A 144,179-nucleotide genomic window follows, 5' to 3' on the forward strand; every position below is an offset into this window, starting at 1 on the left:
CAAAGGGACACATGTGGCCTGAGCCCCCAGAGCAGAGAACTCCTAAGAAATCAGTGAGGTCATCAGAAATCCCTAGAGGGGAGACCTTGGAAGCTTTGGGGAGTGGCGGCAACCAGCAGGGCTGCCACTGCAAGGAGATGCCTGGGCCTGGGGCTCCAAGGTCCCTAACATGCTGTCCTGAGATACCAGAGGGAACAATAAAGATCCAGCATTCTGAACCTCAGGAAGTAGAGGCCAACACAAGAGCCAGTGGACCCAGGCTGAGACAGACAAAGGCCAGACACCTAGGCTCAAAGCTCGGTGAGGAGAGAGCTGACCCTAGCAAAAGGCCCTATGTTAAGCAGTAGTACATAGGTAGATGGATTGCTCAAGCAATAGATAGGTGACATGTAGACAAAAGGGCAGGTAGATAAATATGTAGGGAGGCAGAGCATGCATTAAGCACTCCCTATGTGCTAGGTCTTGGGAAGACAAATGCAAGAAAACAAGATGATTCCTACTCTGATGCAGGCCTTCATCTCACACCTGGCTTATTGCAGTAGCTGTTGGGGTGTGGAGGGGTGGAGTCTGCCTGCCTCAGGTCTCTCACCTCCATCCTTCATTCAGCCACCAAAGGGATTTTCCTAAAGCTTAGGTCCAACCATGTCACACCCCCCCCAGTAACCTCCCATGGCTCCCTGTTGCCTCCAGGATCAGATAAAAATGCTCTGTTTGGCATTCAAAGCCCTTCCCTAGCCTGCCCCCTCCTACCTTTCCAGTCTCTTTACACCTCAGTCCCCAATACATACTCTTCCATCCAGTGATGCTGCCTTCCTGGCTGTTCCTCCATCTCTTGACATTTTCTCTGGCTGTCCCCATGCCTGGAACACTCTCCCTCCTTTTCTCCAACTACTGACCTCCTTGATCTGCAAGTCCCAGCTCCAACCTTCTGAGTCCTACTGAATTCCTTCTACAACAAAATATAGTTTTGGGATTTTTTTGCTAGGCAATGGAGTTAAGTGACTTGCCCAGGGTCACAGAGCTAGTAAGTGTTATGTGTCTGAGGCCAGATTTGAACTCAGGTCCTCCTGAATCCAGGGCCGGTACTCTATCCACTGCACCACCTAGCTGCCCCCAAAATATAGTTTTGATAACTAAACCAGGGAGAGCAAACTCAGAGAAAGAAAACAATAGGTCAATTTCTCTAATGAATATTGATGCAAAAATTTTAAAGATATGCTAGCAAGGAAACTACAGCCATGTATCACAGAGATCTTGCACTGTGACTGGGTGAAGTTCACACCAGGAATGCAGACGGAGATGGTTCAGTATTAGGAAAATGATCACATCCCTGACCATATCAGTAACAAAACCAACACAAATCATATAATTATCTCAAGAGATGCAGGAGAAGCTTTTGACAAGATACAACACCCATTCCTGTTTAAAACACTAGAAAACATAGGAATGAATGGAGCCCTTCTTAAAATGACAAGTAGTCCTTATCTGAAACCAGGAGCAACCATTATCTGTAATGGGATAAACTAGAAACCTTCCCAATAAGATTAGAAGTGAAACAAGGATTTCCATTATTGCTGCTATTATTCAATATTGCATTAGAAATTCAAGCTATAGAAATAAGAAAAAGAAATTGAAAAAATAACAGGCTAGAAAAATGAGCAAACAACCAAGAAAAGAACCTGATCATAAGCAGCTGGGATGGTGACGGAAGATTAAGATGCAAACGCAGAAGGCGTTGATGTCAAAGCAACTATGAACAAAGCATCAAAGAAAAATATGAATTCAGCAGAAGCCTGAAAAGAACTCCAGGAAAAGCTAAAGGGAGAGCATAAATATGATTTTAAAAATCAAATGAGAATGGTAGAGGGAAAATTGGGAAAATAAAGCAAAGCAAGAAAATATGAAAAGAAAATAGCTTGTTAAAAAGAGGTTCAAAAGTACTGAAGAGAATAACACTTTAAAAAACAGGATTGGCCAAATGGTAAATGAGGTACAAAAACTCACTGAAGAAACGACACCATGAGACACTAAGAAATGAGTAAAGAAACAAAGAAAAAAGAACCACAAGTAAGAAAAAATAGAAGAAATGAGAAATACCTCCAGAAGAACAACTGACCTCGGAAATAGATCAAGGAGAGACAATTTATGAATTCCTGGACTACCTGAAATCTATGATCAAAGGAAGAGCCTAGACATATTTTAAGAAATTATAAAGGAACACTGCCCTGATATCTTGGAACTCAAGGATAAAATAGAAAGTGAATGATCATCACCTGAGAGGAATCACCAAATGAAAATTTCCAAGAATATTATAGCCAAATTCCAGTGCTCATGTGTCAGAGAGAATACTAAATGCAGCCAGAAAATAATCCATTCAAATACCATGAAGACACATTCAGGATAATAGGAAATTTAGCAGCTTCACCCTGAAAGGAATGGAGGGCTCTGAATTTGATGTTATAGAAGTCAAAGCTAGGATTACAACCTACCCAGCAAAACTAAGTATAATCCTTCAGGGAGGAAAATGGGTGTTTAATGGAGTGAAAGACTTTTAAGCATTCCTGATGGAGAGACCAGAGATGAATAGAAAATTTGATTTTCAAATACAAGACTCAGGAGAAGCATAAAAAGGTAAAGGGAAATCCGAAAGGGTTCAATAAGGTTAAACAGTTTACATTCCTATATAGGAAGATGATTCAGACAGCTCCCAAGGACTTTATCCTTATTAGGAGAGTTAGAAGGATTCTACATAGATAGCACAATAGTGAGTCCATTATGTTAGAATGACTTTCAAAATGAATTAGAAAGAGGGTTGCACTGGGAGAAGAAGTCAGGGAGAGGAAGAATAAGGAAACTTATCTCACATAAAAGAGGTGTTCAAGAAAAAGCTTTTACATGGAGGGAGAAATGTGTGTGTGTTGAGGGGGGTGGGTGATGCTTGAACCTCATTCCTATTTGAATTAATATACACAGTTGATTGGGCATAGAAGTCTATCTTGCTCAACAGGGAAGGGGATAAGAGAAAAGGGACAGTGATAAAGGGAAGGTAGCTTCAAGGGAGGCAGTTGTCAGAAGCAAAAGAGACTTTTGAGGAGGAACAGGATAAAAAGAGAAGGCTAAATAAGAGAAAATAAGATGGAAGAAAATGTATAAATAGTAATCAGAACTTTGAATATGAATGCCAGGGTGAATTCACCCATAAAATAGAAGTGGATAGCAGAATGGATTAGAAACCAGAATCCAAAAATTAGTTATTTACAAGAGACACATTTGAAATAGAAAGACATACAGAGTTAAAATAAGTGGCTGGGGTAAAATCTATTAGGATTCAACTGAAGTGGAAAAAAAAAGCATGGGTAACAAACATAATCTCAGACAGAGCAGCAGAAAAAAGTAAACCTAAAAAGAGAAAAGTAATGAAACCACATCTTGTTAAATTGTACTATAGATGATGAAGTCATATCAATACTAAACATATATGCACCAAATAGCTTAGCATCCAAATTCTTAAAAGTTAAATGAGTTACAGGAGAATATAGACAGAAGACTATTTTCCTCTTTCAGAGCTAAATGTTTCTAAACAAAGTAAATGACAGAGAAGATGAGTGTTATTGTTTAGTTGTTTTTTCTTATGGCTGACTTTTTGTGACCCTCTTTGGGGTTATCTTGGCAACAATAACCTGGAGTGGTTTACCATTTCCTTCTCCAGTTCATTTTACAGATGAAGAACTGAGGTGAACAGGGTTAAGTGATTTTTCTAGGGTCACACAGCTAGTAAATGCCTGAGGCCAGATTTGAACTCAAAAAGATGAGGCTCAGCTCTCTATCTACTGTACCACCTAGCTGCCCCCAAGGAGATGAATAGAATTTTGGAGAAGTTAGATATGATATCCTCCTGTAGAAAATTGAATCAAAATAGAAATATACCTTTTTTCTCAGTTACTTATGGCACCTTCACAAAAACTGACCATGTATCAGGGCATAAAAACCTCACAAATGCAGTAAAGGAGAAATATTAAATGCACCCTTTTTAGAATATAATGCAATAAAATTATATTCAATAAAGAATCATCTAAGCACAGATTAAAAATCAGCTAAATAATAAAATTCTTAAGAACAAGTGGATCAAAGAACAGATAGGATGGAGCCAAAACAATACTTAAGGGAAATTTCTAATTCTGAATGTATATATCACTAAGAGAAATGGAAGATTGATGAATCAAACATGCAACTAAAAAAAAAAACTAGAAAAAGAACAAAATAAAAATCTTCAATTAAACACCAAAATAGAAATCCTGAAAATCAAAGGAGAGATTAACAAAATTGAAAGAAAAAAATTGAACTAACAAAACTCGGAGCTGGCTTTACGAAAAAAACTGATAAACCATTGGTAAATTTGATTAAAAAAGGAAAGATTATGAAATAACCATTATCAAAAGTGAAAAAGGTGAATGCACCATCAATAAAAATGAAATTAAAGGAATTATTAAGAGTTATTTTGCCCAATTACATGCCAGTAAAGTTGATAATCTAAATAGAGTAAGTGAATAGTTAGAAAAATGTAAATTGCTCAGAACAAAAGAGGAACTAGAACACTGAAGCAATCCTATTTCAGAAAATTAAATTAAACAGGCAATAAATGAACTACATAAGAAAAAATATTGCCAGGACCAGATGGATTTACAAGTGAATTCTATTAGACATTTAAGGAAAAATTGCTCCCAATACTATATAACCTATTTTTAAAAATAGGTAGAGGAGTCCTATTAAATTCCTTCTATGAGACAAATATGATTTTGCCTGGAAAGACTTATATGAACTGATGCAAAAGGAAGTGGGCAGAACCAGGAGAAAATTGAATATGGTAACAGCAATATTGCATGATGATCAACTGTGAATGACAGTTATTCTCTGCAATACAATGATCCAAGACAATTCCAATGGACTTATGATGAAAAATTCTATAAATGTCCAGAGAAGGAATTGACTAAGTCTGAATGCAGATCAGAACATACTTTTTAAGCTTTCTTTTTCTTTTCTTATTGTTTCTTTTTGGTCTGTGTTCCTCCTTCATGGCTAATATGGCAATATGTTTTGCCGGACTGCACATGTATAGTCCTTATCAAATTTCTTGATTTCTCAAAGACAGGAGAGGGGAGGGAAGAAGAGTGAGAATTTGGAACACAAAATTAAAAAAAAATATTAAAATAGCTTTTACATGTATTGGAAAAATATTTAAAAAGTAAACAGTTTATGGTTTTGATATCTAAACCAGGGAGAGCAAAATCAGAGAAAAAAAGCTATGGACTAATTTCCCTAATGAAAATTGATGCAATTTTTTAAAAATAAAATGCTAGCAAGGAAACTGCAGCAAATATATAAAGTTAGACTTTCAAATAAAAGACTCAAGCATAAAAAGGTAAACATGAAAGAGAAATTATAAGGGACTCAAAAAGGTTAAACTTTTTTTCATTTTATTTAGTATTTTATTCCCCCCCCAGTTACATGTAAAAACAATTTTTAACAATCATTTTTAAAACTTTGAGTTCCAAGTTCTCTCCTTTCCTCCCTCCCAATCACCCCCACCCCCACCCCAATGAGAAAGCAAGCTATTCAATATAGGTTATACATGTATAGTCATGCAAAACATTTCCATATTAGTCATGTTGTGAAAGAAAACATAGACCCCCCCAAAACTCAAGAAAATGAAGTAAAAAAGTATACTTCAATCTGTATTCAGACACTTTCAGTTCTTTCTCTGGGCATGGATAGCATTTTTTATTATAAATCCTTCAGAGTTGTCATGGATCATTGTGTTGCTAAGAATTTCCAAGTCATTCACAGCTGGTCATCTTACAATATTGCTGTTACTTTGTACACAGTACATTTCACTTTGCATCAGCTCATGCAAGTCTCTCCAGGCAAAAAGGTTAAACTGTTAACATTCTTATATATGAATTATTAGAACAGTTACAAGGACTCTACAACAAGAGCACTGGAGTGAATTGACTACTTTGGAATTTTCTAAAAGTTGAAAAAGGATTAGTGAGAAAGAGGCACAAAGATCTTACATTTTGATGCAGTGGGAGTTATACTAGGAATGCAGGGTTGGTCAATATTAGGAAAACTAACAGCATACTTGGCCATATCAATAACAAAAGCAACATAAATCATATACAACTAAGAGATAAAGAAAAAGCTGCTGACAAAATACAACATCCATTCAAATTAAAAACACTAGAAAACATAGAAATAAGTGAAGCCTTTCTTAAAATGAATAGCAGTCTATATCAAAAACCAAGAGGAACTATTATCTGTAAAGAGGATAAACTAGAAGCCTTCCCAACAAGATCAGGAGTGAAATAAATATGTCCATTGTTGCCACTATCATTCACTATTGCATTAGAAATGCTAGCTGTAGCAGTAGGACAAGAAAAAGAAACTGAAGCAATAAAAAGAGGCAATGAGGAAACAAAGCTATCACTTGCAGATGTTATGCTGGTAAACTTGGAGCATTCTAGAGAGTGACTGAAACAATTAACAACATTAGCAAAGTTGCAGGATACAAAATAAATTCATGTAAATTACCTGCATGTCTATGTACTGCCAACAAAACCCATCAGGAAGAGATAGAAAAAGAAATTCCATTTAAAATAACAGCAGGCAATATAAAATAAGTGGGAGTCTACCTTCCAAGACAAACCCAGAGTCTGTACGAACACAATTACACAATACTTTTCACACAAAGACAGATTTAAAGAACTAGGGGAATATTAATTGCTCATGGGTAGGAGGAGCCAATATAATGAAGATGACGATTCTACCTAAATTAATTTGCTTATTTGATGCCGTACCAAACTACTGAAGAATGATTTTATAGAGCTTAAAAAACAATAAGAAAATTAATCTGGAAGAATATAAGATCAAGAATATCAAGGGAGTCAACGAAAAAAAGAAAGCAAAAAGGTGACCTAGCAATACCAGATCTCAAACTATATTACAAATCAGTAATCATCCAAGTGCTGTGGTACTGGCTAAGAGAGAGAGTGGTGGGATCAGTGGAATACATTAAGTACACAAAACACATGGGAGTAAATTATCACAGTAATCTAGTGCTTAATAAGCCCAAAGACCCCAGCTTTTAGGCCAAAACTCACTATTCAGCAAAGACTGCTGGGAAACTAGAAAGTAATAGGGCAAAAACTAGGCATAGACTGATACATCATATACTAAGATAAGGTCAAAATGGGTACGTGCTTTAGACAAAAAGAGTGATATAAGTAAATTAATGGATCATGGAAAAATGTACCTGACAGACTGATGGCTAAGAGAAAAGTTTATGACCAAACTAGAGATAGAGAGACTCATAGGAAGTAAAAAGGTTAATTTTGATTACACGAAATTAAAGTTTTTGCACCAAAGAACAAAAACAAAACAAACCCAACAACAATGTAGCCAAAATTAGAAGGGAAGCAAGAAACTGGGGAAATTTTTTTTACAAGTTTCTCTGATAAAGTTCTCATTTCTCAAGAAGGAACTGAGCTAAATTTATGACAATAAAAACCATTTCCCAACTGATAAATCATTGAAAGATTTGAATAGGCAGTTTTCAGAAGAAGAAATCAAAGCTATCCATAGTCATATGAAAATGCTCTAAATTACTATTGATGAGAGAAATGCAAATTAAAACAACATTGAGGTACCACCTCACACCTATCAGATTAGCTAAAAGGACAGAAAAGGGGAGGAGGAAGGACACACACTGGAAGAAATGTGAAAAATAGGGACAGAAATGAACTTTTGGTGCAGTTGTGAACTGTTTCAACTTCTGGAGAACAATTTGGGACTATGCCCAAAGGGCTGCCAAACTGTTCATACTCATTGACCCAGCAGCTCTACTTCTAGGTCTGTATCTCAAAGAGATCAAAGGTGGCCCAGTGGACAGAGCACCGGCCCTGGATTCAGGAGGACTTGAGTTCAAATCCGGCCTCAGACACATAACACTTACTAGCTGTGTGACCCTGGGCAAGTCACTTAACCCCATTGCCTAGCCCCCCCCAAAAAAATCAAAGGGATCAAAGACAAAGGAAAAAGACCTATGTGTTAAAAAAAATATTTCTAGCAGCTCTTTTTGTGATAGCAAAGAACTGGAAATTGTGGGAATGCCCTTCAACTGGGAAGTGGACGATCAAGTTGTAGTACACGATTGTGATGGAACACTATTGTGCTGTAAGAAATGATGAAGGAGATGATTTCAGAAAAACCTGGGGAAACTTATATGAAGTGACACAAAGTAAAGTGAGCAGAATCAGGAGAATATTATAGACAGTTACAGCAAGACGGGCGTCTAGGGGGTCGAGTGGGTAGAGTCCTAGGCTGAGTCAGGAAGACTCACCTTCCTGAGTTCCAGTCTGGCCTTGGGCACTTACTAGATATGTGACCCTAGGCAAGTCACTTCACACTGTTTACCTCAGTTTCCTCATTTGTAAAATGACTAGAGAGGGAAATGGTGAACCACTCCAGGATCTTTGCCAAGACAACCCCAAATGGGGTCACAAAGAGTTGAGCACAACTGAAACGACTAAGCAATGAAAATAGGAAGATTGCTGTGATGAGCAGATGTGGCATATTTATCTGCTCTGACCCGCACAGTTCTCCAAGGTCAGTCATGATGAGAAATACTCTCCAAGTCCAGAGACAGAACTGAGAAGCTCTGAGTGCAGATTGGAGTCTCTGACCCGCACAGTTCTCCAAGGTCAGTCATGATGAAAAATACTCTCCAAGTCCAGAGACAGAACTGAGAAGCTCTGAGTGCAGATTGGAGTATGTTTTTTCATCTTATTTTTCTTGCTTTTTTTTTCAACATAGCTAATATGGAAATATATTTTGCATTACTTCCCATGCATAATATGTATTATAGCGCTTGCCTGCTCAATAGGTGAGAGAGAAGTTGCAGGGAGGGAGAAAATTTGGTACTTAAAAATTTAAAAATAAATGTTAAAAAGAAAATAAAATGAATAAAATCCCACCTTTTACAGGAAGTCTTCCACAACTCCTCTTAATTCCAGTGCCTTCCCTCTGTTAATTATATCCTGTTTATCCTGTATGTAGATTACTTTGTATATATTTGTTTACATATTGTCATCCCTATTAGGTTGTAAACTCCTTGAGGGCAGGGAATATCTTTTGCCATTTTTTATATCCCCTGTTCTTAGCATGATCCCTGGTACTTATTTGGTGCTTAATAACAGTTTATGTGTTGATTCTTTGATTAAGTAGATGATATACTTAAACAGTGGAAGATAAAGCTCAAAAGGAACTGCATCTACATGACATTGTAAAGTGGTTTTAAAGGAATAGATGATAATTGATCTTACATGTTATGGGGGGGATATTAAATTAAAAATAGATGATAACGATTGAAAGCAAATATTTAAATGACCTGAACTCAGACTTAGACACAGACTTTGTAATCATCATATCGCAATGTGCTAATTTAAAAAATGATGAAGCATATTTAATTATATCGTTCTCATTCAGAACTACATTACTGAAATGTTTTAGTGAGAAAAAGAAGGGTTTTGTACTATTAACAAGTAAAATAAAATATTTTCAAATATTGTTTATTTTCTCTTTGTCTCATGCCTTTAAAAACTTTTTTTCATATGTATTTTACAATGTACTAGCCCAATAGTGCAAGTACAATAGGGGTTTATGTGTGTTCAGGGAAGACTAGCACCTCTGGTGTGAGGGCTTATCAAGACCTTCTAAGGGGAACTCATCCACTTTTGGTGTCTACCTGGCACTAAATTCTCACCTGTGGCTTCAAGAAGCTGTAGTATGTGTAATGACTACGCCTTGGTAAACCTTTTCAGCAGACAAGCTCCTCCCACTCTGGTGAGTTGGGAGGGTGTCTACCCCAAGCATATGAAGACTTCCCCCAGTGGAATGGGGGGGATGAGAAGAGTTTGTTCCAACATCCATGAAGGTGGCTGAAGCAGATGCCATGGAGCATTTAGGGCTTGGCCAGAAATGGAAGACAGCAGGGTCATCCACTACATCCTGGGCCGTCTTTGGTTATCTTGAGTTTTGTTCTGCCACTGGAAGAGAGAATGAGGCTGACAACTTCATGCCACTCTGCCTCACTTAAATTGAATTCACACACAAGTCAAGACATCTCATGATGTCATTAGTTCTTTTTGAAAATGAAGGACAAGCAACAGCATGATAGTAAATGAACATGAATTATAAATGAATAAATATCCTTATATTGGAACACATGACTAAATACATATATTAGGAGTGAATACTCAACATTTTTTAAACTGATCAAAAAAGTTGGGAGACCACACTTGATGGCTGTTGCTTGTCAGGTTTTCCTTTGATATACCAGCAAATGGCAGAGTCAAAGTCCAAAAGGAGCTTGGCTGGCTCTAGAGCTCTGGGTTTAATAGATTAGCAGAATCAGGAGAACATTTTACACAATAACAGCAATATTGTAAGGATGCTCAATTTTGAAAGACTTAGCTACTCAGATCAAAATAATGATCCAACACAATTCCAGAGGACCCATCATGAAAAATTCTGTCCACTTCCAGAGAGAGAGCTGGTGAACTCCGAGTAGAGACCACAATGTATTTTTTTAAACCTTCTTTATTTTTCTTGGAGTTTCTTCGTATATTTTCTTTTGCAACATGGCTAAAATGGAAATGTTTTTTTTTATAACTGCACATGTGTAATCAATATCAAATGGTGTGAGAAGGGCATGAGGGAAGGAGAGAATTTGGAAATCAAAATTTTAAAAAATGAATGTTAAATTTTTTTTACCTGTAATTGGGAATATTTAACAAAATAAATAAAAATACATTTAAACACAATTTATTAGGAGAAATAATGAAAAAAGGAAAGACTGAAGGGAGAAATGGCACATCCAGACCTGAGACTTATATTATAAAGCAACAATTATCAATCCTGTTTGGTATTGGTTAAAAAATAAAGAAATAGGTCAGTGGAACAGAGTAAGAAAACAAAGAAGAATCAGAAACAATGGAACTCTGATAAAAGAGAGAATATGAATTACTTAGGAAATAATTCCCTGCTTGATCAAAAGTGCTGGCAAAACTGAGAAGCAGTCTGACAGAAATTAGATTTAGACCAATTATTCCACAGCACATTATAAATGGATGCATGATCTTAATTATAAAGATAATGCTATAAAATTACTAGAAAAGTAAATAATATACCTGTCATAGCTGTGGGTAGGAGATGGATTCTTTTGTTTGTTTGTTTGTTTGTTTTTTAGGCAATTGGGGTTAAGTGACTTGCCCAGGGTCACACAGCTAGTAAGTGTCAAGTGTTTGGTCTGAGGCCAGATTTGAACTCAGGTACTCCTGACTTCAGGGCCGGTGCTCTGTCCTCTGTGCCACCTAGCTGCCCCTAGGAGATGGATTCTTAAGCGAACCAAAGATAGAAGCAATGAAACTGAGAAACTGCACAAACAAAATAAATAGACCAAGGAGATGAAAGGAAGTGGTTGAATAGAAAGAAAATTTGTAACCAATTTCTTTGATAAGAATTTGCTGTCTAAGACATGTGATCAATTAAAAGATATGTGTATGTATACGCACACATATGCATAGACGTATATGCATATATATGTGTGTGTATCTCACTAAATACCACTCCTCAATAGGTAAGTTGTCGAAGCATATGAGCAGTTTTCAGAAGATTACTTGCCAGCTATTAATGTCCATACTAAAGAATAATGTCATCTTCGCTGATTTGTTAAGTGGGAAATACAGCATAGGGGCTCAGCTTGACAGTCCTGAATAGGAAAGGTCACCAGAGTAGGTAGGTAACCAGGGTTGTCTCCTACCACCATGAGAGGTCATCATAACCATGCCTCTGGGTTGTCATCATAAGTCTGGGTGATTGTGCCAACTTCAGCCCAGAGAGAAATGAGATGGAAGGCTCTGAAGTCAGGAGCCATGCCCACCAGACTCTGAGAAATGATCCAGAAAACTGAAACTGAAATCACTGGCCTACAGTCTGAAGACTCCATTCTCTTCCTATTTTTGGACATCAGGACAAAATGTGTCCATTTGCAATGCTAAGGTGCCTCTGTCAATGATTAATGTGCTTCCAAACAGCACTTGGGTCTCAGTCATCCCAGTGGCCAGGTCTTTTAGGAGCCAAAGACATACTTTGTCTGGGCCAGGGCACTTGATGTCACCAAGGGCAGCTATTATCCTATCTAACTATCTAACCCACCACCTATCTTGGGCTTCCATCATTTGTTCATCGCCTTTGTTCCATCCATTCTAGTCCAAAACCTATTTTTTTTTGAAAGGGAAAAAAAGCAATATAAGCAATGAAAGTTTCTGCCTGTTGTCTCTCTGTTGGCATAGCATGTAGAGTGTTGGACTTGGGAGTCCTAAAGACCTTGGCTTGTATCTAAATTCAAACTCTAGCTGGGTGACCCTGGGCTAGACCCTTCAACTCTTGGGGCCACACTTTTCCTCATTGGTACTAAGGGAAATGGATTGAATGGTCTTCCAGCAGCCTTCCAGCTTGAGTCCTGTAATAATACGATCATTCGATCCACTCCAAGCATTGATCCTATTCCATCTTTGAGTCTTCTTTGCCATAATCCTAGCTAAAAAACCTCTTTCTCCTTCCTTGCTAGACACAGCACATTCTTAGTTTTAGCTATTCTTAAAATTGTTTTGACAGAAACGTGCCACACTTCTGGAAACATCCTCTGTTATCTGCTTTTGTTTCCATCTTCTGAACATGTCTTTTAAGGCTCTAATTTGGTAGATGATTTTGCCATGTATCAATATCAGTCTATTTAAAGTAGACAACTGCTGTTTCCATCGTCATCAGCATTGCCTTTCCTTTTGGGTTCAATATTTCATTCTTTAGAGTTTTTTCATTCTTTCCTGGCTATATTCCTCTCTAGGATTTTAGTTCATGAGATTCTAATTAATTTTCCTCTGTGTTCTTTGAAATCCGCTCTTTGACATTCTAGGGTTCATATCAGACTACATATATCTAACTTTCCCTGCCTCTATTTCAACCTCAAAGATGGAGCAGTCACCTTCTTTCACTCTACAAAGTCCCCACCATTGTCACCCCAGGAAACACCTCTTCCTTGCTGTTGAGAGTCATGTCTAGAATTAAATCTCTCCTTGTTGGTTTCTTCACCCTTTGAAAGAGAAAGTTATAACTAAGGAAATGGAGAAATCATCATCAGCCCTTCTGCTTTGGGCAGAAAGGATGAGAGCACCAGAGTATGTCTGGATAATTATACTCCCCATCACTGCTCCATCCTGCCTTTGGGGCAGGCATAGGGTGCTTCTGAAACTCTTCATTCATCCCCGCTTTCTGTCCAAGTGGGTTCTGGTTTGCTCCTCCTGTCTCTATTGAAGTTCTTCCTAGTGATCTCTGCCATGTTTTCTCTGGCTGTCGCAGTGCTTCTGCACATGAGTAAGTAATGTTAATATCTGACGTTTACATTGCACTTCAAGGTTTGCAAAACACTTTAAATATGTTATGTCATTTGATCCTCACAACAACTGTATGAGATGAGGAAACTGCAGCAGACTAAGATGAAGTGACCTACCCGGGGGTCACACATCTAGGATGCCTCTGAGCCTGGATTTGAATTCAGGTCTTCCTGAATCCAGGGCCAGTGCACTGTGTACTGTGGCTCCCTCCTAGTGGCCTCATGCACTACACAGCCCTTTTCATTCTCATGGTGCACCAATATACTAGAAACATATTCCCTCCATCTGGCTTTGGAAGAGTAACCAAATTAACCTCAACTTTCCTGGAAAGCAAGCACCAGCCAATTGCCACGTGTGGTAGGAGTAATGTACTGTCCCTTGTCTCCATGCAAGTTAGGTGGGTTTTTCCTTAAAAGGTCTTGAGACTATCCTTGGGACTTGGTTAGGTCAGGCAGTTAACATCACTTCCTGGGCCCCTCAATACTAAACAGCCCAAAGGAGCTCCAGGTGTATGTGGTGGCCACTTGGCTGCAGACCATGATGGGCACCTGGGGCAAGGAAGCTGCACTAGGCTGCATCAACTCAACATGTCCCCAGTACCCATCCTTGTTGAATATCCTGCTATACAAAACTTTATTTGTCTTCATAAAACTCTTTTTGTTACCTGTTGAACGCTTAGCATATGTCTCATTGCATTCCAACCCTGAACCAAAGCTACTTAGACACCAGCTTGTATCAGTTTGTTCCAAACATCCTCTAACTCCACTCCAATATCTCGTGGCTTCTCTGGGCAGTACATCACTACCTCCCTATGACTATATGTCTTCCACTGCAATGTAAACTCTTTCAGAGCAGGGACTCTCTTGCTTTTTATAATTGTAGCTTCAGCACTTAGCACGGCATGTAGTAAAAACTTAAATTCTCATTCATTCATTCTTTTTTTTTTTTATCTAAATCCATTCCTTTTATTAGGCTCTCTAGTTTATTATCTTGATACCTCTACTTTAAAATTGTATTTATAGACATTTGAGAGCATAGGTTTCACTCCTTTCTTGAATTTTGTTTCCTGTGAACTCCTGAGTGTCTCATCTCCTATTATTCTTCCTACATTTGAGCTACAATAAGGTCCCAATTAGTGCAAATAATGAATCCCACAAAGTGGTCCCATGTATTTTAACTTTCTCTATTTGAAGTTATGATTATGCAAGCTATAGCCGTTGATTCCAGCCTAATGGAAACATTCCACGTGCATTTGAATCCTGTGATCCCTTTACGAGCCTCGTTATTCACACTAACCAGGACTGTAAGCATCTACACAGACAGTTTTCTCTTTCACCTTTCCTTACCAATTTGAAGCTCTTCAGATTACATTTGTGAAACTCTGGAAAACATTTTCTTACTAGACTTCTTTATGTGTAATTCATCCCTTGTTGGGAGCTTGTTGTTTTGTTGTTTTAAGCCAGAAATGGTCCAGAAACCAATGGATCAATAGTGATGCAAAAACATGGCATTTGGAAAACTATTCTCCATGACCCAGTTGGAGTTACTGCAGTTATTTCAGGGATGCAGATGTTGTTTAACATTATATAATCTCTTAGCATGATTAATTTATTGAAAAATAATTACAATAACTATTACATCAATAGACAGAAAAAAGCCTACTGTATTCAGCATTCATTTATGTTTCAAATACTCAAAATCATAGGATTAAAAGGACCGTTCCACAGTAGCATCCAAAGCACGAAAGTCAAGGGTGAGTTAGTGTGATCAGTAAAGGACCCTCCTTCCCACTGGAAGCTTTCCTCTGTGAAGAAACATGGGTGCCCCAAGTCTCTCCATTACTATTTCCATGTGTGAGGTATACTAATAAGAGAAGAGAAAGTAGGGGAACAGGGATAGGGAAGGGGAGGCAGAATTACCTCTATTTGCAGATCATATACAGGTGAATTTGAGAGCACCAGATCTTCCACAGCCCATCTCAGCATTGATCCCATGGAATAGGCCCAGCCCTCCATTTTCTCTTCATTGGTACAGCTTGTTGGATGCCTCTATTTTGGTCACTGTGAAGTAGTTTTTGCAGTCTCCATAGATTCCTGCCACATGTGGAATGAGGGCAACAGGTGCTGGTGACAGGTCCTTCATGTTCAAACCTTTACATCTCATTCTCCCTCCCTCCTTGACCCAAGAAAGAGAAACTGGATGGACCTTTAGTGACAGATTTATGGGACAGCACCTTCCCCTGCAACCAGCAAGCTCTTCTTTTTATCATTCATCATTCAGGGAGTATGGATGATGAGTCTGCCTGACTTTACCTTTTCCTCTTCTCCTTTTCTTGTTTTTCCTCTGGCAAAGGAAAACCTGGGGAAGGTTTCCTTGGATGCTCATTCATCCTATCTCTGAGTGGGTGATTGCATAAGCATCTGGTACACTGTATAGCGTATGTAGAGGAAATCCTTTGGCCGGTTTCTTTCTGTCCTACTGCTTTCTGATTCATACCTTCTCTGATTCTATTTCTGGGTGCCTAGATTTTAGCTGAGTGAACAACCCACTTATTTAACTCCATTGTGGTTCTAGATCATTCCTCCTCACATTTTCTTATCACCATAATTTTGACAGGTTTGATATCTTCTATTGGTGCAACTTCATTGTTTTCCAGAATGTGTGTTTTCATGACCTGGAAAGAGGCATTCTCTAGTACTGAGCTGATTTCTTTCTCACTCTGCTTCTTTCCCAAGAACTGGCAAATCTCCACACTGGCCTTAAGATCCTAGGAAAAAATATCACACTCAACAATTCTGAGGGTAAAATATCATGAAGAAAAAAAAGAAAGAAAAGAGATACACCAAATGTGAGAAGAAGAAAGAAGAGGAAGAGGATAGGGAAGAAGCAGATATGAAGTGGATGAAGGGTAGGAGGAAGAGTTGAAAGAAAAGTGTAAGAAGAGGATCAGAAACAGGGGTTTTAGGAGAAGGAAAGAGAAAGAAGAGCCTGGGAGGAAAGATTTGAGGGGAAGAGAGAAAGAAATAAGTTCAGGAGGAAGAGGAATTAAATGGGGAATCAGAAGGGATTGGGGGTGGGAGGTAGAACAAGATCTGAAGCAGGAGTGGGAAAGGAAATCAAGAAAGAAAGGAAAGTAGGGTGAGGATTTGGGGAGAGATAAGGGAAGAAGCCCAGGAGATAAAAGTGGAGGTTATGGTAAATAGATGAAGAACTAATGGGGCAGGTGGAGATAAAGAGAGAAAGGAGAAAAAAAAGAATTGGAGAAAATAAGAGAAAGGAAGAGAAAACATGAAGAAGAGATGGAGAGAAAGAAAGGAAAATAATATAGAAGAGTTGGAGTAAAAGAGATGAGAAAACAGGAAGAAGAGATGGAGAGAAAGAAAGGAAAATAAAATAGAAGAGTTGGAGTAAAAGAGATGAGAAAACAGGAAGAAGAGATGGAGAGAAAGGAAAGCAAAAAAAAACAGGAAGAAGAGATGGAAGAAAATAGAGAAAGGAGGAGAAAAGAAGAAAAATTGAGGGAATGAGAAAGGAAGGAAAAACAGAAAGAAGAAATGGAAAGACAGAAAAGAGATGGAAGAGCTGGAGGGACAGAGAAAGGAGGAGAAAAGCAGAAAAAGGGATAGAGGGAAGAAAGAAATAGAAAGAGGAAAAGGAAGAAAGTGGAATCTGGAAGAAATGGAGAGAGAGAAAGGAAGGAAGGAAAAGAAAGAAAGAGAGAAAGAACAAAGAAATGAGAAAAGAAAGATAGGAGAAAAGAAAGAAAGAAAGAAAGAAAGAAAGAAAGAAAGAAAGAAAGAAAGAAAGAAAGAAAAGAAAGAAAGAAAGAAAGAAAAAACATGAAGAAGAGTTGGAAGGGGGAGGTTAAGGGATTTTGAGTGGATGGGAAAGGAGGAAAGGCATACAATTAGGAAAGGGATATTGGTGGACAGGAAGGAGAGAGGGAAGAGGAATTAGAGAAAATAAAAAGGAAGAACAGTAATGAAGGGGTGTAGAAGGTAAGGCAAGAGAACTCTGAGGAAGTAAAAAAAGAGCTAAAAAATTAAGAAGGAAAAAAGGATTAGGAGAGAGACAGGAAGATAGTCAAAAGACAAAAGAGAAAAGGGAGGAACAAAACCAGAAAGATGTAGGAAAAGAAGATCAGACATGGAGAATGGCCAAGGGAAAATCCAAGAGATTCCTGGGGAGGAAAAATCCTTCTTACTTAGGATTGTGGGAGCTCCTCTCACCTGCTCACAACTCACACAGAGAAAATCAGCCTCATGCGGCTGCCACAAGGAGAAACTTCTGACAGATATGAAAATGTCCTTGAAAGAACACTTGACACACCCCAGGATCTCTCCATGGAAGAGAGGTTCAGAGTGAGGTGAGCTGACTGGATCATGGGATGGACCCAGGGCCAGAGGCAGCAGTGACTAAAGAACAATCACTTTTAATGAGATGCCACATTATACCTTGGTGACTTCAGAGCCAAGCACTGGCTTATGGGAGTCTGACCTCTAGGTTGTGATTCATTCCTTCTTGCTCTTTGTCAGTCTCTCTGTTAATGGATGTGCTGGCAAGCTGGGATGCTAAGCTTTCTTCCTGGAACATGTGTGCTCTATTCTATCCCCAGTTGTTTGTGTCTGCTTTCCACTTCAAAACTCCTAGTTCTTTGCATTCAGAAATTCTCAGCCTCTGCATGTTGGCTATTATGGAGAACCAGGCTCTGTCCATGAGCAGAGTAAACTCTGGGGTAGAAAATATCATCCATAACTGGGTTTCCAGTTCCATTCCATCAGCTCCCAAAGCTCTTTCTTCTCTAGCTCACTTTGTCCTGCATATTCCAATTTCTCTCCCTCTCCTTCATGTGGCTAGAAAGAATCAATATCTGCTGCTTCTTATGGGATTATGGCATGTTCAGAGTAAATCAGTGCCTTGGGGGGATCTAAGAGGGACCTTCATGGTTTGATGACTCAAGCCTACCAGACTGCTTTCATTTCCTGCTCCTGGCTTCTCTTGTGGGTTGGGAAGTGAAGATCTGGAGGGGCAGTACCAAGGGTTTCAGCTCCTCAGTGTTATTCTATGTCTTTTTTTAAAACCTAGTACAGTGTTTCTGTGTTCTTCTCTCCAATTTTAGTGACGATATCTGGAACATCTGAAATAGAATTCATTTTCTAAGGTTTTGGGTTGGAAAAATCTATGGAAATAACTATATCATCTTATTCATCCCACTTACAGACAACACAAAATCCAGTACACCTGAAAGATGAACAACTCTTGTTGCAAAAGAACTCAGCAGGTATCACATCCAAATACCAGCCCTGAGTGAAACAAGGTTGGCAAATGAAGTCCACCTTACCAAAGTTGGAGCTGGATACATGATTTTCTGGAGGATGCAGTGAAGGGGAACACCATGTAGCTGGTGTAGGTTTTGCAATCAAAACTAATCTAGTCAACAAACTTGCATGCCTACCAAAAGGAGTGAATGACAGGCTTGTGACAAGGTGTCTGCCATTTGCAGGAAATTTGCTATGCCACCATCATCAGTGCCTATGCTCCCACCATGATGAACCCTGATGAGGTCAAAGAGAAATTTTATGAAGACATGGACACCCTTGTAATCAACGTGCCAAAAGAGGACAAGCTTATAATTCTAAGTGACTTTAGTGCCAGAGTGGGCTAAGACTACTAGACTTGGCAGGGACACCTAGGAAGGAATGGAGTTGAAAACAGTGACAGCAAAGGTCACTTACTACTGAAGACTTGTGCATCTCATGACCTTCTCATCACCAACGCTATCTTCAGTTTACCTAAATGCAATAAAGCTTCACGGATGCACCTTTGCTGCAAACGTTGGCACTTAATAGAGTATGTCATTGTAAGGAGAAGAGACAAACAGAATGTGAGAGTGATGAAGGCAATGTGTAGCACAGAGTGGTGGACTGATCATGGATTTATCCTCTCCAAGCTAAATAGTCTCATTCAACAAAAGCAGCAGCCCCAAGGCAAAATGACTACCAGAAGAATTAATGTCAACAGATTAGAACTCTTCTCTGAGCAGGAACAGTTTGCTGCTAACTTGGAGGGAAAGTTGAGCCAGCACACAGTTGGCAACAGTGGAGCAGAAAAGGGGTGGGCAGCTTTCAGAGATTTGGTGTACAACACTGCATTGGCTTATTTGGACCAGAACACTCACAAGTGTTCTGCACATCAACACTGGTTTGATGAAGAAGACAGAGAAATTCAGAAGCTGCTAAATGAAAAATGAGAACTCCACAGGGTTTACCGGCAGAATAGTTCATCCATCTCTAAGAAGGCAGCATTTAATTCCATCAAAAGTAAAGTACAAGTGAATCTTAGATACAGGATTCTTGGCTCAGTAAGAAGGCAGATGAAATTCAGTTTTATGGTGATAGTAACAATCCAAAGCACTTTTATGATGCCCTAAAGGCTATTTAAGGGCCAAAGACCTATGGTGCATCTTAACTACTCAGTGCTGTTGGAGCCACATTGATTAGTGACAAGGACATGACCCTGGAGAGATGGGCTGAACACTTCAATAATATTCTCAACAGATTATCAACGATCAATGCTGAGACCATTGACTGTTTACCTCAGTTTGAAGTTAATCCCTCCCTAGTTGAAGTTCCAACTGAAGAAGAGTTTTGGAGTGACATTAGGCTCCTTTTGTGTGTCAAAGTACCTGGTGCTGATTCTATTCCAGGTGAGATTTACAAAGTAGGGAGTCCATTGCTGATACAAAAGCTGACAGAAATTTTCTGGGTTATATGGCAAGAGCAGGTTATCCCCCCAGGAGTTCAAGGATACTTCCACTGTCTATTTCTATAAAAGTAAAGGAAATAGATTGTCTAGAGACATTCGTGATGTGTGTGTGTGTGTGTGGGGGGGGGGGTCTCTTAGTCATTGATGGCAAGATTCTTGCCAGAGTCTTCCTTAATAGGCTGGTCCCTCACCTGGAAGATCACCTACTGACAACCAGTGTGGCTTCAGAAAGGGCTGAGAGGAATGGTCGATATGTTGTTTGTTGCCTGAAAACTCTAGGAGAAATGCCAGGAGCAGAACAGAGGTCTGTATATAACATTCATAGATCTGACCAAGACATTTGATAGTGTCAGTCATGAGGTCTTGTGGAAAATTATGTCAAAATTTGGTTGCCCAGAGATATTCATCATTGTTGGCTGTCAATTTCACGACAGCATTCTTGCCTGGGTTCTAGATAATGGACAATGCTGTCATGGTTTCCCACTCACCACTGAAATGAAACAAGGCTGTGTGCTTGCTCCCATGCTTTTTAACATGATGTTTTAGCCATGCTGTCAAATGCCTTCAATGAGGATGAACACACATCAAGGTCAGCTACAGCACTGATGGTAAAATTTTCAACTTGAAAAGGCTACAAGCCAAGACCAAAGTGGAGAGAGTGTTGCTGTATGATTTTCTGTTTGCAGGTAATTGTGCACTCAGTGCAGCCTCTGAAGCTGAGATGCAACAAAGTATGGATCAGTTCTCTGCTGCTTGTGCTAATTTTGGCCTAACAATGAAAACCAAGAAAACACAGATGAACCATCAGCCGCCACCACATCATCCATATGTGGAACCATTGGTTACAGCAAACGGAGAAGTTTTGGATGCTGGGGATAAGTTCACTTACCTTGGCAGTGTATTTTCCTGGGATGTATACATTGATAACGAGGCTGATCCATGCATTGCCAGATCTAGCTAAGTGTTTGGGAGGTTCTGAAAGAAAGTGTGGGAGAGAAGGGGTATTAGACTGCATACCAAACTGAAGGTCTACAGAGCTGTTGGGCTTACCTAGTTTTTGTATGCCTGTGAAACCCGGACAGTATCTCAGCGCCATGCCAAGAAACTGAATCGCTTCCATTTGAATTGTCTTCAGAAGATTCTGAAGAGCACCTGGCAGGATAGGATACCAGACACTGAGGTCCCTTCTCAGCTAAACTGCAAAGCATTCAAACTCTGCTGCAGAGAACACCACTGTGATAGGCTGACCAGGTTGTGCAAATGTAAAATGTACGTTTGCCTAAAAGACTATTTTATGGAGAACTCACACAGGACAAGAGCTCACATGGTGGTCAGAAGCGATACAAGGACCCTCTCAAGGTCTCTTTTAAGAACTTTGGAATTGATCGTGTGACATGGGAGACACTGGCACAGGGCCACTCAGCATAGCGTCTGCTCATCAGAGAAGGTGCTGTCCTCTAGGGGCAAAGCAGACATAAAATAGCTTGAAAGAAACACAAAATGTGAAAATTTGGAGAATCTAATCAAAAATTCACGTGGCCTATTTGTGCCTGACCTGTGTTAGAGTCTTCCAAGCTCTTGTATTGGTCTGATCAGCCACAGTCAGACACACTGTAACTCGACTCTAACAAAGTACCAACATTTTAGTCCTCTTTGAGAATGAAGGACAACAACAGAAGATGGAAATTAGAGATTTTAAGATAAATGTGGTCTTAGAATTTTAGTGTCAGAAACACTAAAGGTCAGCTTGAGCTAAGGCCGACTTCCGATGTTGGTGACAATAGAAAGTTTTATTTTGTGTGAAGAATGGGGTCATGAAGCAGACTAAAGGAAGAAGAAGACCATTGCTTTGAGTGGCTGGGACTATAATAATGACCTACAGGAAATAAGGAGACCCACATACTCTGGTTCTACTTTATTTCTTTATTTTTCTTCCACAGAGAATGAACTTTGTGACTGAAATTTGAAAATAGTGCCTCTCTTACTGGCCTGTTCATGTGGAGAATACAACCTTTAAAAGGGTTTGCAGTGCTGGGTGAAAGTGATGAAGATGTGAATTGAAGTCTAATGTAAGGGCAATGGGCCTTTTTTCAGTCCCCATTCTCCTTGACCTCTCTGCAGTCTTGGACACTGTTGGTCCCTCTCTCCTTGATACTTGACTCTCTCTCTGTATTTGAGACACCTAATTCTCTCCTGGTTCTCCTATCTTGAATGTTACTTCTCAGTCTCCTTTGCTAGATCCTCTCCCAGATCATGCCCTCCAATCATAGGTGATCCTTAGGGTTCTATCTTGGGCCCTTCTCTTCTCCCTCTATATAAATTCATTTCATCAACTCCTATGGATTTAATCAACATCTCTATGCTTATGATTCTTAAATCTACCTTTCCTGTTTCAGTGTCTCTGCTGACCTCTAATTTCTTACCTCCAACTGCCTTTCAGACATCTTGAACTGGATGTCCAGTAGACATCTTAAACTCAATAGGCTCCAAATGGAACTCATTCTCTTTCCCACTAAACCTCTTACCTTACTTATTACTGTAGAAAGCAACACACTCCCCACCCCAGTCCCTCTGACTCCCAACCTGAGTCATCTTGGCTTCCTCCCTATCTCTCATCCCTATATCCAGGCTATTGGCAAGACCTTTCGACTTCACCTCTGCCCCACCTATCAAATTCACCCCCTTCTCCCCTCAGACACTGACCTCAGCCTGGTGAAGGCCCTTGTTACCTTGCGCCTGGACTGTTTCAATAGCCTGCTGTGGGGCTGGGGGGAGGGCCTGGCTGCCCCAAGTCTCTTCCCAGTTGGGAGAAAGGCTATAAGAGGATGTGGAAAAATTGGAACACTAATTTATTGTTGGTGGAATTGTAAAATAATCAAACCATTTTGGAGAGCAATCTGGAATTATGCCCAAAGAGTTATTAAATTACCTATGCCCTTTGACCCAGCAATACCACTACTATTTCCAAAGATGATTAGAGAAAAAGGAAAAGAACCTATATGTTCTAAAATGTTTATAGCACCTCTCTCTGTGGTGACAGAGACTGAAAATCAAGACCTATCAATTGGGGAATGGCTAAACAAGCTGTGGTATATGATTGTGATGGAATACTACTACGCTATAAGAAATGATGAACTCAGTAATTTTAGAAAAACATGGAAAGACTTGCACTAAATAATGAAGAGCAAAATGAACAGAACCAAGAGAATATTGTATACAGTAACAGCAATATTGTTTTAAGAACATCTTTGAGCAAGTTATTTTGCCTATTATAATTACCCAAATTACCTATAAAGAACATATGAACTAAGATGCTATTTGCATTGAAAGAAAGAACTGATAAATAGAAGTATGTAGAGGATAATTTTGTATAAGTGTGTATACATACATAAATATATACGTATGTGTGTATGTGTATGTGTGTCTAATGGTAAACATCTCTAGGGTGAGGGGAATGGGAAGAAAAAAAGAAAAAATTTACATGATGATTTTTTTTGTATATTTGAAAAGAATTGCAAGTTGTGCAGAGTAGATTTTCAGTTCCATGTACAATTGTCTTTTTTATTGTACTATGTAATGAAAATACTTGTTTCATTCCATAAATTAAAAATAAAATTAAAAAAATACAACACCCATTCCTATTAAAAACACTAAAAAGCAAAGGGGAAAAAGTAACAAGACAAGCTTGGGCTAGGTGTTGGCCTAGGCCCAGTGTATCCCAGCAAGGCTGACATACTACAGTTTGTTCCGCCATTCTCCAATTGATGGGCATCTCTCCTCAATTTCCAGTTATTTGCCACCACAAAGAGCCACTATAAATGTTTTAAAACATAGAGGTTCTTTTCCTTTTTCTCTGATCACCTTGGGAAACAGAAGAATTGCTAGGTCAAAATATAACAGTTTTGAAACTTTTGGTGCAGAATGGTTGGGCCAGCTCACAGTTCTGCCATCAGTTTATTTGTGTCCTCATTTTTCCACAGCCCTTTCAATATTTGTCATTTCTCCCTTCTATCATTTTACCCAAATTTTTTGGTGTGTGATGAGATCTCAAAGTTGCTTTAATTTGCATTTCTGTAATCAATAATGATTTAGAGCATTTTTGATATGATTATATAAAGTTTTGATTTCTTTATTAAAAGACTGCCTGTTCATATCCTTTGACCATTTATCAATTGGAGAATGACACATATTCTTATAAATTTGAAAAAGTTTTCTATATTTATGAGATGAGACCATTATCCAAGAAACCAAAAAATTTCCCCAGTATTCTGCTTTCCTTCTAATCTTGGCTACATTTGTCTCATTTGTACAAAACCTATTTATTTTAATGCAATCAAAATTATCCATTTCACTTCTCACAATACTATCTCTTGTTTATTCATAAATTGTTCTCCTTATACATACATCTGATAGATAATACATTCCATGTTCTTCTAATTTACTTATAATATCTCCCTTTATATCTAGGTCATGTATCCATTTTGACCTTATCTTGGTAGATGGTATAAGATACTGGCCTATACCCAAATTTTTGCCTGATGCTTTCCAGCTTTCCCAGCAAACAGTGAATTCTTGTTCCCAAAATTTACATTTACATTTTTCAAACATTGGTTACTATAATAATTTATTAATGTGTATTTTATGTCTACTCTGTTCCACTTTCTATTTCTTATGCAGTGCCCAGATAATTTTGATAATTTCTATGTTGTAATATAGTTTAAGATCGGGTACTGCTAAACATCTTTCCTTTACATTTTTTTTCATTAATTCCTTTGTTATTCTTGACCTTTTGCTCTTCCAAATGAATTTTGTCATTACTTTTTCTTAATCAGTAAAAAAAAATTGTTAATTTAATTGAGATGGCATTGCATAAGTAGATTATTTTAGATGAAATTGTCATTTTCACTATATGGGCTCTGCACACTCAGGAACAATTAATATTTCTCCAATTATTTAAATCTAATTTTATTTGTGTAAAAAATGTCTTGCAATTATGTTCCTGTAGTTCCTGGCTTTGTCTTAGCAGGTATACTCCCAGGTATTTTATGCTAAGATTATTTTAAATGGGGTAACACTTACCATCTCTTGCAGGGTTTAGTCAGTGATATAAGGAAATGCTGAGGATTTTGTGGGTTCTTTTATATCCAGCTATTTTACTAAAATTATTAATTGTTTCAACTAGCTTTTTAGTTGAATCTCTAGGATTTTCCAAGTATATTCTCATATCATCTACAAAAGAGATAGTTTTGTTACCTCATTGCCCATTCTGGTTCCTTCAATTTCCTTATCTTGTCTCATCACTATTGCTAGCATTCATAATACAATGTTGAATGATGTTCATGACAATGGGCATCCTTATTTCACTCCCGCTCTTACTGGGAAAGTTTCTAGCTTATCTCTGTTACAAATAATGCTTGCTGATGGTTTAGGTAGATGCTTCTTATCATTTTAAGGAAAAACCCATTTGTATCTATGCTTTCAAATGTTTTTAATAGGAATTAGTGCTGTATTTTATCAAAAGTTTTTTCTTCATCTATTAATATAGTCATATGATTTTTGTTACTTTTGTTATTGATATAATCAATTATGTAATAGTTTTCTTTTTGTTAAACCATCCTTGCTTTCCTGGTATGAATCCCACTTGGTCATAATGCATAATCTTTGTTGTGTATTGTTGTAGTCTACTAGCTAGTATTTTATTTAGATTTTTGCATCCATATTCACTAATAAAAATTCTTTTTCTGTTTTTGCTCTTCCTGGTTTAGGTATCAGTGGCATATTTGTTTCATAAAACAAATCTGGTAGGACTCTTTCTTTGCCTATTATACCAAATAATTTATTTAATGTTGGAATTAGTTAATCTTTAAATGTTTGGTAGAATTCACTGGTAAATCCATCTGGTCCTGATGCTGTTTTTTTAGGAAGCTCATTTATATTGAATTTCTTTTTCTAAAATAGGTTTATTTAGGGAGTCACAGCCAAGATATTGAAGTAAAGGCAGGGACTCACTTAAGATCTCCCCCAAACCCACCAAATATCTTTAAACAAATTTTAAAATATCTTTAAACAAATTCTAAAGCTGCAGAACCCACAAAAGATGGAATGAAACAAATTTCCAGCCAAAGACATCTTGGAGGGTTCACTGGAAAGGTCTGTTGCACCAGGGTGAGAGAGGAGTGCAGTCCAGCACAGGCCATGCCAATACAGACCTAGCCTCAGCAAACCCAGAGTAGGCCTCAGATCACCTGAATCACTGGCAGCAGTAGCGGTGGTGGCAGTGGCTGCTTCCAGACCTCTCAGCCCACAGAGGATAAGGGGGTTGAACAACTGGTCAGAAGGAGATTACAGGGGTATTTTTGCTAGCATTGAGGCAGGACTCTGGTGCTATGCCCATACTCAGATCCAGATCACAGTCCTGGTTGGCAGTCCCAGGGCAAGAAGAAGCACTAGCATAGCAGAGCTTGCAGCTACAATGGAGGACGGACCGCCTCACAGTTCCAGGGCAGAAAAGAGTGCTTGTGGTTTCTCACAGACCAGAGTACTGTCAAGGAGAGCAGTAAACACACTTCTCTTTAGATCATACCACCTTGAAAGAACTGAAAATTTACATGTCCCCAGAAGTATCTATGAAAACAGATGCCCCAAACCCCTGAAGCTTGGGACAGTTCGTCCTCCACACTGGAAGCAGAGCTCTACTTTAAGAAAGAGTTTGAAAGTCAAGTAATTGGCTGGGAAAATGACCAAACAGTTGAAAAAAACTCAGTCAACAGAAACTTACTTTGGCGAAAAGGAAGATCAAAACATATAATCAGAAGACAAAAGTCAAAGCTCCTACATCCAAAGCCTCCAAGAAAAATATAAATTGGCCTCAGGCCATGGAAGAGCTCAAAAAGGATTTTGAAAATCAACTAAGAGAGGTAGAAGAAAAATTGGGAAGAGAAATGAGATGCAAGAAAATCACGAAAAACAAGTCAACAGCTTGACAAAGGAGATACAAAAAAATACTGAAGAAAATAACACTTTAAAAAACAGACTAGAGCAAATGATAAAAGAAGTCCAAAAAAGCCAATGGGGAGAAGACTGTCTTAAAAAAGCAGAACTGGCCGAATGAAAAAGTAGGTCCAGAAGCTCACTGAAAGAAATAATTCTTTTTTTTTTTTAGGCAATTGGGGTTAAGTGACTTGCCCAGGGTCACACAGCTAGTAAGTGTTGAGAGTTTGGTCTGAGGCCAAATTGAACTCAAGTCCTCCTGACTTCAGGGCCAGTGCTCTATCCACTATGACATCTAGCTGCCCCTAAAAAATAATTCTTTAAAAATGTGAATGTAGCAAATAGAAGCTAAAGACTTCATCAGAAATTAAGAAACAATAAAACAAAACCAAAAGAATGAAAAAAAAAAAGGAAGACAATGTGAAATATCTCATTGGAAAAACAACTGACCTGGAAAATAGATCCAAGAGAGATAATTTTAAAATTCATGGACTACCTGAAAGCCATGATTTAAAAAAAAAAAAAAAGAGCCTAGACATTATCAAGGAAAACTGCCCTGTTATTCTAGAACCAGAGAGTAAAATAGAAATTCAAAGAACCTACCAATGACCTCCAGAAAGAGATCCCCACATACAAACTGCCAGGAATATTATAGCCAAATTCCAGAGTGCCTAGGCCAAGGAGAAAATATTGCAAGCAGCCAGAAAGAAACAATTCAAGTATGATGGAGTCACAGTCAGGATAAAACAAGATTTAGCAGCTTTTACCTTAAAGGATCAGAGGGCTTGGAATATGTTATTCAGGAGGACAAAGGAGACAGGATTACAACCAAGAATCACCTACCCAGAAAAACTGAGTATAATCCTTCAGGGGAATAAAAGGGATATTCAGTGAAATAGAAGACTTTCAAGCATTCTTGATGAAAAGTCCATGTAACGAGAAAGTTCTTATGAGTTACAAGTTTTTACATGTAAGTAGGGAAAAATAAAATTCTAAATAAAAAGTAAAAAAATAAAATAGGTTTATTTAGATATTCTATTTACTCTTCTGTTAACCCAGGCAAGCAGCAAAGACCTGAAGCCCAGTGAAAGCCAGCAGTAAGACCCAGAGCCCCAGCCCAAAAAGCTTGAGATAATGCAGGACCAGAGTCCAACTCTCACATAAAAATACTAAGTCATAAAAGAGACAGGAAAAAAATGAGCCAAAACCAAACAAACAAAAAAAGGAATTGACTATGTAAAGTTACTATGGTGATAGGGAGGGTCTAGGCGTAAACTTAGAAGAAAACCATAGTGTCAAAATGGCTACATGTGAAGCCTCAAAGAAAAATGTAATTTGGTGTCAGGCCCAAAAAGAATTGCTGAAAGAGCTTAAAAAGGATTTTTAAAAGTTAAGTTAGATGAGTAGAAGAAAAATTAGGAAAAGAAATGAGAGTAATATAAGAAAATAATCAAAAGAGTCAATAGTGTGGGAAAAGATATATAAAAATTTACCAAGGAAAACAACTCCCTAAAAAATAGAATTGGCTAAACAGAAAAGGAAGTACAAATGCACAGTGCAGAAAATAATTCCCTAAAAACTAAAATTGAACAAGTGGAAACTAGTGGCTTTATGAGACATCAAGATATGATAAAAACAAATTTTAAAAAGTAAAAAACAAAAAAAGAAGAAAATGTGAAATTTCCCACTGGAAAAACAACTGACCTAGAAAATAGATCCAGGAGAGATAATGTAAGAATTATTAGGCTACCTGAAAGCCATGAATGAAAAAAAAAAAAAGCTTGGACAATATCTGTCAAGAAATTATCAAAGAAAATTGCCCTGATATATTAGAACCAGAAGCCAAAATAGAAATGGAAAGAATCTACCAATCACTGCCTGAAAGAGATCCCAAAGTGAAAGCTCCCAGGAACATCAGAGCCAAATTCCGGAGCTCACAGATCAAGAAGAAAGTATTGCATGTAGCCTGCCTCTTTTGTCTTATCCTGTTCCCTGTTGGATAAGATACATTTGTATACCCAATCAAGTGTCTTCCTCTCTCTGTGTATTCTTTTGTCCTTGAACCAGTTCAGATGAGAATAAGGTTTAAGCATTGTCCCCCCCCCCCAATTTTCCCTTCCACTGTAAAAATTCTTCCTTGCACACCTCTTTTATGTGAGATAATTTTTGTCTTTCTTCCTCTCCCTTCTCTGGTGCAAACCTCTTTCTCACTAATACATGTTTTAGATCATTCCAACAAAATCAACTTATTCCCATGCTCTCTATTTATATGTACTCCTTCTAACTGCCCTAATAATGATAAAGTTCTTAGGAAATTACAGATATAATCTTCCTATATAAGCATATAAACAGTTTAACCTTATTGAGTTCCTTATGATTTCTCTTTACCTTTTTATTATTTTCTTGAGTCTTGTATTTAAAAGTCAACTTTTCTATTCATCTCTGATCTTTTCATCAGGAATTTTTGAAAGTCTTCCATTTCATTAAGGATCAATCCCCTCCCCCACCCCCTAAAGATTATACTCAGTTTGTCTGGGTGGGCTATTCTTGGTTGTAATCCTAGCTCTTTTGCCCTTCCAGAATATCAAATTCCAAGCCATCCACTCCTTTCATGGGGAAGGATCGAAATCTTTTGGAATTTTGACTGTGGCTCCATAGTATTTGAAAATATGTGTTTTTTTTCTGGCTGCTTTTAGAATTTTCTCTTTGAACCTGGAGCTCAGAAATCTAACTATACTATTCTTGGAAATTTTCATTTTGGGATCTCTTTTAGGTGGTGATCAGTGGATTCTACCAATTTTTATTTTACCCTCTGGTTCTAAACTATCAGGGAAATTCTCTTTTATAATTTTATAAAATGGGATGTCTATGCTTTCTTTCAAAACTGCTTCTAGGTAGTCTAAAATTCTTAAATTACCTTTCCTTGATCTATCTTCCAAGTCAGCTGTTTTTCTGAAGAGATATTTCTCATTTTCTTCTATTTTTTTCATTCTTTTGATTTTGTTTTATCATTACTTGATGTCTCATGGAATCATTAGCTTCCACTTGCCCACTTCTAATTTTTAAGGAATTATTTTCTTCAGTGAGTTTTTTTTAACCTCTTCTTCCATTTGGCCAGTTTTTCTTTTTGAGGTGTTTTTTTTTCAGGGAATTTTTGTACCTCCCTTTCCTTCCAGCCAATTTATTTGTTTATTTATTCACTTATTCATTCATTCATTTATCCATTTTTTATTCATTCATTCATTGCTTATTCATTCATTCATTCATTTATTTATTAGCTTATTTATTTATTTATTTATTCATTTATTTATTCACTCATTTATTTGTTTACTTATTCATTCATTCATTCATTTATTTATTTATTTATTTATTTATCTATTCATTCATTCATATATTCACTTATTTATTTACTTATTTACTCATTCATTCATTCATTCATTCATTCATTCATTCGCTTGTTCAATTAATTAATTAATTATTTTTAGGCAATTGGAGTTAAGTGACTTGCCCAGGGTCACACTGGTAGTAAGTGTCAAGTGTTTGGTCTGAGGCCAAATTTGAACCCAGGTCCTCTTGACTTCAGGGCCAGTGCTCTATCCACTGGGCCACCTAGCTGCCCCCCAAATTCCTTTTTGAGCTCTTCCATGAATCGTATTTTGGGCTTGAGACCAAGTCACATTTTTCATTATGGCTTCACTTGTAGCTGTTTTTACATTGTTGTTTTTTTCTAAGTTTGTCTCAATCCTCTCTGTCTCAATCCCCAGGCCCAGGCATCTCCTTGCAGTGGCAGCCCTGCTGGTTGCCGCCACTCCCCAAAGCTTCCAAGGTCTCCCCTCTAGGGATTTCTGATGACCTCGCTGATTTCTCAGGAGTTCTCTGCTCTGGGGGCTCAGGCCATATGTGTCCCTTTGCTGGGGGGAGGGGCTTTCCTCATCTTCGGATTGACTTTTTGTACAGTTTGGAGTGGAGGCAGTACTCATGTAGGGTAAAGCAGCTAATGAGAAGATGGAAGGCTAGAGATGGAGTTGAATTGGCAGTGAAGTGAGCGGTATGGAGGACCTCTCTCCAGAAATGGGGATCCTGGCCAGGCACTCAGCCATCAGGAGAGCAGGCCTAAGGACATCATCATCCTGAGGCAGCTAGGCAGCTGGTGGGGGGAGGGAGCAGTCCAGGGAGGGAGTTATCTCTAAGTGAAGATGACTTGAATTTTTAAAGGGGCTATCAAATGGAGGTTCATGGTCTCACCAAGATTTCTTTGTGTTCCTCTCTGTGGAAAGCGGCAATTCTTTTGGGGGCATTTATGTTCAAAATTAAAAAAAATTAAACATAAATAGAGAAGAGGTACTGTGCATTGAGGGTCTGAGTGTGACTGTGAGGCAGCTGCCCTGAAGAGTAGGCCATGTAAGAAAGCTGGGAGAGATGAATGGATCAAATCATGACCCCACCAACGTTACAGATTATGGCAAATTTAAACCCGCAACAGGGGCAAGCAGATTCTAAGGAAACACTGAATTTTCCATAAGCACTCTATGAAACAAAAGCACCTGGGGAAAGAATTAAAAGAGAAATAGATAGTTCAGAATAGAAAGTGGTAAACAATTCTTTTACATATTGCAATCTTGTACATTCCTTGTAGGCCATGAAAGTTAATGAAAAGGTAGATCTATCAGAGGAAGCATACTTCCTTCAACATCATAAAAGTTGAACAAACTTAGTTAAACAGAGTCATGACCACATATGTTCCCTAAGGAAATAAACCTCATCACGGGCAGCTAGGTGGCACAGTGGATAGAGCACCGGCCCTGAAGTCAGGAGGACCTGAGTTCAAATTCGGCCTCAGACCCAACACTTGACACTTACTAGCTGTGTGACCCTGGGCAAGTCACTTAACCCCAATTGCCTAAAAGCCAAAAAAAAAGAAAAGAAAAGAAAAGGAAAGGAAATAGACAAACTCAACAGGTAAACTCAGTCAGATTATAGATCAAACTACATTTAGAGCATTCACAAATAAGCTGATTGAGGAGGAAGATTTACATGCCACCAAGGAGTCAAGGACAGTTGGGATTCTTTCTCTGGTTTCTTATCTGAAGTTTTAAGTAAATTTTCACATCTCATTACCAGGCATGCCTAGTGCTCACACGTTGTAAGGGGACTAACCCTAGGTCAAGGACAGATGCTGGTGGACTCTCATGCCAGCTCTGAAGTCCTCTCACCAATAGGTTCTGGGTGTTGCTCCAGGGGGCAAGGGGAGGACAGAAAGCAGGGGCAATGTCCAGAGGGCAGGGCAATGATGGGAAATCAGTGGCTGGAACTTTCTTCTTCACACTACCTTGGACCCACCAAAAACCTATTGGTGCCCAGACCCAACTGAGAAAGCATGGGCAGGACCTGAAAGCCTGAAGCTTATGACAGTCACCTTCTCATCCCCAAGATAGGCAGAGCCCTGATCTAACTCCAAGAAAGACAGTGGAACATTGAATAAGTAGGTAAAGAGAAGGCCAATTCTGGGTTTTTCAAGGCTGTCTGGGGTAATCAGAATGATAATAGAGACAGAGACAGAGAAAAAGAAACAGAGATAGAAAACGAGAGTGACACTGAAACAGAGAGAGTCAGAAAGACAAAGAAATGGAGACATAGAGATAGAGACAAAAGAGATAGCGAAAAAGAGTAACAGACACAGAGAGACAGAGTAAGAAAGAGATATAGAGAAATAGAGACTGAGAGACACACAGAGACAGAGAGATAGGGACAGAAAGATATAGAAACAGAAGGCAGGAGAAAGAGATGGAGAGATAGAAGGAGAGGGAGAATGAAATGAAATTAGAGATACTTTATACTGTTACAGTGCAGACTTGAAACCCAATTAAAAGGCAAAGAGAAGTATATAAATGTGCTCCCCAAAGTAACAAAAAGGTAAACATGGGCCTCCATTTTGAGTCCCCAAAAGGAGGAAATCAGAAGTGGTGATTTGTCATCCAAGCTGGACAGTGCCCAGGCCTTATCTTTTCTGGCCATCACAGTCCCCAGCATGGGACAAAAGACAAGCCAGGATTTAGGGAAGCATGGCCAAAAGATGGAGGAAGTTTCTGGATGTCACTGAGAGAAGAGGAGACTGCAGGCATGGCCAAGCCTGACAAGCTGTGGACTCCACTTGGAGAAACTCTTGTTTCTCTTTCACAAAGCCAGAGTTAGTCTGGGAGTTTGTCATTATTTCCAAAGTTGATTTCACAGATTAATAATAATAGCTAGCATTTATCTAACACCTACTGTGTGCTGGGTACTTTACAAATGTTATCTGATTGGATCCTCACAACAACCCTTTTATCCCCATTTTACAATTGAGGAAACTGAGGCAGACAGAAATGAAGTGACTTGCCCACAGTCACACAGCTAGTAAGTTTCTGAGGCTGGATTTGAACTCAGGTTTTCCTGAACTCTGGCCCCATGTTCTATCCAGGGCCCTGGCTGGCACCCTAGATTCTGATATTAGCTCAGGTTGGAAATATAGCTTGGCATCATGATAACAAGCTTCCAAATTGAGCCATTTAAAATGTTAGATTCCCATTAGGTTGGGCAACTTAACTGAGGAACAGGATGATTCTCAGCCTAAGTTGATCTGTGCTCTGAGTGCTAACTGCTGGTGTTAAACCTTCGGAGCCATGAGAGCACAAGGGATACTGTCCTCTACTGGCCCCTGAAGGTGACCAGTCCAAAATGGCAGCAGGGGGAGGCCAAGAGAAGGTTGTTCCCTGGGTAGTCCCCCAATTTGGACATGATTTCAACTGGACTGATGTCATTTGACAGGCACTTCAGATTTTATTTTTTAAGTCCATGATCTGTCTCAGTTTTTGGTAACACTAAGTCTACAGTTTCTTGCATCCTGATTTGAAGAAATCAATGTATATGGAAGTGCTTTGATTTATGGGATGTCTCCCAGAGCATGAGAACTTTGTACAGTCGTTGGCTGGAGGGCTGGTCTTGGAAGCAGGAAGACCTGAATTAAATAACTGCTTCAGAAGGTACTTACTAACTGTGTAACCTAAATTCATTTAACCTCAGTCTGCCTCAGTTTCCTTATTTGTAAGGTGGTGGTCATAAAAGCACCTACTCCCAGGTTCTTGTGAAGATAAAATGAGAAGATAATTATGTAACATCTAGCAAATGTACGTATATGTGTACACACACAAACATACATATATATGTATTGTACATGTGTTTATATATCCTAGCTATTATTATTATTATTACTTTTATGAGTAGGAGGAGGTGGTGAGCTCTTCTTTTAACCTGAATGCTGTGATTTTGTAACATTGAGGTATTACTTATTACAGATTTGTTTTGGAAGATAGAGTGTCCCATAGTTAAACATAATCTTGAGTATTCAAATGGGTACGTTCTGGGTTGCCAAAAAAAAATGGTAATTCAGTGATTGGAGAAAGGTCCAGGAGACCTTGGGGAAATCTGAGTGTCAGAGAAGAATGGTGAGAATGAACGTTCTGTCTTGGTGAGAGCACAAAACCTTCTCAGCTCTAGGACAGAAATAGCTGTAAGAATGTCAGCACGGATGATGAGAACTGGTCAGTTCTACCCAAGACTAGACACAGACACAGACACAGACACACACACACACACACACACACACACACACACACACACACAGACTTCAAAGTTTGTCCATAGGGAGTGAAATACTTTATATGGTGCATTGTCTGACTATTGATTATGGAATCTATAAAAACTAACTGGTTCAATTTCTCCTGCTATAGCATGTCTGAATTAGGTCTGTGATTCCACTTTGGTTCAGCGGGCTCCAGGTGTTGATGTTAAACAGCACATTAAGTTTTCCAGGCTAACTGTAGCCTGTGCCCCTTCTGGGCTGTGGGTGAACTATCATGCATTGATTCGCTTTATGTGAACATCACCAGAGTGTGATTATTTCCTTCGTGCCTGGGGATGGGTTTTGAATTCATAATGTGTTAAATGAAGAACAGAAATAACCCAGTGAAATCTTTGGGTCCTAATCATTATTGATTATGAACTTGCTGATTTTGCTGCTAAGTGAAAAACAACAATGGCCTGCCCAGAGCTATAGCCAGGGGAACTCCTGAGGAGAGGCAGAAACCCTCTGGACAGTCATTGATTTTCTCTGAGTGGTATATCCAGGCATTGGTAAGCCACGGCAGGATCCGATTTTAAACTGTATTACAAAGCAGTAATCAGGAAGACAATCTGGTATTGGCTAAGAAGTAGAGTGGTGGATCAGTGGACTAGATTAGGTGCACAAGACTCAGAAGTAACTGATGAGAGAAAATACTATTTTACTATTATATTAATAACAAATTATTAGATTGAGACCCAGGCTTTTCTCCTCAATTTTCTCATTAAGGCCCAGCTCCTTAAAAAAATCAGCCTCTGAAGCATACAACTGACTAAAGAGATCACCTCTAACCCTCAGAGAAGATGCTATTCAATCTTGGGGCAGGACCCCACCCAATCAGGAGACCTAACTTCTGTTTATAGCATAGACAGAATTCAGTTTGGGCAAGGTAAGCCTTCTTACCCCCTGAATTAGGAGCCCTTGTCCTTGTGCCCCTTTAGTAGAGTTTAGGGTGACTCATATCACGAAGGAGAAAACCAACTAAAGTGGTTTCAATGGAGATGTAGCCCCTGTCCAGACTGCTAGAGGTGGCTGAGTCTCTTGATCAAGCCACATTCTCAGCAGGAGGAGCTAAAGACTTTCAGCCCATCTCCTCATTCAATGTCCACCAAGCAAGGTTGATTTTTCAATTGTCAATGGAATTCCCTTTCAAGGATTATTTGTAGCTCTCAGGCTTTCCCTAGCTTGTCTTTGGTTACCAGCAGAAACCACTAACCATCAATTTATTGATAATTAGTCTAATTAATTAATAGATTATTAATTACCCAGAAACTGTCTCTAGGGATTTTTTTAAAGGCAATTGGGGTTAAGCGGCTTGCCCAGGGTCACACAGCTAGTAAATGTCAAGTGTTTGGTCTGAGGCCGGATTTGAACTCAGGTCCTCCTGACTTCAGGGCCGGTGCTCTATCCACTGTGCCACCTAGCTGCCCTGGGATTTTTTTTTTAATTTGTAATACTGACCATAGTAATTTCAGTGTTTGATAAACCCAAAGATCCAAGATTTTGGGACAAGAATTCACTATTTGACAAAAAACTGCTGGGAAAACTAGAAAGCAGTTTGGCAGAAACTGGGTATAGAACAACATCTCACATGTATATGAAATTAAGGTGAAAATGGGTACATGTTTTAGACATAAATGGTAATGTCATAATCAAATTAAGGGAGCAAGGAATATTTGATCTGTCAGACCTATGGATAAGGGAAATATCTGTGACCAATAAGATTTTATAGTCCCCTCCCACTCTGTCTCTGGAAGCCAAAATGACCAGGCCTAATCTTTGTTCTCCATGACAATCCTTCAGCAGACTTGAAGATACATGTTTGCCATGGAGACTACCTTAAATATTTGGTCTCATTCAAGTAAGATTGAATGTCCTTGTCCTGTGTGTTCATGCTCAACTGTTCTTGCTGGAAGACCTCAAGGAGTGAGATTCCTTGGCCTTGACAATCCTTATCCCAGACATCCCATCTTCTGAACTTTCTTCCTGATTTTACTCTAAGCTCTGGGCACTGAACAGGTCTGTGGCTTACTGAACCTTAGACAGATCCAAGGAAGCAGGAGCAGGAGAGTCAGTGAGAAGGCTCCAGGAGAGAGCACTCACTGAGCCAGGAGAGGTCTATCTGCACGGAGAATCTAAATTCATGTTTGTGAAGGGGATCCCTCTCATACCCAGAATCCACGATGTGGAGGCAATTGAAAGAATGCCAGAGGAGTTTCAGTTTTGCGACAAAGATGTCATTATATGCCAGGCCAGATGGGGAGCAGGGTTGGGGGCCAAGAGAGGGGGAGGGAATCTAGAAGAGCTAAGCTTTCTGCTTTTCCTCAACATGCTAGGCCTCAGACCTCAGAGAAGTGAATGACACGAGACTCTTGATTCAGGCTCCCCATTGAAGATAAGATTCTTAACTTTTGGTATGTAATGGCTCCCTCTGGTGGACAGTTTACTGAAACCCTTAAACCTCTTATCCCGTAAGATTTTGAAATAATTGGAAGTGCTACATTTCAGTAAGAGGTTAGTGAAAACAAACATGTAATTGTCTTCCCCCTTCAAATTCATAGATCCTCTGATCCTCTCCACAAAACCCCCAGGAAGTCCATGGACACCAGAGAAAGAGCTTTAGGTATAGGGTCTAAAATGGTTATAGCAGCTCCCTTTGTGGTGGCAGAGAAATGGAAATTGCAGGGATCCTCATCAACTGGGGAATGGCTGAACAGTCATAGGATATGACTGTGATGGAATACCACTGTGCTATAAGAAATGATGAGCTCAATGATCTAAGAAAAACATGGGGAGGCTTGCATGAAATAATGAAGAGCAAAATGAGCAGAACCGAGACCATTGTATACAGCAACAGCAATAGTTTTAAGAATGGCTTTGAGTGAATAAGTCATTTTGTCTATTATAAACACCCGAATTAACTATGAAGGACATATAAAAAAGACTATCTGCATCCAGAGAACGAACTGATAACTAGAAGTACATATAGAATAATTTTACATATACATACATTCACACATCAGAATAATTTTACATATATGTTCATGTATATATTATATATGTATATATAAATATATATGTAAAATTATGTATATACACACATGTATAAATATTACAAATATATGTATATATACACATGTATAAATATTATAGACATAGACATATACATATATGTAAGTATTATAAAATATATGTACATATGCAAAATATATATGTAAAATTATTCAATACATACTTCAATTTATATATATACCTATTTGTATGTAATGGTAGCCATCTCTAGGGTGGAGAAGGGAAGAAAAAAAGGAAAAAAAAGAAATTTATATGATAATTGTGTTGTATATGTGAAAGGAATAGCAAGTTGTGCACAGGAGATTTGCAGTTTCATGTACAATCATCTTTTTTATTGCATTGTGTTATGGAAATGCTTGTTTTATTCCATAAATTAAAAATGAAAGAAATCTTTAAAAAAGAATCCCAGGTTTAAACAGAATACCTGGGGCCCCAGAAGCGGAGGAACTAGCCAGAGCCGTGAGGCTCCCAACCCCAGACAGACCAGACCTGCAATCCAGACTCCATGGTCTTTCTCCTGTGTCTTGATCCTCTTTAAAAGAAGAAGCGTTCAGGACACTCCTGTGGGGCCAGGCTAACTTCGTGGCACTCTTCCAGGTGAACAATGAGCTGCACCACAGGGAAAGCATTAGGGAAGAGGGCAGCACTGAGCTTCAGAACACTGATGGGTGGGTCACAGGGATGGAGTTCGGCAGCTAATAGAGCAAGATTAGGAACAAACGAGAGCAAAAGACACGAGTTTTGGAGAAACGAGAGTTTTCCAAGAAGGCCATTCTTAGTCTAAGGACAATCCCATTTTTCTGTCTGTTTAAAGTTCACCAAGTTCCTTCTGCTCTCCTAATCAACCTCTGCAATGCACGCTGCAAGGATTCTTTCCAACTTAGAAACGAGGAGCGTCTGACCCAGGGAGCTGAAGGCACTGTGAGAGTCTAAGAAAGGATTCCAACCCAGGGCCCCTGCCGCCAGGGCACACTGCTGCCCCACTGTTTCTCTTTCCATTCCCACAAACCCCTTTATCACTCTTGTTTTCCGGTGCCTCTTTCTTCTAACTCTTCCCCTCCCTTCTCTCTTCTGGGGGTGCTGGGAGTGTGGAGGGCGTGGAGGATCACAGGCTCTCTAACTTAGAAGTAACTTGGGGGTCATTCAAGACAGTCCCTACATGAACAGGAATTCCTGAGAACGAACAAGATCCCCCCAGACAAGTCATTTGGCCAGATCTTTATCTCCTCCAGTAATGGGGAACTCAAGCCTTGTCAAGGCCACCTGCTGCACTGTGGACCAACTGGTTTTCTCAGCCTAACCTAGGACTCGGCCCTCCCATCTCTTGTCTTTCTCAGACAGGATCCCTCCCTGTCCCCCAGGGAGTTGCCCCTAAAACCATTCTCTGACTCATTAGATGCTGGAGTAGAGTTTACTCAAAAAACAGCTAGGAATGAAGCTCTTGTGTGACATGGGACAGCCTTGAGTTTATCTCATATAGCTTTTCCCAGCAGTGATAATACTGAACAGTCCCTAGATACTCCCCAAAGCAGCAAAACCAGAACCAGCAAATGTGAGAGCTGGAAAAGGCCTTAGTAACCCATGCATCTAACTTCTACAGGAAAGGAATCCCAACTGTCCCCAAGCCACCAAGGGACCCTTGAGACTGCCCGCAGACCTCCAAGGACAGAAGCGCACCCCTGCCCAGGCAGCCATGCTGCTTAGGGGCCAATCAAGTTGTCAGGAAGGTTTTACTGATATCCAGCCTCGATTTTCTTCTCTGCAACATCCCCTCGACTCTTGGCTTTGTCCACCTGGACCAAACGGAGGAATCTCCTCCTGGACTCCTTCCACTGTTCTGGGGTGAGACGGGTTGCTCCGAACCTCCCTCCTCACCCTCTGGCTTCCAGAAAATTCTGCACAGATGGGAGCCCAGCTCCCAGACTTCAGGCAAATGCTGACTCAATCTTCTGGAACTCCTAAGGTCATCACTGTTTCCAGCGTGCCTTCAACTAAAATAAGAAAGGAAAAAATGCAAAAAGGAGAACAGAGACTCGGGAATGTCAGTCACATGTTGGCCTCAGATGGGGAGGACCTGAGGCCTTTCTAGGCGACAGAGCCTGGAGTCAGGGACATCTGAATTTAAATCTGACCCCAGACAATTTTTAACTGGGTGACCCTGGGGGTATTTACTGTCTGCCTCAGTTTCCTCAACTATCAAACTCAGATAACAATAGCACCTAATTTGCTGTGAGGATTAAATAACATAAATACTTTTTTTCTTTTATATTCTCTCCCTCCCCCACTTAATAGTATTTTCCTTCTTTCCCTCGTCCAATTGATGGGCACACACTCAATTCCCAGTTCTTGGCCACCACAAAAAGAGCTGCTATGAATATTTTTATACATGTGAGTCCTTTTCCCTTTTTCATGATCTCTTTGGGATACAGACCTAGTAGTTTTGCTGGATCAAAGGGTATGCACAGTTTTATATCCCTTTGGGCATAGTTCCAGATTGCTCTCCAGAATGGTTGAATCAGTTCACAACTCCACCAACAATGCATTAGCGTTCCAATTTTCCCACATGTTCTCCAACATTTACCATTTTCTGTTTTTGTCATATTAGCCAATCTGACAGGTGTGACGTGGTTCCTCAGAGTTATTTTAATTCATATTTCTGTAATCAATAGTGATTTAGAGCTTTTTAAATATGACTATACATAGCTTTAATTTCTTCATCTGAGAACTGCCTGTTCATATCCTTTGATCTTTTATCAGTTGGGGAATGACTTGTATTCTTATAAATTTGGCTCAGTTTTCTATATATTTTATTTTTTAAAAATTTGTTTTGATTTAAAACAACTCTGAGGTACCACATCACACCTATCAGATTGGCCAACCTGACAAAACAGGAAAATGATAAATGTTGGAGAAGATGTGGGAAAATTGGAACACTAATGCATTGTTGGTGGAGTTGTGAAATGATCCAACCATTTTGGAGAACAATTTGGAACTATGCCCAAAGGGCTACAAAAATGTGCATACCCTTTGATCCAGCAATAGCACTTCTAGGGCTATATCCCAAAGAGATCAAACAAATGGGAAAAGGACCCACATGTACAAAAATATTTATAGCAGCTCTTTTTGTGGTGGCAAAGAATTGGAAATTGAGAAGATGCCCATCCATTGGGGAATGGCTGAGCAAGTTGTGGTATATGAATGTAATGGAATACTATTGTGCTATGAGAAATGATGAACAGGCTGACTTCAGAAAAACCTGGAAAGACTTATATGGTCTGATGCTGAGTAAAGTGAGCAGAACCAAGAGAACTTTGTACACAATAACAGCCACATTATGCAAAGACTAAGATTGTTAAACTGAGCCCTTCTCAGCATTACAAGGATCTAAGACATCTCTAGAGGCCTGGGGATGGAAAATGCTGTCCATATCCAAAGAAAGAACTATGAACATTGAATCACTATCACTTATTTTTACCTTCTGTTGAGTTTTGTTTCCTCTTTCTGATGGTTCCTCCTATTGGTTTTAATTTTTACTTATAACTTCACTGATGTGAAAATATGTTTAATGGGTATGTAAATGTAAAGCCTATATCAGATTGTGCACCGTCTTGGGGGAGAGTGGGGGGGAGAAAGGGGGAGAAAAATTTTCAGCTCAAAAGCATATGGAAGTGATTGTTGATAAATCAAAATAAATTAATAAAATTTAAAAAAAAGAAGAAAATTTGTTTTGATTTATCAGCAATCACTTCCATAGGCTTCTGAGTTCCAAATTCCTCTCCCCCTCCCTCCCTTCCCATCTCCCTCCCTTTCCATCTCCCTCCCCAAGATGGTATGCAATCTGACATGGGCTATCTGTATACTTTCCTATTAAACATATTTTCACATTAGTAAGTTGTAAGGAAGAATTAGAACCAATAGGAGGAACCACAAGAAAGAGGAAACAAAACAGAAGAAAAAATAGCAAATAGTATGCTTCAATCTGCATTCAAACTCTGTAGTTCTTTCTTTGGATGTGGATAGCATTTTCCATCATGAGGCTTTTGGGGGATGTCTTAGATCCCTGCATTGCTGAGAAGGGCTAACTCTATCAAAGTTAGTCATCGCACAACATGGCTGTTACTGTGTACAACGTTCTCTAATCAATAGTGATTTAGGGCACTTTTTCATATGATTATAAATGGCTTTAATTTCTTCATCTGTGAACTGCCTGTTCATACCCTTTGACCACTTATCAATTGGGGAATGACTTGTATTCTTATAAATTTGCCTCAGTTCTCTACATATTTTTGAAATGAGGCCTTTATCAGAGACAGTGGCTGTAAAAATTGTTTTCCAGCTTTCTGCTTCCCTTCTAATCTTAGTTGTGTTGGCTTTGTTCGTGCAAAAACTTTTCAATTTAATGTAATCAAAGTCATCCATTTTGCATTTAATAATGTCCTCTATCTCTTGTTTGGTCATAAATTCTTCCCACTCCATAGATCCACTCCATTTATCCACAGATAAATTATTCCTTGGTCTCCTACTTTGCTTATAGTATCAGTCTTTATATCTAAATCGTGTACCCATTTTGACTTTATCTTGCTATAGGGTGTAAGATATTAGCCTATGCCCACTTTCTGCCATACTATTTTCCAGTTTTCCCAGCAGTTTTTGTTAAATAATGAGTTCTTATTCCAGAAGACGGAGTTTTGGGATTTATCAAATAGTAGATTACCATAATTGTTGACTGTTATATCTTGCATACCTAACCTATTCCACTGATCCACCACTCTATTTCTTAGCCAGTGTCAAGAAGTTTTGATGATTGCAGATTTATAATACAATTTAATATCTGGGGCAGCTAGGCCACCTTCCCTTGCATTTCTTTTTATTTGTTCCCTTGATATTCTGGACCTTTTGTTCTTCCAGATGAATTTTGTTATTGTGTTTTTTTCCCTAGCTTTATAAAATAATTTTTGGTAGTTTGATTGGTATGTGACTGAATAAGTAAATTAATTTAGGTAGAATTGCCATTTTTATTATATTAGCTCAGCCTACCCATGAACAACTGATGTTCTTCTTATTATATAACTTTATTTGTGTGAAAAAGTGTTCTGTAATTGTGTTCATATAGTTCCTGGGTTTGTTTTGGCATGTAAACTCCCAAATATTTTATAATGTCTACAATAACTTTAAATTGAATTTCTCTTTTTATCTCGCTGCTGGGCCTTGTTAGTAATACATAGAAATGTTGGTGATTTATGCGGGTTTATTTTACATCCTGAAACTTTGCTAAAGTTGTTAATTATGTCAAGTAATTTTTTAGTTGATTCTCTGGGATTCTCTATTTATACCATCATATCACCTGCAAAGAGTGATAGCTTTGTTTCCTTATGGCATATTCTAATTCCTTCGATTTCTTTTTCTTCTCTTATTACTAACGCTAACATTTCTAGCACAATATTGAATAACAATGGTGGTAATGGACATCCTTGTTTCACTCCTGATCTTCTTTGAAATGTTTCTGGCTTATCCCTATTATGTATAATGCTTGCTGACGGTTTTAGATAGACGCTACTTATCATTTTAAGGGAAACTCTATTCCTGGTTTCTAGTATTTTTTAATAGGAACGGGCACTGTATTTTGCCCAAAGCCTTTGCTGCATCTAATGAAATACTCACCTGACTTTTATTAATTTCATTATTGATATGGTCAGTCACGCTGATAGTTTTCCTAAGTGAACCACCCCTGCATCCATGTTATCAACCTCACCTGGTCAATAGTGTGTTGTCTTCGTGATAAGTTGCTGCAATCTCTTTGCCAATCTTTTATTTGAAATTCTTGCATTAATATTCATGAGGGAAATTGGTCGATAATTTTCCTTCTCTGTTTTGATTCTTCTTGGCTTAGGTATCAGCACCATATTTGTATCATAAAAAGAATTTGGTAGGACTCCACTTATTTTTCCAAATAGTTTATATAGTATTGGAATTAATTGTTCTTTAAATGTTTGATAGAATTCACTTGTAAATCTATCTGGCCCTGGAGATTTTTCTTAGGAGTTCATCGATGGCTTGTTCAATTTCTTTTTCTGAAATAGGGTTATTTAACTACTTTATTTCCTCTTCTGTATATACACACACACACATATATATGTATATATATATATTCATCCATTTCACTTAGATTGTCAGATTTATTGGCATACATTTGGGCAAAATAGCTCCTAATTATTGTTTTAATTTCATCTTCATTGGTGATGAATTCACCCTTTTCATTTTTGATACTGGTAGTTTGGTTTTCTTCTCTCTTTTTTAAAAAATCAAATTAACCAAAGGTTTATTATTTTATTGTTTTTTTCATGAAACTTTAGTTTTATTTATTAGTTGAATAGTTTTCTTACTTTCAATTTTTATTAATCTCTTCTTTGATTTTCAGAATTTCTAATTTGGTATTTAACTGGGGATTTTAAATTTGTTCTTTGCCTAGCATTTTTAGCTGCATGCCAAATTCATTGATTTCTTCTTTCTCTATTTTATTCATGTAAGCATTTATAGATATAAAATTTCTTCTAAGAACTGCTTTGAGGGGTCAGCTAGGTGGCACACTGGATAGAGCACCGGCCCTGAAGTCAGGAGAACCTGAGTTCAAATCCAGCCTCATACACATAACACTTACTAGCTGTGTGACCCTGGGCAAGCCACTTAACCCCATTGCCTAGCTTAAAAAAAAAAACTGCTTTGGCTGCATCCCATAATCTTGGCATATCGTCTCAATATTGTCATTCTCTTTGATGAAATTATTGATCATTTCTATGATTTGTTGTTTGGCCCACTCATTCTTTAAGATTAGGTTATTTAATTTCCAATTAATTTTAGTCTCTCTTTCCATGGGCCTTTATTACATGTAATTTGTATTTCATCATGATCTGAAAAAGATGCATCTAATATTTCTGCCTTTCTGTATTGAATTGTGAGGTTTCATCCCTAATACATGTTCAATTTTTATGTAGGTGTCATGTACCACTGAGAAAAAGGTGTATTTCTTTCTACCCACATTGAGTTTTCTCCAGAGGTCTATCATATTTAACTTTTCTAAAATTCTGTTCACCTCCTTAACTTCTTTCTTGTTTATTTTGTGGTTAGACTTACATAGTTTGGGGAGGGGGAGATTAAGGACTCCAATGGTATAGTTTTGTTGTCTATTTCTTCCTGTAACTCACTTAACTTCTCCTCTAAGAATTTGGATGCTATACCATTTGGTGCATATATGTTTAGTACTTCTATTACTTCATTGTCTATGATACCTTTTAGCAAGATGTAGTTTTCTTCCTTATCCCTTTTAATTAAATCGGTTTTTTGCTTTTGCTCTGTCTGAGACCAGGATTGCTACTCCTGCCTTTTTTTGTGTGTGTGGTTTGCTTTACTTCAGCTGAAGCATAATTTATTCTGCCCCAGCCTTTTACCTTTACTCTTTGTGTATCTCTCTGCTTCAGGTGTTTCTTGTAAGCAGCATATTGTAGGATTATGTTTTTTAATCCACTCTACTATCCACTTCCATTTCATGGGAGAGTTCATCCAATTCACATTCAGTTATGATTACTAACTGTGTCTGTCTCTCCAAACTATTCCCCACCCACCTGTTTATACTTTTCTCTCTCCTTTCACCCTTTCTCTCCTCACCAGTGTTTTGCTTCTGACCACTACTTCCCTCAATCTGCCCTGCCTCCTATCAGGTTTTTTATCATCACATCAAAGTCAACTTAAACCCACCGCCTCCGTCTATGTATATCCCTTCTAACTGTTGTAATAAAGATACAGTTCTCAAAAGTTACAAGTATCATCTTCCCATGTAGGGATGTAAACAGTTTACCCTTATTGAGTAACACATTTTTTTTCCCTTTCCTGTATACCTTTTTATGCCTTTACTGAGTCATGTATTTGAAGATCAAATTTTTCACTGAGCTCTAGTCTCAGCAAAGTGTGGAAGTCCCCTATTTTGTTGAATATCCATCTCCTCCCCTAAAAGATTATGCTCAGTTTTGCTGTGTAGTTCCTTTGTTGTAATCCAAGCTCCTTTGTGTTATGGGATATCATATTCCAAGTCCTCCAATCTTTTAATGTAGAAGGTGCAAGGTCCTGCTTAATCTTGACTGTGGTTCCACAATATTTGAATTGTTTCTTTCTAGCTTCTTGTAGGATTTTCTCCTTGACCTAATAATTCTAGAATTTGGCTACAATATTTCTTCAAGTTTTCAATTTGGGATCTCTTTCAGGAAGTGATCAGTGGATTCTTTCGATGACTATTTTACCCTCTGGTTCTAGGGCCCTAAGGCAGTTTTCCTTGACAATGTCTTGAAAAATGCAGTCCAGGCTCTTTTTTTTTTTTCCATCATGGCTTTCAGGTAGACCAGTAATTCTTAAATTATCTCCCCTGGATCTATTTTCCAGGTCAGTTGTTTTTCCAATGAGGAATTTTACATTTTCTTCTATTTTTTCATTTTTTAAAAATTTTTGCTCGACTGATTCTTGATATCTCATAAAGTCATTAGCTTCCAATTGCCCATTTCTAATTTTTAATGAATTGCTTTCTTCAGTTAGCTTTTGTACCTCCATTTCCATTTGGCTCATTTTACTTTTTAGGGAATTGTTTTCTTCAGTGTACTTTTTTCCATTTTAAAAAATGAATTATTAAATTTTTCTTCTACCTCCATTATTTGACTTTTAAAATCCTTCTCCAGCTCTTTTTTTAATATACTTTTTTTAGGCAATTGGGGTTAAGTGACTTGCCCAGGGTCACACAGCTAGTAAGTGTCAAGTGTTTGGACTGAGGCTAGATTTGAACTCATGTCCTCCTGATTTCAGGGCTAGTGCTGTATCCACTGTGCCACTTAGCTGCCCCTCCAGCTCTCTTAAGAAGGCTTTTTGGGCTTGAGACCAGTTCTTATTCCCCTCTGAGTTTTCAGATATGGGTATATTGACAATGTTATCCTCCCTGGAATTTGTGTTTAGATCTTCCCTGTCACCAAAATACTTTTCTATGGTCATTGTTTTTCTATGTTGCTTCTTGCTCATTTTCTTTGCCTTTTTTCTGGCTTTTAAAGTTGACCTCTGCTTCTGGGCACAGGTGGCACTGTTCGAGGCTTCTTGTGCTGGTGGCTAGGGGCATGGTTAATGGTTTGCTGAGGCGGTGCTTGCCACTGGCTTGCTAAGATGTCTCTCTTCCTGTACTGGTCCCCTTCAGCTGCAGCAAGAGGGACCTTTCCCTTTGATTCCCCTCAGGAGCTAAAAGACTTTTGTATCTCCTTTTTCTTCCGACTCCACTATTTCAGGATTTTTCCTGGAGCAATATTCTCTGGATTTTTCAAGGTCAGTAAAGGAGGGTGAAAGTGATGTACTGTTTACTCCACTATCTTGGCTCCCAGAAGTATAAATAGGTGACTTTTAAACATTCAGTCTGTGGGCTAATAGCTCCAGGAGCAGAACTGTTGCTGCTATTGCTGCTGATTCAGCCACTCCCAAGGCCTATTCCTGGTTGGCTGATGCAGGGGCTGCATTGGCATGCCCTGCATCCCTACACTGGACTGTGCTTCTCTCTTACCCAGTTCTGATAGACCCCTCCTGCTGAACTTCTAAGTCATGTGTGGCCTCTGTGGGCTGAGAAGACTGGAACATGCCACTACTTCTGGTGACTCAGTCCCCTGAAGCCTGCTCTGGCTTTGCTTAGGCCAGGTCTGCCACTGTACCCTGCTCGCTGGACCCCTCTCTCTCAGGCTGGTGCAACAGACCTTTCCTGTTGACCTTCCAGGTTGTCTTGGGCTGGAAATCTGCCTCACTCTGTCTCTTTGTGGGTTCTGCCACTCTAGAATTAGTTGAGTCACTTTTTAGAGGTATTTGAAGAGATTTGGGGGAGAGCTCAGGCTTTCACTCTGTCATCTTGGCTCTGCCCTTATCTCCATAACCCCACTTTTCAATAAATTCTGGTGGCTCCCTATTACCTCTAGGAGCAAATACAAAATTCCATTTTTAGCATTCAAAGCCCTTCATAACCTCACCCCTCCCTTCCTTTCTAGTCTTCCTACACCTTACTCCTGCCTATATACTCTTTTATCCAGGGACACTGGCCTTCCAGATAGCTGGTGGCACAGATTAATGAATCTGGAGTCAAGGAGGTTCAGTTTAAATTTGGCCTTAGACACTTGCTAGCTGTGTGAGCCTGGGCAACTCACTTCACTTTTGTCTGCCTCAATTTCCCATACTTTAAAATAGAGACAGTAGCACCTACCACATAGGGTTGTCATGGAGATCAAATGAGTTAATATTTGTAAACCACACAGTAGGTTCTTAATAAATTCCTGTCCACTTCCCTTCCCCCTACCCCATTTAGTGTTCCTTATACACATGACTCTATCTCCCAAGTCTGTTCCCTTTCACTGGCTGCCCCTCCACGTGTGGAATCATTCCCCTCTTCCCTTTTGCCTCCTGGCTTTCCTGAGTCTCAGCTCAAATCCCACTTTCTGTAAAAAAAAAAAAGCCTTTGCCAGGCCTATTTAGTCCTAGTGCCTGCCCTCAGAGATGACCTCCAGTTCATCCTCAGTCAACTCAGGCAGTCAGCCAGCACTAAGAACTTACTATGTGCCAGGCATGGAGGATACAAAGAAAGGTAAATGACAGTGCCTAACCTCAAGGGGCTCCCATTCATAACCTGAATGCTATACATATGCATACCTATTGTTATCTGCATGTTCCTCTTGAGACTTTCTTTCTGTGTCCCTTGAGCTGGGGCTTCCTTTGGCTTGTGTCTTGACCTCAATGAGAGGTGGTCCATACTCTCTCCCCCAGACAGCAATGCATAGAATCCCTAAGTGTCAGCAAAAAGGACCTCTGTGTTCATTTATTCCAGCGTGGAGTGAAAAAAGCAAGCCCATCCCATGACCACATACTCAACCAGGCAAGGCTTGAAGGTCTCTGGGAAGAGGAAGCTAATTGCCCTCCAAGGCTGGCAATTCCAATTTGGAATAGTTCTCATGACCACACAACATCCCTTAATTAGCCTTTGATTCACATCTTTACCACTCGCTCGCAGCTCTGCCAAACCTTCTAAAGTATGTGTTCTCTGCATACAAGGTCAGCAGGAGACACCTGTATTATTTTCTCATCTGAGTAGCTTTTCAAATTCCAGTCACAAAGACCATTCTGTGTGGCAGAAAAAAACGGAAGGAAGGAAGACCAAAGTTGCCAGATTTCCTTGTTCCCTGTAGGTCATTGTGATAATCCAAGCCACTCCAAGCAATGGGCCTTCAGTTTGCTTCCTATCCCATTCATCACACAAAATAAATCTTTGTTACCTTCAGCATTAGAAGTGAGCCTTAGTTCAAGGTGACCTTTAGTGTTCCGGCCACTTAAATTATAAGAACACATTACACTTGAAATCTTCTCACGTCCATCTCCTTGTACAAGACTTCTCCAAGTAGAAGTTGCTGAACAAACTGTCCTTTTTGGATCAAAGCCATTCTCTTTAGAGAAAACCCCATTATCTTGTTCATTGGGATGATTTCTCTTTTGTCTTCTGAACTTCATGCCCAAGAACTTCCTATCCAATGTAGACTACCTTCCCTAGTTCCATTTTAGGCCCTGGTCTCCCACTTCAGACTCTTTGGAATCTTCCCTGTCAAAACCTTGGGCTCATGTCAGACTCTCTTCTTCTACCATCAATTTTCATATCAAATGGCCACCTCTCTACTTCCCACTATTTTTATTCCAGTGACCAGGTCCTTAAGATTATTGTTCAAAATCTGATCTGGAAGAGTAGCCTCCATCGCTACTTCCTCACCTTTTTTAAGGATCATGTGATGAACATGATGCTGAAGTAATTGTTTTCCACAGATTTCTCCAACCCCAAACCTCAAAAACAGGAATTCTGTTCCAGATATTCCAGATAGGCACTAAAACTGGAGAGAACACAGAAAACACTGTACAAGCTTTACAAAACATGGAATAACATTGAGGAAAGGAAACCCTTGGTTTCCTTGGTGCTCTCTCTCAGAAACTCCTCTTCCCAAACCAAACTGGAAGCCAGGAGCAGGAAATGCAAGCAATCTGGTAGGCTTGGTCTTCAATTCAAGCCATAGAGGTCTGTACCAGGTTTCCCCAACACAGTGATTTACTTTGTGCATGCCATAACTCTATGGGAAGCAACAGATATTGATTCTTCCCAGCCATGTGAAGGAGAGGGAGAGAAATTGGAGAAGGCTGGACAAAGTGAGCAAGAGAAGAAAGCATTTCAGCAGCTAATGGAAAGGGACTGGAAACTCAGTTGAGATTGATCCTTTCCACCCCAGAGATTGCTCTGCTTAGGGAAAGAGCCTGGGTCCCCATTATAACCAGTGTGTAGAGATTCAAGATGTCTAAATGTAAGTGACTAGGAGCCCTCGGGGGCAGCTAAGTAGTGCTGGGCCTGGAGTCAGGAAGACTCCTCTTCCTGAAGTCAAATCTGGCCTCAGACAAATATCAGCTGTGTGACCCTGAGCAAGTCACTTAACCCTGTTTACCTCAGTTTTCTCATCTGTAAAAATGGGCTGGAGAAAGAAATGGAAAAGCAATCCAGTATCTTTGCCAAGAAAAAACCCAATGGGGTCATAAAGAGTTAGATATGACTGAAAAGCGACTGAACAAGTCAAGCTAAAGAAATCCCAGGGGAACTGGAGCCAAAGAATGAGGGAAAAGCAGAGAGAAGCAAAGGAGAATAGGAGAGGCCAAATATCACAAGGACAAGGCCCGAAAATCAACCCAGCTTGCCAGCATATCCATCAAGAGAGGGGCCGATAAAGAGAAAGGAAGAATGGTACCTTCCAAAAAATAGGAAGCATTTTCTACAGTCATTGCCAGCTCTGGCCCTGGTCCATCTGCTGGTTCAGTCAGGTCACTTCACTCGGAACCTCTCTCCCACAGAGCGATCCTGGGGTTTATCAAGAGCTCTTTCAAGATACTATTGTATCCACATCCAGAGAAAGAAATGTGGTGTCCTAATGCAGATCAAAGTATACTGTTTTCATTTTTTTCCCATGGTTTTTCCCTTGTGTTCTATTTCTTCTTTCACAGCTAATGTGACTAATGTGAAAATATGTTTGACATGATTGCACATGTATAACCTATATCAGATTGCTTGTTGTCTTTGGGAGGTGGGAAGGGAGAGAAGGAGGAAGAAAAATTTGGGACTCAAAATCTTATAAAAATGAATGTGGAAAACTATCTGTACATGTAATTTGAATAAAATATAATAGTATTAAGAAAAATAAGGAAAAAGATACTATTGTGCTATAAGAAATTATTAGCAGGCAGATTTCTGAAAAATCTGGAAAGACTTACATGAACTGATACAAAACAAGGTGAGCAGAACCAGGGTAACATTGTACAGAGGAACGACAACATTGTACCATGATCAGTTACGAATACTTAGCTCTTCTCAGCCACACAGTGATCCAAGATAATTCTGAAAGATTCATGACAGAAAATGCTGTCCACATCCAGAGAAAGATGTGATGGAGTCTGAGTGCAGGTCACTTTCTTTATTTGTGTGTGTGTGTGTGTGTGTGTGTGTGTGTGTGTGTGTGTGTTTTCTTTTGGTCTGTTTCTTCTTTCACAAAATGACTAATATGGAAATACATTTTACATGATCGCACATATATAAATCATATCAAATTGCTTACCATCTTAAGATACTTTTGGAAAAAATAAAATACTATTAAAAAAAGTTTTCCATAAAGAGAAAAAGAAAAGCTCTTTCAAGGACATTTCCATATCTGTCAGAAGCTTCTCCCCGTGCCAGCCACATGAGGCTGATTTTCTCTTTTGTGAGCTTGTGGGAGCAGCTCCCACAATCTTGGGGAGGGGGAAGAACCTCCTTTTTCCTCCCCAAGAATCTCTTGGGCTTTCCGTTATCCATTCTACATGTCTACTTTCCCTCTTGTCTCATCTTTTTCTTCTTCTTCTCTGTCTTTCTGATTTTGTTCCTCCCTTTTCTCTTTCTTCTTTTGACAGTCCTCCTTCCCCTCTCCTCATAGGGCTTTTCTCTCTCTCCATTTTTTTTTAGACTCCTTGGATTCCTCTTGGCTTCCCCTCTACATGCCTCTGATTGCTCTTCCTTTCCATATTTTCTCTAATTCCTTTTCCCTCTCTCTTTCCTCTCCTCAGTCACTTCCTCTACTACTAATTATATACCTTTCTCCCTTTCCCTTCCACTCACTAAAACCTAAATCCCCCCTGCCAACTCTTCTTTATGTTTTCTCTTCTTTTCTTTCTTTCCTTCCAACTCTTCTTTCTATTTTCCCCTTTCTCATTCCATCCATGTCATTTTCCTGTTTTCTCTTTATTTCTCATTTTGTTTTTTTCATTTTATCTTCTTTTCTTTATCTCCATCTCCCCCACCAGCTCTTCATCCACTCACCATAACCTCTACTTTCACCTCTTACCACTGTTCTCTCGTGTCTCCCCAAATCCTCACCTGACTCTACATCCTGGTTTGATTCACTTTCCAATCCTGCTTCAGATCTAATTCTCTCCTCACTCCACCCCCTGCTTCCCCTCTAATTCCTCTCCCCTCCACACTTAGTCCTTTCTCTCTACCCCTTAGATCTTTTCCCTCAGACTCTCTTTTCTCTCCTCCTAAATCCTTTGTTTCTGCTTCTTTTTTTTGCACCTTCATTTCAAATTCTATCTCCTACCCCTCTTCTGCTACTTATCTGCCTTTTCCCTATCCTATCCCTCTTCTCCTTTGTTCTTCTCACTTTTGGCCTCTTTCTTTTCCTGCTATTATTTCTTCCTGACCTCCCCACACTTCCAGCATTGTGGGGCATGGTATTTTTTCCCTAGAATCTTAAGGCCAGTGTGGAGAAGATTTTCCAATTCCTGGGCAAGGATCTGAGTGAGTAAGAAATCAGCTCAGTCCTAGAGAATGCCTCCTTCCAAGTCATGAAAAAAAATACATCCTGGAAAACAAGGAACCTGTACCAATAGAAAATATGGAGACTTTCAAAATAATCACAATGAGAAAAGGTGAGGAGGAATGGTCTAGGGCCACTAGAGTTTTATATAGGTGGGTTCCCTCCTGCCTAAATGAGATGGAGGCAGCCCAAAATAGGATCAGAGAAGGTGTAAATCACAAAGCAGATGGAAGGCAGCCAAAGAATTTGCTCCATCTTCACCATAGATATTACCAGATGCTTGTGCAAGGACCCACTCAGAGATAGGATGCCCAGTGAAGGAAACCTCCCTTAGGTTTTCATGTGTTAGAGGAAAAGCAAGAAGTGAGGGAGGAAGAGAAAAGGGTAAGACCAGGCAGACTCAACATCCACATTCTCTGGATGATAAATGAGGAACAGAAAAGCTCACTGGTTGCAGGGGAAGGTCACTTAATCCTAACCCCATACATATAAGTCACTAAAGGTCCATCCAATGTCTCCTTCCTGGGGCAAGGAAGGAAGGAGAATAGTATGGAAGGGCATGATCACACAGGACCTGTCATCAAACAGGTTGCCTCCTTTCCACATGTGGCAGGAATCTGTGGAGACTGGAAAAACTACTTCACAGTGACCCAGATGGAAACATCCAATAAGCTGTACCAAGAGAAGATGGAGGGGCTGGGCCAGGGCCTGTTCCCATGGGATCAGTGCTGAGGTGGGCTGTGGAAGATCTGGTGTTCTCAAATTCACCCATATGTATATGTGCAGATAGAGATAATTCTGCCTCCCCTTCCCTATCCCTGTTCCCCTACTTTCTCTTCTCTTCTCTTATGAGCATAGCTCACACATGGAAATAGCAATGGGAGAAACTTGGGGCACCCATGTTTCTTCACAGAGGAAAGCTTCCAGTGGGGAGGGGGGTCTTTTACTGATCACGCTAACTCACCCTTGACCTTCATGCTTTGGATGCTACTGTGGAACGGTCCTTTTAATCCTATGATTTTGAGTATTTGAAACGTAAATGAATGCTGAATGTTGTAGGCTTTTCCTGCCTATTGCTGTAATGATGATTGTAATCATTTTTCATTGAATTTATTATGATAAAAATTGTATAATGTTAAACAATGTTTGCATCCCTGAAATAACTGCAGTAACTCCAACCAGGTCATGGAGAATAGTTTTCAAAATGCCATTTTTTTGTATCACTATTGATCCATTGATCTATAGCGGCAGGTAGATGGTGTGGTTGATAGAGTGCCAGGCCTTAAGTCAGGAAGACTGGAGTTCAAATCTAGTCACAGACACTTACTAGTTGGGTGACCCTGGGCAAGTCAATTAACCCCATTTGCCTCAGTTTCTTCATTTGTAAAATGACCTGGAGAAGGAAATGGCAAACTATTCCAGTACCTTTACCAAGAAAACCTCAGTGACCTTAGATAAACATGGAAAGATTTGCATGAAATAATGAAGAGCGGAGTGAGTGTAACCAAGAGAACACTGTATATAGTAAAAGCAATATTGTTTTTTTTTAAAGAAACAAATCAGTTTTTAATATGTAGTGCTATTCCTCCAGCAATTTAGTCATCAATAATGAAGTTCATTTTGACATACATCAGAGGAAATGGTGTTGCTAAAATATGACATATTGGAATTTTAGTAAGAAAAACGTCACTGAGATCAGAAAGAGATGGTTAACGTCTTTCTGAGCCAGCTGTTGAGTTTGCTTTTTGTTCAGATATCCCATTCCTGCCATAGATGAGAGCATATGGCAATAAGATTTCTTACTTGACTAATAAGACTCCCCCCCACTGGTCTGTTTCTGGAGATTTTCTTTTCTGTTCTGATTTGAGTTGATGAGTGGGCAGGAGGTAGGTAATGAAATTCTGCAGTCTCAGAATTGTGAGGCAAGAGCCCCTGCAATTCTTTTGTGTGGCCAGCAGGGGGCGGAGGTGCTGAAGCCTCCCTGGAATTTAATTCTAGGTTGTTGAGACAATGTGCAAAGTGTGTGGAAGGAGTCACTCAATGACACATAGCTCTGGAGGCTGAATATGGTGTTCTTAAAACACAGGAAACACCCTGTGTATGGCTACAGTCATCCCTCAGAATGAGGATTCCCTCCACAATATAGAGATGATGTTGGTGAGGTTACTAGTGCAATCAAAAATAATGAGAACCACCACCAGGACAGACACTTTAGGAAGGCTAACTGTGTGATGAAAAAGGGTATAAAAATTAAAATCTGTTGAGTTCCACTGCCTAAAGCATCTGCTGCCCCAATTAATTTCCTACAGATCTGGTGCAGAATCGGGGGACAATGGCTGGCACCCCACCCTTGTACCCTCATTGACACACCACACACCAGGTCTCAGAGACCCACCAACCTCACAGATGCCCTAGTCTAGGCAGGGCAGACTGTTTATCACTACAATAGGTCTTCCCATATGCATGCCAGTTTTTCTGGCCTCTCATTTCTTCCCTCCCCTTGTTTGAAAAGGAAGGTCAGGCTCCTAAAGGAAGCAGACTCTTTCTCTCTTCTCTCATCAGCACACCTGTGCAGCCTCCCCAGGCACCCAGCACAGCTGCCTGCAGTCCCTAAGGCCCCAGTGCAACCCCCCTAAGCTGCCACCCTATGCCCCAACCCCAGGAGGCACTTCTCCAAGGCTGTACAACCGATCAGCAACAGCAGATGCTGGCCAGGCTGCAGGCAGAAGGTGCTGACTGCATTTCACTGAATCTCAAGCAGCACATATGGCTACTGGGCCTCCACCTCTTTGTGAGAAGCCAAGCCTTTTCACTTCCTATTAGAAAAGCGGGGTGCTGAATAGGAAAGGAGGCAGGGTCTACCTGCTGAAAAAAAATCAGGATGAGCTACATGACCCAACTTGTTTCCTCCCCAACCCTCAAGGCAGATCTAGATAGGCCTCACAAGCTAAATTATTCAAAAAGTTCTTGCTACGACCTTCAGAAATGGGAGCAATGCATGGATAGGAGAAGTTGGGAGGTCAAGGCATGAGTGTGAATTCAGCACCAGCAGATCTGTGAACCCCTCTCTGTTGGGCCTAGGGAAACTGTCCCCAAGGACTGGCCAACAGGAATGTCTGACCCTGCCTGGGGAGTCTAGCGTTCAGAGTCAGAGAAGTAAGACTTAGTCCACCTGCACGCCAGCATGTCTTCTGCAGCCACCCTGTGTGACTGTCTGAATTTGGGATCTTTGGATGCCAGGAATTCCACTGCTCTGTCCCAGACCCAGTTCATGCACCTCTGGCTCTAAGGTGGGATCAGGGTGTCCCGCACCCGAAGGCTGCCCACATATGGATAGATTCCATGTCCCGCTCCCAGTCAACATAATGATTCTGAACTACAGCTATCATTTTCTTCACCATCTCATACATGGCTTGTTTGTTCTTCTTCCTCTAATTGCCACCAGCGATATTTCAGAAGAACAAGAAGTCCCCACAAAAAGGCCAGATCCCAGAAAGAAAAGGAGCACCGCAGTAATGGCTATCAGCAGCGCCGGACTGAGCGGACAGCGCAAGCCCGTCGGGAATGGCAGATTCCAGCCCAAACCACCTCGTCCACCCTTGCAACCAGATTCCTACCTCCTTGTTACTGTTCAGTGTCCAGGTCAATGCAGCTTCCAACCTTGCTGGTGAACTGCCGCCCACGTTTGCAATGTATTCCTTCGCCTCAATAGCAGGAATGCCTTTCCTCTTTAGCCTGTCTGGATTTCCGCATTTCAAATTGCTCTCTTGTGAGGCCGAGAAGTTCTATAACCCATGCGGCACCTCTAGCGAAACTTTCTTCCGTTCGACTTGGCAGAACGCATCTGTTTTCCTCTCACGGTCCGGCGGAAACAACTTCATGTTCTCCTCCGCATCCTGCGCCCTGGCGAACCTCCCCATCTTCCCCCAGGATGGCCAGGAAGACGAGCAGAAGCGCCGGGCTGGCCAGGCACGGAGGCTCTCCAGCCGCCCACACCTCCGGCCGGGGCCAGGCCTCTCCCCTCGCAGACGGGCCTGGCGCGCACATCCGCTGCGGCTTCTTGAGCTGGACATCCCAGATGGTGTCCACTGTGGGCCCAGGCTCGAAGCCGCTGCCGCCGCACCGGCGCGCCTAGCCCCAGCAATATTGTTGTAGCCACAGCTTCTAGTGACTAAATCATTTTCACTGTTATTTATAAATTAAGTGTAAAGGATGGAGGATAAGAGACCCTATCTGCACCCAGAGAAAGAACTGATAAGCAGGATGGATTTTACATATACGTACATAATTTTACTTATACGTACCTGTTTGTGTCCAATGGTGGCCATCTCTAGGGCAGTGGGGGGAAGGAAGAAGAAAAAGAAATTTACGTGATGATTTTATTATATATTCAAAAGGAATGGCCAGTTGTACATAACAGATTTACAGTTTCCTGTGCAATCATCTTTTTCATTAAAAAGTGTTACAGAATACTTGTTTTATTCTATAAATTAAAAGTAAAATAAATAAATGTGGAAAAAAGAAAACCCGAAATAGGATCATGACGAATTGGATGCAACTGAGTTGACTGAACATTTGATTCATTGGTTTCTGGTCTCTTTCTGTCTTAAAATAGCAAAGCATCAAATTCTCAGCAAGGGACAGATTACACATATAGAAGACTTTTAAGAATGCTGTTTCGGGAGTGTTGCAAATACAATCTGAAGAGCTTTAAATTGGAAAGAAAGGGCAAAAGAGACAACTACATATATTGGTCAGAGTAGAGATGATAGAATATCAAAGTCAAGTCCTGGTTGGTGTGAAAAATTTATTTCATAAAGGAGTCACATGATTCAAATTCATGTTGAATATTTCTATTGGGCTGGAACTAAAGACTATATTTTACAAAATTATAACATTGCATAGTTTATGGCCAGTGCCATAGGAGTGCCAGTTTATGGAACTTATTTACACTAATTGGGATCTATTTATAGCTCAATGTGGGAAAAATAAGAGGAGGGGAGACATTCTGGGGTTCAAAGGAAACACAGTCCAAGAAAGTTGTAAAACCTATACCCTCAGATGTCTGGAGATAAATTTTGAAGTATGGGGGTTGTGAAAAGATGAACCAGAGAGTCCAAAATGAGGAATTAAACTTAAATAAAAAAGAATGAAGACCAAATGAATGGATGAATGAGAATTTAAATGCTTATTTTGTGTAAATGCTGGAGCTACAAATATAGAAAGTCAGTCCCTGTACTGAAAGAGTTTACACTGCAATAGGGGAAGACATAGTTATAGGACAGTGGTGGCGGGGGAAGCCACACGGGGGGGGGGGGGGGGGGGGGGAGTGGAGTCCCAAGGTGTTTGAAGCAGGCCAACGCAGGCTGTTATCTTGATTTCTTAGGTTCTGGGTCGGAATGAATTGGCATACTGCTCGAGCATTCAACAGGTAAGAAAAGGAGTTCTACTTAGCCAGAAAGGAAATTTTGCACAAGAGGACATTCAGCAAACATGGGTCCTGAGGACTCACAGAGTTGACCCAGCCGAGTGAAGTGTGCTTTTTCCAGTTGTCCATCATGGTCTGCAGCCCAGTGGCCACACACACCTGGAGCTCCTTCTGGCTGTTACTCCAGTGAGCAGGAAGTGATGTCAAGTACCAGAGCCAACCAGGTTGCAAAGATGGGCTCAAGACATTTTAAGGAACAACTGACCTACTGTGTATGGGGACGGGGGATAGGACATTGCCCATAGAACATAAAGCAATTGGTGGATGCTTGCTTTCCAGGAAAGTTGAGGTAAATTTGGTTGCTCTTCCGAAGCCAAAGGTGGAGGGCAATGTATCTGGACCTCAGTAAAAGACCATGTCCCTGACCTGAGTGGGTCCTAATCAAGCAATACAGTAACTTCCTGATGCAGGCACAAGACAAGCAATGAGTCTGCATGTCCCACTCATGGTCTGAAAGGATGTTGGCCATGAAACCAAAGAAGGCACTTTCCCCATTTTGGCCCCTGTTCCCTATCATTCTTTAATCACCTTTCAGTGACCCTAGACTCATTAGCATCTCATTTAAATTGCACTTAGCAGCCTCTTCCCCCCCCCCCAACCCTTGAGGGGGGTTGAACTGCATGCTGGGAAATCACATGCATGGAACTCTGAGCTACAGCCTCTTGGCCTGCCTGTCCCTAATTACTTGATCTTCATTCCAACATGACGCTTTTCCTCTTTATAAACCCATAGCTTTGTCTGGCTGGGCTGCTGCCTCCCATAAGGAGAAGAGTCTGCTGGGTGCCTTACACTAAATAAACACCTCTACTTGGTTTGGAGACAGTCTGAGTCTGAATTCTTTTGAGACAACAACTTTCACCCTAACAGAACGGATGGGTGAATGCAGTGCTGGTACGTTAGTGTGTCATGAGAATGACTGGGGAGAAGCAGCAGTGTGGTGAATCTTGGTAGGGCTGGTTGTGCTAAAAGCTCAGCAGTCAGTAACCTAGGCCCCAGAGTAGAGCTATCATGGAGAATTACTCTGTGGAATGAATACTTTAGTGTTATGTGACTCAGAATGAGTAGGTCTATTCTAAAGAAGTGAAGAACTACATGGTACATGAGGCCACCAGGAGGGTGCCACAGTGCACAGAGCACTTGGTCTGGAGTCAGGAAGACTGGAGTTCAAATCCAGCCTCAGAGGCATCCTAACTGTGTAAGCCTGGGTAAGGTTACTTCACCTCTATCTGCCTCTGTTTCCTTATCTCATAGGGTTATTGCAAAGATCAAATGAAATAATGTATTTGAAATGCTTTGCAAACCTTAAAGCACAATACAAATGCTAGGTATTATCATTAAATACTCTGTGTAGAAACACAGAGCCAGAAAACATGGTGGATATCATTGGGGTGAACATCAAAGGGGGCAGATAGAGCACACAAGCACCCACTTGGACAGAAAGGGGAGCTGAATGAGGAGCTTGGGAAGCACCCCAAGCCTGGCCCAAAGGCAGGATGGAGCAGTGATGAGGGAGTATAACTATCCAGACATACCCTGGAGTTCTCGTGTTTTCTGCCCAGAGTGGAAGGGTTGCTGCTGATTCTTTCCATTTCCTTAGTTATGACTTTCTCCTTCAGTAGGTGGAGAAATCAAAATGGGACATTTCATTCTAGATGTGACTCTAATCAATACGTAAAGAGTGGTTCCTAGGGTGAAAATGGAGGAAACCTTGTAGGTTAAAAGGAGGTGACTGCTCCATGTTTGAGGATAGATTGTTTGACCACACCAGGGACACTTGGGGAGAATGTCTATCTCCATCATTTTCATGAGGGGCTTCTTCTCCCCTCCCCTCTCTCCTTCTGCAACTTTATTGGGGGCAGCTATTGGCCTCAAAAAAATAATAACAATAACAGGCTTTTATATGGCAATCTAAAGGTTGTAGAGCACTTTACACATACGGCATTTTCTCCTCATAACAACCTTGTGAGTTCAGTGTGATTATTATCTTCATTTTATAGTAGAAGAAACTAAGGCAAACAAAAGTTGAGTGACTTCCTTAGGGACACACATCTAGAATCTGGGGCAAGATTTGAACTCAAGTCTTTCCAGATTAGCACAGTGCCTGGCCCATAGCAGTCACTTAATAGATGTTTATTAATTGATTGATTGATTGCCTCTAAGTCTAGCCCCTCTGTCCACTGGGACACCTAGCTGCCTCTTTTGTCCATGGGTGTGATCAGTTTTGATGTAGCCAATCAAAATCTTGGTGTGAGTCCCATGGCCACCAGGAAAGCACCTTCACCCTGTCCCTCATCAATTGTATTTCAGTGACCCCTGATTGCGTGAGCTTGGTGCAAATAGAGTCAGCCACACAGGGATGCATCGGTATACCATCTTTACTGGTGACTAAAGAGGGAATGGGAAATGATGGAGCCAGAAGGGTATGAGAACAAGAGAAGATGCTGGAGATGGGAATGATAGAGCCAAGGTGATAGTGATGGGGGGTGGGAGAGAGAACGCATGGGAATGTAATGCATCAGCAGGCCAAGCAAGGAGGGAACAGGGATGTTGACTGGCAGGATCACAGGGGCAGCTATGGAAGCAGTGAGCCCTCCTCTTCTGGGTCTCTCCAGCCAAAGGTATCCAAGTCTGGCAAGGCAGGGAGAGCTGGGAGCAGCCATACTCCTCCTACTCCAGGCTTCTCCCTTTAATTCTCCCTCCTCATCCCTGGTCTCAGTTGGGCCAAGCTGGGGTGAGAGCAAAGTCAAGGATGGAAGAGAAGCATTCCCAGGCCTGATGCAGGGGCTCCTCCAAACCCTTCCCCCACTTTTCCCCTCCCACCTGCCATCATCCACTTACCACTTATCTCTGGCTGGGAGAGGAGCTTTCCTAGGCTTCTCCTGGGGGCATCCTCAGGGGGCTGGGACAGGAACAGTCTATCTAATGAAGTTCAGGCCGCATGAAGTGCAGCACTTTGGAGTTTGTGATGGTCGGATGCCACCTACAAACCCAGCTAGATCTCCAGCATTTGCCAACCCCCTTTCCTGTTTCTGAAGCTACCCTGTTAACCTTCTGTAAACTGTTTCAGGACCCATGCCGTTCAAAATCGGTATCATCTACAGAGGCCACTTATACTCAGCCATAAAGCACTTTATAACCTATGACATCCAATTACTACCTGCCCAGAGCTCTCCTGGGCAGACTCCTGCCACTGTGGGCCCAGCTCCATGGCCACTTACAAAGTACTTTACAGTTTGCAAAGTCCTATCACTATGAGCTAATTGGTCATTTACAAGGCCCTGTACATGTCAAAGATGTCAGTGACCATGGATGAAACACTGTGAATTTCTTGAGTACTTTACAATTACCCTGTCACCCAACAAGCACAAAAGGTCCAGATTGTGAAGCACCATGGCCTCCCACAGTGCAGTCAGTGCCCACTTATAATCTCCACGGAGTTTTCATTTGTGTGCCCTCCTCCCCACCACCCAGCATCAGTGTAGCAGCCATCACTCTGGGCCCAGAGGAGGGAAATGACTTGCCCCAGGACACATGGAAAGTCTAGGTCTGAGCTGTGCCTAAAACCCAATTCTCCTGGCCTACCCGGGCTCTGCCCTCAGATGCATGCTGCCTGCCGACACCCTGGGTATCAGGTGGGTGGCACAATGATGAAGTGAGAGGGGTAAAGGGTGGGCAGGGACCATGAGGCATGTGAGGCTCTGAGGGCATTTGGTCCAATCCCTGATATGCCACACCTAACAAGTGGCCAGGTGGCCTTTGCCTAAAGCCCTCCAGGTAGGGGGAGCTTCACTTCCAACTGAAACCCACCCCCTAAATGCCCCTCCCTTGCAACCTGAATGCCTTCCTCAACACCAAGCCTCTAGGAAGCTTCCTCCTATTGAGCATCCCACTGAAGCAGGCACGGACAGGGCAACTGGGCCCTTCTTCCTCACCCTTGGCTTGGCATGGGGCTGTGAGCTCAGGCTCCAGGACTTCCCTCTGAGGAGTCTGATGGCCTCCTCCGGGGAGGTGAATGACTGCAAGGCAGGAGAGGGTAGCATTAGCTGGAGTTCTCCAGACCTGGAGCCCAGAACACTGACACCCCAGGATCTAAGACTGTCCCATCTTTCCCACAGAAAAACTGTTGGCCAGAATGCAGTGGAAAATTCAATATAGAAGATACAGAAAAAAATTCAAGGAAATAATTGAGGACTAAATAAAAAGCATTGATTAAGGACAAATTGTTTACTTATCACATATGAAGATGTTATGAATATTAGTAATTATTAGTTGTTATTAGGAGTAATAATATTCTTAAAACTATTATCACTACTAAGGTAATTTGAAAGAAAGATTGGGGCTGAGGCATGTATGAGGAGGTGATTCAAAAAAACAAAATTTGGCAGGAAAAGATTAAAAGGAGAAAGTATTTCATAAAAATGGGGTGTGAAAGGAATAGAGAGGAAGCAGAGGGTGGTAAGGGATGGTAATATTGGAGCATTACTCTTGTCTGGGTTGAAGAGGAAACAAAATACACATCTGAAGAGGTTTAGAATTCTTCTGCACTTCTAAAGAAGTGAGAAAACTGGGGAATAGGGTGGGGGAGGGACTTTCAGAAAGGGGGTATAGATTAAGATCAGGAGGGTAGGGTGAGTAGATAAGGGAGGGACTTTTAGACGGATGCTAAAATAAAGAATAAGATGGTTAGGGGAGAAGATAAGGTAATAGGGGTAAGGTGAAAAGAGGCTGAGAAGGAAAATAGTGAGTAAAAATAAGATGGAGGGAAATTCACAAATAGCAATTGTAACTTTGAATGAGAATGGGAAATGAATTGGGGATGCCTGAACAAGTTGGTATATGATTGTGATGGAATTCTACTGTGCTATGAGAAATCATGAGCTTGATCAGCTTAGAAAATCATGAAGAGAAAAAAAACATTTGCATGAAATAATGAAGAGCAGAGTGAGCAGAACCAAGAGAACATCGTATACTGTAACAGCGATATTGTTTTAAGAATGACTTTGTTACCAAAAAGCAAATAAACAAAATAAAATAAAAATAAAAAAGAATGACTTTGAATGAAAAAGTTATTTTAACTGTTACAAATGCCCAAATTAACTCTAAAGCACATATGAAGAAAGACATTATCTGCATCCAGAGAAAGAAATGAAAACTAGAAGTATGTACAGAATAATTTTACATATATACATCTCTTAGTGCCTAATGGTAATCATCTCTAGGATGGTGGGGAGGGAAAAAAAAGAGAAATTTACATGATAATTTTGTTGTAGATTTGAAAGGAGTAGCAACTTGTGCAAAGTAGATTTGTGGTTTCATGTACAATCATATGTTTAATTGTACCATATTATGGAAATGCTTTTTTTATTCCATAAATTAAAAAGAAAATAAAAAAAGAAAACCTATTATAGCAGGGACCTAGGGATTGGCAGGCTTTGGAGGCAGTAGGAGGCTCCCCAGAAGGCCACTGCAGAAGAATGTACCTACCAGGGCCCAGCAAGTAGCCAGCGCTGTTTAGAGTCCACCCTCCACGTATCTAGATCCAGACAGACACAGGGAAACAAAGTCAGCCTCCCAAAGAACCCATTCGAGCTCTGCACAGCGAGGGGGGAAGGTGTCTGGCAAGTCCTCAGCCATGGCCCCCACATCTATAATGTAGGAAGGGGTCTGAGTTCCTCCCCTCCCTTCAAGTTTGTCCCATCCTAATGAGACACAAATGGGGAGCTTACATAGTTTCTCCACCGCACCCCAAGCATCAGTTCCCCAGAACTTATAAATTATGCGATTAGAGGGGGAAAGGATTTAGATGTGGTTTTGTCCTAGTACCCATTATTCTATTAGAGAAAATGAGGCCCTGGAATTGGCAAAGCACTGCCAACGACAGGCTGGATCAGAACCCACATTTGCTGCCTCCCAACCCACTATTGGAATTCAAGCATCATGAGACAAGGGGCAGTGGTAGGGGTAAGGACTAAGGCAGGGACAAGGGCAGCAACAGGGGCTAGGGAAGGGGCAGAGACATGGAAGGGGAAAAGTGTAGGACTGCGGGGCAGGGACTGGGAAGCAAGAGGTGTCAGGGAGGAGTAAGGACTAAAAGAAGGAAAAAGACGGGACCAAAAAGAAGGTCAGGGATGGGGAAAGGACAATACCATGGACAGTTATGGGTCAGAGGCAATGGCTCGGAGAAGGACTAGCACCACGGATAAAGACAAGGACAGAGCCAGAACCATGGCCTCATATCTCTTACCCGGTGTCCTGGGGCAGCCTCTGGAACCCAAGGCAGGCTCAGGAGAATGAAGAGGAGAACAATGGGTGGAGCGAGAGTTGCCATCTGAGGAAGGGAAATCCAATGCCAATGACTGGAATACCAAGGAAGAGACACAGAGGAAGGGGGAAGGGAGGATGATGAAGAGTAGGAGGAGACAGACAGGTAGAAAGACAGAGACAGGCAGAGACAGAGATAGACAGAGACAAAGAAAAACGATAACAGGAATAGAGGGAAACAGGAAAAAAGGGACAGAGACACAGAGAGAAAGAGAAAGACAGATATAGGGAGAAAGGGAGGGAAAGGGAATTGAAAGAGAAAAAGACAGAGACAGAGAAAGACAGAGTCAGAGAGAGAGAGACAGAGAAAGAGCCACAAAGGGAGGTAGAGAGAGAGAGAGAGACAGAGAGAGAAAGATGCAGAGGATCAGGGAGAGAGACAGAAGAGATAGAGAGAGGGGATGAGGTAGAGGGAGATTGGGTAAAAGGAGGTGGGGTAAAGGGATAAGGACAGAGACAAATAGACAGAGATAGGTAAAAATAATCAGACATAGAGAGAAGAGGGGGAAATCAAGAAGGAGAGGGGAAAGGAGAAACAGAAAGAGGGGGACAGCAAAGACAGAGAGAGGAGAGGGAGCAGGGGAAGGGGAAAGGAGGATGGGAAAAGAGAGAGGGTGAGAGACACAGGCAAAGACACAGAAACAAAGAGGTTTGGAGGTTCACAAATTCACAAGGAGGTTCACAAGGATAAACACAAAGACAGTCGAGGGACAAACCCAAGGGGGGTTAAGGGAAAGAGACAGAGATCCAGTGAATAAGGAAGAGAGAGCAGTTTGGACAGAGTGAGCCTCAGAGAAAGAGACCTGAAATCCTCCCACCCCACCTTCCTCCCCAGGCCCAGCCAACCAGAAGCAAACTCTCACCTCTACACCTCAGAGGATGTGGTTCCTGGATCATGGGTGCCAGGAGACTTGCTTTTATGGGAGCAAGAGGGGGAAGAAGGAGGGGAAAGCTGAGTCACAGAACCAGGGCACTTCAGAAGCTGGGGGCTTGGAGGAGGGGGACTATGAGATGGCTGAGTCCAGCCCATTCAGTTGGCAGGCAGAAAGATGAAGATGATCCAGTCTTTGCCTGATGTAATAGGGGTGAGCAGATCCCTATGCTCCTTTCCTCTTCACCCCCCAAGAACAGTGGTGAACTTGGGACATCCATCCCTGGAAGCCCTTGGTGTTCCCTCCTCCCTCATTCCTTTTCAATTTTCTTAATTTGTGGAAAAAGGAACATTTCCATAACATGTAAAATAAAAAAGATGATTGCATATGAAAATGCAAATCTATGCAAACTTGCTGTTCCTTTCAAATATACAACGGATTATCATGTAAATTTCTTTATTTTTTTTCTTCCCTCACCCTCCCCTGCCCTAGAGATGGCTACCGTTAGACACATACAGACACACAGACACACACACAGACATATACAGAGAGAGAGAGAGAGAGAGAGAGAGAGAGAGAGAGAGAGAGAGAGAGAGAGGTAAAATTGTGCTATCCATACTTCGATTTATCAGTTCTTTCTCTGGATGTGGATTGTGTCTTTCTTTATATGTCCATTAGAGTTAATTTTAATAATTATAAAAGTCAAAATAACATCTATTCAAAGTCATTCTTAAAATAATGTTGTTGTTAAGCTGGGGAAGAACCCATCTTCCTGAGAAAAATCTGATAGAGACTTCCGCTTATGGCAGAGTGAAAAGGTAATCGCTCTCACTCTCCCTTATCAACCTCTGAAAACCCAGAAAATATCAGCCCAGAAAAAGAAAAAACAACCCTGGAACACCTGAGCTAGAAGAAAGACAAGGAGCAGCAGTGCAGTAGCCCAGCAAACAGGTCTCCCAGTGCCTCAGCAAAAACAAGGGGGCCCTGGCGGATAAGTACCCTGCGGCATTCATCTGAAAGGAGGTGAAGAAATCAACCTGAAGGCTTCCTAAAGCCCCGACCTTGCTGATTCCAACCCAACACCAGGTGAGCTGTAGGAGCCCTGAAGCCCCTAATTGTGAAGAGATCCTGAAGCCCAGGTGGTAGAGCAGGCAAACATGAACACCTGGACCTCCGAGTACCTCAGTGAGGGCAGGGGGAACCAGTGGAAACCAGCTCAGAAAACCACCAGGAGTCTTGGCAATCCACCGCAAAGGAATCTCCTGGTGCATTAGCAGAAACGAGGGAGACAACACTGCAGGGGGCCCCAGGCAGATAAACATCCTGCAGCAGCCATCTAAAAGGAGCTGATTCCAGCCCAACACAGGGTAAGCTTCCAGAAACCTACAGCCTCCAATTCCCAGCATAAGAGGCCCCAGAACGCAAAGCCAGTGACCAAGACCTAGGATCCCAACACAAGAAGCTTGGGTCAGTACCCTCTGTGCCCCAGCAGGAGAGCTCAATCTCTTTAAAGGCCAGGGAATAAAGAAACACCATGAGTAAAAAGAAACGTACCATAGATTCATATTATGAGAAGAGTGAAGATCAAGACAGAAATTCAGAAGAGGACAACATTATCAACAAACCCACATCTGCAACAACGAAAGGGAATATGAACTGGTCTGAAGCCCAAAAAGCCTTCTTAGAAGAGCTCAAGAAGGATTTTAATAGTCAAATGAGAGAGGTAAAAGAGTCCTTCAAAAATACAATTGGCCAGATGGAAAAAAAAATACACTGAAGAAAACAAGTCCCTAAAAAACACAATTGGCCAGTTGAAGAAGGAAGTACAAAAACTAACAGAAGAAAACAGTCTGTTAAAAATTAGAATTGTACAAATGGAAACTAATGTCTCTATGAGAGAGCAAGACTCAGTCAAACAGAAACAAAAAAATGAAAAAATTGATGAAAATGTAAAATACCTCATCAGTAAAACAACCGACCTGGAAAATCGACTCAGGAGAGACAATTTAAAAATTATTGGACTACCTGAAAATCATGATGAAAAAATAATATTGTTGTTATTGTATGCAATGTTCTCTTGGTTCTGCTCACTCTAAATGTGCACTCACTATTCATTATTTTGTGCAAGTCTATCCATATTTTTCTAGAATCATTGAGCTCATCATTTCTTATAGCACAGTAGTATTCCATCACAAGCACATACCATAATTTATTCAGCTATTCCCCAACTTATGTGCATCTCCTCCTTTTGCCACCACAAAGAGAGCTGCTATAAACATTTTAGAGCATATAGATTCTTTTCCTTTTGCCTTAATCATCTTTGGAAATAGATCAAATAGTGGCAGTGCTCCGTCAAAGAGCGTAGGTATTATTCTTTGGGAATAATTTTAGATTGCTTTCCAAAATGGCTAAAAGCACGTCCTGTCCACTTTCCCTTTCTATCATTTTAGCCAATCTAGTAGGTGTAAAAAGATATCTCAAGGTTATTTTAATTTGCACTTCTCTAATCAATAATGATTTAGAGCATTTTATGTGACTATAAATGGTTTGATTTCTTCAATGGAAAACTTTGTTCATATTCTTTAACCATGTATCAGTTGGGGAATGACCAACACACTTATGCATTTGACAACATTCTTTATGTACTGTAGATATGAGATCTTTATCTATAAGCTCTCTACAAAAATTTTCCCCCAATTTTCTGCTTTCCTTTTAATCTTTGCTACATTTTTTATTTGTATAGTAACTTTTGAAATTTAATGTAATCTAAATTATCCATTTTAGACCTAAATTTACTCTCTATTTCTTGCTTATTCATAACTTGTTCACCTGGCCATAAGTCTGTTAGGTAATATGTTTCATGTTCTTCTAATTTTTTTGTAAAATCCCTTTTTATATCTAGGTCATGTATCCATTTTGACCTTATCTTGGTAAATGGTGTAAGATATTGGTCTACGCCCAGTTTCTGCCATACTGCTTTCCAGTTTTTCCAGCAATTTTTTTTACCAAATAGTGAATTCTTATTCTAAAATCTTAAATCTTTTCACTAGTCAAATATAAGGGTATTATGTTTATTTGCTGCTGTAAATTGTATAACTACTCAATTCTATTTTATGTACCTTTCTATTTCTCAGCCAGTACCAGATGGTTTTGATAATTACAGCCTTATAACATAGTTTAAGATCTGATACTACTGAACCTTCTTTCTTTACATTTTTTTTTCATTTTTCCTTTGATATCTTGACTTTTTTGCTTTTTAAAGTGAATTTTATTATTTTTCTATTTCAGTAAAAAAATTTTGTAATGTGATTGGGAAGCATTGAATATATAAATTAGTTTGGGTAAAATTGTCATTTTTATCATTTGTCTCTACCTACCCAGGAACAATTAATATTTCTCCAATTATTTAAATCTGATTTTATTTGCAAAAAAAGGGTTTTTAAAAAAATAATTTTGCTTCTATAGTTCCTGGGTTTGTTTGTCAGGTATACTCCCAGGTATTTTATACCGTCCAGAGTTATTTTAAGTAGGGCAATTTTTGCTATCTCCTTGCAGAGTTTTGTTCCTGCCATATAGGAATGCTTATGATTTGTGTGGATTTACTTTGTATCCTACTACTTTGTTAAAATTATTGATTGTTTCAACTCATTTTTTACTTGAGTATCTGGGATTTTCCAAGTATATCATCATATTCTCTGCAAAAAGTTCATTTTATGACCTCGTTCCCTATTCTGGTTCCTTCTATTTCTTTTTCTTCTCTTGTTGATATTTCTAGGATTTCCAATACAATATTGAGAACATTGGTGACAGTGGGCATCGTTTCTTTCTAGCCTTTTTCCATCCCACATTGTGAGTTCAGGCTGAAAGTCAACAAACATTTATTAAGCACCATTTATTAAGCACATAAGTACTAGGAATACAAAGAAAGGCCAATGACAGTCCTTCCTCTTAAGGAGCTCACATTTTAATGGGGGAGATAACAAGTAAGCAATTATGTACTCAGAGGGAAAACACTAGCATTAAGGGAGGTGGAGAAAGCCCTCGTGAAGAAGATAGGTTTTTTTCTGGGACTTGAAGGACGACAGGAGGTGAGGATGAGGAGCGGGAACATTCCTTGCACGTGGGGAAATCCCTAGAATGGAGAGATAAAGCCTCCTGTGTGAGGGACAGCCAGGAAGCCAGGGCCACTGAATGAGAGTATCGGAGGGCAGTGGAAGGTGTAAGAAGCCTGGAAAGGTGTTAGGGGCACACGTTAGAAACGGCTTTGAGCAGAGACAGGGAGAGATAGAAACTGAAAGAGACAGAGAGAGGGGAACAGAAAAAGAGAGATAGAGAATCAGCTAGAGAGATAGAGACAGACAAATCATCTGACGATCTACTATTTGAGCCTGGAGGCAATAGGGAATCACTGGAGTTCATCAGGCGAGGCTGACATAGGCAGATGGCATGGTCAGACCTGAGGTTTAGGAAGCTTACTGTGGCAGCTCAGTAGAGGATGGACTGGAGGGGGGAGAGACTTGAGACAGGCGTGCTGAGGCACTAGGGTGGAGGCAATGTCATTGGAGAGAATGAGGAATTTTAGGAAGGGAAAATTGAAAAGCCATGGCAATTGATTGGATCTGGGGGGTAAGAGTGACTGCTAAGTCCAGCATGACATCTGGGTTGTGAGACTGAGGGTCTGGGAGGATGGCGCTGCCCTGGACAGTAACAGAAAACTTTAGAAGAGGGGAGAGCTGTGAAAGACTTAGCTACTCTGATCAAGACAGTGATCTAAGGCAATTCTCAAAGACTCATGATAAAAAATGCTATCTACCCCCAGAGAGAGAATTGATGTACTCTTAGTGCAGAGGGAAGCAGATTTTTTTTTACTCTCTTTGTTTTGTGTGGGGTGTGTGTGTGTGTGTGTTTTATTGCAATGTGGATAATATGGAAATACATTTTGCATGATATCAGTGATATCATATTGCTTGCATTCTTGGAGGGGGGAGAAGGTGAAAATCTGAAACTCTGAATTTTAAAAAAGGAATGTTAAATTTTTTATATGTATAAGTGAAATATTTAATAAAATAAAATAAAATATTTTTTTTAAAAAAAGAAGGGATGGCATTGGGGAAAAGATAAAGAGTTCAGTTTTGGATGTGTGAATCTGAGATGTTTAATAGACATCCAATTTGGCATCTAAAAGACATTTGGAGTTGGGAGAGTAGCAGACAGATTGGGGCAGAAAAGGTAGATTTGAGAATCATTAACAGAGAGATGGTAATGGCATCCATAGGAGCTGATGAGATTCCTGACTGAAGTAGGCTAGAGGGAGAAGAGAAGAAGGCCCAGGCCAGAGCCTTGGGTGTGACCTGGGGGAAGATCAAGCAAAAGAGACAAAGAAGGAAAAGTCAGACTGAGCGCTACTCCTAGGTTACTGAAGATCCAGGAAAGAAATGTTTTTTGCCACCCACATCCCTTGCCCTATCCAATAGTTCCACTTTCAAAACTGCTGGGATTTTATCAGTGCCAATGACCTGAAAGAAGAGGCCTGGATGCATTCTGGAAAGATGGTGAAGTAGATCAGAAATTTCCTCCACAGACAAGAAAATTACCACAAAATGAACATACAGCAGCAGAAATAGAGGGATGAAGCAGTTGTCCTCCTAAGACATCCTGAGAGGACCTCAGAGAATACTCCAAGGACTGAGGTTTGGTCTGAATGAAGTATAAACCTTCCCCCCACCCCTAACTTCACTGAATCAACAAATTGGAGGCCCCAAGAAAAGCAGGCTAAGCCTCAAAAAATTTCACCTCAGAAACTTTCATCTAAAGAACAGCAGACACTGAGTGAGGGGAGATTGAAAGACCCCCTGATCTTTCTAGAATTCAGGCCAATGGTGCTGACCTGGTGTGATCCTGGGCTTCTGCTGTGTGTGAGCAGGAGCCAGCAAATACCGGGTGAGTATGACGTACCACAGAAAGCAAAAACATGCTCAGGACAGCATGTCTGGGGCTTAGGGCTGGAAGAGAGGAGTCCTTGAGGTTGAGGCCCTGGACAGAGTTCAGAAAACAACAGGAAAAAGGACCTGAGGCCTAGGGCACCATTACCCACAACTTGGAATTAAATATTTATTATGATAATAATAAGCTACTAGAAATAAAATAAGTCAAATTAAAAGAAAGGAGTAAGCAAAGGAAAAAAGAACATGACTATTGATAGCTACATTAGTGTAAAAGAAGATCTGGGTTCACATTCAGAGGAAGATAGTGAGGTTAAAAAAAGCCACTCCTATCCTAAAGAACAACATCAGTAGGTCACAAGCCCCCTTCCCCCCAAAAAAAAAAACACCTTGGAAGAATTTGTAAATGAATTTAAAAATCAAATAAGAGAGATTAAGGAAAAGTTAAAAAAATGAAAACCATCTAAAAATTATGAAAAGAAAGTTAACCAATTAGAAAAAGAGATACAAAAACTTCAAGAAAATAGTTCCTTTGAAAACTACACTTGGGCAAATGGAATTGAATGACATGATAAGATACCAAGATTTAATAAAACTAGAAAAAATAGAAGAGAATCCAAAACATCACATTAGGAAAACAACAGATGTGGAGATCAACAGATCAAGAAGAGATAATATAAGAATTATCAGACTACCTGATAGTTATGGTAAAAAAAGAAAAAGAATCTGGGTTCAATATTACAAGAAATTAAGGAAAATTGCCCTGAAGTTCTAGAACAAGAAAGTAAAGTAGAAATGGAAAGAATACACTGATCACCATCTGAAAAAGATCCTAGGAAGAAAACTTACAGGAATGTCAAAGCCAAGTTCCAAAATCCACAGGCTAAAAAAAAATATTGTAAGCAACAAGGAAAAAAAACCACAATGTAAATACTGCAGAAAAGCAATCCGGATTTCACAAGACCTAGTAGCTTCTACACTAAAAGCCTGTAGGTCTTGGAATATCATATATTGAAGAGGAAAAGATCTGGGACTGCATCCAAGAATAAATTATCCAGCAAAGTTGAGTATCATCCCAAACGGAAAAACAAAATGGATATTTGATGAATTGAAAAACTTTCTGGTATTTGTAACAAAAAGACCAGAACTCAATAAAAAAATTGATATAAAAGATCTGGAAGAAATATAAAGAAATCATTACAGACTAAGTGTAAGGTACTTCTTAAGGTCAAACTGTTTATTATATATGAAAATGTTATTAAAATTAGTAATTAATTGTTATTATTAGTAATAATATTCTTAAAACTGTTATCATTTGGTTTGAAAGAAAGGTTGGGCTCCTTGAGAGTAGCTCAGGGGTGCAACAGGCTTCTCCTGGCCTAGCCCTGGGGAGCCCTAACTCAGTCATTCCACTCAATCACCCCCTTGTTCAGGCCCAGCTAGTCGCAGATGACTTCTTTGACCCCTAACTACAGTTTGCTAACTCAGCATGCAGAGATCCCTCTGACTCTGTCTCTCTCTGTGTCTCTGTTTTCTCTGTTTCTCTGTCTCTGCCACTGTCTCTCCTGCTCTGTCACCATCTCTGTCTGTCTCTCTCTGTCATGCTGTCTCTTCCCATTCCTGCCTCTGTGACTAAGGTCTCCACCCTCTTCTACCTCACTCCCACTCCCTCCCTTCTTCAAGTCTTCTGGGAACACTCATTATCTTCCTCTCAAGCCAGTTACTCACTTTGGTAATTTTCTCCTTCTGAGCATAAGGGAAAGGGGGGCAGAGGAGGGAGGGGGCTAGGATGTCCCCAAGATTTTCCCAACCAGGCCAGAGAAAGCTCTTCAGCCTGGAAAGTGCCCTCTGCCTCTGGTCAATTCTCACACTAGAGGAGCCCATGGTCCCTGAGGACTCCTCCTCTGATTGGCCAGTTCTGCCCAGAGCTGCCATTTTAAAGAGCCAGCCACATCTGCTTACCCCTCCTGATATTTCTTCCTAGCCCTGTCTTCCCTTCCTTCCCCATCCCACCTCCCTTTTTCAGCTTCCTTTATGTATGTGATCTTCTCCATTAGAATGTAAGCTCTGTGAGGGCAAGGACTGTCTTTGTCCTTCTATTTGTTGTCTCAATCTTTTACACAGTGCCTGACACATAGGAGTTCTATTGAATTAAGCTCTTTCTTAATAACTGTTGTTGACTTGACTTGACTCACTGGACAGAGGGATCATGCTTCTCCTGCTAGTCCTGCTGGCCAGAGGGAAATGCTGGAGGAAATGGACAGATGTCCCAAAGACACAGATTTGGGTTGAGAGAGAATTCATCCTGCCCCAAGATGGAATGAGCTGCCCCCAGTAGGGGATGGGTGCCCCTTCCCTAGAGGCCATCAACCCTCCCCATTGGATGACCACTTGCTGGGATGCCAAAGGCTACCTGAACTCTGGCAGTTGTGCCACCTTTGAGATTCAGGGAGTCTGGGATGCCTAAGGCTCCCTCCAGCTCCAAAGGCCATGATCCCTTGAGATGGGTATTCTGGAAACTAGGCAGACTGAAGGAGCCCCTGGTTGCCATGTGGACCTCATGTTCACTTCCATGCCTAGAATCCCCTTCATCCTCACTTCTGCCTCTCACAGTCATTGTCTCCCTTCAAGACTCTGCTCACTCTCCCCTCGCCCTGGGGCTTAGGATTCTCCTCCCCCTCAAATGACCCTGAATATCCTTGTCTGTGTGCAGGTGGCATCCCCCAGTGGGACAGTGTGAGCAGGACCCTCTCCTCTGTCTTGGTAGAGCTGAGTTATCTCATTCCCAATGTTGAGCTCTTTCACTCTGTTGTGTGGTATATATCCTCCAATGTATACTTAAATTTTTTTTTTGGTTTTAAATAGTATTTTCCCCACAGTTACGAATTATGAAAATTTTTAGTATTTATTTTTACAAAAATTTGAGTTCCAAATTATTGTTCCTTCCTCTCCTCCCTCTTCTAAAAATGGCAGTATGATATAATTTATACCCATACTGTCATGTAAAATATATTTACGTATTCATCGTGGTTGTGCAAGAAGAAACAGATCAAATGAAAAAAACATAAGGAAGAATAAAGTAAGTGACAAAAATATGCTTCAATATGCATTCACAGTCTATCAGTTCTTTATCTGGATATGGGTAGCATTTTCCTTTATGAGTCCTTTGTACTTATCTTAGATCATTGTGTTGCTAAAGATAAATTGAGTCATTCATAGTTGATCATCACATGATGTTGCTGATACTGTGTACAGTGTTTTTCTTTCAGCTCATTTCATTTTACATCAGTTCATACAAGTCTTTCCAGGGTTTTCTGAAATCTGCCTGTTCATTTCTTATCTCACAATAGTATTCCATTACATTCATATATCACAGCTTGTTCAGCCATTCCCCAAGTGATGGGCATCCCCTCAATTTGCAATATTTTGCCACCCTGCATAGGACTGCCGTAAATATTTTTGCACATGTAGGTTCTTTTCCCTTTTTAATGATCTCTGGGATGCAGATTTAGTAGTGGTATTTCTAGATCAAAGGGTATGTACAGTTTGTTTCCAATGTATACTTTCTCTGATTTTTGTTCCTCTCATTTGGATAGTTGGGTTTCTTTGCTATTCTCTATGTGTGTTCATTATAACACTGGTATTAGGTGGGAAAGGATACAAGCCTTGGATCTAAAGCTTGGATCCCTCCATTGAGAGGCAGCCATCAGAAGTTGGCCAGAACCTGAAAAGACATTCCCTGGATCAACAAAATTTAAGGGAACAGAGATATATCAGTCTGGTCTGGTAACCCCTCTCACTGAAGAGAAGGGAATGGCCATGCTTCTGGTGCCAAGTTCCTGCTTCCTCTCCTGGCAGGAAGTAAAGCATCCCTTGGTGAAGGGTGGGAGAGAAGATACTGGAGATGATAAATGGATAGATAGGTTATAGATAAGTTGATACATATGCATATATGTATATGTATATGTATGTGCATGTATGGTATATGTTTAAATACACAGAGACACAGATATGCATATATGTGTTCATATATAAATACGTATGTATATATGCATGTAAATGTGGGTGTATGGGGGTGCCAAATAGATACAAGGCAATCTTTAGGAAGAAGAAGTATCAAAACCTGCAGGGATCTGGGTGAGAATCAGAGTTAGCATTTGAGCTAAGCTTTGAAGAAAACTAGGGAACTGAAGGGGTTGAACTAAGGAGGGACGGCATCTCAATAGGGGGACAGCCCATGAAAAAGTGTGAAGATGAGAGATGAGGGTTCAGGTATCAGGCCATTTTCTTCTTTATTTATGCCCTGGGTTATCTGGCCAAAGAATTCATCACAGAATCTGAGAGTTGGGAGGGACCTCATTGGCCATTGAGTCCAGCCCATCACAAAAGGATGCCCCACTCTTACATACCTGACGAGGGGGCTCTCCAGCCTCTGCCTGAAGACCCCCAAGGAATGGAAGCTCACTACCTCCCAAGGCAGCCCATTCCACTCAGGGACAACACTAGTCCTTAGCTTGTCCTGATGGCAAACCTAAAATTTCCTCTTTACCCCTTCTGTCCATTGCCCCTCCTTCTGACCTGTGGCAATAGACTTCACACAAACGCACACACATGCAAACACACACATATACATATACATATACATATATACATAGTATAAAATATGTATTCTATGCTAACCTCTTTATTTATTATTTATTTATTTATCACTTCTTTTTTCTCTATGCAGATAGTATCTTTCTTCATAGGTGCTTTATATATAGTTAGTTTGGATATTTATAATAGTCTGGATGACTTATGTGCTCAATGTCATTCTTAAAACAATACTGTTATTATTGCACACTATGCCCTCTTGGTTCTGCTCACTCTGCTTTTCATTATTTCACACAAGCCTTTCAATGTTTTTCTAAAATCACTGAGCTCACCATTTCTTAGAGCACAGTAGTATTCCATCATAATCACATACCATAACTTGTCCAGCCATTCCCCAATTGATGGGCATCCCTGCAATTTCCAGCTCTTTGCTACCACAAAGAGAACTGCCAAAATATTTTAGAACATAAAGGTTCTTTGGAAATACATGTAGTAGTGATGTTGCTGTGTCAAAGGGTATAGGCAATTTAATAACTCTTTGGGCATAATTCCAGATTGCTCTCAAAAATGGCTGGATCAGTTCACAATTCCACCAACAATAAATTAGTGTCCCAATTTTTCCACATTCCTTCAATATTTGTCACTTTCTTTTTCTATCATTTTAGCCAATCTGGTAGGTACAAAATAATATCTCAAAGTTGTTTTAATTTACATTTCTCTAATCAATAATGATTTAGAGCATTTTTATATGACTATAAATTGTTTTACTTTCTTCATTGGAAAACTGCCTGGTCATATCCTTTGACTATTTATTAATTGATCAATGACTCATATTATTAAAGATTTGACTAAGTTCTTTATATATTTGAGAGATTACACCTTTATCTGCAAAACTCTCTATCAATTTTTCCCAGTTTTTGTTTTCCTTCTGACCTTGGATACTTTGTTTTATTTATACGAAACTTTTAAAATTTAATGTAACTGAAATTATCCATTTCACATCAAACTTTTCTCTCTCCTGTTTATTCATAAATTGTTCTCCTATCCATAAGTCTGATAAGTAAAATGTTCCATATTCTTCTAATTTTCTTGTAATAGCTCGCTATATATCTATGTCACATATCCAGTTTGACTTTATCTTGGTAAATGGTATAAGATAATGGTCTACACCCAGTTTCTGCCATACAGCTTTCTAATTTTCCCAATCATTTTTAATAAAATAATGAATTCTTATCTCGAAATCTTAAGCCTTTACAAATTTCAAATATAAGATTATTATATTTATTTACTGCTGTAAATTGTATGTCTACTGTGTTCAATTTCTCTACCTTTCTGTTTCTTAACCATTACCAGACAGTTTTGAAACTACTACCTTGTAATATAATACATACTCTGAGGGTAGCCATCTACCTCCTCTTGGACCCTTCCAAGTGCATTTTTTTTTTTGTGGTGGGGCTGAGCACGGGAAGAGAATAAGAGCTGTTCTTGAAGTTCTGCTTAGTGTCCGTGGTCCCTGCAGTCAGACCTAGGGACACTGAGTGGAAGTGCTTTTGAAAATGTGAAAAAGACAGAGAAAGGAAGGAAAGAAAGAAGGAAAGAAAGAAGGAAGGAAAGAAAGAAAGAAGGAAAGAAAGAAAGAAAGAAAGAAAGAAAGAAAGAAAGAAAGAAAGAAAGAAAGGAAGAAAGAAAGAAAGAAAGAAAGAAAGAAGGAAAGAAAGAAGGAAAGAAAGAAGGAAAGAAGGAAAGAAAGAAAGAAGGAAAGAAAGAAAGAAGGAAAGGAAGAAAAAGAAAGAAAGAAAGAAAGGAAGGAAGGAAGGAAGGAAGGAAGGAAGGAAGGAAGGAAGGAAGAAAGGAGGGAAGGAATGAAGGGAGGGAAGGAATGAAGGGAGGAAGGAAGGAAGGAAGGAAGAAAGGAGGGAAGGAATGAAGGGAGGAAGGGAGGAAGGAAGGAAGGAAGGAAGGAAGGAAGGAAGGAAGGAAGGAAGGAAGGAAGAAAGGAGGGAAGGAATGAAGGGAGGAAGGAAGGAAGGAAGGAAGAAAAGGAAGAAGAAGAAAGAAAGAAAGAAAGAAAGAAAGAAAGAAAGGAAGGAAGGAAGGAGGAAGGAAGGAAGGAAGGAAGGAAGGAAGGAAAGAAAGGAAAGAAGGAAGAAAGAAAGAAAGAAAGAAAGAAAGAAAGAAAGAAAGAAAGAAAGAAAGAAAGAAGGAAAGAAAGAAAGACGGAAAGAAAGAAGGAAAGAAAGAAAGAAGGAAAGAAAGAAGGAAAGAAAGAAGAAAGAAGGAAAGAAAGAAAGAAGGAAAGAAAGAAAGAAGGAAAGGAAGAAAAAGAAAGAAAGAAAGAAAGAAAGAAAGAAAGAAAGAAAGAAAGAAAGAAGGAAAGAAAGAAAGACGGAAAGAAAGAAGGAAAGAAAGAAAGAAGGAAAGAAAGAAGGAAAGAAAGAAGGAAAGAAAGAAGGAAAGAAGGAAAGAAAGAAAGAAGGAAAGGAAGAAAAAGAAAGAAAGAAAGAAAGAAAGAAAGAAAGAGAGAAAGAGAGAAAGAGAGAAAGAAAGAAAGAAAGAAAGAAAGAAAGAAAGAAAGAAAGAAAGAAAGAAAGAAAGAAAGAAAGAAAGAAAGAAAGAAAGAAAGAAAGAAAGAAAGAAAGAAAGGCTCAGTGTAAGGAGAAAATAGAACACCTCAAACTGGAATAAGCTGCCCTTGGGAGGCAGAGGGTGAGCACTGCCTGGATGATTCTGGTTTAAGTATGGGTAGGACCAGATGAACTAACACTGAGCTTCAGGTGAGATCATTATGGGTCAATCAGAAGATGGTCACCTGGCAATATGTAATGTGGAGCTGGAGCTCAGGAGTCAGGGAAGTCACCTGCAGAGAAGTGACATCTGACCCTCTAGAAGCTGGTGCAAGCAAGCAAGTATGCAGAGAAGAGGAGAATGAGGAGAGCAGCATGAGGAGCTGCTAAGGGGACAGGAGGTAACAAGGAGCCAACCAATGGGCTTGAGATGGAGGGTTCAAACAGGGAATGGGAGGAGCAAAAGAGCCATGAAGCTAATGGGTAGCAGGCATCTAGAAAGAAGAGTTGCCCTCAGAGGAAGACCAGCAAGAAGCCAGAAGTTAGGAGAGATTGGAAAGCTGGGATAGAGTCAGAAGGTCAGACTGCAGAAGGATAGAGAAACAAGTGGGTCAAGAGGGAGTGGAAGGGGTGAATGAAGACAAGCCATTTTAGGAGATTAGCAGTGAGAAGGACTGGAAGTGGAGGCCAAAAGCTTGAAGAGATGACAAATGAGGTGAACTAAGTGAAGGTCCAGGTGGATCTGAGTCTGTTTGCAGGGAGCAGGTAAAAAACAAGGAAGGAGGAAGAGGACAGTGAGTGAGAAGGAGTGAGGGATGGGCCAAGCTTCAGAAGCAGATGGGAGGGGATGGGATAGAGGGCAGGGACTGCCCCCTGGTTGGCTTGGGCAATGAATAAAGCTTTCTCTTCTTTGGAGCAGCCTGGAGCATAGATGACTTTGGAAAGGAGTTTTCAGATAAGGGGCAAGGGAGGAGAGGGCACTCATGGCAGATGGCCTTCACTTTCTCACTCACAGAGGAGAGGACACCTGCTAAGAACAGCATCCTCCCAGTCACTCAGGTTCACAGCCAACTTGTCATGCCAGACTCCTCACTCTCACTCCAAAGATCCAATCAGTGGTCAAGTCCTATCAACTTAACCTTCATAACATCTGTCATGTGCCCTTTCTCTCCTCTGACAGTGCCCACACCCTGGGGTAGACCCTCATCACTTCACACCTGAACTGTTGCAATGGCTATTGGGGGTCTGCTTGCCCAAATCTCTCCCCACTCCAGGCCATTCTCCCTCAGTTATCAAACTGATTGACTAAAATGCAGGTGTGACCATATCATTAGACCCCCCCAACACCACTCAGTAAGGTCCAGCAGATCCCTGTTACCTCCAGGATTAAATATACACTCCTCTGTTTGGCTTTTAAAGCTCTCACAACATGGCACCACCCTACCTTGCCAATCTTCTGCCACCAACCCTGGTCCACACACTCTGCAAACCAGTGACTGTAGTCTCCTCACGTGAGACACTCCATCTCTGCCCTTGCTCGTTGTCATTGGCCAGCCCCTCTGCCTGGAACATTGGTCCCTCCTCATCTCTGCCTCCTGGCTTCCTTGAAGTGAGAGCCAAAATTCCACGTTTTACAGGAAGCCTTTGCTGATCCCCCCTAATGCTCCTGGCCACTCTCTGTTCATTAGCTCCAATGGCTAGAAGAGGTGTTGGGGCTTTGAGGAAGGGAGACGAGGTATGCAATGACCACTAAGAGGAATGGACTGCCAGTCAAGGAAGAATAAGTGTCTCCATGAGGCCCAGTGGAGGTTAGCCAGGAGTCTGCCTTCCTGGCTGCATGTAGCTCTGGCTCTGAAGGTCACAGCCAAGATGAGGTTTGTGCTTGGCCTGGGCCAGGGTTAGTGGGCCAGGTGATAGGAGGTCAGCATTAATATGTGGGCTCTGGTTGGGGAGGGTGGTGAGTGTCTGGGATTAGAGTAAAATCAGTTGTTGATGGGTCTGGTTTAAGGATCAGAGTAATTTCAATGTTAGGGACTAGATGACCATCTGCTGGGCATGAGGTTGCTGTCACTGTGAGGTATGAGAGACGAGGCTCAGCCCTAGGGCTGGCACAGACCTTGGAACCCAAACTGGGGGCAGGGTTAGCGTCACTGTCAGGTCTAAAGAGATGGTAAGAATGAGGCCTGAAGTTGGGGTTCAGGCTAGTTTGTGTGTTCTCTGTCCTCTCTAATCCATGCTCCACCAGGTTACAAGGAGACGTTCCTGCAGCAGGCTCTGACCATGTCACAACCCTGCTCAGAAACCTCCAATGGCTCCCTATGACCTCCAAGAAGACATATGCGAGGCATCTTTGGTCACTTAGAGAAAGCCTTCAGAACTGGTCTCCAGCCAGCCTCTTGCCTTCACATCCTCTTTGTCTGACCCCATGGGCCTCCTTGCTGTGCCTCACATGACTCTTCATCTCTCACCTCCACACCTTTCCCCAGGCTGTCCCCCATGCTTGACATGCCATCCCTCCTCAGTTCAATCCCTTAAGTTCCCTAGATTCCTTCAAAGCTCAGCTCAAATGGTGACCCTAGTTCTCACCCAGACTCCTCTGGCTTTTGCTGCTTCCTCCTCCTAAAGATCCCCTCGTGTCTGTTTAGCACAAATACATATATACACTTATATATACACACATATATGTTGTTGTTGTTGTGGTGGTGGTGGTGGTCATTGCGTTTGTTCTTCATCTCTAGGGGGACCATGACATCAGGGAGATGATGACGTTACCTGCAATGACTTTGTTTTGAGTGAGGGAGGGCTATGCAAGGTCACTAGACTTACTTTTTCCTCCAGAGCCATCTGGGTGCAGTAGCCAGATAGTCATCAGAATGACTGGGGTTAGCTCAGGATGCAATGGGAGACCCTGGCCTTTTCAAGCTAAGGTCTTTTCAGGTTCTCACTTTGAGTGAGGCAACACCCATTCAGTGAATAGTCTTCTTTAAGAATTGAGTCAAGGGATGGCCACTTTAATAAAAACATGAAACTGGGAGGGGAAGAGCCTAAGGATTGCTGGTCAAAAGAGAAACAGTTACTATTTACATTCACTCTGATCCAGGAGGGCCCAAAAATAACCATGACGTGGTGCTTGGGCAGGGACCTGTTGAGCTCCAGAGTGAATTGGGTTGAAGGCTTGGTCTTTGAGAGAGAAATCTAGCCAGTAAATCCCAAGTTAACTAGGTAACTTTCAGTCATCAAAATTTACCTTCATTTGGGCAAAACACCCTCAGGTAAGGGAGAGGAGAAGAGAGAAGAGAGGAGGAGAGGAGAGGAAAGACTGAGTTACCCAACTGGAACTGGCCAACTGTATTCCCATTCAGGCAGCTCAGACTACTCACAGGTTCTGTTTGTCCTTCATTTTTTAAAAGGACCATGGCATTAGAAAGATGATGACATATGAACATACATGTGTCTCTCTGCATATGTGTATGTATGTAATGAGACTCCCACACATGTACCATGGAGGTGTCTTTGTGTGGCTCAAAGGGAGACAGAAGAGATGTCTTAAGCATTTTCTCCCCCACCCTTCACCAAGGGATACTTTAATTCCAGCCAAGAGGAGAAACAGACACTTGGCACTAGAAGCATGGCCACTCTGTTCTCTTCAGTGATGGGGGGTAGTACCAAACAACACTGATATCTCTCTGTTCTCCTAAATTTTGTTCATCCAGGGGGTGTGTTTTCAGGTTCTGGCCAACTTCTGATGGCTGCCTCTCAATGGAGGGATCCAAGCTTTATATCCAAGGCTTGTACCCTTCTACACCTAATACCAGTTTTACAATGAACACACACATAAAACAGCAAAGAAATCCATTTATCTAAATCAGAGCAAAACAAAAATCAGAGAAAGCATACATTGGAGGATATATACCACACAATAGAGTGAAGGAGCTCATCCTTGGGAATGAGATAACTCAGCTCTACCAAGACAGAGGAGAGGGTCCTGTTCACACTGTCCCACTGGGAGATGCCACCTGCACACAGACAAGGAAATTCAGGGTCATTTGAGGGGGAGGAGAATCCTAAGCCCCAGGGCGAGGGGAGAGTGAGCAGAGTCTTGAAGGGAGACAATGTGAGAGGCAGAAGTGAGGATGGAGGAGATTCTAGGCATGGAGGTGAATATGAGGTCTGCATGGCAACCAGGGGCTCCTTCAGCCTTCCCAATTTCCAGAATACCCATCTCAAGGGATCATGGCCTTTGGAGCTAGAGGGAGCCTTAGACATCTTAGACTCCCTGAATCTCAAAGGTGGCACAACTGCCAGAGCTCAGGTAGCCTTTGGCATCCCAGCAAGTGGTCATCCAATGGGGAAGGTTGATGGCCTCTAGGGAAGGGGCACCCACCCCCTACTGGGGGAAGCTCATTCCATCTTAGGACAGGATGAATTCTCTCTATCAATGCAAATCTGTGTCTCTGGGACATCTGTCCATTTCCTCCAGCATTTCCCTCTGGCCAGCAGGACTAGCAGAAGCATGATCCCTCTGTCCAGTGAGTCAAGTCAAGTCAACAACAGTTATTAAGAAAGAGCTTAATTCAATAGAACTCCTATGTGTCAGGCACTGTGTAAAAGGTTGAGACAACAAATAGAAGGACAAAGACAGTCCCTGACCTCACAGAGCTTACATTCTAATGGGAGAAGATTACATACATGAAGGAAGCTGAAAAAGGGAGGTGGGATGGGGAAGGAAGGGAAGACAGGGCTGGGAAGAAATATCAGGAGGGGTAAGGAGATGTGGCTGGCTCTTTAAAATGGCAGCTCTGGGCAGAACTGGCCAATCAGAGGAGGAGTCCTCAGGGACTATGGGCTCCTCTAGTGTGAGAATTGACCAGAGGCAGAGGGCACTTTCCAGGCTGAGGAGCTTTCTCTGGCCTGGTTGGGAAAATCTTGGGGAGCTTGCTGAGGGAAACCTGGAGGCAAATGTAGGGAGAAAAATCTTTGAGAACCATAGCAGTTAGAAACCATTGTATTTATTTCAAAGACTTGGAATCTCTGAAGTCCAGAACGGGTGGCCTGGAGGCCACCTAGACCAGTCAACACAGGACCTCCAACTTTCTCTACAACAGCCCCTCTAAGTGGTCCACAGTATCCACTGTAAGCCCTTCAGTGACGGGGAGCTCACTACTAATCCAGGTCCCGAAGCTAGGTGAAGCTTAGAGCTGATCTGCAAGCTGACCTTTTGATCATCCTATCTCCCCAACTCCCGACTTCCTTCCTTCTTCACTCAACCCTCTCTTCTCCTCAGGGATGTTGACATCCAAGCCCCCTCCCTCCTCTGCCCCCCTTTCCCTTATGCTCAGAAGGAGAAAATTACCAAAGTGAGTAATTGGCTTGAGAGGAAGATAATGAGTGTTCCCAGCAGACTTGAAGAGGGGAGGGGGTGGGGGTGAGGGAGAAGAGGGTGGAAACCTTAGTCACAGAGGCAGGGATGGGAAGAGACAGCATGACAGAGAGAGACAGACAGAGATGGTGACAGAGCAGGAGAGACAGTGGCAGAGACAGAGAAACAGAGAAAACAGAGACACAGAGAGAGACAGAGAGACAGAGAGATGTCTGCACACCGAATTAGCAAACTGTAATTAGGAGTCAAGGAAGTCATCTGCTGTGACTAGCTGGGCCATGAACAAGGGGGTGATTGAGTGGAATGACTGAGTTAGGGCTCCCTAGGGCTAGGCCAGGAGAAACCTGTTGCACCCCCTGAGCTACTCTCAAGGAGCCCAAACTCCCAGCTTCCTCAAGGCTTCTCCTGGAGCCAGGTTACATTCTCATACTGCCCTTAGTAGGAAAAGACCCCTGGCCCTCCCCAGAGGGAGAGATGTCTTTCCCCAGGGGCATTTGCTCCCATAAATCTGCTTTTGGAGTAGATAAACCTTGACTCTGAAGCCAGGGGCTCAGGGTTCAAGCTCCACCTCAGAGGCTTGGGCAAGTCACAACCTTCTGTGCCTCATTTTCCTCATCTGTAAAACAGTTCTAGGTCTGTGTTCCTATGATCTTACCCCAGGGAGGAGGGTCAGCTGTGATTATTTCAGTTCAGCAACCCTGATTAAACCATTCAAAATGACCCTGAATGTCCCTTCCCAGCACCTATAAGGTTTTCTAGAGATTACATCACATCTTCTCTGCCTGCATGCTGCTTAGCACAGAGCCAGGAGGCCCATAATAAATGTGTATTTCCTTCCCTCCTTCCTTCCTTCCTTTTTTTTATTTCTTTCCTTCATCCTTAATAAATCTTTTTAAAGTTTTGATTGCTTGTCCTGGCTGCTGGGTATACCTGCCCTCAGGGAGCTTATGGAACCACAGCATTTCTGAGTTGGAATGGACATCAATGGTCACTTGGTCCATCCCCTATTCCCAGAGGCTACTCTATGTGACATTCCTGAGGAGCACTCCCTCAACATGCTGAGCTCCATCTGGGAGCAGCTTACAGTCTCCTGGAGGAATCCACAGAACATTTTGAGGCCAGATGTGTCTGCTCCTGAGTGTGGCCCCACTGTGTCCTGGCCTTGAGATTTAGTATTTCAGACTTCCCAGGGAACCCAGCACTGAGCAAGGTGCAGCATTTGCTGGGCTGGGGAACCAGGTTGCTAAGTTCAGGAGCTAGTGGCTTCCCCTTGGTTTACCCTCCCTGTGTTCCTGGCTGGGGCAGGAATGGAGAAAAGGGAGGTGGGGAGCAATATAGATTTAAGGTCAAGCTTTCAATTGTTTATCTATTTTATTTGTTTTTTCATAAGACCAGTCTTAGTTTTATTTATCAATTCAATGTTTTTTTTAACTCTCACTTTTATTAGTGTCACCTTTAATTTTTGTGATTTCTAATTTAATGTTTAATTGAGGATTTTTAATTTGTTCATTTTCTAGTTTTTTAAATTGCATACTCAATACATTAGTCTGCTCTTTCTCTATTTTGGTGATACAAGCATTTAGAGATTTTCCTCTAATCTAAAGCATTTCCCTCTAATCACTGCTTTTGCTGTATCCCATAGGGTTTGATATGTTATCTCAATATCATCATTCTCTGTAATGAAATCATTCATTATTTCTATGACTTGCTCTTTAATCTACTCATTCTTTAACAGTAGGTTCCTTAATCTCTTATTAGTTTTTAATATGACTCCTTGGTCCTTTATTAAATTTAATTTTTGTTGCAGTGTGATCCAAAAAGGATGCTTTTAATATTTCTGCTATTGGAAAAGGTGCATTCTTTTCTATCTCCAATCAGTTTTCTCCAGATATCTATCATATCTAGTTTATCTAAAATTTTATTCATTTCCTTAACTGCTTTCTTACATATTTTTTGGTTAGATTTATCAAGTTCTGAGAGGGGAAGATTAAATTCCCCTACTTTTATAGTACTACTATGTATCTCTACCTATAATTAATTTAATTTTTCTTTTAAAAATTTAGCTGCTGTAGTATTTGGGGCATATAGGTTCAGTACTGATGTTGTTTTGTTTTCTATGGTAACTTTTCTCAAAATGTAGTTACCCTATTTATCTCTTTTAATTAAATCTACTTTAGCTATAACTTTGTCTGAGATCATAATTGCAAAGCTTGCCCTTTTTCCATCAGCTAAAGTATAATAAATTTTTCTCCAATCCTCCATTTTAAATGTGTGTATCTCTCATTTTCCAAATGTTTCTTATAAACAACACATTATTGGATTCTGATTTTTAATCCATTTTGCTGTCTGTTTCCATTTTATGGATGCGTATATCTCATTGACATTCAAAATTACAATTACTATTTGTTAATTTCCCTCCACATTTCTTACTCACTACTTTCCTTCTCAGCCTCTCTTTTCACCTTATTTCTGTTACTGTACCATCTCCCTTTACCCTCTAATTCTTTATTTTACCCATCCTTCTAAAATTCTTTCCCTCATTTATTTTTTCAGCTCACACTCCTAATGTTAATCTATACCCCCTTCTAAAAGTCTCTCCCCCACCTCATCCCCCAGTTTCCTCACCTTTCTAGGAGGTCAGAAGATATCTAAACATCTTCAGATGTGTACATTGTTTCCTCTTCAACCCAGGTGAGAGTAAGATTCCAATATTACTGTTGCGGACTAAGAGGTTGAGAGGTTGTGACCCCTCAAAGACTGGAGTACAGGACAGGTCATCTGGAATGAATTCACAGACTCAAGCATTCTTTAATTCAAGGTAGCAAAGATTTATTGTTACACTTTTCAGTGGGCAAGGATTCTTAAAGGATCCTGCAACCTTAGAGAGGTAAAGGTAAAATTTATATAGGATAAAATGCAATAAAACATATGTCAAATATGCTAACTAGGGGATTCAGGGTGGGATTAGGGAGTGGTTAAGGAGTGGTCAGTTCTCAATTCAAACTCAAGATAAGAAAAGTCCCATTATTCAAGAGAGTATCTGGTCCCAAACATCCTGGGCCCAGTGATAACAAACAGGAAGAATACTGATCAGCTCTATCTGGTCCTGGAATTTGCTGACACAGGAAGGGGTATTTTTAGTTCACTCAGAGAGAAAAAGATTAATTTAGGTTTTTGGCCCTTATTGGGGCTCAATTGATCTTAAATGATTATCAAGGGACAGTGTTTCTGAGGCTAGGGAGAAATTGGGGTCCAAGTACAAGCACCCAAACATAAGCACCCAAGCATAAGCACCCAAGCACCCCAACAGTTGCATGCCCAATTCATTGACCTTCTCTTTCTCTATTTTACTCATGTAAGCTTTGAGAGATATAAAACTTCCCCCAAGAACTGCTTTTGCTGCATCCCATAAGTTTGGGTATGTTGTCTCATTATTGTCAGTCTCTTGAATGAAGTTATTGATTGTTTCTATGATTTGCTGTTTGACTCGTTCATTCTTTAGGATTCTATTATTTAATTTCCAATTATTTTTAGTCTATCTTTTCTGAAAAAGATGCATTTAGTATTTCTGCCTTTTTGCATTGGATTGTGAGGTTTTTATGCCCTAGTACATGGTCAATTCTTATTAGGTGCCATGTACCACTAAGAAAAAGGTATATTCCTTTCTATCCCCATTCAATTGTCTCCAAAGGTCTATCATTATCTAACTTTTCTAAAATTCTATTCACCTCCTTAACTTCTTTCCTTTTTATTTTGTGGTTAGACTTAATCTAGTTCAGAGATGGGGAGATTGAGGTCCTCCACTAGTATAGTTCTGCTGTCTGTTTCTTCCTGTAACTCCCTGAAGTTCTCCTCTAAAAATCTGGATGCTATACCACTTGGTGCATATATGTTTAATAATAGTATCACTTCATTGTCTATGGTGCCTTTTTAGCAGGATGTAGTTTCCTTCCTTATCTCTTTTGATAAGATCTATTTTTGCTTTTGCTTTGTCTCAGATTAGGATTGCTACCCCTGCTTTTTTCACTTCAGTTGAAGCATAATATATTCTGCTCCAGCCTTTTACCTTTACCCTGTGTGTGTGTCCCTCTGTTTCATATGTATTTCTTGTAAACAAATAGTGTAGAATTATGTTTTTTAACCCATTCTGCTATCCACTTCTGTTTTATGGGAGAGCTCATCTCATTCACATTCACAGTTATGATCACTATCTATGTCTTTCTCTCCATCCCATTTCCCCCATTTATGTTTTTCTTTCTCCCTTCTCCCTTTCCCTTCTCACTAGTGTTTTGCTCTTGATCATCATCTCCCTCAGTCCTACCTCCCTTCTATTAGCCCCCTCCCTTTTCTTTCCCCTTTCCTTTCCTACTGCCTATAAGGTAAGTTAGATGTCTATACACAACTGAATATGTTATTCCTTCCTTGAGCCAAATCCGATGAGAGTGAATTTCAAATAATGCTCATCTCCCTCCTTTCTTTCTCTCTACTGTAATGTGTCTTTGTGCCTCTTCATGTGATATAGTTTATCCTTTTCTGCCTCCTCCTTTCCTCTTCTCCCATTATAATCCCTTTTCACCACTTAATTAGTTTTTTTATCATCACATCAAAGTGACCTTAAACCCACTTCCTCTTTCTTTGTGTATCCCTTCTAAGTGTTGTAATAAAGATAAAGTTCTTAAAAGTTATGAATATAATCTTTCCATGTAGGGATATAAGCAGTTTTCCCTCATTGAATAATGTTTTTTTCTTCCCTTCTCTGTTTACCTTTTTATGTCTGTCTTGAGTCTTGTATTTAAAGATAAAATTTTCTGTTGAGTTTTGGTCTTTTCATCAGGAAAGTCTGGAAGTCCCTTATTTCATTGAATATCCATCTCCTCCCCTGAAAGATTGTGCTCAGTTTCACTGGGTAATTGATTCTTGTTTGTAATCTGAGCTCCTTTTCCTTATGGAATATCATATCCCAAGCCCTCCAATCCTTTAATGTAGAAGCTGCAAGTTTCGGCATGATCCTGACTGTGGTTCCATGATATTTAAATTCTTTCTGGCTGCTTGCAATATTTTCTCTTTTACCTGATAATTCTGGAATTTGCCTACAATATTCCTTGGCATTTTCAATTTGGGATCTCTTTGGAGTTGACCAGTGGATTCTTTTGATGACTATTTAACCCTCTGGTTCTAGGACCTCAGGGCAATTTTCCTTGATGATTCCTCGAAAGATGCTGTCCAGGCTCTTTTTTGAACATGGCTTTCAGGTAGACCAATCATTCTTAATTTACCTCTGTTGCATCTTTTTTCCAGGTCAGTTGCTTTTCCAATGAGCTGTTTTACGTTTTCTTCTATTTTTCATTGTTTTGATTTTGTCTGACTGATTCTTGATGTCTCATAGAGTCATTACCTTGCGCTGGCCCAATTCTAATTTTTAATAGTTTTCTTCAGTTGACTTGTGTATCTCTTTTTCCATTTGACCAATTCTACTTTTTAAGGAGTTGTTTTCTTCAATGTACTCCCCCCCCCATTTTGTCAACTGTATTTTTAAAGGAATTGTTTAATTTTTCTTTTACTTCTCTTATTTGACTTTAAAATCCTTCCTGAGCTCTTCCAAGAAGGCCTTTTGCATGTGAGACCAGTTCATAACCACCTTTGATGTTCAAATGTGGGTATATTAACAATGTTGTCCTCCCCTGAGTTTGTGTTTTGATCTTCCCGGTCACCAAGACACTTCTCTATGGTCATTGTTTTTCTTTGCTGCTTTTTGCTCATGTTATTTGCCTTTTTTCTGGCTTCTAATATTGATCTCTGCTTCTGGGACACAGGGGGCACTGTCCCAGGCCTCTTGTTCTGGGGTTAGGGGCCTGGTTACTGGTTTTGTGTGTTGAAGCTTCAGGTGCTGGCACTTAGGGGCTGGTAGCTTACCTGGTGCTGAGGTGGAGCAAGTGGTGATGCTGGTTTATGTGTGGGCACTTGCCTCCTCCACCATCCTGGGGCTTAAGATCTCCCACTGGTTTGCTAAGGTAGGGCTTGCTACTGGCTTGCTTAAGTGACTTTCAAACATTTCATCTGTGGGACGATAGCTCCAGGCACAGCCACTACTGCTGTCCACACCACTGCTGCTGCCAATTCAGTCACTTCCAAGGCTTGCTTCTGGTTTGCTAGGGCCAGGTTTTATTGGCACACCCTGTGCTGGACTGCTCTTCTCTCTCACCCAGTTCAAACAGACCCTTCCTGCTGACGTTCTAAGTTATCTCTGGCATCTGTGGGCTGAGAAGTATGGAAACCACCACTGCTGCCAGTGATTCAGTCCCACGAGGTCAGCTTCAGCTTTGCTGGGGCCGGATCTACACTGGTGCAGCCTGTGCTAGACTGTGCTCTTCTCTCAGCCTAGGGCAACAGATCCTTCCTATCAATCTTCCAGGTTATCTTGGACTGGAAATCTGCCTCACTCTGTCTCTTTATGGGTTCTCTTACTCTAGAATTTGTTCAGGGCCACTTTTTAAAGGTGTTTGAAAGGGTTTGAGGGAGAGCTCAAGTGAGTCCCTGCTTTCACTCCACCATCTTTACTCCACCACCACCCCTCCCCCATGTACTTTTTCAATATCCAGAGGTCAGAGTGGAGTGATTAAGAAGCTTTGGAAGCAGTGATGTCTGAAATAATTATGGACAGGGCCAAGGAATCTGAATTCTAAGGTTTTCTGGCAACAATAGCTGAGTATAAACACACAGGAAAAGAACAACAAATATTAGTTGAGTGATACCACTTCCTTGTGGAAGTTTATATGGCATGCATATATTTTTAAGACCTCTGGAGAACTGTCATAGAGAAGAGAGACTAGTCATGGTTCATTTTGGCTACAGGGTCAGAATGGGAGGGGGCTACAAAGCTGATCTGGCTAGATGTCCAGAAATACTTTCTAATGATTAGAACTATGGCTATTGCTTATCAATGATAAGCAATCATCATGAATTAGCATTTGCAACTCAATGCTTTATCAAAAATGACTATCACAAATTGTCTTTACATGTAATTGAAAAAATAAAATAATACATTAAAAAGTTTTAAAAACTAATGTAAAAATTGTTTTAAAAATTATATTAATTGTATGTTTCTTTCATTCTTAAACGTGTTTCCTGTAAACAACCTATTGTTCATTTCTGATTTTTAATGCATTCTGCTGTCCATTTTATGGGTGAAAGCACCCCATTCACATTTGAAGTTATAATTACTATTTGTGAATTTCTTTCCATCTTATTTGTACTAACTGTTGTCCTTCTCAGCTTCTCTTTTTGTCCTACTCTGTTACCTTATTTTCTCCCCTTCCCCTCTCATTTCTTATTTTAGCCACCCCTCTAAAAGCACCTCCCTTATCTTCTCCCTTACCTGCCTGATCTTAATCTACAAATTCTTCTAAAAGTCCCTCCCAATTCTGTCCCCCAGTTTACTCATCTCTCTACAAGAAGACTTCTACACCTCTCAAGATGTATACATTGTCTCTTCTTCAACACAGAGGTGAGTAAGTTTCCAACATTATGAGCCCTCCACCCCCACCTGCTTCTTCTATATTCCTTTGCATGTATTTCATGTCCCATTTTTGTAATATAATTGGTTCTTTTTACTTTTTCTGACCCAATTTTGTTTTTTAGAGTCACCTCATCATAACTAACTTGACCCCAACCTTTCTTTCAAACTACTTTAGTAATGATGTTTTAAGAAGATTGTTATTAATAATAACTAATAATTACTAATATTAATAACATTTTAATAAATCATAAGCAAAAACTTTGAGCTTAATCATTGCCTTATAATTAGTCTTTAATGATTTCCTTATATTTCTTCTGGATCTTTTGTATCCAATTTTCCACTGAGTTCTGATCTTTTTGTTACAAATACTTGAAAGTCTTTCAGTTCATCAAATCTCCATTTTTTTTTCCATTCAGGATTATACTCAGCTTTGGTGGATAAATTACTCTTGGATGCAACCCCAGCGCCTTTGCTCTTCAAAATACAATATTCTGACAACTATGGTCTTTTAACATAGAAGCTGCTAGGTATTGTGAAATCTTGATTGTTTTTCTACTGTATTTAATTTTTTTTCTTGTTTCTTGCAATATTTTCTCTTAAACTCAGGAAGTTTGAAACTTGGGCATGACATTCCAGTAAGTTTTCTTTCTAGAATCTCTTTCAGATGGCAAGTGGTGGATTATTTAAATTTCTACTTTATATTCTTGTTCTAGAATATAGGGCAATTTTCCTCAATAATTTCTTATATTATTGTATCCAGATTCTTTTTTTAATCATAACTTTCAGGTAGTCTGACAATGATTACATTGTATCACCTTGATATGTTCTCTAGATCAGTCATTTTTCTAATGAGATGTTTCAGATTCTTTTCTATTTTTATTTTGTCTTGGTGTCTCATAACATGATTCAATTCTACTTGCCCAATTCTTATTTTCAAAGAGTTTTTTTATTTCTTAAGATTTTTTTAGGACAGGCCCAAGATGGCAGAGAAAAGGCAGTGACTCACCTGAGACCTCTCCCAAATCCCATTGAGCAACTTTAAATAATGCCACAAAACAATTCCTGGAGCAGCAGAACCCACAACATGATGAGATGAAATAATTTTCCAGCCAAAGACAACTGGTCAGAAAGATTACAGGGGTGTCTTTGCTGTTCTAAGTCATCCTTACTCTCATCAGAATTGGCTCAGAGAGGGCATAACATACACACTCAATTGGGTATAGAAATCTATCTCACCCTATAGGAAAGTAGGAGGGGAATGGGATAAGTGAAAAAGGAAGTGATAGAAAAAAAGGCAGATTGGCTGAGGGAATAGTCAGAAGGAAAACACTTTTGAGGCAGGACAAGGTGAAAAGAGAGAGAAAATAGGATAAATGGGGGATAGGATGGAGGGAAATACAGGTGTGAAAAATAATTTTGAATAAAGCTTTTCTAAGACCTCATTTCTAAAACATATAAAGAACAGAGTGAAGCATAAAAACAAGAGCCATTCCCCAACTGATAAAAGATCAGAAGGTGTGAATACTTTTCAAATGAAGCATTCAAAGCTATTTACAGCAATAAAAAAAATGTTCTAACTCACTATTAACTGGAATAATGCAAATTAAAGCAACTCAGAGGTACTACCTCATACCTATTACTTTGGCTAACATGACAGAAAAGTGACAAATGTTTGAGGGTTGTGTGGGGGAAATGAGGCATTAATGTGTGGAGATTAAAATAATCCAATGTATAATATAAGAAACTGAGGTAGAGCTGTGAGCCAATGGCACTTTATTAAAGGGTCAATGGTCCCCTCTAAAGACATGGACCTCAGAGTTTGATCATAATCTGAGATACCCCATTCTTCTACTACCTTGTTTTTATGTGCAAAATATGAAAAAGAGGCATGGCAAAATACAGAATCTCATTGGTTGATAGACCTTGCTCTTAAGGGCCAAAAATGACATATTAGCAGGAGTCACATGTTGAGTGAAGCATGGGGCATTTCCTCTAAGTATGATGGTCACCTGCTCATGTTGGGCGAGAGAGAATAGTCCAGCAATACAAAAATAAATTGGAGGACTTTCCATGTAATTAAGTCACCTCCACCACACTGGGCTTTGTCAGCATGACAAGAAGAAACAAGGGTGAAGGGCCTTTAGTTAGCTTTCTATGATTAAGCAATTGAACATACAATCTGCAGCTCACAGCTCTGGGGCCTAATTAAAAGAACTCAAAATCACTACCCCTGTAGAATCATATCAAATTGATAAACACTGATTAGAATAGAGTAGGGGTCCAAATGAATTATTTCTCACACTTATACCCCACCTCCAGTCCACAAAAGACCCCAGTCTTTCTTTGGATCATTACAATCTAAATGCATGGAAGGCAATCCTCCATGGACAATGCAAAACCAGAAGGGGTAAGTCCCTTTACTGAGGTGCAAAGGTGATATTAGTGAAGAGGGAAATGGGCCCAACTTATACTGATATGTTCTATTTGATTGAACATTAACTCATAACATACTAAATATGCAATAAATATCTGAGGTTACTCTCTCTCCATCCAAGAACCAGAAGGGCCTGGTACTTCCTAATAAAACATGCCCTACAAGACATGTAAATCAGGGGATCATAGAGCATTTGTTCAAGCATGGCAATGCAAGCACTGCCTGCTCTATATTCAGGTTATGGACATCTTTTGAGCTCATGAAAACAATTCAAGCAATTTTGCCAAAGTCACCCCATTATGGTGGTGAGAGGCAACATCCCTGCAGACAACCCAAACAAACCTAGATGGCTAAAGCATGGGGAGTGATAAAAAACAAGTACTAGGCTGGGCTCCATGAACAAAGGGATGATCAGTCATTGCTGTTAGTGGTGGAGTGAAAGCCAAAGGAGAAGACTGAAAAAGAGGCTCTGAGGTTAGAGTCAATACAGGCTCAGCAACAGATGGAGTAGGAACCGTTTGTAGAGGGAATAATGATGCAGGTGATGATGTCTCAGATGACGTGCTTGCAGAACAGAAGGCAGAGCGTGAGAGGATGTTGGTGGTGCAAAACTACAGTCAATACCCCTCATGAAGACTTCCTAAAGCTCTGGAAAGGTTACAACTTTGTGGGCCCTGAGATTCATGCTCTTAAGGTAATACTTTTTCAGGAGACATGCAGCACAACTGAGGTGAGTAGCAAGAGTTATAGGACAATTATTGTTGTATGGCACATGGGGCTTTATGGCTCCCTTGAAGCAGTCTTTAAGCAGTTTCTACAACTATCATGATACAGAACCCCACAGCAATAGCCTATAACAAACCCATCACAAATCACCAAAGAAAAATCAACTATTGTGGAACAACTCACCTCATCTCATCTCATACAGTTGTCCAATCTCTGAAACCTCCATGGATGCAGGCCTGTGGTTCTTTGGAGATCCCTCCTCTTAGGAATACTGAAATAAATGGGGCTTCAGAGAAGCTTTTAGTGGATTTACTTCTCCAGTTCAGGGCTTTTGCAGAGATCCCCTTCTCTATTACAAACCTTTCACAAAATAGATCTTAATACAATTCTAATTTTCTATGACAATAACCAGGTCAAATAGTGAGAGCTAGATCAAACCTTAATTGCATTAATATGAACATCATTAGACCAGAGAATTTACATCTTTTGGTTGGCAATTGGAATGCATTGCTTAATAAATCAATATTCACAGAAGCCCAAACCTTTCTGTCCTCAGTTATTTCATCTCTCATCTTCCACAGTACAAAAAAAAAATCAACTTCATTAATAGAAGCTGGGGGATGCTTGCTCAGAGAATGAGTATTCAAAAAAAATGGATTGTGGAGGGGAGTCAATGTGGGCCTCAAGCTCGCTGTTGACTTGTTTCTCATGATTTTCTTGCATCACTCTCAGCTTTTCCTCTACTTCTCTTACTTGCTTCTCAAAATCCTTTTTGAGCTCTTCCATGGCCTGGGACCAATTCATATTTTTCTTGGAGGCTTTGGGTGTAGGAGCTTTGACTATGTTGTCTTTTTCTGGTTGTATGTTTTGATTTTCTTTGTTACCAAAGAAAGAATCTATGGTCTGACTCTTTTTGCGCTGCTTGCTCATGATCCCAGCTAATTACTTGAGTTATAAACTCTTTGTTAAGGTAGGAGTCTGCTTCCAGTGTGGAGAATGTACTGTCCCAAGCTTCAGGGGTTTTGTGTAGCTGTTTTCAGAGATACTTCTAGGGATTTGAAAATGTTCAATTCTTCCAAGGTGCTATGATCAAGGGCGAGTTGTTTACTCCTTTCCTGGCCTGTGGTCTGGTCTGTGAGTGACCACAAGCCCTCTTTTCTGCCTTGGAACTGTGAGGAGGATTCTCTCTCCATAACCACTACAAGCTTCACCATGCCAACACTCCTCCTCGCCCCAAGACCGCCACTCAGAACAGTGACCCAGATCCAGGCAAGGGCAAAGCAAGAGAATCCTGCACCAACAAAGAGATCCCTGCCATCCCCTTCTAATCAGCCACTCGATTCTCCCTCAGTCTGTGGGCCAGAAACTCGGGAAGCAGCTGCCAACCCGGGCCAAGCTCAGGGAATGGGGCTGGGACCCCGAGCTTCTCTCTCACTGCAGACACAGACTTTTCCTACTGACCTTCTAAGTTGTCTATGGTGTTCACGGGTTGAGAAGTCTGGAAACTGCCACAGCTGCCTGCGATTCAGTCTTCTGAGGCCTGCTCCAGGTTCACTGAGGTCTGTGTGCCCACACCAAACTGCGCTCCTCTATCTACTGTTGCAATATACCTTTCTGATCAATCATCCAGGTTGTCTTGGGCAGGAAATTTGTTTCACTTTGTATTTTTGTGGGTTCTGCTGCTTTAGAATTTGTTTAGAGCCTTTTTTACAGGTATTTGGAGGGGTTTGGGGGGCAGCTCAAGCAAGTCACTGCTTTTACTCTGCCATCTTGGCTCCAGCCCCCCGAGAGCCAAAATTCTTAAATTTAATATGTCAGGGCCCCCTGTGGCACACAGTTAACCCACTTGTGAAAATAGGATTTTAAAATAATTTTTAAAAATCAATTTATTTTGGGGCAGCTAGGTGGCAAAGTGGATAGAGCACTGGCCCTGAATTCAGGAGGACCTGAGTTCAAATCCAGCCTCAGACACATAACACTTACTAGCTATGTGACCCTGGGCAAGTCACTTAACCCCATTGCCTAGCAAAAAAAAAATTATTTATTTTGATTTATCAGCCATCACTTCCATAAACTTTTGAGTTTTAAATGTTTCTCCCCCTTCCTTCCAATGTCCCTCCTGAAGATGGCATGCAATCTGATATAGGCTATACATATACATTCCTAGTAAACATATTCTCACATTAGTGATGTTGTAAGTAAGAATTAGAACCAATAGGAGGAACCACAAGAAAGAGGAAAGAAAACACAACAGAAGGGAAAAAAATAGTAAATAAAATGCTTCAATCTGCATTCAAACTCCATAGTTCTTTCTTTAGATGTGAATAGCATTTTCCATCCTGAGGCCTTTGGAGATGTCTTAGATCCTTAAATTACTGGGAAGGGTTAAGTTTGTCAATATTAGTCATCACACAATGTGGCTGTTATTGTGTATAATGTTCTCCTGGTTCTGCTCACTTCCCTCAGCATCAGTCCATACAAGTGTTTCCAGGTTTTTCTGAAGTGTGCCTGTTCATCATTTCTTATGGAGCAATAGTATTCCATTACATTCATATACTACAACTTGTTCAGCCATTTCCCCAATTGATGGACATCATCTCAATTTCCAATCCTTTGCCACCACAAAAAGAGCTGATATAAATATTTTTGTACATGTGGGTCTGTTTCCTATTTGTATGATCTCTTTGGGATATAGCCGGAGAAGTGTTGTTTCTGGGTCAAAGGGTATGCAAATTTTTATAGCCCTTTAGGCATAGTTCCAAATTGCTCTCCAAAATGGTTGGATCAACTCCACCAACAACGCATTAGTGTTCCAATTTTCCCCCATCTTCTCCAACATTTTTCATTTTCCTCTTTTGTCATGTTGGCCAATCTGATAGGTGTGATGTGGTACCTCAGAGTGGTTTTGATCTGCATTTCTCTAATCAACAGTGACTTAGAGCATTTTTTCCTATGACTATAGATGGTTTTAGTTTCCTCATCTGAGAACTGCCTGTTTATATCCTTTGATCATTTATCAATTGGGGAATGGTTTGTATTCTTATAAATGTGACTTAATTCTCTATATATCTTAGAAATGAGGCCTTTATCAGAGAGACTGGTTGTAAAAATTCTTTCCCAATTTTCTACTTTCTTTCTAATCTTGGTTGCATTGGCTTTGTTTGTACAAAAACATCTCAATTCAATGTAATCAAAGTTATCCATTTTGCATTTCATAATGTTCTCTATCTCCTGTTTGGTCATGAATTCTACTGTTCTCTATAAATCTGATAGGTAAACTATTCCTTGCTCTCGCAGTTTGCTTACAGTAGCAGCCTTTATATCTAAATCATGGACCCATTTTGACTTTATTTTGGTATATGGTATGAAATTTTGGTCTATGCCTAGTTTCTGCCATACTCTTTTCCAGTTTTTTTGTTTTGTTTTGTTTCGTTTTTGCCTTTTTTTTTTGCTAGACAATACAGTTAAGAGACTTGCCCAGGGTCACACAGCTAGTAAGTGTTATGTGTCTGTAGCTGGATTTGAATTTGACTCCTCCTGAATCCAGGGTTGGTTCTCTACCTACTGTGCCACCTAGCTTCCCCAAATTCAGGTCTTTTTTTTTTCTTTTTTCTTTCTTTTTTTTCTTTTGGTGAGGCAATTGGGGTTAAGTGACTTGACCAGAGTCACATAGCTAGTGAGTGTTATGTGTCTGAAGTCAGATTTGAACTCAGGTCCTCCTGACTCAAGAGCCAGTCCTCTATCCACTACACCACCTAGCTGTCCCCCACTCTTTTCCAGTTTTCCCAGCAGTTTTTGTCAAAGAGTGAGTTCTTCTCCCAGAAGCTGGGGTCTCTGGGTTTATCAAATAATATATTACTATAGTCATTGACTACCATGTCTTGCATGCTTAACCTATTTCACGGATCCACCACTCTATTTCTTAGCCAGTGCCAAGCATTTTTGATGATTACTGCTTTATAATACAATTTAATATCTGGAATGGCTAGGCCACCTTCCCCTGCATTTCTTTTCATAAATTTCCTTGATATTCTGGACCTTTTGTTATTCCAAATGAATATTGTTATTATTATTTTCAAATTCTATAAAATAATTTTTTGGTAGTTTGGTATGGCACTGAATAAGTAAATTAACTTAGGTAGAATTGTCATTTTTATTACATTAGCTCAGCCTACCCATGAGCAACTGATGTTTTTCCAATTATTTAGATCTGACTTTATTTGTGTGGCAAGTGATTTGTAATTGTGTTCATATAGTTTGTTTCAGGAGGTAGACTCCAAAATATTTCATATTGTCTACAGTAACTTTTAATGGAATTTCTCTTTCTATATCTTGCTGTTGGGATTCGTTGGTGATATATAGAAATGCCAATGATTTATGTGGGTTTATTTTTATAACCTGCAACTTTGCTAAAGTTGTTTATTATTTCAAGTAGCTTTTTACTTGGTTCTCTAGGATTCTCTAAGTATATCATCATATCATCTGCAAAGAGTGATAGCTTTGTTTCTTCTTTGCCTATTCTAATACCTTCAGTTTCTTTTTCTTATCTTATTGCTAAAGTTAATGTTTCCAGTACCATATTGAACAACAGTGGTGATAATGGACATCCTTGTTTCACCCCTGATCTTATTGGAAATGCTTCTAGCTTGTCCCCATTACATATGATGCTTGCTGAAGGTTTTAGGTAAATGCTATTTATTATTGTAAGGAAGACTCCATTTATTCCTATGGTCTCTAGTATTTTTAATTGGAATGGGTGTTGCATTTTGTGAAAAGCTTTTTCTGCATCTGTTGAGATGATCATGTGGTTTCTGTTAGTTTTGTTGTTGATTTGATCAATTATGCTGATAATTTTCCTAATATTGAACCAGCCCTGCATTCCTGGAATAAATCCTACCTGGTCATAGTATATTATTCTTGTGATAAATTGCTGTAATCTACTTGCTAATATTTTATTTAAAATTTTTGCATCTATATTCATTAAGGAAATTGGTCTATAATTTTGTTTCTGTTTTGACTTCCCAATTTGGGTGTCAGCACCATATTTGTATCATAAAAAGAATTTGGTAAGACTCTTTCTTCACCTAGTTTCCCAAATAGTCTATAAAGTATTGGAATTAATTGTTCTTTAAATGTTTGGTAGAATTCACTTGTAAATCTATCTGGCCCCGGAGATTTTTCCTAGGGACTTAATCAATGGCTTGTTCAATTTCTTTTTCTGAGATGAGGTCATTTAAGTATTTTATTTCCTCTTCTGTTAATCTGGGCAATTTATATTTTTGTAAATATTTATCCATTTCACTAAGGTTGTCAAATTTTATTGGCATACAGTTTGGCAAAATAGCTCCTAATCATTATTTTAATTTCTTCTTCCTTGGTGGTGAATGTACCCTTTTCATTTTTGATACTGGTAATTTGGTTTTCTTCTTCCTTTTTTTAAATTAAATTAATCAGAGGTTTATCTATTTCATTGTTTTTTTTTCATAAAACCAGCTCTTAGTTTTATTTATTAGTTCAATAGTTTTCTTAATTTCTTCTTTTGTTTTCAATAGTTCTAATTTGGTGTTTAATTGAGGATTTTTAATTTGTTGTTTTTCTAGGGTTTTTTTTAGTTGTATGCCCAATTCATTGATCTCCTCTTTTTCTATTTTATTCATGTAAGCATTTAGAGATATAAAACTTTCCCTAAGAACTGCTTTTGCTGCATCCCATAAGTTCTGGTATGTTGTCTCATCATTGTCATTCTCTTGAATGAAGTTATTGATTGTTTCTATGATTTGTTGTTTGACTCAATCATTTTTTAAGATTAGATTATTTAGTTTCCAATTATTTTTAGTCTATCTTTCCATGGCCCTTTATTACATATAATTTTTATTGCATCATGATCTGAAAAGAATGCATTTAATATTTCTGCATTTCTCCATTGGTTTGTGAGGTTTTTATGCCCTTGTACATGGTCAATTTTGTGTATGTGCCATGTACCACCAAAAAAAAAATCCTCCTTTCTATCCCCGTTCAATTTTCTCCAGAGGTCTATCATACTTAACTTTTCTAATATTCTATTCACCTCCTTAACTTCTTTCTTGTTTATTTTGTGGTTAGATGTATCTAGTTCAGAGAGGGGGAGGTTGAGGTACCTCCACTAGTATAGTTTTGATGTGTATTTTTTCCTGTAACTCCCTGAACTTCTCTAACAATTTTGATGCTATGCCATTTGGTGCATATATGTTTAGTAATGATATTACTTCATTGTCTATGGTGTCTTTTAGCAGTATATAGTTTCCTTCCCTATCTCTTTTGATAAGATCTATTTTTGCTTTTGCTTTGTCTGAGAGCAGCATTGCTACCCTCTTTTTTTTTTTTACTTCAGCTGAAACATAATGTATTCTGCTCCAACCTTTTACCTTTACCCTGTGCGTGTCACTCTGTTTCAAATGTGTTTCTTGTAAAGAACATATTGTAGGATTATGGTTTTTAATCCATCCTGCTACCTGCTTTCCTTTCATCCCATTCACATTCACAGTTATGATTACTGTCTGTGTCTTTCTCTCCATCCTTTCCCCCCTCCACCACATTTATGCTTTTCTTCCTTTCTCCTTTTTCCTTCTCACTAGTGTTTTCCTTTTGAACCCACCTCCCTTCTGTTAGCCCCCTCCCTTTCCCTCCCTTTTATTCCCACTCCCTTTTCTTCCCCTTTTCCCTACTACTGTCCTTAGGGCAACTTAGATTTCTTCTTGAGCCAAATCTGATGAGAGGAAGCTTCAAACAATGCTCATCTCCCTCCCTTCTTTCCTTCTGCTGTAATAGGTTTTTGTGCCTTTTCCTGTAATGTAATTTACCTTTGTCTGTCTCCTTTCCTTTTCTCTCAGTACATTTTCTTAATTAGATCAGATTAATCCATTTACTTGGATCCATTTAACCCACTTGATTAGATTTTATTTCTCATTACATCAAAGTTAACTTATATCCACCCCCTTTATGTATACTCCTTTAACATGATGTAATAACAATACAGTTCTCAAGAGTCACAAGTGTCATCTTCCCTGTGGGGATGTAAACAGTTTGCCCTTATTAATAACATGTTATTTCTTTCTGTCCTGTTTACCTTTTTATGTCTCTCTTGAGTCTGGTATTTAAAGATCAAATTTTCTGTTGAGCTCTAGTCTTTTTATCAGGAAGGTTTGGAAGTCCCCTATTTCATTGAATATCCATCTCTTCCCCTGAAAGATCATGCTCATTTTTGCTGGGTAGTTAATCCTTGGTTGTAATCCAAGCTCCTTTGCCTTACGGAATATCATATTCCACACCCTATGGTCCTTTAATGTAGAAGCTGCAAGGTCCTGTGTAATCCTGACTATGGTTCCATGATATTGAAAGTCTGTGATTCTATAAATGAAATGATTATGAGACCTCTCCCTCCTTTTTTCCATGCAGGAATCCACTGGGTGATAGATATTCTCAGCCTAATCTACTCAAAAGGGGATCCCACTTGGGTTGAGTCTGTCCCTTACTGGAAATGTTCTCCCTGGATAGAGATTAAATATTGCATTGAAACCATCAAGCATCTAGAAGACCCACGGATCCTTACTTCCCATCTTCAAATCCATCTCTTTCCTAGGTCTTTCTTCACGAGGAAGGCCAAGGTGAGCACTTGAGGGAGGAAGGGATGGAAAAAAGCTGGAGCAGTATTGCTGGTTCACATCCCATAGGAATTCAGAGAAGGGAGCAGGCAGATGGAGGAATCTCTCTGCTCTCCACCCTCTACACAGTGCCCTAATCATCATCCTTATGGACCTTCTGAACCTATTCCTCCTCACTTCTATCTTTGGTAATCAAGGACAAATGTCCTGTGCAGAACAGTCAGGAGTAGGGCACGAGATAAAGTAGAAGAGAAATTGGGAGAAAATATAGTTATCCCTTCCACATCACTGGGGCTAGGGGTACATTGTCCCTGCAATCTGGCAAATCCACATAAAAACGTTTGGCCTTCCCTTCATACCAGAAAAGAAGTCTAATTTTTTCTTCTTCTTATATTGGGTGTTTACAATACTTTAATGTAAAATTTGATTTAAGTATTTTTTCTGTGTTTTCTGACAACTTTTCCATATTGTTTGTAGCTTCTGTAAAACTCCCCTTCTTTTGATGATCTGGGATAAATCAAAACTGCAATGTGGAAAATCATGATGTGCAAGGATAACTGTAGATGTATGAAGTTGATTTGGATGGATTTTGAAGAAGTCCAGAAGTTTTACTGGAGGTCAAATTTGGAATGAATAGAGTAGGCATCATAGTACAATGTGGAGTAGTACAGAGAGACTCAGAAGAGACAGAAGGTTTGATCTTCCTTGCTTCAGAGAATAGAGCCAGAAGCAGGGAAGGTAACATAGGGTCCAACTGAGACTAGACATCAGCAACTACTTCCCAGAAATTGAAGTTGTCACAGAACAGAATGATGGAGTCCCCCACCCCAGGAAGAAGCTGGGATGCCTTTTATCAGGATGTAAGAGTGAGAATTCTTTTTTCCTGAAAATACTGATTGTATTTACACCCCAGTGATAAACAATAGCCTTCGCAGAATGACTAAATTTCTTTGCACATTATTACATCATGTTAAAATGCAAATAATCATGTTCAAGCAGACAGTTAAGAACATCAGAATTGGTCTTCCTGGGAATTCTTAATCATGTAATAGTCTCTTGTCCAGCCAAATACCAAAATGCATCATGTCTCCTGGGTAGTACAAGTCACTTCATTTTGGTAACAAATAATGAAGAAACACCTAGCACAAGCAGATGTAGCCCACTTCAACTCCTGGGCCAAGAAAACACTTTTGTTGATTCTTCAGAAGGATTTATTTTTTTCTAATTCAATACTGATATCAATGAACAGTCTGGACTAAAGGTGGGGAATCTGCAGCCTTTAGGTTACATGTGCCCTTCTCGGTCCTCAAGTGCAGCCCTTTGACTGAATTGAAACTTCACAGAACAAATCCTAATCCTCTTCATCCCAATCTTCCTCTTTCTTCTTCTTCTCCCCCTCCTCCCCCTCCTCCTCCTTTGTTATCTCCTCCCTCTTCCCTCTCCTTCTCCTCCCACTCCCCTTCCCCCTCCTCCCCCTCCTCCTTCTTCTTCCTCTTCTTCTTCTTCCTCTTCTCCTTCCTCCTTTCTCTTGGAGGATATAATACTGATCTTGGGATCCTACATAGGAAAACATATAAAATAATCATTTGGAAGTCTGCATCATCATTATCATCCAGGTCTTATCTCTGAGAACTTTAGGAGGAGAAAAAATAATTGAAGAAAAAACTTCAAAAACTGTTTTCATCACTTTTCAAATTGTTCTATGTCCCTTCTGTTCCTGCTTTTTCTTTATAATCTTCAAAGTGACCTTTTTTCCTCGTTCTAGCTGACACCCTGGGCACCTCTGGTCCATCAGAGAAGAGATCTGAATCATGTAGCTTGGACCACATGTCTTCATCAAAAGCTGCTTTGTGAAATATTCATTGGGTTTAAAGTGAAGTTCTAATGTTAGTTAGACTCATAGATTGTCCAATATCAGAGACCTTCACTTTAACAGCTTTGAAATCATTCAGTTTAGCTATGTGTTGTTTCTGAACCATATTCCTGAGCAGGTCACTATTTTCTATACCTATCTGCTAGCTGTGCAGACTCTGAATCAGAGAGCTGGAAGCAGGAGGAGAAGAGAGGAGAGGAGTAATAGGAAGAAGACATAGAGGCAGTGTCCTGAGCAGATGGCGCTAGAAGAAGAGACATTCTCCTGATGTATGGATTTGCTAGATGGCTGCCGCAGTTCCTGCCAACTCTCCCAATCTGTGATGCCAAAGTTCTCTGAAGAAGGACTTGAGTTGAAGGAAGAGGAGCAGAAGGACCCAAGGAGAAGTTTTAGGCAGGAGAAGACAGTGAAAAAAAATGAAGGGAAGAACAGGAGCAGAAGGACTCAGGCTAAAGGTGGAGAAAGAAGCAAGTTGAGGCTGTCACATTTTGTCTCCAGAGGGCACCTGATGTCTGGAATATCTGAGATGCTGGTGTCTGTATGTGTGTGGGACCCTGCACTCATTGGAAGATCTATGAACCAGCCCTCCAGGAAGGTGGAAAGTCTCAGGGTGTTCTCACCCCCCCAACTTTCTCTGTCCCCTCCATTTTCCCTGACCATATTATCCAGGCTCATTATGGGCTTAATGTACATTCTCTTTGACTGTCCTTGCTTCTATCATCTGAAAAATTTTCAAAAATATGTTAATCAGTGGGTACCTGAGGCATCCTCATCTGCTTCTTCTGATAATTATCCCCTTTCCTTCTTACTAGTCAGTTAATCAATAAACGTTCATCAAGTACTTACTCTGGCCCTAAGTTTGTGTCCCTTCATATCTTCAAGCATTCATTCTAGAGAACTTCCCCTCCCTTCAGCGTAGGCATCCCTTCTAGTGTTTCCTACTTAGCTGTCCTTCCCCACACTTTTCAGCTGAAAACTATTTGGGTTTGACTTACAAGACTCCTTCCATATACACTCTTATTTGGCCTTTAAATGAATGCCATCCTCAGACAGGATACTGTCATTCCTTTATATTATGCTGTTGTCTAATAAATGCTTATTCCCATTCCTCCACTTTTTTGCCTTATTGCTAAGTAAACGGCTACATCTAATAGTGCCATTGTCAGTAACTGCTTTGTATGGATGGAAGCATGTTGTTAATAGCACAAGAGATAAAATAGTGAGTGGGATACCTGCTTTTTTCTCAATAAAAAGGATCACCCTTAGGATCCTGAGAGAATCTGAGTGTAACTCTAATTCTGAATTGATTTGTTTTTCTGGGAACCTAGTCCTGCCTGTGTCAGAGAAGGTAGGGATTTGAGAGCCAGCCCAGAGAGTGACATGTCCACACACCCATAACAGAGGTATACAATGCTACCAATGTGGGTGTTCCATCTCACTCAGCAATTACACCTAGGGAAGGAATAAAGTTAGTGGGGATCGTCTACCCAGTAGCAGCAACTGGCAGAAATCATTTAGTCAGCCAGTCAATCAACATTCAGTAAACACTGGCTGCATGCCAAGCACTGTGCTGGGCATTAGGGATATTAGTGGGAGGGAACAGCAGCCCTAACGAGCAGGTCCAATGTTCTCCCTACCGGAGACATTAAATGAGGAAGGAAAATGGAAATTGCAGACTCCCAAAGTTCCAATTTCTCTTTCAGATGATTTACATCGCCAGAAATCCAAGGGATGTCTTGGTATCTTATTACCAGTTTCAAAAGCAAGTTCCATATTACCAGGCATGGTCAAGTTTTGAGCATTTCTTTGAGGAATTCCTGCGAGGAAATGGTGAGTGAAGAAAGAAGGGTAGAACCACATCATACTCCCTCTCCTTCTCCCCTTTCTCTTCTTCTTCCCCAGCCTTCTTGGCATCATAAGGACAACTCTTGTTTTATTGGTGCCTCTCCATTCACTGGATGACACATTCTTCCCAGCAGCCCAGGGGCAGGGACAGCAAAGGCTGGGACCCGTATATTAAAGAAGAGGGATGGGGGCCCAGACTAGGGAAGTGCCTTTTCCAAGCTTACACGACCAAGAAACTTATGGAGTTGACCCACATTTGAGCCCAAGTCTTCTGAATATAAGACCAGCATTCTTTTTGATGAAAAGAGTCTCAAGAGACCACGTCAGGACCTGGACTGAAATGTAGGTCACTCAAGTTTCCCTACTTTCTCCATGGTGAAGTTTAAATGCCACCTCTTCCAGGGAGCCCAGCCAGATATTTCCCTCATGGTTCATCATTCTTGCTGAGAGCCCTTAGGTGAAGGCTAGCACCTGGCTGAAGCTTGCCCTGTGCCTTTTTCATGACCCTTCTCCCAGCTAGCCCTGTATTGGGTGAAATTTCTCATTTTCTATGAAAAATCTGTAGATTGAAAGTCACAGGACAGCAGGACTTACTTCTCTGTCTATGACTCCTATTCTGACCAGCATGAAGGACAGAGTAAGAACTCTATGAATCTGTGAAACAGAAATGACCTGGCATCCCCTCTCTCCTTCCCAATTCCTATGCAGCGGGTGGATCCTGGTTTGATCACATCAAAGGATGGCTGCCCATGAGAGACTCAAAGCAGTTCTTGCTCCTGTTCTATGAAGAATTTCATCAGGTAGGTCCCTGTCCCTTTCTAGCTTTGCCAGGGGTGGACATCAATACTGGGGCCTTCCTTACGTATAATTCACCTTGTTTTGCATATATCTTGTTCATACATAGTTGTTCGCATGTTGTCTCAGCAAGTCAATAAACATTTAATAAGTACCTACGATGCGGCACACATTGTGCTGTGCTGGGCGTGCATATATAGGCAAAAGACAGTCCCTGCCTTCAAGAACCTCACAGTGTAATAGGGGAGGCGACATGCAAACAGCTATCTGCAAGCAAGATGCACACACACACACACACACACACACACATTCATGAAACAGACAGGACATCAATGACATTGGATTGAAAAGTATGTGGTGGGGAATAAAGTGCAAGAAGACTTGAAGGTTGAGAGGGAGCGAGGTGTGAAGGGTTTGGGATTTGATGATCTTGTATTTGGTCCTAGAGGCAATGGGGAGCCACTGGAGTTTACTGAGTAGGGGGTGACAAGATCAGACCAATGCTTTAGGAAAATCACTTTGGTGGCTAAATGCAAGATAGATTGACGTGAGGAGGCAGACTCCCTAGCAGGCTATGGTGATAGACCGCGATTGAAGTGATGTGGGCCTGAACCAGGGGAGTTGATAATGTCAGAGGAGAGAAGGGAGTGTATCTGAGAGATGTTGCAGAGGTGATGTTAACGAGCCTTTATAGCAGCCTGGATACTGGGGTGAGAGATAGGGAGGATTCCAAGATGACTCCCAGGTTGGAAGCCCAAGGGTCTGGGGGAATGGCATTGTTCTCTATTGTAATAGGGAGGGTAGGAGGTGAGGAGGGTTCAGAGGGAAAGAGAATGAGTTCTGTTTTGAGGCCTATTGAGTATAAGATGTCTGCTGTCTATCCAGTTTTAGATGTCTGAAAGGAAGTGGAGCTGGGAGCCTGGAGGTCAGCAGAAAGGTTGGGGCGAGGGAGGTAGACTTGAGAATCATCCACATAGAGATGGTAATTAAATTCATGAGAGCTGATGGGATAGCAAAACAAAGTAGTATGGAGGGAGAAGAAAAAGAAGGCCCAGGACAGAACCCCAAGGGACCCCTATGGTTAGAGGGCATGACCTGGATGAAGAGCCAGCCAAGGAGACAAAAAGCAGTAAGACCGGTAAGAAGAGAACCAGGAGAGAGTGGTGGCCCAAAAGCCTAGAGAGAAGAGAATAGCAAGGAGGAAAGGGTGAACACCAGTGTCAAAGGCTGCAGAGAGGCCAAGGAGAATGAGGATTGAGAGAAGGCCATTCGATTGGGCCATTAAGAAATCACCGGTAGAGAGAGCAGTTTTGGTGGAATGATGAGGTCAGGATCCAGATTGTAAGGGCTTAAGATAGGAATGAGGCCTCCTGTGAAGGTTAACCCACCACTCCCAGAGTTCAAGTTGTTCTTATTGCTGCTTGCTGCTGTTCAACCCCTTGAACTCTGTCTACTCAAGAAGGGAGGAGGAATAACATGGGTCTGTATAGAACACTTCTCTGAGTGCCATCAATCACTCCTAATGGAATATGGCTTCCATTCCTTTTTGCAGCACAGCTGCCTCTTCTCAGGGCTGCGAAATCCTCTTGGTTCTGCAAAGCCATGAGAACTCTCCAGGATCACTAATTTTCAGAAGTCTAGTAAATAATCCATCAGTGATACATTTTAGATTTTTTTTCCAGAACCAAACACAAGCTAACCTGACTCTCTTCTTCTCTCTCCCTTTTCCAAAGAGGAGCACAGCATCCGTCTGCCTCCAGTCCTGAATTATAACTTTAATGCTCCGTGACCTCTCAATTTTGATTTATCCTTCATGGCGCAGGCTATCATCATGTCACACCTGGAGTATTCCAATGGCCTGCTGGGGTGTCTAACTGCCTCAAGTCTCTCTCCACTCCAGCCGACCCTCCATTTAGCCACCAAAGTGATTTTCCTAAAATGCAGGTCCAATCATGTCACCCCACTTCTCAATAAACTCTGTGGGCTCCCTATTGCCTCTAGGAGCAAATACGAAATGCTCTTTTTGGCATTCAAAGCCCTTCATAACCTCACCCCTCCCTTCTTTTTTAGTCTTCCTACACCTTACTCCTGCCTATGTACTCTTTTATTCAGGAACACAGGCCTTCCAGGTGACTGGTGGTGCAGATTATTGACCCTAGAGTCAAGAAGACCTTAGTTCAAATTTGGCCTCAGACGCTTGCTAGCTGTATGAGCCTGGGCAACTCACTTCACTTTTGCCTGTCTCAGTTTCCCATGCTGTAAAGTGGAGACAATTGTGCCTTCCTCATAGGGTTGTCTTGGAGATCAACTGAAATAATGTTTGTAAAGCACTTAGGCAGGGCCTGGAACACAGTAGGTGCTGAATAAATGCCTGTCCCCTTCCTTTTTCTTGCCTTCTCGGTGTTCCTTGCACACGCCACTTTCTTTTCACTGGCTGCCACTCCATACAGAGAAGGCATTCCATTTTGCCTCTTGGCTTCCCTGAAATCCCAGCTCAGATTCCACTTTCTGCAAAAACCTTTGCCAGACCTCTTTATTGCTAGTTCCTCCCCTCGGAGATGACTCCCAGTTTATCCTGAGGATACAAAGAAAGGTAAACAACAGCACCTTGCTCTCAAGAAGCTCCCAGTCTAAGTTATAACGTGAATCTCGGACATATCATACAGGTATATTGTTATCTGCATGTTATCTCCCCCTGTGTCCCTGCTGGATCCTTCTTTCTGTGGGTCCCTTGAGCTGGAGCTTTTTTTGACTTAGTGACTCAACCTCATTGAGGGAAGATCAATACTTTCTTAAAATGCTTGGGATCACTGAGCATCAATGGATGGGGCATCTGTGGCCATTTAACCCACCCCTGAGTGAAAAAAAGAAACCCTTCTGTTGTGGGTCAGTCATTTCAGCCATGTCCCATACTTGGGGGCCCTATTTGGGGCTTTCTTGGCAAAGATACTTAAGGGATTTGCCATTTTTTTTCTCTAGCTCATTTTATAAATGAATGAACAAGGTTTAAGTGACTTGCCCAGGGTCAAACTGCTGGAAACATTTACAAGGTTAAAAAAAAAAACCACAGAAGAATACTGAGGAGCTGAAAACCTTGGTGATCCCTTTTGGAATCTTCATTTCCCAATCCACACTAGGAGCCGGGAGCAGGCAATGCAAACAATCTATGTACTTGTACAAGTACATAAATCTTATACTTAGATTTGAGCCATGGGGGTCCCTACCAGATCCCCCAAGGCATTGATTACTCTGTGCACACTATAACCCTTTGAGAAGCAGCAGACAGATTCTTCCCAGGCACATGAAGGGGAAGGAGAGAAATTGGAGCACACTGGACAAAGTGAGCTAGAGAAGAAAGAGATTTGGAAAGGGAACTGGAAACCCAGTTGAGGTTGATCCTTTGCACTCCAGAGATTGCTCTGCTTCAGGACAGATCCCAGGTTCCCACAACTGCCAGTGGGAAGAGGCTGAGGTGTCCAAATTCAGGGGACTAGGGACCCTGCAGCCAAAGAATGAGGGGAAGGAGACACAAAGAACTGGGAACAGGAGAGGCCACATGTTGGGAGCTTGCTGGCACATCCATCAGCAGAGGAACTGATAAAGAGCAAGAAGAGATGAGTCACATCTGAGAGGCCAGACCCCATGAGCCAGTGCTGAGCTCCAAAGGTGCTGAAGATCTAATGTGATACCTTATTTCAAAAACCCCGCAAGTGTTCCTTACAGTCACTGCGGGCTCTTGCTATGGGTCCATCCTCTCTTCTAGTCAGGTCACCTCCCTCTGAATCTTCTTTCCATGGAGAGATGCTACGAGTTGGCAAGTGCTCTTTTGAAGCCATTTCTATATCTGTCAGAAGCTTCTCCCTGTGACAGCCACACGAGGCTGAATTGCTCTGCATGAGTTGTGAGCTGGTGGGAGGAGCTCCTGCAATTCCGATTGAAAAAAAGACCTCCTTCCGCCTCCCCAGGAATCTCTTGGATCTTGCCTTACCCATTTTCCATGTCTGCTTTTGCTCCTGTCTGATCCTCTTCCTTTCCTTTGTCCTTCTGGTTTTAGTCCTCCTTTGTCTCTTTCTTCTTTGGACTATTCTCCTTCCCCTCTTTCTCCTTGTCCTTTTTTACCCTCTTCATTTCTTAGTTTTTTTACTTCCTCAGAGTTCTCTTGCTTTCCCCTCTACATCCCTCTCTTACTGTTCTTTTATTTTCCCTAATTCCTCTTTCTCCTCATCATCCTCTCTCCATCCACTGCCTTTCCTCCTGAATATGTCTTTCCCCCTTTCCCATCCACTCACTATTCCTCAACCTTGCACCTCCATCTCTCTATCTTGTTTTCTCTTGCTTTACCTCCATATCTTCCTGTTGTCTCTTTCTCCTGTTTCCTCCAATACCTCTTATTATCTTTTTTCTCTCTCTCCTTACTTCTACCTCCCTCTATGTCCTCATCCATTTACCATATTCTCTATTTGCACCTCCTGTTCCTCTTCCCTGGCCTCTCCCCAAATCCTCATCCTACTCTCTTTCCTTGACTTATTCCTATCCCATGCCTTCTTTTGGATCTTGTTCTCCCTCCCACCCCCAAACTCCTATCCTTCCTCTCCAAATCCTCATCCTCCTTCACTTAGTTTTTCTCTCTTCCCCTCAGATCTTCCCCATCAAGCTCTTCTTTCTCTCTCTTTCTCCTAAAACCCCATTTCTGCTTCTTTTTCTCTTACATTGTTAACTCTTCCTCCTACCCCTCATTTACTTTTTCATCTGCCTCTTGCCTGTCCTCTCCCTCTTCTTTCCTCTCACTTTTGGCCTCTCTCTTGCCCTTTTTTTTCCCCCTCTATGACTTTCCCCTGAGTATTGTGTCATGTGGTATTATTTTCTTAGGATCTTAAGGCCAATGTGGAGAAGATTTGCCAATTCCTGGGTAAGGAGCTGAGTGAGGGAGAAATCAGCTCAGTCGTAGAGAATGCCTCCTTCCAGGTCGTGAGAAGAAACATGATAGAAAATGAGGAAGCTCTGCCCTCGGGAATACCAGATATTTTCAAAAGTATCATACTGAGAAAAGGTGAGGAGTGGTTTGGGCCCACAAGGTAGCTCAATGGGTGGGTTTCCCCGCCCCAACTGAAATTTGTTGCTGTTGAGTACTTTCAGTTGCATCTAAGTCTTCTTGTCCCTATTTAGTGTTTCCGTGGCAAAGATACTGTAGTGGTTTAACATTTCCTTCTCCAGCCCATGTTACATATAAGAAGACCAAGGCACACAGGGTTAAGGAACCTGCCCAGGGCCAGTACCAGATGCCTTTGCAATGACCCACTCAGAGATAGGATGCACAAGTATCCAAGGAAACCTCCCCCAGGTTTTCCTGTGGAAAAACAACAAGAGGGAGCAAGAGGGAGGGGTAAGGTCAGACAGTCTCATCATCTCTATTCCCAGATTGATGAATGGTGAAGGGAAGAGCTCACTGGCTGCAGGGGAAGATGCTGACTCATAAATGTCAGTTACTAAAGTTCCACTTAGTGTCTTTTTCCTGGGCTAAGAAGGGAGAGAAAATTGGATAGAAGGGCATGATCACACAGGACCTGCCATCAAACATGTTGCCTTCTTTCTACATGTGGCAGGAATCTGTGGAGACTGGAAAAACTACTTCACAGTGACCCAGATGGAAACATTCAACAAGCTGTACCAAGAGAAGATGGAGGGGCTGGGCCAGGGCCTGTTCCCATGGGATCAGTGCTGAGATGGGCTGTGGAAGATCTGGTGTTCTCAAATTTACCCATATATATATGTGCAGATAGAGATACTTCTGCCTCCCCTTCCTATGCTGGTTCTACTACTTTCTATTCTCTTCTATTGTTGCTATGGCTAGTACAAAGAAGCATAATGTGAGGCTCACAAATTTTATTTTTTTTCTAGCTCTACAAAATAATCTTTTTAGTTTGATTGGTATGAAACTGAATAAGTAAATTAATTTGTGTAGAATTGTCATTTTTATTATATCCTTGGCCTACCCATGAGTAATTAATATTTCTCCAATTGCTTAGGTCTGTCTTAATTTTGGTGAAATGTGTTTTGTAATTGTGTCTGTATAGTGCCTGGGTTTGTCCAGGAAGGCAGACTGCCACGTATTTTCTATTATCTGCAACTATTTAAAATTGTAATCCTCCTCCTCTCTCTTCCTGCTGACTTTTGTTCATAATGTATTAGAAAGTTTGATGATTTTGTGGTGTTTTTTGTATTCTATTTTTCAGATAGTTTTTTGTTTGATTTGCTAGGATTCTCCAAATATACCATCATATTATCTGCAAAGGGCGATAGTTTTGTTTCCTCACTGTCTCTTTTTATTGCTTTAATTTCTTTTCAAAGAGTTATTTTCTTTCTTTCTTAAGATTTTTTTCTGTCAGGGACAAGATGGCAGAGAAAAGGCACTGACTCACCTGAGGTCTCTCCCAAACCCTGCCAAACACATTTAAATAACGCCACAAAGCAATTCCTAAAGCATCAGAACCCATAAAATGATGGAGTGAAATAATTTTCCAGCCAAAGACAACTGGTCAGAAAAAGATAACAGGGGTCTCTTTGCTAACACTGAGGTAGGACTCTGTTGCCTTGCCCACACACAGATCTAGGTCATAGTCCTAGGTGGCAGTGCCAGGATGAGGAAGAGCATTAACAGTGGAATGAGGACCCTCATCAGAGTTCCAGAGTAGAAAAGAGTGCTTGTGGTCACTCCCAGACCACAGCACAGGTCAGGAGAGTAGTAAACAATTCTTCTTAGATCACACCACCTTGGAAGAACTAAAAACTTACAGGTCCCTAGAATTATCTATGAAAACAGCTGCACAAAACCCCTAAAGCTTTCCTCCACCCTGGAAGCAAAGCCTTACTTCAACAAAGACTTAAAAGTCCACAAATAGGCTCAGGAAATGAGAAAACAACAGAAAAAAATTTCTGACCATAGAAAGTATAGTATGGTGACAATGAAGATCAAACACACACTCAGAAGAAGATAACAAAGTCAAAACTCCTACATTCAAAGCCTCCAAGAAAATATAAACTCAGGCCAGGGAAGAGCTCGAAAGGATTTTGAAAATCAAGTAAGAGAAATAGAGGAAAAATGGAAAGAAAAAAAAAGGTGAAGCAAGAAAATCATGAGCAAAGAGTCAACAGCTTGGAAAAGAAGATAAAAAAATACTGAAGAAAATAACACATTAAAAACAGACAGATCCAAATGGTAAAAGAGATACAAAAAATCCAACGGGGAGAAAAATGTCTTCAAAAGCAGAATTGTCCAAATGGAAAAAAACGGCACAAAATTTCATCGAAGGAAAAAAAAAACTCCCTAAAAAGCAGAATTGGCCAAATGGAAAATAAGGAACAAAAGATCATTGAAGAAAATAACTCCTTAAAAATCAGAATTGAGTAAGTGGAAGATAATGACTTTATGACAAATAAAGAAACAATAAAACAAAACCAAAAGAATGAAAAAAAAGGTGAAATATCTCTTTGGAAAAACAACTGACCTGGAAAATAGAAAATTACCAGGAGAGATAATTTTAAAATTTGTGGACTACCTGGAAGCCACAATAAAAAAAAAAAAAAGAGCCTTAGGTATAATCTTTCAGGAACTTATCAAGGGAAACTCTAATATTCTAGAGCCAGAGAGCAAAATAGAAATGGAAAGAATCCACTGATCACCTCCTGGAAGAGATCCCCAAATGCGAACTTCCAGGAATATTATAGTCAAATTCCAGAGTTCCCAGGTCAAGGAGAAAATATTGCAAGCAGCCAGAAAGAAACAATTCAACAATGTTGGAGCCACAGTCAAGATAACCCAAGATTTAGCAGCTTCTATCTTAAAGGATCAGAGGGCTTGGAATATGATATTCAGGAGGACAAAGGAGCAAGGATTATAACCAAAAATCACCTACCCAGAAAAACTGAGTATAATCCTTCAGGGTGAAAAATACATATTCAATGAGGTAGAAGACTCTCAAGCATTCTTAATGAAAAATCCATAGGTGAATAGAAAATTTGACTTTCAAATCCAAGACTCAAGAGAAGCATGAAAATGTAAATGAGAAAGGGAAATAATAAAGGACTTAAGGTCAAACTGTTTACATTCGTACAGGGGAGATGATACTTGCAACTCATTAAAACTTTCTTATTATATGGGCAGTTGGAAGGAGTATATCTAGACAGAAGGCACAGCTGAGAGTTGAATACGATGGGACTATATCTTAAAAAAATTAAATGAAGGGGTAAGAGAGGAATATACTGGGAGAAAGAAATGGAGAGGTAGAATGGGGGAAATTATCTCACATAAAAGAAGCAAAGAAATGCTTTTACTGTGGAGGAGAAAGGGGTAGTGAGTCTTTCTTTGGATCGTCACAATCTAAACATATGGAAGGCAATCCTCCATGGGCAATGCAAAACCAGAAGGGGTAAGTCCCTTTACTGAGGTGCAAAGGTGACATTAGTGAACAGGAAAATGGGCCCAACTTATACTGATATGTTCTATTTGATTGAACATTAACTCATAACATACTAAATATGAAATAAATGTCTGAGGTGACTCTCTCTCCGTCCAAGAACCAGAAGGGCCTGGTACCTCCTAACAAAACACACCCTACAAGACATGTAAATCAGGGGACCATAGAGCATTTGTTCAAGCATGGCAATGCAAGCACTACCTGCTCTATATCCAGGTTATGGACATCTTTTGAGCTCATGAAAACAACAATTCAAGCAATTTTGCCAAAGTCACCCCATTATGGTGGCGAGAGGCAACATCCCTGCAGACAACCCAAACAAACCTAGATGGCTAAAGCATGGGGAGTGATAAAAAACAAGGACTAGGCTGGGCTCCATGAACAAAGGGATGATCAGTCATTGTTGTTAGTGGTGGAGTGAAAGCCAAAGGAGAAGACTGAAAAAGAGGCTCTGAGGTTAGAGTCATTGCAGGCTCAGCAACAGATGGAGTAGGAACCGTTTGTAGAGGGAATGATGATGATGCAGATGATGATGTCTCAGATGACGTGCTTGCAGAACAGAAGGCAGAGCGTGAGAGGATGTTGGTGGTGCAAAACTACAGTCAATACCCCTCATGAAGACTTCCTAAAGCTCTGGAAAGGTTACAACACTTTGTGGGCCCTGAGGTTCACGCTCTTAAGGTAATACTTTTTCAGGAGACATGCAGCACAACTGAGGTGAGTAGCAAGAGTTATAGGACAATTATTGTTGTATGGCACATGGGGCTTTATGGCTCCCTTGAAGCAGTCTTTAAGCAGTTTCTACAACTATCATGATACAGAACCCCACAGCAATAGCCTATAACAAACCCATCACAAATCACCAAAGAAAAATCAACTATTGTGGAACAACTCACCTCATCTCATCTCATACAGTTGTCCAATCTCTGAAACTTCCGTGGATGCAGGCCTGTGGTTCTTTGGAGATCCCTCCTCTTAGGAATACTGAAATGAATGGGGCTTCAGAGAGGTTTTTAGTGGATTTACTTCTCCAGTTCAGGGCTTTTGCAGAGATCCCCTTTTCTGTTACAAATCTCAGACAAAATAGATCTTAATACAATTCTAGTTTTCTATGACATTAATCAGGCCAAATAGTGAGAGCTAGAGCAAACCTTAATGCACTAATATGAACATCAGTAGACCAGAGAATTTACATTTTTAGCTTGGCAAATTCAAATAACAACTGAAAAATTTAAAAAATCTGAACCCAAATTTTATATTTGGCAAATATAATTACCTACTCTTATTACAATTATTTAGTAAAACCAATGGAAAAAATTTCACCCTAGCTATTTTCCTTAGGCTTCTCATCCCCATCTTTATTTCCTCCCTTAGGAGAATGAGATTCTGCTAGAGAACTATTAACAGAACACCTTTTTTTAAAAAATAAGATTATGACCCCTGATACACAACTGAATTAATTTAAAAGTTGTCAAAATAATTGCAATTGTTAGAAAAAGTTCTGGGATGGGATGTATAAATACACGGAGTAGTCAACTTCAAGACAGTGCAGATCAAGTAAGTTATTTACAAAACATGTTTGCCATTCAAGACATGCTCAACATACAGGTGGCAATAATAAACTCAAAATAAAATTGGCTTTTCCCATGTAGATAACACAAGATATTCTAACATCCTTTTCTTCAAATCAAAACTGAAGATGTTTCTGTTTTAGGCTTAATAATTGACAGAACACAGTTTGGTCCCATAAACTGTTTCATCAATACCCAATTATTCTCACATTGATTTTAGAAAGGGCTAAAATTGTAGGCTAAATAGCTCAAAACTCATGCTTGTGCCTTATTATAAAAGCTCAGATGTGCTCCAGTACTGACCAATGAAATAAAGATTTGATATTGTATTTATGCTGATAACCTGCAATGATTATAGAAATTTGCCGTAGAAAGAAAACAGAGACATTAAGGAAAAAATGCTTCCGTAATTTCATGTCAGTTCCAGACTAGAGTCATATAGATAACCAATTTTATTGAGCAAGGCTTAAAAGGTTCCGTTTAAGAGGAAATGTCCTCATGGATAAATTGAGTCAAGCAAAGTCTATCTTAGCCCATGCCAAGAGTCATTCTCCCAGCCTTCCCCATGAAAACTCCACCTGTAATTCATGAATGTCAGCTCCATAGGGTTACTGGCCTCACAGGATTTCTTGATGATCATACCTGGAATCAGCTATCAATTACAGTCCTGTGAGGTTTATTAACAAGTTCAATTAATCATAGCTTTAGGCAGATTCAGTTATTAAGAATCACATATCCTTGATGTAGATGAAAAAAGTCCAAGGTCTACAGTTTCATATTTTTTAAAACAAGTCACCTTCTTAGGTCAGCTGTAAAGGGGCTTCTTCCTTCTACATCTGGTTCATAACACAAGCTCAATATAAAATAGAGCTATAAGGAAAATCATTATATTAATAATACAGAATTACCTGAAACTTGAGAGAATTTTAGTTGTGTCATCTTGAAAATAAGTCTTTGTCTCCCTCAATATTATTAGATAGATGATTCAAAAACATTTCAAAGGAAAATTCTTAATCCAATTTTGAAAATTGTGTCGTTTTTCGCTAAGTGACTAATCGTATCATCACCATTAAAGAATGTCATAGGGTGATTTCTTATAAACTAAATAATGCCTTCCAAAGGTTGGAAGGCATTATGGTCTCTATTATTTGTGATTAAAATGATGATTCAAAATGATCCCTCGCTATACTAGCATATATTACTTAAACAAAAATCACCAATAAGGTTCATCTTCTTTTATACTTGCCCTTATCAATGGAATTTTCTGTGTGAGGAGAAAGTCAGAGACATAGCAGCATTAGTTCTGTTTGATTTCAGGTAGGAGTCATAGGCAGCCAATTGTATGACAGGATGTCATAGCCAGCCTCAGAATTAACCAGGTAGGAAATTTTCTTATTTACCAAGATGTGGATAAGTCAAGACAATCCTACTTTCACCTTTGCAAGGTCATTCTTTAGACTTTCCCAGGGACAGACATCCACCTGTGGCAGTCCTCAGACTGCAGGGGCACATGGCATTTCCCTTGCATGATGAACCAGCAGACTTATGCAGGGTCAAGACACTTATACCTGGATTCAAGATAGAATAGCAGCAAATTGAAGTCCCAAGAGACTCTTCCTCAAAAAGAAAAATTTCCTTAATTTTAGCTCAGGGCTAGATAAATGTTATTTTTAAATATATATTGGCTTCAAAATCTCAACAAAACTTTTCAACAATTCATCAATTTTGTCTATTCACAACTCTCATTCTTCCCACCCTTTTGTTCTGCGAATAAAGCCAAAGGACGAACATTGGAGGTGAGATTCCCCCAGCAGAGTCCATGCAGACTAGTAGCTTCTACCTGGGAACAATTTCAGGAACTGACTTAGGCCCAATAGTGATCTTTTTTTCTGTGAATGCTCAAAAAGAGGTGCAAGCTAGCAGACAGCCACCGGCGGATGTGACTTGAAAGGCAAGCTGATTAAAAGCTACACAAACTGGAGAAGCGGCTGTCATGCAGTTTGCCACTCTTGCTTAATTAAATCTATTATCCTTTGTGTGCCACAATGACCCCTTCCCCCATGAACTAAAAAAATATCATTGGTGAGGAGTGGCTTGCCTATCTCAGTCACTCAGACCCAAGAGAGCATCGTACTGATGTTTCCACTTCTTCACCACAAATTCATACACAGCAAATAGTTGGTTCAAAATAATAGCATTGAAAGATACAGTTACATGAGCTTCCAAATGATCCCAAAAGATATCTACTTAGTATTCAAAAGTTTCATTTCTCCACTTTGGGTGGGAGAGGCCCTAATTTCTCAAATAGTAGTGCTACCAAGTTTCACAATACCCTGTCGGCCAGGTGCATCCCAAGGAACCTCACAAAGATCTCCTAAGAGGACTTCACCATGTTTTCCTCCCAAAAATAAGTTATTTACTATTTTTATTCTTATTATTTTCTAGTTTAAAAAAAAACCAAAATATACTCTAATAATCATGTAACAAATGTATTTATAGTATAACAATATTCACATTGAAAGGAGGAAGAAACTTGCTTTAACAGCTTCTCTTAGCTTTCTTGTATTTAAAGCATCACCAATCAGTTGGTAATAATTTACTTAAAAGTCTTTCAAACTTATAAATTCATAGAAAGTCATTTATCTTATTACCCCTGGCATTTCTTGCTAATCATAGTAGTTTATGTGATGCCTGCCCCATGCCAGGATTCTTCTATGTCTTGAAAGTTGCTTAAGCCTGTTTTTAATAATACTTTTAAATGTTTAGTCTATAATTTCTCAGTTTTAGTAACATACCATGCCAATTAGAAAAAGTACCTATAAATGGAATAGTATTTTGTTTAATTGTATTCCTACACAGTCTGATACTACAGTACTCGTGCCTCACACAAGCCAGGCACTGTGTTAAGCACTTCATAACTATGTGTTTCTCTCAACAACCCTGGGAGATAGGCGTAAATATTTATTATTCACTTTGTACATACAAAGATTGGTTAGATTCTCTAATTTACTACCATTAAATTATTTTCAGCCGAATCGATTTTGATTTATAATGACTAGTGGCAAAGACTCAACTTCATTTTGGACAAGATCACATCATTTTTAGTTGGTTTATATTCAAAAAAATTCATGGTGACACTCCCAACTTCCTATTACTGCTTCTTTATTTCTTTGAGTTACCCAAAGAGCCAGACCAATTCCTTTAAATTTTCTAAATTACTAATCATTTACTAGAACTATTGAAATCAAAGCAAAGAGATAACCTTTTCTCTATCAACCAATTAACTAACATGCATTTTATGAGATGTATTTTGTAGTCTTATATTGATTGGTAAAGGAAGACATGCAGCAATTGTCAAAGGGGCATTACTCAAAAAATACTCCTAAATCTTTTCTATTGCTGTGGGATTAAGACCTTCTCTGAAATCACCTTTTCAAAATTCCAGAACCCTTTACTTTCAAAACCTGAATTTATACTGTGTCAGTACAAACAGACTCAAAATTTCTTTGCCTTTTGACTCACTCTTAACTTTTCCAATTTCCTTATGCAACACTACTCTTTCTTTTTTCTATTTAATTCCTCTAGTAAACCCCTTTTTGTTTCTAGTGGTTACAAGTGCACAGTTCATATCAATTTCTTTAAAGGCTTTTGGGAAATTAGAATTAGCTACAATCCCATAGTTTTTATAAGTGATAGGAAAACAAACCCCAAAAGTTCCTTATTGTAGGGTGTCACAGATTTCAGGAAGCAGGATGACTTTAGAGAAGACATTTTCATCTGTTTCCTCAAAATCAACCTTTTTTTTTTTCTGAGCTGGAAAGGCATTCATCCAGCTATTTTGGCAGTACCCAAGGGGATTGGCCAAAGCCCAAGTGTGGCACAGGAACATAATAGGAATTACACTACTGGAAAACTATCAGATAGAGATTATACTTTTCTGAGGGGCTCAAAGTGTAATTTTTCCTCTGTTTCCTTTTAAATCACTCAAAATTAAGTCGATTTATTTTGGGTTTTTAAAAATAATTTGCAAGTTCTGATTTCCCCTCTCAAAATTTCAATGTCTTATACTTTTAAAAGCCATACACGCATTCTAATTTGATCTTTTCCAATCTGAACACTCTCTAAAGGTGTGACTGAACTTAGTTTATTTCTACATCTATCTTTTTATACATATTCTTATTTAATTCTATCTTCAATGGTTCTTTCCTTAACATATATAGCAGGCCTGCATAACATATGGCCGGTGGCCAACTACAGCCCATGGAGTACTTGTGGCCTGCCAATGGGTTTTGGGTGGCCCACAAAAAATGTAGAGGTTGCAAAACAGGCCTGTATGACCTATCACCCACAGCCCATGGGGCCATATGTTGTTCAGGCCTATACTATAGCCTGACTTACAATTTGAACTTCTTTTCACTAAACAATTGATTTCAACACAACTTTTCCTAATCTACCTAAACAATTGATTTAAACTGGAGCAGTATTATTAAATTTCACTGGCCTTCAGTTACTTTCTGATTTCAAAGTAAGTTTTCTTCTGGGAGCACTTTGGGATTCATCTTTAATGGAGTTCCAGTCAGGACTTGCTGGGTGCCCTCGGGTTGGTTGTTTAAAAGCAGGAAACAACAGAAGGGTAAATGAACTTCAATTCTACCCACTTCTATTCTTTTCTGAAGATGGTCTAAAATTTTCTTTCATATTCAACTCATGCCTATGCTCTCTGTCTATATGTACTCCTTCTAGAGACCCTAATAAAGAGAAAGGTCTTATCAGTCACAAGTATCATCTTCCCACATAGGAATATGAACAGTTAAACCCCGTTAAGTCCCTTATGATTTCCCTTTCCTATTTACCTTTTTAAGCTTCGCTTGAGACTTTTTTTTTTTTGCAATTGGGGTTAAGTGACTTGCCCAGGGTCACACAGCTAGTAAGTGTCAAGTGTTTGGTCTGAGGTCGGATTTGAACTCAGGTCCTCCTGACTTCAGGGCTGGTGCTCTATCCACTGCACCACCTAGCTGCCCCTTTCTTTTGAGTCTTCTACTTGAAAGTCAAATTTTCTATTCATCTCTGGTCTTTTCATCAAGAATGCATGAAAGTCTTCTATCTCATGAAATATCTATTTTTTTCCCCTGAAGGATTATACTCAGTTTTGCTGAGTAGGTTATCCCTGGTTGTAATTCTAGCTCCTTTGCAGTCCAGAATATCATATTCCAAGCCCTCCAATCCTTTAATATAGAAGCTGGTAAATCTTGTGTTCTCCTGACTATGGCTCCACAATACTTGAATTGTGTCTTTCTGGCTGCTTGCAGTATTTTCTCTTTCACCTGAGACCTTTGGAATTTGGCTATAATATTTCAGCAGTTTTTATTTGGGGGTCTCTTTCAAGAGTTGATCAATGAATTTTATCAATTCTATTTTGTCCTCTGGTTCTAGAATATCTGGGCTGTTTTCCTTGATAATTTTTTGGAAGTTGATGTCTAGGCTCTTTTTTGGTAATGGCTTTCAGGCAGTCCAAGCATTTTTAAATGATATTTCCTGGATCTATTTTCCTGGTCAGTTGCCTTTCCAATGAGATGTTTTCCCTTGTCTTCTATTTTTCATCTTTTGGTTTTGTTTTACTGTTTCTTGATTTCTCATACAGTTATTACCTTTCATTTGCACCATTCTAATTTTTAAAGAATTATTTCATTCAGTGAGCTTTTTGACCTCCTTTTCCATTTGGCCAATTCTATTTCTTAAGGCATTCTTCTCCTCATTGGCTTTTACCATTTGGGCTAGTCTATTTTTTAAGGTGCTATTTTCTTCGGTAATTTTTTTGTGTTTCCTTTACCAAGCTGCTGATGCATTTTGCATGATTTTCTTGCATCACTCTCATTTCTCTTCCCAATTTTTCCTCTACCTTTTTTTCACTTGATTTTCAAAATCCTTTTTGAGCTCTTCCCTAGCCTGCAACCAATTCATATTTTTCTTGGAGGCTTTGGATGTAGGAGTTTTGACTTTGTTGTCTTCTGAATGTGTGTCACCATAGCACCTTTCAATAGTCAGAGGTTTTTTTTCCCCGTTGTTTGTTCATTTTCTCAGCTTATATGTTGACTTTTAAGTATTTGTTAAAGTAGGGCTTTGCTTCTAGGGTGGAGGGAGATCCCAAACTTCAGGGATTTTGTGCAGCTGTTTTCAGAGATACTTCTAGAGACCTGTAAGTTTTCAGTCCTTCCAAGGTAGGATGATCTAAAGAGAGCTGTTTACTACTCTCCTGACCTGTGCTCTGGTCTAACACGGTTTTCTGCTCTGAAACTGTGAGCAGGGTTCCCCCTGTGCTGCGGCTGCAAGCTCTGGTGTGCTAGTGCTTCTGCTCACCCTGGCACTGCCACCCAGGATTCAGATCCAAGTATGGGCAAAGCAACAAAGTCCTGCCTCAGTGTTAGCTAGCAATCTCCTCTGACCAATTGTTCAACCCCCTTACTGTCTTTGGGCTGAGAGTTCCAGAAGCAGCTGCTCCCACTGCTGATTCAGTGGCCCTGAGGCCACCTCTGGGTTTGCTGTGGCCTGGTCTGCACTGGTATGCCTGCACTGCACTTCACTCTTCTCTCACCCTGGTGCAACAGACCTTTCCTGCTGACCTTCCAAGTTGTCTGGGGCTGGAAATTTGTTTTGCTCCATCTTTTTGTGGATTCTGCTGCTCTAGAATTTCTTTAGAGTCATTTTTAAAGGTATTTGGAGAGGCTTGGGAGAAAGCTCAGGCAAGTCCCTGCCTTTACTCTGCCATCTTGGCTCCACTTTCAATATTTTTTTTTTAATCTTAGTTTTAAGTTAATTTCTGTATCTGTTTTTTCATCTCAGCAATCTCCAACATGACCAGTGTCAGAAACAGAAAAAAGAGAGATTTGTCCTCATTAAGCCTTTTCTTTGGAAAATTTATTATTTTTTGACGGCCTATTTTTTTTTGCTTGATCATGCCAAAAGAAAAGACATGGGTAAAACGCTTGTTAGCTATGAGTTAGCCCAAAGCATGAATAGCATCACACAAAGAAATACTTATTTCCAATTCTCTTGAAGATTTTCCTGACTGTGTAAGGTCCCTTTGTATCTGAAGTAAAGAACACACTATTCCTAAACTTGGTTCCATCATTTACACAATAGGCACACAGAATATATAACAAGACACAACATTTAATCAGGCCTGAACTCCTCCCACATTTTTCTCTAGGAGATTTTGAAGTCAAGGTCTCTATGAAATATAGAGCTTATGACCATCTTAGAGCTGGGGTCCTACTGTCATCCTAAGGTAATTCTTCTGTTTTCCAATTCTGTTAATGCTCTTAGAATCTTATCAATGAAATATGTAATTGAGTAACAGTACAAATTGCTTTAGTCTATGCCAGTTGGGTTCACCCATTTGAAGTGAACTTTGTGTTTAGAACAAATCTCTGATAGATAGAAGAGCAAGCTTCCATTCTTCTAGACTTTTTGCCAAAGTATAATCACAGGAAGAAAAGCTGAGCACGATGAGGAATTCAGCAATATCAATTATTTCATTTATTCTAAGCTGATTTGGGGAGATTGGTCAGTAAAATTATGCAATTTTCCAAGTAATCAAAAGTTCCGCGCTTTGGTCAAAACAATTCCCTAAGCTCTTTGTACTCTCAAACCAAACTGTACAACTTACTAGCTCTTCCTTTAGTCAGTCCCAGACAGAGGGTCCACCCTTGTCCCAGTGGGATCCTGTAGGATGCATTTAACCTCTTAAGCCTGGCCCTATCTCTCCTGGAGGCATCCCCATTCAGGAGTGGCATTCTTGGGAAGAACTTCTCCTGAGAGAATTGAACCAAGTACCCACCTTTTGGCTTATCCCACCTGAAAAGTTCCCCATTGAAGATGCTAGAGATGGCCCTCCTTCAAATTACAAATTTGAGGAGGCAATCTTCTATCCACTTGAGTTCCTCCTAAAGGAAGTTCTCTTCCTACAGCTAACACTGTAATATTCAGAGATTTGTTTTTGCAAATTCTCTAATACTTACAATTCTGAAGTTCTTGGCTTAACCTCTAGGGTCCTAAAACTAGTCAACTAGGGCCTAAAGGTCCTTTATAAGTCAATATTCAGTAAAAAATTTCTACCTACTTTCCTTTAAAACTTCCTGAAAATTTAGCTCTGATTGTCAGTGATTGACTTAATCCCAGATACAGAGTTTTTCCCTTTTCATTTCCTTATTCAAAGTTCAGAACTGAAGGGCATTTCTTACCCTGCCCAAAGAATTCCCCTCACCCAAACCACCTTATCTAAGTAGAATTCTTTTACCCCACCATTGTTCATTGTCCATTGACTGGGTGAAGAATAGATCCCTTGCACATATATTGCCTGAGATGGAAGTGGTCTGTCTTGAAATGAGTCTCTCTTTGTCCATAAGTGACATGATCTGATTCACATACCTAGTCCTTCATTAGAATAAGCCAGCCTCTCATTATACTATTAATTTTTTCATTAATTGTTAGCCAATAAGAGTTGATTTCTGCCTGTTGGGAACACCCACTCTTCCACGGGTATATAAACATTGAGTGGCCTCCATGGTTCATCTGTGGTCCCTGAGAGTGCCACTGACTTCTTTTATTACTCACTAGCCATAATTAATAAAAATTATTGTAAATTACCCAGAAATTATGTCTCTCAGACATTTTGTTCATCACAGTTTGGCGACCACAGAAGGGACCAGAGTTCTGCACCCTAGATTTTTAATAGAAAACTCCCTTACCTCTTTTTGGGTCCAGGTGGAGAATTTCTCCACAACAAGGGGCTCTCTGTCAGGACTGTGAATGTGATTTGCCTTTCTTCTTATTACCAGCAATTAGACCTTCTCTGGCTAAGTTCGTATGTCTATTTTAAGTGTGTTTTCTTTGTGCTGTAGCACTCTCAGTTTTCACTCTCAACAATAGCAAATCTCCTCAACACAAGCTATGGAGACATGGATTTGTGTGCACAATTTTTGGTTAAGGCTCTCCATAAGAAGGCTTTGAGAGAAGCTCTGAGGTTGTTTTTTTTTTTGTGGGGGTGGGGGGAGGTTTCCTGACTAATGGTACCATGGGGGTGCCTTCTGGGAAATTTGGGATTCATTTTGAAATCACTGCCTGAGCATTTTAGTCTTGCTATAATAGGAAAATGTATACCAATGTTTCTTGCAAGTAGGGTTTCATCTAGAGTTTTCTGGCCTGAGGGAGGTTGAAGAGGGCTAGGCATTTTAGGGCTTATGTCCAGGGAAAAGAAATTGAGGCAAGCTGTGATAGTACAGACTTTATAAAAGTTATAATTCTTGTTAAGCATGTTTTCAGATAGACATCTGAGTGCAAGACTAGGTGTGGTGCTGAGTGAAAAAAAAATCTGCTGTTAGCAAAGTATAAAACTAGGTACAGGTAAAATTGCCTTGAGCATAGTAGAAGGTAATCTCAAGCTAAGAAAGCAACTTTAATCTCAACTTTGATTTCTGGTCACTAAGGCTCTGTGTGTTCTGTCTGTGTCAGAGTTTTGTCTCTGTGGGAATTAACATAGAGCACCATAGGTGGGGGGGTGCAGAGAAGCAGGGTGAGGAATCCCTTGGACTATCTGTCTTTAAAGTTTAAAAGAGTAATTTGAGAGAAAAACACTTTAATTGGAAACTTATTTACAATACTGAAAGTTTATGAATTCAGGTTTAATTGGATCCCGAAACTAGAAGTTTGTAGAATTGCATCTAGGGAACTGTCTTTGCCTACCTAATATATCTGACATAAGGAGAATGCATTTAAAACTCTAAAATAAGTTTGTCTTTTAAGACACTTGGATTAAGGTTTGTTTTTTTTTTAAATCATAGACTTAAATGCAATCACCTTAGAATTTCAGCAATTTTTGTTCAAAATGTATATTATCATTGTAAAAACTATTTGTATAAATAATGTTGGTGAAAATTGTGAGAGAAACACAACTCTCATGATTCATGGGTTATTAAGTATTAACTATCTTCAGATTCTGAAAGGTGAAGAGTAACAGGAAAGAAAAGAAGGTAAGTGTGATTTTTAATTCAGAAAACTGCTTTGAGTTGAACTCTGTAGGCAACATAACAAATAACTACTGTTAATTGGCTAATGAAGCTTTTTGTAAGCAGTTGGGAAAACCCAGAACCCCACTCCTGGGCTTCAACAGGCCCCCTACAAACTTTTTTCGTAACTATTCAAAAAGCAAACCAACCTTAATCGCTTTAAAAAGAGAGAGAGAGAGAGAGAGAGAGAGAGAGAGAGAGAGAGGGAGAGAGAGGGAGAGAGGAGGGAGAGAGAGATTCGTCACACAAACTTCTTCCAGGGCTAGGACTAGGCAGCGCAGGTTTCTGTTTCTTTTTGGGAGAGCGAGAGGTTTTGAGGGGTGTCTGGGGTGATTATGGACAGGGCCAAGGAATCTGAATTCTTAGGTCTTCTGGCAGCAATAGCCATCTCTTTTTGGGAGAATGAGAGAGGGAGCTATTTTGATCTAGTAGATAGATAACACTTGAGTTGCACTTAATTATGCAGTAGGTCATAATCACAGGTAAATTAATAAAGAGAATCACCTGGTTTGAAATTATCCCTCTAATTTGGGAAGATTTAAAACAGTAGGAGCAGTCTGGGATATGGCTGAAAGTTGTACAGTCTCAGTAAAGTGCTTGAAAGATTTGGAAAGATAAATACAGTCTGGAGGGAAAATATGGAGATGAGAAGATCTGAGGACACATAAAGGACATAGGCAGTAGCAAGGACATGTGGGCCAGGCCCCGCTTGTCGCTGCACAGTTGTCCTGGGTGCCTGTATACTAGTTTCAGATGGACAAGTTGGACTTCTGTGGAAGTAAATAGATTAAGATTAAAAATGTTTATAGCTTGATTTGAAGGCCAATACAGACAGCTATGGAGGATTAGGAGAGCTTTGATAAGTAACATGCTACGTGTAACCATTAAAATCTCTCATATACTGCTGCAGTGAGAGAACTAGTTTGAAGTCGGCAAGAAGCCCAAGGCCAGAGTCCTTCCAAGCAGGGCTTTATTATCACGAAAGCAAATGGAGCCCAGCAGCTCAGGACACTGCTTGGCTGGGTGGAAGGGGAATGGGGACTTGCTTATATCAGAGCTGAAAGGGGACTAACTTATGGGAATTTGCTATGGCATAATCTTTGTGCTGCACACATGAAAAAAAGACTTGCATCTGCACTGTCCTGGGTCTTCTGAGTGGCTGTCTTGAAATAGCTATACTTTCACTCTGGAGAGCCCCTTCATTACCATATTCATCAGATGTACATGGGGACTTTGACATCACATAAGTTACTATCGGGCATTGAGGAGTCTCATTGGCTTATGCAGTCTTGGGAAAGTCCCTTGACCACAAGGTCACTGGGGAGAGGGTGGGCTACAGGGTGGTGAGGTTGCCTATTCAGCATATGGGGAAGTCGTTGTCTGCTCAGCATATAGGGCTAAGAATATCGGGGAAAGGGTTGCCTAATCAGGATATAGGGAAAGGATGGGGCCTCACTGCTCTGGGGGAAATATAGGACTTTTGCTGGTCCTACTCCATTTTCCCCACTTGTGTTGTGGGAATAAGAGGAAGACCCAAGTCATCATTAGCTACTCCAAGCTGATAAGGGGCAAAGGTAGGGCGCGTCAAAGCAGGGTTACCGCAAGTGAGCAGCACAGAAGGGGGCAGTGAAGTGGGGTAAGGAGTGACTGTGAGGACTCTGTGAAAGAGATGCCTGGCAACGAGAGAGGAGGGATGATCCCCGAGTCCACATCCACAAGTCGGCAGCTGTAGGAGTGATCAGAAAGAACCAACAGGGGCTCTTAGAAGAGATACACATGTCACCAAGGTAACCAGGAAAACTTAAATATGAACCATACAAATCAATGCAATCGTTATCACCAATGTTAACTAACATTAAGTTCCTTGTATCCCAGTTACCTATTCCCAGTGTCTATTTAAACGCAGTACCTTTCGTATCCCAGGTGTGTTATGTAGTTATCTGGTCCCTAAATATCCTTTCTTTGACAATAGGCTTTATTCTGAGGACAGTTCTAAAAAGGAGTTCTGCTTCTCTGGTTCAGATCTAGAAGTTCTTAGATAATTTTGACTTAATATAAATTAGTGTAATCACTTAAATTTGGTTCTTCATTTTTGAAATTTCAGAGAATTTCAGTTTATATAGCATCTGCTGTTTCTGTCTTTACCTAAATCCTGCACCTGGTATGAGGATCTTTTAAAATGTGAGGGTTCAACCATAAAATGAACTCTTCTGCCTTTTAAAATCATCAGACAGATCCTTTAATAAAGGAGAAATAATTTCACTTACTCTTGTCATTATCCTATGCAATTAGACATCTATCACATTACATCTTTGTCTTATTATTTGGTCTAATCATTTCCTCCTTAGGAAGATGTTATCCCTGTATTATTATTTGGCCATGAATGTAAGTTAAAATTGTAAGCTATTCATTCTTGCATCCAACTATAGTAACTCAGGGATGTTCCAGTATCCATCTATTATTTAATACATTTAGTATTGCACTTATGGAACTTCTTGATTATAGAAATACGCTATAAAAGAAAAAAGAGGGGTTATGTCATATATCATGAAGCCAATAGCAGAATGTCATGTGCTGTAGGTTAAGAACTGATAAAGGTGGATGTCTGTGTCTGGGAAGAGTTTTGAGGATAACCTTGGACACAGCCTAGGTAGGATCTTCCTGATTCTACTTCCCAACTGTGCTATTTCCTTTCTGAAAAGGAAAATTCCACACTTGCTGATGCAACTGTTTACCAAATTATACAATTTAGAAATGTAACAATACTTTGAACATTATGCATTTAAAACTTGAAACAAGCCATTATCAATTTAGGTGAATGCACTTCCGAATCACTTTGCACAGACAATCATTCATGTCATCACTAATATGTTGAAACTACAGCTTTAAACCACCTTATATATTTTTATAATAGCCAAGATTTCAAATAAAGAATCTGATACCATAGTAAATATCAGTATTATTATTATTACCTGTTTATAACCAAATATACCTCACTAAATATTTAACAGTTTTCAAATCATCTATTTTTATCACATCCTTTTAAAAGGCTCAATTCATATGCAACAAAATCTAGATTAAAATTGCTTTAACACCATTTCTACCTCACAACGGTCTCTTAAATTTTACAATCAAAGAGAGTTTTGGAAATACAATACAACTTAGAAATACAGTAATAGCACAAACAGTAAATTTCAGATGACATCTGTTGCATTTTCAGATTATCACATATAGAATTTACTGATCTTATTACTTTTGGTATTTAAAACCCACTTCCTCCAAGTTATGAAGCATGAAACAATAACATTGAACTAGATAGATGATAATAACAATGTTGTGTCCAGCACCTGCCAGTCATTGTATTAAACATTTTACAATCATTATATCATTTTGATCCTATAACAACAACCATTACTATTTTTCCCTTTACATATCAGGAAATTGGGTAAACAGAGATAAAATAGCTTTCCATACATTTTGCAACTGGAACAGAGAAGTGTGGGGCTTACCAAGAGCAGAGGCTGGCTGGGTTCTCACCTTTCTAGGCACTGCCAGGGGCACCCAGATTCTCCCAGGCAGCAGCTACATGCTGGGGGGGTGCAGCAGTGGGCACTGCCTGGGGGCTGGGGTGGCTAATGCCAGGGCCTTCCCTGTAGTGATAATTCTTAGTAGCAGGGCTTAAGGAATGTTCACTATAGACCTTACTTGTCCTCCTCTCCCCTCCCCACTGCTGCAGAATTTAATGAGCCTGGAGTGGTTTGCAGCTGCTGGGATAGGGTGGGCAGACTGTATAGAACCTGGGTAATATTTCCAGGCTTTGCCTGGAGGGGTGGGCTACAGGGTACCCAGGGGCACAGGGCTGTGAGGGCCACTGCCAGTCTATGATTGATACCCCTCCCCTCCTTTTGCCAGGTGGGGAAGGGTGATTTGAGTTTTCCCTACAATTTTCTAGCATTCTCTTCTCTTCATCTGACCTGGGATGAGAGGGGTGGACAAGGGCCCATGGGTCTCTTCACAATCCCCATACTAAGACACACTCCTGACTCTGGAGAGGGCACAGTGAATGCTGAGCAATCAGGACTGTGTGGAGGTGTTTTGGCAGACGGTGAGCTCGTGGAATTACCCCAAAAGTCTCAGGAGTTTTCTCCTGCAATTCCAAAATGATAAATTTCCAGCCTTCTTAATGATTAATCTCAAAACTTCCAGAATCTACTAAGATGTTTTCAGCTATATCTAACTTTTCACTGTAACTCTGGGCTGGCCAGGCCAGGAACCACAAGGAAAAGAGTCTGACGGGTCTCTGTTTTTCTAGCTGCAGCCCGTAGAAGTCTCTGGCTGGCTGCATTTTAAATCTTACTAGGTAAGCGAACAGTATCTAGCTCACAATACAGCACCTAGACAGACAACAGACAAAAACTGTTTTTACATGTCATCGGAAAAATTAAAATAATATTCAAAAAGCTAATTTATGATGATTACTTATGAATGATAAGTAATAGTGACAGTTCTAATCATAAGGAAATGTATCTGGACATCTTGTCCAAATCAGGTCGTTGCTCTCAGCCCCTGGAGCCAAAACAACTGTGCTTAATCCCTCTTTTCCATGATAGCCCTCAGGTAATCTGAAAGATACATGCACCCTCATGGCAATTGCCTCATTCAGCCAATATTTATTTTTCTTGTCCTGTGTCTTCAGGTTCAGGTGCTCTTGCCAGAAGAAAGCCTCAGGGATTCAGATCCATTAGCTTTGACCATCCTTATATCCACCTTCTAGTTTTCTAAGGCACTTAATGACACCACTCTGACCTCTGGGTACTGAACAGGCCTGTGGTTCACTGGAACTTGGGCAGAGCCAAGGAAGTAGGACCTGAAGAGGTGGTGAGAAGTATCCTAGAGAGATCAGTTGCCCAGCCAGGAAAGGTCAGCCTTCACAGAGAATCCAGACAAATTCATGTTTGTTAAGGGGATCTCCTTCATTCCCAGAATCATGATGTGGAGGCAGTCAAAAGGCTCTGGGATGAGTTAGAGGTTCAGGACAAAGATGTCATTATAATGACCTACCCCAAGTCAGGTAAAGAGCAAGGTGGGGAGCCAGGAGTGGGGGAGGGAATCTAGAAGTGGTGAGCTTTCTGCTGTTCCCCTGTATCCCAGCCCTCAGATATTAGGGAAGGAACGGTTTCAGACTCCAGCTAGGTCAGTCTCTGTCTTGCGACAGCCCAGATTCTGAACCTTTGATGTGTTGTGGCCCCTTTTGACAGACAGCTTGATGAAGCCTGTGGACCCCTTATCAGAAGGAGATTTTTAAATGATTTAAATGAGTGCCAAATTTCAGTAAGAGGTTAGCAAAACAGAGATGTATTTCCCCCCTCAAGTTTATGGATCCCCTGAAAGCCTTGTACAGACTCTTCTTTAGGTCCATGGACCCCAGGTTAAGAACCCGAGGTACAAATAGAATCCCTGGGACTCCAGAAGAGAAGGAACTTATCAGAGGTCACAAGGCTCCCCAAACACAGACAGAACAGAACTGTAATGCAGACACCATGGTCTCTCCATTGTATCCTGTGTCCTCTTTGAAGGAAGAGCTGTTTGGGACACCCCACTGGGGCCAGGGCTCTTGTTCTAGGGCAAAAATGAGCTGTACCAAAGGAAAAGCAGAACAGAAAAGGGCAGCACTGAGTTGTGGGACAATGATGGGTGAGTCGCCAAGACAGAGTTAGTGGCAGGCATTGGGACAGGATTAGGAGCAAGGGAGACAGGAGGCCAAGGGCTGTAGGAGAAGCAGAAGAGTTTTCCCTATAAGGCAGCTCTTAATTGAATGACTTTCTCATTTCTCTGTCTGTTCAAAGCTCACCAAGCACCCTCCACTCTCCCAACAAACCTCTGTGGTGCACACTGCAAGTATCCTCCCCAGCTTAGAAAGGATGAGAAGCTGGTCTCGGGGAGCTGAAGGGATTTTAAGAGTCTGAGGCAAGATTCCATCCAGGTCCCCTGCCTCCAGAGCACAGTGCTGCCCTGCTCTTTTTACTTCTATCCCCTCAGACTCCTTCATCACTCTTGCTTTCCTCTCCCTCTCCTCTAACTCTCCCCTCCCCATCCCTCCTCTGGGGCTGTCAGGACTATGGAGGGAATGGGCAGAGAATCACAGACTCTCTCAGTAAGAAATAAGTTGGGGTCATCCAAGCCAGTTCCTACATGAGCAAATATTCCTGAGAAACCATAAGATCCCCGAAAACAAGTCATTTGGCCAGAGCTCTACCTCCCCTGCGATGGGAAGCTCAGGTTTTGTGAAGGCAGGTCATTCCACCGGGGACCAGCTGGCCCATGACTCAGCCTCCCTCTCTCTGGGCTTCCTCAGGCAAGATCCTCTCCAAAGGGTTACCCAAACAAGCACTCTATGCCTCAATCAATGACGATGTAGAGTTTACTAGGAGAATAACTCAGAACATGGCTCTTGTCTGGGCTTCCACTCAAAGGGCAGGAACCCCTAGCAGGGCTCAGAAGAAGCCGTCAGTAATGAACCAAATGCACAGACCACTCACAGTCATCCTTGGGGAGGGAAATACTGTGGAGTGCCCCATCATCCAAATTCCTCCTGGGAATAATGACATGTAAAGAACGCCATGGGCATGCCCTGCATTTGAAGAAACTGTCCAGTTCCCAGAAATGGCCTCACCATTACATTGCATATAAGGCAACTGAATGGATCGCTCATACACCCCCTCAACTCTTTCACCAATTAAGTACTTTCAGGGCCTATAAATAAGACCATGATGCCAACAAGAGGGATGGTCCATAACCCTGGTTCTGGAAAGGTCTTAGGGAATCTGGAAAGCCTCCAGAGGTCTTCTCCCAGACTGCTGTCCCCTCAGCTTTGCCTGGTGACCTCAGAAGTGACCATACTGCACAGTCCCTATATACTCCCAAAATCAGCAATCCTAGAATCATCAAATGTGAGAGTTGGAAGAGAACTCAGGAACCCACGAATCTACCCTCTACAGAAAAGGAATTCCTACTACTCAACTCAGTCAGCCACCCTCCAGATGGCCTGGAGATCTCTAAGGACAGGTAGCCTACGCAGGCCACTTCTGACCCAATCAAGTTGTTGGGAAGGTGTTACTGATTTCAAACCTAGATTTTCCTCTCTGCAATGCCCCCTCAAGGTTCTTGGCTCTGCTCTCTGGGGCCTAAGAGATCATGTTCCTTCTGGCCTCCTTCACTATTCTTCGTCACAGAGGTTGCTCAGCACCTCTCTCCTCATTGTCTGGTTTCTAGAAAATCCTGCACAGATGAGACCTAAGCTCCCAGACTTCTGGCAAATGTTAACTCAGTCTTGTGAAATGATTAAGGCTATCACTGTCTCCAGTATGCTTTCACCTAAAACAGGAAAGGAAAAAATTTAAAAGAACAGACCCAGGAATACCAGCCACATGTTGGCCACATGTGGGGAGGACCTGCGGCCTTCCTAGGCCACTGGTCCTGGAGTCAGGAAGATCTGGGTTCAAATCTGGCCTCAGACACTTCCTCAGTGACCCTGGGCAACTTATTTGTTCTGTCTGCCTCAGTTTCCTTGGTTGTCAGATTCAGATAACAGTGCCTGCTTCCCAGGGCTGCTGTGAGGATTAAATGAAATAAATACTTACAAAGTGCTTAGTACAGCACCTGGTATATAGTAACTGCTAAATAAATGCTTATTTTTCTCTTCCTTCCCATTAATGCTCTTGAATACTTGAGCACAGCTATAGTTTCCCCCTCCCTCCCTCCCCATTCTTCTTTCTTCCAGCCAAAACATGTCCAGTTCCTTCCAGTGATCTTCATATATCACAGACTCACGTGTCACCACCCTGGTGGCCCTCTTCTGGACATTCTCCAGTTTATAAAGTTCTTCTTGAACTGTGGTGCCCAGAACTGGACCCAATCCTCCAGAGGAGGCTGGAGCAGGTTGGAGAACAGAGGGCTTGCCGATCCCCTCATCCTGGAAGCTCTGCCTCTCTATCTTCAGCCCCGGATGTCATGAGTATCTTTAGGTTCCTGTCCCACTGTTGACTCATTGAGCTTGCTGCCCACGCTGACCACACCTGACCTTGTTTTTAGAATACTTACTCTCTAAGCAAGCCCCCTCTCCTCAACTTCTATTCATGAAGTTGATTTTTTTCTGTGTTGTGGCAGGTGAAAGATGAAATAACTGAGGACACAGAGGTTTGGGCTTCTGTGAATACTGTTTTATTAAGCAATGCATTTCAATTGCATAACAAATAGGGACCAGGCCACCTCAGCTTAGGAACTGGAGCCTGAACTCAAGGGAAGAAAGATTTTTTTTAATCATTAAAAGCAAATAATTAGCAGGATATAAACCAGGATACCAGATTAGGTAATCTGATTTCTCATTAGGGGAAAGAGGATTCTGAATTGGGAGAGGGATGAGTGAGTTTCAAGGGTTGGGAGAGGGGAGAACAAACAAGTATAATTCCCTAAAATCAGGGGGGAAAGTGCCGTCTTACACCCCACAGTTGTTGAAAGGGAAACTGAGGAGGATAGATCCTCCCCAGCCCCCTGTGTAACTGTCTCATGACCTAACAGTGTAACTGCCTTATGACCTGACATAAAGATAGATGGCCGGTGACTGTGGAGATGAAACATTAAATAACCAACAAACTGTGTTACCTGGGAAAGCAAATTATCTCAAGGAACAGTTTTCTCGAGAAAAGGTGCGTGACTGTCCGAGGAATTGATCCCTCCTTGGAGACTTACACAGCAAACAGGTATTTTGGGGCTCTGATCAAGCCCCAACTTTTGTTAGAGATGTGTGTGTGCCTGGACATGAGCGCTCACCAAGGATACGTACACAAAACAAAATATCAAGATCGTCTTTCCCGGGTTTACATGGATATAAAAGGGGTCATCTGGAAAGGGATCTTTAGAGACTTCGATGTCAGAGTTAGGGACTCCGAATCTCTGTTGTGTGTGTGTGTTCAGAAGCAGACCGTTGAGTTGGAGCGGGACACCACTCCTGTGGCCTCCCTGACCAGACCTTTTGGCTGTTCTCCAGTCTCCCTGGTCTATCAGGTATTTGAGCTCGCCTGGTCAGTGAGTGTGCATCCTTTCTTTTCTTATTCCTACTTTCCTTTATGTTGATTATTACTTATTGCATTGAATGTTATTTTCACCTTTATTGCTTGTGTGGTTTGTGATCATTATTAATCATTGTAAATAAATGTGATTATTTGTTAAGTTTATCCTGAGTGTGTGTCATTCCATCTTGAGATCCGAACCTAAATGGAATCTGCGCAGTACGTAATCCTTTCGATTACAGTTGTCTAGATTCAATCAAAGGAACAAAAAAAGGAGGATGGCCAACAGTAATTGACTAGTATGGGAACAGTTTTTAGATAAGACATATGGGTTGCTTGAGCTGTATAATCATGAGCAAAGTCCTCGTGTCAATCATTGGATCTGACTGAGTTTCTGGTTGTGTGGCCAAAGTCCTTAGTTAAGTCTCTAAACAACAGGGAGTGGTAGTGCAGCTTCTCAGCCATGCAGGACTAGGTTTTAACAATGCAGTAGAGTTTTCTTCCAAGTCTCATAATTGAATGAAGTTTTCTCACTAGGCAGAAATTGGACCCATAAATAAATAGAAAGGGAACTAAGCTAGATTCAGAATTTAGTCACAAGATGAAGTCACTGTGGTTCACTCAATTCCCACAATAATTCCCTGTGATCAAAATTCAAAACAAAGTCACAGTTCTAAGAAAATTTTCCACCAATAGCAAAGTTTAACTAATCATAATTTGTTGCTTGAGTATGATTATTTTTCTCATGTTTCTCTAGCAGTTATATTTAATTTGTTCTTAACTTAGAAATTAAAATTAACCACATTCCAGGGTTTCAGACATACAGTGAATACCTGATAAGTTAACTCATATCAATGTATTGAAGCTGCATCTATAAGCCACTCTATATAATTTCCTTTTTAAATAATATTTTTCTTCAATTATGTGTAAAACAATTTTTAATTTTTTTTTAAAATTCTGAGTTCCAAATTCTCTCTTTCCCTCTATCCCTCCACCCTCCCTGAAAATGGAAGGAATCCAATGTAGGTTACACATACACAGTGATATACAAAATATATTTCCAAATTAGTCATTTTGTGGAAAAAGACTTGAACCAAAAGAACTAAAGTGAAAAATAATATGCTTTGGTCTGCCTCCAGGTTCCATCTGTTCTTTCTCTGGAGGTGGATGGCAGTTTTCATCACGAGACCTTTAGAGTTGTCCTGGATCATTGTATTGCTGAGATCAGCTAAAATATTCCTGTTATTCATGATACAATATTGCTGTAAATGTGTACGATGCTCCCCTGATGCTGTTCACTTCATTTTGCATCAGTTCGTGGAAGTCTTCCCAGGTTTTTCTGAAATCATCCTGCTCATCCTTTCTCATAGATTCCATTACAATCATACCATAACTTGGGCAGCCATTTCCTAATTGTTGGGCAGTGACTCAGTTTCCCATTCTTTGCAGAAGATGTGGCTCTCAATACTCTTGTACAAATGGATCCCTTTTCCCTTTGTGATCTCTTTGTCTACAGCCCTCATAATAGCATCACTGGATCAAAGGGTATGCACATTTGGTATCCCTTTGGGCATAGTTCTCAACTGTTCTCCAGCATGATTGGATGGGTTCGCAACTCAACCAACAGTGCATTAATGCCCCAATTTTCCCACATCCCCTCCAATATGTATCATTTTCCCTTTCTGTCATATTAACAGGTGGGAGGTGGTACCTGAGAGTCGCTTAAATTTTCATTTCTCTCATCAACAGTGGTTTGTAGCAGTTTTTCATGTGACTACAGATAGCTTTGATTTCTTCATCTGAGAACTGCCTTCATACTCCTTTGATCATTTATCAATTGGGGAATGCCTTGTGTGCTTATACATTTGATTCCATTCCCTATATATTTGAGGTATGAGGCCTTCATCAGAGGCACTTGTAAAAATTGTTTCACAGCTTTCTCTTTTCCTTCTAATCTTGTGTTGGTTTTGTTTGTGCAAACCCTTTTTAATTTAATACAATCAAAATGATACATTTTATATCTTGTAATGTTCTCTGTCTTTTGTTTGGTCCTGAACGCTTCCTTCATCCGTAGATCTGGCATGTAAATTATTCCATGCTCCTCTAATTTGCTTATGTTATCACCCTTTATGTCTTAATCATGTACCCATTTTGAAATTATCTTGATATATAGTGTAAAATTTTGGCTTATACTTAATTTATACCATACCATTTCCCTCTTGTCTTAGAAGTTTTTTTTTTAAAAAGAAATACTGAGTTGTCATGCCAAAAGCATCTTTGCCAAGGATCTTTGGGTTTATCAAACACTATATTATAGTGGTCATTTACTACTACGTATTGTTTACCTAATCCATCCTACTAATCCACCACTCTATTTCTTAGCCAGCATCAGATTGTCTTAAGAAATACAGTAATAACACACGTATTATACTTCAGATGACATCAATTGCATTTTCATATTATCACATATAGAAATTACTGATCTTATTACTTTTGGTATTTTAAAACTACTTCAAAGTTATCAGGTATGAGAAAAGTATTCAGTTGGAGAGATAATAATAATGTTGTGTAGCACATGTCAGTCATTTTATAATCATATGATCCTCACAACATCCCTGGGAAGTGGGTTCCACTATTATCCCCTTACAGAACAGTGAACTGAGATAAATATACTTAAATCAAATCAAATCTGGATTTATAATTGCTAATGATAAATATTTTAATTTTTTTAAGTCCAATACTCTTGGTCCTTTGAAAGGAAATATCCATACATTCCCTTAGAAAGACACATGGCTGTATATAAAGTTTTACAAACAATTTGAAATCACCAGTAACCCAGATTAGCTAAAGCGTTTGGCCCAGGCAAAGAGACCTGAAGAATTTGAATCAATGCTTACAAGGCGTAGCCAGTTTCCCTCAGTCAGAACAGTAGAGGGAAACATTTTAAGATTTTATGTAATAACCACAAATCGCAATAACCAACGTCTTTACCATAGCCAATATTTATGTAAGGTTAGATTAGTGAGGCCTTTCTACAGGTTTATCCTGAAAAGCAGGCAGACATAATCCCTTCTAACCTTCTATGATTTTATCAGTTTTTGAATAAAGCTATAAAATTTTCATTTTCAATCCTTCTACTTAAAACAAAATCAAACTTCTTCATACCCCTTCAACATGCTTAAACCATCTGAAGCTGGAACAAAGACACCCAGAACAACTATCCGAGTATGGGAGGGCTTAGAGCAAGTGGGCTTGCTATAGACTACCTCACCCCCATCTAACATTTAAAAAAATTTTTTTCTACTACAAATTTAGAGTAAATTTTAATTTAAATTTAAATCTAAATTTTCATATTTTCACTCAAACTTTTATTTCTCTTTCCTAATCTTTGAAACCCATTACTCACACTACCTCCATTTTACTTTACACTCCAAATTTAAAAAAAAATTATACTTACCCCACTTTTTCTCTTGCTTTTCTTCATCCTGTTAGAATCTTGAGGAAATTAACAATTTACAAATCAAGAGAGCTGTGTTTCTTCCACACCCTTCACAACAGCTTTTATAATGTTAATGATTAAAAAACAGAAAAACTATTTTTTTTTCAGTTTTAAACACATCGCTGTGATATCAGATCTTATCAGTCTAAAACCTGTTTGTTAACTGATTCCACCTTCCACTAAAATTTTGAGAGAATCTCTCCCTGCTTTTTGATTCCATTACTCATTATCTAACTGTATTATGGTATCTCAGCTTGGATAGTGTTGGGATCCACCCCACCCCCCCAAAAAAAGAGTCTTAATGTCTCACTGAAAGCCAATGTTTTCTCTCTAATTACAAACCTTAGAAGTTTCTTAGAGTTTTTTCTGGCTGTATTTTATTTTATTTTATTTCTTTGGATGTGGATAGCATTTTCCATCATGAGGCCTCTGGAGATATCTTAGATCCTTGTATTGCTGGGAAAGGTTAAATTTATCAATATTAGTCATTGAACAATGTGGCTGTTATTGTGTACAACGTTCTCTTGGTTCTGCTCATTTCACTCAGCACCAGTCTTTCCAGATTTTTCTGAAGTCAGCCTGTTCATCATTTCTTATAGCACAATAGTATTCCATTACATTCATATACCACAACTTGCTCAGCCATTCCCCAATTGATGGGCATCCTCTTAATTTCCAATTCTTTGCCACCACAAAAAGGGCTGCTAGGAATATTTTTGTACATGTGGGTCCTTTTCCTATTTGTAGGATCTCTTTGGGATATAGCCCCAGAAGTGCTATGGCTGGGTCAAAGGATATGCACATTTTTATAGCCCTTTGGGCATAGTTCCAAATTGTTCTCCAAAATGGTTGAAATCATTTCACAACTCCACCAACAATGCATTAGTGTTCCAATTTTCCCACATCTTCTCCAACATTTATCATTTTCCTGTTTTGTCATGTTGGCCAATCTGATAGGTGTGACGTGGTGCCTCAGAGTTGTTTTGATTTGTACGTCTCTAATCAATAATGATTTAGAGCATTTTTTCATACGACTATAGATGACTTTAGTTTCTTCATCTGAGAACTGTCTGTTCATATCCTTTGACCATTTATCAATTGGGGAATGGCTTGTATTCTTATAAATTTGACTTAATTCTCTATATATTTTAGAAATGAGACCCTTATCACAGAGACTGGTTGTAAAAATTCTTTCCCAGTTTTCTACCTTCTTTCTAATCTTAGTTGCATTGGCTTTGTGCAAAAACTTTTCAATTTCATGTAATCAAAATTATCCATTTTGCTTTTCATAATGTTCTCTATCTCTTGTTTGGTCATGAATTCTTTTTGTTCTCCATAGATCTGATAGGTAAACTATTCCTTGCTGTCCCAGTTTGCTTATAGTATCAGCCTTTATATCTAACTCAGGAACCCATTTTGACTATTTTGGTATATGGTGTGAGATTTGGGTCTATGCCTAGTTTCTGCCATACTCTTTTCCAGTTTTCCCAGCAGTTTTTTTCAAAGAATGGGCTCTTATCCCAGAAGCTGGGGTCTTTGGGTTTATCAAATAACAGATTACTATAGTCATTGACTGCTGTCTTACATATTGAACCTATTCCACTGATCCGCCACTCTATTTCTTAGCCAGTACCAAGCAGTTTTGAGGATTGCTGCTTTATAATACACTTGAAGATCTGGAATGGCTAGGCCATCTGGCTGTATTTTAAATTGTCACCACAAATATGAAACATTTTACAAATACACACAGAGAGAGACAGGAACAGCTTGACAAGGAAAAGTGTGCATGAATCTAATTTTCTTGTTGGCTTCTTAGGCTTAGTTCATTTTTAAGATAAACCAATTTAGAATCAATATTCACCATGTGCCAATTTACTCTGAGTTATCTTTTAGTTAAAGCAATCAATTCAATTACAATACAATTTACTGGTCAAAATTCAGAGTTATCACATGCTGATTTACTCTGACTGACTAGCCAATTACAGAGGATATCCTTCAGAGAAGACTTTTCACATGTGGTCTTCACCCCCAGAGCTAGCTTAGAGAGAAAATGGACTGCGACCTAAAAATGGGAAGTCCAATAGATAAAAAGCAGGGATTTGGGGGGAAAGAGTTAACCAACCTTCAGGGCTAGGACTTCAGGAAAAAGTCCTGGGGGGTACCCAGACCCAGATCTGTTGGGATGAAAAAAGTGTACCCCAAAATCCAAGTCCATAAATGCATCATGGGACCATTATTGTGAACCCCTCAAATGAATCACAATTTGAAACAGAATCAGCTCTAAGAAAGAGACAAATGAAATCAGAGTGTGTGTGTCCACAGTTTAATTTCTCTCAAGCTGGTTTGACGTGCATTACATGGGAGTTCAGTCCAAAACTGGTCCCCCCTAAGTGGGCTAGTTCAGAACAAGCTCAATTTGGGATTTTTGGGGTACAGCCTTATATGCCCTTCAAAGAATAGTTGTTCCAAGGGATGCCAGTCAACTCTAGGAGGTGAGCCCTATTAAAATGAGAGTCTTTCAGTATGTGACCCAGGTCACTCAGTCCTGGTTACAGAGACATTAATTTCCATATCACCTGTCTTAACAATAGGAGGAATAAACATTCTCCCAGATGTATCTAGGCAACATAATGAGCAGGAATAGATCCATTTAGATTACATCTTAATGTCCTTCTGAAGAAGGACAGAACTTTGAAAGAAGGGGGGATGGGGAAGCTCTGAGTTTACAAGACAATGATTACTAAGAAAAATCCTTTTTCACACTTCAGACTGAGACCAGGGAAAGGCTTTAGCTTCAAAAGGCCAAGGTCTTCTACTGCATCTGAGGCCATGTCCAGTCATCCTGACCTATATCTTGCCACTGGACCCAGATGACTCCAGAGGAGATAGTGAGGCTGATGACTTTGCACAGCCCTGCCTCACTTAAATCCGATTCACTTGCAAGTCATGACATCAACTTCCTGATTTCATGGTCATCTTCAAGAATGAAGGACAAACAACAACAACAGCAACAACAAACAGTATTTCTTAATCATATGCTTAACTATCTAAACAACTAACCTTTAGCTGTGTGACCCTGGGCAAGTCACTTAACCCCAATGCCTAATCAAAAAAAAAAACAACTAAGCTTTACTTGTATTTCTCCCTTGTAGTTTAGAACAAAATTTTTTAAACAACCCCAATTAACTGTAATACTGTTACCCTTTTGGGTTCATAAGAGCTTACAAAAGCATGGTTTTTTTAATTTTATTTTTAATTGGTACAATAAAACAAGCATTTCCATAACATAGTACAATAAAAAAGATGATTGCACATGAAACTGCAAATCTCCTGTGCACAACTTGCTACTTCTTTCAAATATACAACAGAATTATCATGTAAATTTTTTTTTCTTCCCTCCCCAGCACCCTAGAGATGATTACCATTAGAAGCTAAGAGGTGTATGTATGTGAAGTTGTTCTATATGTACTTCTATTTATCATTTCTTTCTCTGGATGCAGATAGTGTCTTTTTTCATATGTCCTTTAGAGTTAATTTGGGTATTTATAATATTCAAAATTACTTACTTGCTCAAAGTTCTTCTTAAAACAATATTGCTGTTATTTTATACAATGTTCTCTTGGTTCTGCTCATTTTGATCTTCATTATTTCATGCAAGCCTTTCCATGTTTTTTTTTTCTAAAATCACTGAGTTCATTTCCTATAGCACAGTAGTTTTCCATCACAACCATATAGCACAAGCTGTTCAGCCATTCCCCAATTGATGGGCATCCCTGAAATTGCCAGGTCTTTGTTACCACAAAGAGAGCTGCTAAAAATATTTTAGAACATACAGGTTCTTTTCCTTTTTCCCTAATTATCTTTAGAAACAGACTAACTAGTGGTGTTGCTGGGTCAAAAGGTATAGGTAGTTTAATATTTTTTCTGCATAATTACAGATTGCTCTCAAAAATGGTTGGATCAGCTCACAATTCCACCAACAATGAATTGGTATCAATTTTTCCACATCCCCTCCAACATTTGTCATTCTCCCCTTCTATCATTTTACCCAATCTGGTAGGTCTAAAATGATATTTCATTGCATTTCTCTCATCAATAATGATTTAGAGTATTTTTCATATGATTATAAAATGTTTTGAACTCTTCATTAGAAAACTGACTACTCATGTCTTTTGACCATCTATCAATTGGGGAATGACTCTTATTCTTACAGATTTGACAAAGTTCCTTATATATTTTAGATACGAGATCTTTATCTGATAAGCAGTCTGTAAATTTCCCCCCTAATTTTCTGCTTTCCTTATGATCTTAGCTACACTTATTTTATTTGTACAAAATCTTTTTAATTCATCTGATTGAAATAATTTATTTTGCACCTAATTTTGCTTTCTCTCTCTTGTTTGTTTATAAATTGTTTCCCTATCTGTAAGTCTGATAAATGAAATGTTCCGTATTCTTATAATTTTCTCGTAATATTTCTCTTTATCTCTAGGTCACGTATCCATTTTGACCTTAATTGGTAAATAGTATAAGATATAGTTTTATGCCCAGTTATTTTTACTATTTTCCTTCTTAGCTTCTCTTTTCACCCTATCCCTGTT

The 144,179-nt window shown here is 40.2% G+C and overlaps 1 protein-coding gene and 1 pseudogene across 1 annotated transcript; one reads left to right on the top strand and one right to left on the bottom strand.

The window, feature by feature from the left end:
• Positions 1–56,048: 56,048 nt before the first annotated feature.
• LOC110197744 (LEM domain-containing protein 2 pseudogene) lies at positions 56,049–57,241 on the bottom strand (annotated as a pseudogene).
• A 2,032-nt stretch (positions 57,242–59,273) lies between these two features.
• On the top strand, positions 59,274–112,624 carry LOC144454417 (sulfotransferase 2A1-like). Its single transcript, XM_078146287.1, has 6 exons — positions 59,274–59,292; positions 102,184–102,392; positions 105,948–106,092; positions 106,816–106,907; positions 111,772–111,952; positions 112,506–112,624. The coding sequence occupies exons 1-6, from the start codon at positions 59,274–59,276 to the stop codon at positions 112,622–112,624; spliced, it is 765 nt and encodes a 254-aa protein (XP_078002413.1).
• The last annotated feature ends 31,555 nt before the right edge of the window (positions 112,625–144,179 follow it).

The sequence above is a fragment of the Phascolarctos cinereus genome, unplaced genomic scaffold, assembly GCF_003287225.1.
Source record: "Phascolarctos cinereus isolate Bilbo 61053 unplaced genomic scaffold, phaCin_HiC Scaffold_726;HRSCAF=1367, whole genome shotgun sequence".
Taxonomy (NCBI): domain Eukaryota; kingdom Metazoa; phylum Chordata; class Mammalia; order Diprotodontia; family Phascolarctidae; genus Phascolarctos; species Phascolarctos cinereus.

What these genes read in the sequence shown, in the direction of transcription:
- LOC144454417 (XM_078146287.1), top strand. An exon ending in TCTATGAAGAATTTCATCAG is followed by an intron (nt 106,908 to 111,771) that starts GTAGGTCCCTGT and finishes TTATTTTCTTAG; the next exon opens with GATCTTAAGGCCAATGTGGA. An exon ending in AAGTATCATACTGAGAAAAG is followed by an intron (nt 111,953 to 112,505) that starts GTGAGGAGTGGT and finishes TACATGTGGCAG; the next exon opens with GAATCTGTGGAGACTGGAAA.